The following is a 144,179-nucleotide window of genomic DNA, read 5'->3' as shown; positions in this document are numbered from 1 at the left end:
CCACCAGGTCACCAAGTCACCAAAATATTTAGTTTCAAAACAGTCTGTTCCTGAGAACTATCTCCTTAAACACCGAACTTCAAGCTATTTGTTTGCGAATAAAAGAAATTCCGGGCATCGTCAGGTTTACTGCTGGTGGCAAATAAGAGGCAAAAAAAACAAGATGTTTTACATGTGCCTCTCTAGTAACAAATAATGGTAATAATGTACATCAACATTTTGGCTTTCATCGTTTTTAGATCGTTTGTAATTTTGTTGCCGCTTTACCAGTTAGTGGCGGGAGTTAATAAAAGTCTTGACATTGCTGGCAGCACTGACCGTAATAACCTTGACTGTAATTTATATTAGTTTCTCCGTATTACTAGCATTAATGAGGGCTTGATGGATGACTCATTAACTCTTGCATTATTGTTAGATGGAAGGCAAAGAGTACACCTATCATGACCCTGTTCAACCCCCCATAAACCCTCCGTATAAGGATGCTTGCGATAGAAAGAAAGGTAAACTTGGGGAAACTGATAGCTCAAAAACTGAGCATAAAGATCTACCACAGCCCTAAGGTATTTGATAATATTTTATAGAGCTCCATCTAGTCTTCATTTTTCTACACATGCCAGTAGCATTTGTAGATTTCTATTGGTGTTGTAATTTGGTCTTGTAACACTTGAGTTGTTATTCGGTATTCAAGCTATGATGTTGGAAAGTGGCTTTTGATTTTCAATTTTTTGCAGAACTTTTAATTTTTCAGGTTGTCAAATAATTTTTGACCTCGACAGCAGTCATTGGTACGATATTGTTAATTGCTCATGCAGCATGTATAGTCTGTTGAACAAATTTTTAGTTTTTTCTTTTTCTCTTTGCAAAGTGGCTGTGGCTTGCTAATTTTTTATTGAACTTCATATTACCAAATAATTTAGTTTGATATGTTATTAATGTTCATTTAATCTGTGTTGAGTGCTTTTTGTACTGGTTAGGGGCGGGTCTTGTTTTTAATGTTGCACTTTTTTAATGTCCAGATTTTTATCAAGTGGTTTTATGCGGCAAAGCATGCATACCTTATCGCCTGTTTTATATACATTTGCTTTTTGTCTTCATTTTCTTTTCAGATTTTTCATGTTCTTATCTTCTTTCACTCACATTTGAGTTTCACATACTTTAAACAGATATACTCATATAACCTTGCCCTAATATCATTCATTGTTTATCTTTTTAACAAATCCACTTGAATTTAAATTAGACTCTCATGTCTTCCGAGATAATCACATAGCATATCCTGTTTATAATAATTTGGAATATTCCATCAGATAAGAAGCTTTTTATTTTTTCTTTTTTAGTTCTTCTCCTGGCATTTGCTAGAATTTAATGTGGAAATATAGCATCCAAAATGGGCTAAGAATTGAACAGTAGCCTGTCTTCTTTCTGTTTTGGTTTATGCATATTCATCATTGGTTTTATTTTTGAAATGAGTGTTGTTTTGAATGTTTTGACATGCACATAAGAACATGCCTATTTGCAAAAAAAGTTATTAGTTCTATTTAGAAACATGACTACACTAATGGAATATTTTATATCTTGTAATATTAAGACAGTTTCATGCTTTTGCCATTATATTTTTTTTAATTCCAACTCGCTTTAAAAAGTTCACATGCAGCCTTCATTAAGTTTGTCACGGTTTGCAAGTGTTGATGATAAGATTATGTTGTATATCAACAGAGTACTCTATGCGGCAAATTTAAACTTTACATTTTTATCGGTGTGAACAGAGCCAAAGACAAACTAAGGGAAATTTATTTGCAAAGGCATATTTGCATTCTGCGGTGTTGGAAATGTTAAAACATGACAGCAATCACTTTTAGCAAAGGATGAGTAGCAATTCTCCAATACACATTTTGCTGCAATCTTTTTGTATCAATAACCATGTTAGTCAGTAAACTTTGTCATCTTGGTTTTGAGGTTTTTAACTTTGACTATGGTTATGAACACTTTTAGCCTTACATAATTGCTGGGAGTAAATCAACCAAGTATTTCAAATCTGCACTTTCTCCTCATCTACAATAATCTTCATCTGGAGCATATTATTATTAGAAAGGATATCCTTGCTGTCTCCTCAGTGCAATTTTTCAACACTGCTGAGATGTGTTTGGGTTAAAACCTTCTTTAATGCCTGTTAGGAGACATAAACAGCATTTGCCAGTTCAGTTCCTTTGTGACTGCCTACCAATAAAGCTCATGTTCACGTGTAGAGACACTTTATCCTTGTAAGCTTTATTAAACTACAAAACGACAAAAAACATGGGAGCTAAAATTAGGTTACATAATGCACACAGGTATACAAATACTATGACAAACAAATGACATGAATTCACAGAAAGAACATGTCATAAATGAAGAATTTTATGTCCGTTTAGGCGAACAGACACACAATTAAGTCTTTGATAATACTTTCATCAGTAGGTTATTACCGTTCAGGCACTAAAAGCAGATGTGTTATTGTTACGTTATAGAGATAAAAAAACTTTGTTTTTTTAGTTTTAAGCCATGCGTATTGGTTCTTGTTAAGGGTGTTGGCCAATTATTACAAATCCACTCACAGTCATAGAGCATCTCATAGTATCTGTAATAAAATGTCCTCAATTTTCTGGCCCAAATTTCACCACAAATGTGTATGATGTTTAAACATTAGTTTGGGAACAATTAGCAATTATTACAAATTCAATCAGTCTTAAATCATCTGTAAGCCATTTTAATATGTCGTCGGTAATTTGATAGTTCAAATGTAACCACAGGATTGTATGATATTTTAATCCTCAGTTTGGGACATCGACCAATTTACACAGCAATAAATCATGTCAAAGTTCTGACGAAAAGTGTTCTTCAATTCGTTGTTACAATTGAAAACAAAGTATAAGATATCCCTTATTTGATGACACAAAAATCCCAGAAGGTATGTGCTTTTGGAGGATTAAGCTGAATATACAAAAATTATTAAAATCATCAAATATTTGAATAGTTGCATGTTATAGAGCGCAAATCTTATAAGAGTAGGTTTCTTTTCCGTGTCTAAAAATGCGTAAAAACTGCAAACTTTATAATACTAGAAATTCCACTGTCATACAGCCCCGACCAAAGTGATATTGGAAAAAAGAAAGGGTACTGGTGGTTGAGAAATGCAATATTAGCAGTCAAATGGCACTGCAGTGCAATAGGATAACTGCAATGGTAGCTGTAATGTACTGGGTGTGGGTGTTATTATATACAACAAACAACAATAATGAAGGGAAAAGATTATATGTTTATATCTCTCCCCCTGCAATAGGAGAAATGCAATATTAGCTAATATTAGCAGTAGAATGCACTGATATTATTAGAATAACCAAGATTATTAATATAGTAATAATATAAAACCAATGCACAATTTTGTTTACGTTTCAAAACGTCATAGCTGACAATATCAAAAAGTAATATTTATTATAAATTTTTAGAAAATCTATTTAAAAAAGTGTTTGGTCATGACAAACAGCAATAATGAAAGGAAAAGATATTGTTTATATCTCTCCCCCTGTAATAGGAGAAATGCAATATTAGAAGTAAAATGCACTGATATTATTAGAATAACCAATATTATTAATATAGTAATACAGTAATAATAGAAAACCAATGAACAATTTTGTTTACATTTAAAAACGTCATAGCTAACAATATCAAGAAGTACCAACAAGAATATCCAAACTTATAATTAAATTTCGTAATCTCATAAAAATCGTTAGAAAAAAATATCGTCATATCCTTTACTTACACTGCGTTGGTCATCAGTTAGAATACCAAAGTACTCAAATGTGTCTGAAATGTCAGTTCATTTGAAATCGGCAAAAATGAAACGATTCCAGTACGCCTACGATAATCACCGAAACCTTCGACAATGCTTTAGACTGGTGAAAAGTGCACGTTATTTTTTCGTGAAATGCGCACGATTTAATCGTTCTATTTTTTGTCGCTCGGCGTTTCAATTTCCGGTCTTAACTTTTATAAAAGTGAGGCTTGACAAGTTTTAATAACGATTTTCGTCCAAATAAATCTGTCTATTTGTGTATAATTCGATTAGATGGGTAAGTTTTAAGATAATAACGACGGTTTACAAAGACTTGGTAACATATTTAAATAGGTTTGTATGTGTTTTGTATCGTTATTATACTTTAATGACTCTACAAAACGATGGTTAAATTTGTTGATGAAATTTTGATTCAAGGGTTCGTCTCATTGTTGATGAATAGTTTTCGGGAGTTGTGTGCACATGTGCATTTATCATAAATCTCCCCACCAATCGCTCCGCTCTGTTTGGTCGTGGGACTTTTATTTCTAACAAACAACAGTATGCGTAACTTTCTTTGTTCTCTAAATTTATTTTGTAGATGTTTGATGTTACGTAATCATTAGCAGGTCTTTTGCTGTCTAATGTTCTGCAGAAAAAGAGCTGGGAGTAATAAATCTTTTTTGCTCAAAAGGGTTTAAAAAAACACTGAAAGTATATCTACAAAGCAGATACTGTATTTTGAAAAAAATTATGAGAAAACCGTAGGAACTACATTATATGCAAGCCTAGGTTAAATGTGAAGTAGGAAAGTGTTTCTAAACATTTAAAAACCTGTGTAAGCTTGTTGAATAGCAATAGCGTAATAAGTAAAATTTCTGATATATAAAATACATTGCTGCGGTGATATCTATTAGATTATCAGTTAATAGTATTTTAATCAAGTAAATAATGACAAAACAACACGCATGTTTGAAAACAGAAAAATTTTAAAGCAGCCCCATTATTAGCCCATGTTTGTAAAAAGCAACAAAAAATAGTTAATTTAAAGATACAATGAATTACCTCCCCTGTTAGAAGTGTGCATATTTACAGTTTCAACAATGGACCTACTGTTTCGTAGCCGTGGCTGATTGATGCAAACATTGGATTTTGGTTTAGATTTTAAATAAAATTATAGCAAATATATTTGCAAACTAGTCTTTTTAGACTATTTATTATAAAAAGTTTTCATAGGTAGTAAGCAGCCTTATCGCGTTTCTGTTGTTGATTTGTCTACATAGCAACAAAGCACATTTGGTTTTTTATTCACACGCTTTGGGTTTTTTGGTGTCCAATGAAGTTATGAAGTTGATATGGATTTTTAGTGAAAGCTATTACCAATAACCTATATAAAATTGAAAATGATGAAGCAAATTCAATGTTTCTAATTAAGAGATATACCATAAACCATTATATTATTAAACATTCAATTGTATGAAAAATACCTTTCGATGATTACTTATGATGAGCATTGAGTGCCGAAAAAGAAAATTGAAAACTTTTTATTGATAGTCAGTAAGCAAATAGATATTTTCTCTTTGCTATATGAAGGTTTTTTGCTATAATATGTTCTCTCCTAAACAACCTGTACTAGAAAGCAGTAAGTTATGACGCTATAAAAGTAATTTTATGCCTCTACACAGCTGCCTAGATAGGCAAAAATGTATCCTTTTTTTTTCAAAAATATGGTCTTAATGGAAAACGTGTGATGTAAAACAAACGTGAGTATGCATATCATTAATGCCAAGCCGAGTTGTGCACTGTCTGTGAACTAAGTGTACAGACAGTGCACAAACAATCTACAAGACAATAATATAAAAAGGCATCAGGGCAATATTAAAAAGTTCATCGCAAGTTTCTATGCTATTACCGTCGATATTTTGTAAACATTGTATAGAACCCATAGTATAACTTTATACAAAGATGCATCATATAACATGATATACGATGCAAGTATCTCCTGTGTGATGCTAAAGAGGCAATAATGCAAATTACTGTAATTAAAAAAGATGCACACTAAATAGGTATTTGCCAGATTAGTTTCAGATTAATTAAGTTTAATTCATTTTAATTAATTTAGTTTTATAAAGCCTAGTTACACTTTTACTAGTTTATACTTCAGTCTGGTGTTAAAAGCGTAACGTTAATGAGCCCGTGTCTCATTTATTATACCTTTGTGAGAGAGTACGTACTTGCCTTTTTGGCATGGACTCTATGCTTCATAGATTCACACCTTATTGTTTGCCTGGTTATTAACGATGAACTTACACAAGATTTTAGTATATTATATCAGAAAGTATCGATATTTTTTATCATTTGCGATGTTTTTGATGTTTGAAGAGATCTGACGGCCAAGATGTTTCGAGAGTCGTCAAAACTTGATTGCGGTTAACACGCTCAGATTCCAGCAAAAATGGGCTTATGGCATTTATAGTTGCACTTCAGCAAAACACCGAATAGAGACGCGTACTGCTGCGACTTGAACGCAATAGCTGATATCAATAATGAGAAGAGATTATGAATGTGACCTATTACTGCCATTACACCCCACTCACCGCACCCGCCGCACCCGCCGCACTCACCGCACCCGCTCAGCTTTGATTCATTGAAAGTCATTTGCCGAATCGATGTAGAAATAGAACCAAAATTTAAAGTCACTAATATTAGTCCTTTCTATATTTGGAACAAATCGCATGAGAGTAAATTACTTCTCTGTGTTTGAGACTGTGTAAAGACTGCGGACCTCAGAATCTTATTATCGCCTGCTAGCAACAGCCTTGAACAATATTTCGTTTGTTCACTAAATTTAACTTATGGCATAGTTATCTCATGATGTTGCATAATAATGAGAAGGACCCTTGCTGCTTAATTTATAGCAGAAAAAGAGAGTAAAGTAACAACACCTACTGCGCTCAGTAAAATCTCAAACAGCACTGCAATTTTATCAGCTACCCAAAGATTTTTGAAAGAACTTTTTAGAAACACACAGGTGCTATGTGCAAAACAAGTTTGACCATGAAAGTGTTTCTAAATATTATAAATTTAGTAAGTATAGTTGAGTTATATTAAGTATAGAATACTCTAACCTTAACTATACTTAGAATAGTTAAGGTTTCAAACAGCATAAAACAGTGGCCAACTCTAGAAAATATAAAAATGGTATTCAGTGAAATTTAACAATCACAATAGTAATATTACAAATATTAAAAGTAAAATATTTAATATCTAAAATGGGTTTGCTTAAATTGTACCCGTAGAATTATTATTAAACAGTATTTTGGTCAAAGTTACACATGGAAAAAACCAAACATGTTTACATATTGAACTGCTTTATTAAAAATCTAAAAGCTAAAATTTTAATGTAATTGTTACATGCACAGAAATTTGGCTAATCCATTGACATTAAAAGTATTCATATTTTATATTGTACAAATTATTTCATAGCAAATCGCCAGAGGGAATATACGTTATATTAAATTAATAGTCGTTTGGTCAAGGTCTTGGTTAGGTTTTGAAATTAACTCAAACTCTTCCACCTGACTCTCACAATCTAGCTGTTAGTTGTAGGATGGCATAAATTTTCTTACTAACCAAATTGTGCATAAAACTAACTCATGGTTTTTGTGCAAAATTGTATTGGCAAAATTGCATTGACCGCATGATTTCAACTGATCACAAAACCATGAACTATCTAAACCAATTGTCACAAAAATTTATTAAAATTCAAATAAATTGGATGGTAAATATATCGCCGCAACTTTGTATGTTGTAACAAAAAGTACCATGGCAGTCCAGTAGGCAGGGAGAAATCATCAAATATGCCGATAAAACACTGGAAAAAAGTATATGCACAATGATTCTACAAATAAAAAGGCAAGTGGTTAGTGCATTGGTTTGTGGGTCAGTCTACCAACTGATAGTCAAGAGTTAATATTTTATATGATGAAATATTCTTTCCAACATCCAAGCGCCGTTTCAGACAAGCGCTCGCAATGGTTATTATAGAAAAGATTACAGGGCAGATTTTACACATCTTTGCAATCATTGTGTTGCAAATTCTGTTTAAGTGTTCAAAATTGTGTCTCAGCTCCATTTGCATTTTTATTGGTCCAGGAGTGCTGCAATTGGCTAATGTTCCCACGCAGCATAGTAGCATTGCTTAAGTCATTTGATTTCCCTGAAAGTTCATACAGCTAGTTATACTTCAAAATGGAGGTAAGATTCTACTTTTGGTTAATTAGACTTTCCTTTGAAAATCACTTAAGTAATTTGGGAGTATACTTTTTCAATTTAAGAAAGCTAAAATTTTGTGTTGTTGGTCGCTTAGAAACATCACATCTTTCTTAGCTATCTGTTCTTTTAAAATATTCTAGTTCAGTAAACTTTCTGATGAGCAAAATAATGAATTCAGTAAATACCCCACTTTGCACAATCAATGGTTATATATAATTCTTTGACTGCGCAAAAGTTTCTTTTTGACTGGAAAGCGCTTTTCTTAGCTGAAGTACTCGCAATTTTCTGAGAATACAAATTTTCTAATAAAAAATTCAGAGAAATTAATAAAAAACGCCTACATATGTTTTTTTAAATTTAAATCTCTAAATCCTTGTACCTTTGAAAATCAGATAAAGCAATTATTTTAGTTTCATGCCCCATGTTATTTATTCATGCTATTTCGCTGTGGAACAATTTTGTATACTGTTTGTGTTAGTAAATCTTGTGCTAATAAAACGGTTTATGGTGATTTCGCCGAAATTCTATTAGTCGAAATACGCATTTGCCGATAGGCCATTGGTCGAAATTGAAGCCTTTTGTCGAAAAGTGTAGTTTTGGTCGAAAATTTAGGCTATTGGTCGAAAACCCAGGTAATTTAGTCGAAAATAATACTACATGTATTGGGCAAAAACAATAAGAATTATAATATTAATAGTAAGTTTTTACCTGTTAGTTAAGTTTATCTTCAACTTAGTGTTAGTTTAGTTTTAAAATTTTTGTACTAGCTCCATCAGCTAAACATATGCTATGCTATAACTGCTGTATCAGAAAATACTTCGCATACACACTTGTGATATGCATGCAACTGATTTTTTATGGAGCTCTGTGACATTTGGGTGTAATAATTTATACATGTACAACGGTATTGCATGCTTCTTTACTACATGATCAAATTTGTGAGAGTTTGTTAAAAGCTATCACTACTTTATCGACACGGAAGTTCATTTGTTTCACAGGCTACAGTTAATGAAGTATTTTGAAATTGTATCCTAATTTTGGAGTAATGGCTATATATTTTTTCAGAATTAGAGCACAATGATAGTGGTATAATACAATTCTTTTTATATGCAACTGTGTTATAATCATGTATACTTTCTAAGCTTGTGGATTTATTCTTCAGTATAGCTGTGCAACCACTCCAATCAATTGCATACACGCATGTGTATAAGATATGCCTATATGCATATTGTACAAGTATGCTTGTAACTGCATAATTATTATTCATAGAAGTGCATTGATTCATTGTAGCTATTTCTCCAAAAAGTTAATGTTGCAATTTTACAGAGTAGCGTTTTGGGATCTTTCGTAAGAGCTATTGGAATATTTGTTCATATAATTGTTGAGATTCAACTCTAAAAATTTTAGATTAAACTTGTAGTAACAGCATTCAAAAATAAATATAAATCAATAAAATTGATTTATTAAATAGTTTATTCAGTAATGAATGACCTGCTAAAATTAATATATGGCATAATTCATAATATTATTAAGAACAGCAATGACAGATAGCTACAAATAGCAATTATTGATATAATGCCATAATACATCATCAAATTCTATGTTGGAAAATAAAACAAAATATAGGTAGTAAAAGTAGAGCATTCAAAATCTATCAAATGTTGGTGTTAGATTTTTGGCTGCCTTGATAAACTTTGAAAGTGAAATTGTTCTGTTTTTCAAGCTGTTCCATAAATTTTCTAAATCTTTATTTCTATATTGTGTGCTTTTTGTCTGTTTTCTCAGTTGCTGCTCATTGCCTAACATTTGTGCTACATAGTTTATATTTTCCGCTTCACTATGTAGGATGGACAAAAGTAAATACATATTAGGGTGTGGATGCGGTAGCAGCCCATTTAGTTTTCTGTGCCATCCTTCTAAGTCGTTGTTGGTTCTAATTTCTAAACCAAAAACACACCAGTCTTTTGGGCTCCACCCTTGATTATTGTCACTTAACCAAAATCTTTCAAACTAGTCCAGCAAGCTAAACATTCTGTAGTCCTGTTCCTCTATGTCTCTTTCTGCTCTATTACATATATAATTAAACACCTCTTTTACACTGTTGGCTGGTACCAGCGCTAGGGCATACAACATAGTGACCAGTTCTCTCACTTTACCATTCTTATTGCGATAGCTCTTTGATAGTCCATAGTTTTTCATATTCCGGTGGATCGATTGACAAAAGTGAAAATGACAACATCTCATCTCTAGCTCTTTCCCAAACACTTCATGGACTGCTTTCCACAGTGCTAAAATGGAGAAAAATCTTCTATTTATACAATATTCATTGGCATTGTATTGAGAATCACCATTGTTACCATTGACTAAACCCAAATCGTTGTACTAATCACAGATGCGTCCAGTTACGCAACATGGTGATACTGAGACAGCCTAACGTTTTACAAAATTAAACATTTCCTTTAATGTTTGAAAATGTGTCCATAATATTTTCAAGTGGGACATATAACCGCTTAATTTTTTGTGACAAACTTAATTTGGAATGGACATAGCGAACCTATTTTACATCATGAAACATTTCAATGTGAACACCTGTGTAATTAAATGTACATTCCAGATATTAGTGTTAACAAATACTTACTTACCTAATTCATAGTCAGCCATTGCATATTTTGCATTCAAACCAGGTGCTAGCCATTCTTTAATGTCTTTCTTTGTGCTAATAAAACTCTGTGCTACAAACATTTATTTGAAACATATCTAAAATATGACACAGCTAAAACTTTAGCAGTTGTGCATTTTATTTGCTTTAGGATAAAGCAAATAAAATGCACAACAGTATATGAATTAGGATAAAACTGGGTAGATGTTGCATAGCATAATTTGATATTTTGAGGCATAGTTAAATTTTGTACAACGCATCATTTAAGCCTTTCCTATGTTGCGGTGATTTCATGAAGTGTGGCAGTTGTCTAGGAAGGCAAATGTGTATCCGATAGGAAAATATGAGTGCAGCAGCAGTCATGGAACACACTAAAAATTTGAATGACACCAAATTTTGTCCGATGCCAATTGAATATCTTCAATGTGGTGCAAGAAAGACCATGTTATAAACAAACTTGGAAAATTGGCACTAAATTTGGTCTTTTACGAATTATCTGCATGGTCTGCGATACTTAGAATGCCACCTATTACTACCACCTAGTCTCTATGTCTTTCTCCCAATCTTTCACTGTACCTGATTGTTTTTGTATATTAATTGCGCCTTTATCAGAATGAAACAGAATGGGCACAAAAGATTGAAATTGTTAAATACTGGTTTATGCTGTATGTTCTTTAGTGTCAGTCTAATGAAAGTAAATTTCTCAGACACTGTTCTTAGTGTTCACACCATGTTAAGACTGCAGACCTTAAAATCTTGTTATTTCAAACCACCATTAAAGGGTTTTCTTTGTTCTCTAAACTCTGCTTCTATAGCATTGCATAATGAATAGCAGGACCATTTCTGCTCAATAGCAGGCCATGACTAAAAGGTAATAACACTTATTTCGCTCCTGGAAATCTTTCACAACATCAAGTTAAACAGTTTTATCACGCCTTTTCAAGACATCTAGTAGAAAGACAGAAGTATGTGCAAACCTTCCTTGGGTGTTTCTAGACATTAAAAACCCATGCCAAGATTTCTAGCAGCATAAGACAATGACCAGCTGAAAAATACTTTCCAAGGGTATTCAGCTTCTAAAATGCAGAAAGTTAAAGAATGTTTCAAAAACTTCATTTTCCAGTCGACTTTGAAAAATGTACAATAAGTGTAGAATTTCAAACACTAGATGGCTCTCACAGTAATATGATATCTTACAGTTTCGGAGCAAGAAAAATATAGAGCAAAGGATGACTGCAAATAGAATTGTAAGTGCTACATCTCATCTAATGACTAATAATTTCAACGATGAAATTGTTTTTCTAAATATTTAGTTTATCAACTTTGTTACCCAGATATTTATGTTTATTGCAGCCGATTATAATAGGCAATCATGTATACGCTGTCTATCAAAATAAAGGTTTTTTTAAAGCTGTAGTGATTGGTTTTCAGTGCAACAAGGGTGAGTTGTATTTGAGTTCTTACTATTTTAAAGAATTTGATATGAATATTAAGTAAACAAATCTTATTTTCAAGTTATGTTTTTCAATAAAATTTTAAATCAAGATTTTGAGCTCAAATTATAACACAAAACATCAGAAAATCAAACTCCAAAATACTTTACATTTACTTTACATGTTTTGGTTTATGGTAACTTTAATGTTTCATTTCATTTAAAAGCATGCTTTTATACAATTTGTCAATAAACCAGATTGGTCTACCAACATTGGAGCCACTGAATGGCTTATAAAATTGCTAGCCATAACAAACAGATTCCATAAAGATATGCTAGAATGGTTTTGCATTCCTGCTTCGAGTCGTGATTTATATCTCTTGGCAAAACAACTTTTGGTTCAAGCTCAACAACAACAGTTCCTATGTCAACTAATTAATAAAAAATATTTTTTGTAGCTTTGGTGAAAATAAAATATCTTGAAGATGGGCACCAATAAAGTGTTAAGTTGGAAGATATTCTTGTAAGGGTAAGTAAAGTTTGCCTGATCTGTCTTTATTTGTTGATTTTCAAGTATACTGCAAGTTTTTAGCATTTTTTAGAAGTAATGTGTAACAAACACTAGGAGTATAATGATATAGGTTCTAAAGGAGCGATAGTTAAGCTGTTGCATATCAGGGCAAAATATTAAACTGTAAAATATCCAGGGCTGATACTCTGAAAAAAACACCCACCTGGATAGGCCCAGACTTGGATATTGTACCCCCAATCACCTGGTTGATCAATTTGAAATACACCCCATAAACACTAGAGGGCGCCCAGGTTCCCCGCCCCGCTAAATATCCAATATGATTCATGCATTAATAAAGAAAAAAAAGCTACAAACAAAATTTTCAATTTTATTTAAATACGTTTTTATTTCGGATTTTTCGTTTGTTTAGTATTGCAAAAATGATCGTTTTCTCTTCTGCAAACGGCTTATTTTTTGTTGCTAACAGAGACAAACATATTGCAGTTTACTATTGGTAAAAAAAGTAAACAAAAAAGGCAATTAGCTAACCATAAATCAATTTATATAAACCGTTCGTGTGGCGACATAAGAGTTGCTCTGCCCACTAACGTCAGTATCGCAAAATGACAAAATGTCGCTATGCCTGCAAAAGGGTTAATAAAACTGATTCAAACAGCCATCATCATTTTCATTTACAAAGAAAAACAAGGAATATCAATGAAATAAATCTCATATCATTCATTCTGAATATATTGCTAAAGGGTTGCTAAGATGATGCAGTGTCGACTGTCTCTTATCCTTTCCCGTCAGCAAGCAAGCAGCAGCAATCTGCTTTAAAATGAAGACTGGAATTTCGGTGCAATTTCTTGGTATTACTTTGGCTGAATAAAACCTTAATGAGCATGGGCCCGTTTACTGGCTTGGCTGTGGAAACCCCCCTAAAGTAGCAAATTCACTGACAGTGCCCCATGGTCTGAAAACCCCCCCTAAAACGTGGTTTTGGCCCAAACCTAATGGGCCTTTTAGGGGGGAGTATCAGCCCTGGGGTAAAATATTGCAGTCGTTCAGAACAATTATCATAGGTATTTTTTGGAAGCATTGCCATAAATCATTTTTGAAATAATTGACACTTTTAAAAAGTTTTAAACTGATTTAATATTTTTAGGAAGGGGGATGTCTACCGGTTGCTGGTAAATATTAAAGCATTATTGCTAAAATCTATTTGCTTTTTCAAGGCTTTGCTCTGTTCTCAATTTGATTGCTTGATGTAAAATCAACAGAACAAATATATGACATGTTGATTGTCATAGCTTAACACAAATGCGTCATTGCAGATCAAGCTGGATGCTCTCTCAAGATACCAAGTGTGGATACAGAATCTATTCCATGTAAGTCTTACTGATAACAAACTTAATAATTAATTGGTGTTGATGCAATCAAGTCCTTATTATTACAATTTTGAGAACACTTTTTACGGATTACTTGCAAATCATTGAATGTCAAAGTGACGGTTAAATGAATTTGTGTTCAATTAAAGGGAGCCGCTATGTTTTTCAAAATTTCTCCTATAGTGGCATTTAACCTGAGTTGGCGTTCAAATAAAGGTGGTGTTCAAATACAAATGTTACGGTATGTAGTTTTTGGCTACTTGAAAATACAGTTATCAATGCCATTGGTGTGACAAAAACTATGCTAAAAACTGATTAACAAGTCAGCTATTATTTGGTGACAAACCTTATCGTATAAACGGATACATCAGTAAAATATTTATAACTTGGACAAAATTGATTTAGGTCATTAATCTGAAGGCCTACTAGAATTTCTCTAAGATTCTAGAATTTAGACTCTCAAAAGTCTCCATGGTTTGAAGATTACAGCCATTTAAAAAGAATTATTTATTTTGCAAGCTGTTTCTTCTAGTATAACTTTGCTAACAATATTTGCGCAAAGATTCAAAGTGAATAGAAGTACTCATAAACTTTTTTTTCAGAAATCTTTGCTAGCTTTTTGGTTTGCAGCCCAAAAAACTATTTTAGGGTATCTTGCTATTTCCGTCTTAAAAATTAATAGCTCTTTAAGTATTCAACATAGAAACTTTTAGACACACAATGGTGGTCATTTCAATTGCAGGCGCCACTACTCACTAATCTTGAAAGCCCTTGCTACTATGCCCAAGTGATATCTTCCCCGGCTCTTCATCGCGTAGAGTATCAAGGTAAGGTTTCCCTGTTTGTCATTTATGAAATATGTTGCAACATTGTTGTTATTAAATATAGTGACTTATTATATGAAAACAATAACAATTGGCTTCAACTTTTAGAGATCATGCAAGTGGCAAGAGAAGGGGGCCGTTGTTAGTGCAGGTAATTATATGCGCATTTATCTCTGCTATATTTAACACTAACTGGTTGGAGCACAAATGTCTCAATCTTACCATACGCTGGTCTAGAATTGTTTAATCTTTTCTTCTTAGAACAAAGTAATTTGACAGATTAATATTAATCCTCTTGCAACAATTGTGTGAGTGTATTTCAATTGAGATTAATTGTGGTTTTTTCAAGCAATGTGACAACAGATCAAAACATAATACTCATAAATGCACAATGATGAATCTAGAGGAAATTTAGTAATATAGATCTGGCACCGATCGAATTTTTCAAATTGCAAAATAAAAGGTTAATTGTAATTTAGTTGCTATTAAGGTATTTCAAATATATTTTGTAGTAAACTCTCAGTAGCAAGCTGAGAAGGAAACACCAAAGAAGTTTCATGCAGGTAATGGTATTCAAGTTAAAACATGGAATTGCCAGCATCGAAAAGTTTTGCATTACAACCCATAAAATAAATTATATACATGTAGGAAAGAGTTTTAGGAGTGTCTTCTACATGTAGTTGAGTAAAAACTCTAAAATTTTACTCCGAGTCTATAAACTTCATACAAACATCTTTATTCCTATGATGCAAAAGAAAACGTTATGGTTTGTTGACATTGTGTATGTTATTAGTTCTACTAAGCTCAAAATAGAAAAAATTCTTCATCTTGAGCCCAAAAAAGAAATATCAAAGCTATTCCACTTACTAACAAACAATGCCACTCCTGGACGTTCTAAGACGTTAATCATAAAATAAAATTCTAAGCAAACATTTTCATAACATCCTACAAATGTTACATAATGATCGTTATTGTATACTGTTTCAACAATGTTGCGGGAATATTTTGTAGTGTTCTGCAAAAATATTATAATAACGTTCTGTCCAATTTTATAGATATAAACTTTGTTAAAGGTTGACTTGCAACAAAATTCACATTACAGTTATTTGGTATCAAAAGATTCACCATGTCTTACTCTGTTGTGTTGTAGGTGCCAAATATGTGGAAATGTGATTACAAGCTCATAAAAGCTCAAAAACGAAAAGCCGCCGTGGATTGGAATCTATTTATTTTTCTGACGTAGTTATGATAGTTTGGTTATTGTCTTGTCACGTGATGTTCTCACGTGAATTGAAAGGCCATTAAAAAGCTCAATATAAACTTATCGTAGCACTAGTTTATGACAAACACTTCGGGTTTTACCGAAGACCCCGTATCAAATATAGATGCTCGCTACTTTACAGTTTTGTTTCGGCATTATCTAATCGTCAAGTCGTAATCTGATCATGTGACCCAATACTCCGCAAATAATTTTTGCAGCACTTTTCGATTATCACAGGTGACCAACAGGCTCGTCATGATTATCAGACAATGATATGTACTCCTTCGAGGTAAGGTTAAAAAATTAAATGAATTTTTACGATAAGTTATAAGATATCACTGCTAAAAGTGACAGCATTACAATGACGATAAAATAGACGCGTAATAACAATAGACATGGTTTTATTGAATACGTGAAGTATATTTGTGAAAATATTTCGACGAATAAGGTTGCATGAAAGTGTAAACAGAAACCATCTCTCACAAATGCATCACATTTGAGCCGTTTTGGAAAGATAATCCAAACTACGGCGGTCTCGTATGGCTGCGATTAGCTGTTGTTTGTTTTTGAGCTTTTAAGAGCTTGTAATCACATTCCCACATATTTTGCACCTACAACACAACAGAGTAGACGTGAATCTTTTGATATCAAATAACTGTAACGTGAATTTTGTTGCAAGTCAACCTTTAACGTTTGCGGCCGCTTTGTTACAGAAAAAATAAGTGTAGAACTCGTTGAACATTCTGATCTCGAAAAGAACACATCCATGAAATCTCAGAATACTCCTCTCCACGCATCATCACCAATAAGCTTAGCAAGATACGGTATGTTTTTACAACTCCAACATTTCCTAAAAGTTTGATACTTAAATCTCTATCTGATTGATATAATTTCAAAGAGCTGGAGCATGTCTATGGGAAATATTTTACAGCTGCATCACAAGTCAACCAGATGCAGAAGCCGGGCAGTGCTGTTAAAGTAGAATGGAAACCTTCCAAGGGTGAGTCCAAAGAGTCTATATAATGTTCAGTAAAGTTTATTTTGAGCTCAACTTTTAAAGCATTGTATATTGATATGTTTACCGTATGGTGACCAAACATTATAGCCAAGCTTGGAGATCATTTACTTTACAAGCATAGTTATTTACTATAAAGACCGGAACACTTGCAAATTATACAGAAATATTAATCAGTGCTATAAAATATCTGCGAACTTTTGGAATATTTTACACACGCTCAATAAGCTAATATAAAAATCATGTCAAAAGTGATTGATGGTTGTACCATGACTCTAATCAATAATTGCAAAGGTACACACAGTTTTAAACAATCATAATGCCACTGTAAAATGATATCTTTTAATTGGAAGTACAAGGATTTCGAATTCGGTTACTATTAAAACCAGTAGAATGGGAACATGGGGCAATAATTTGTTGTGCACTTGGACGTTAATCACGAATTAGTTTGAACTTATAGCAAAAATTTTTTTTCTATTTTGAAATGCAATTTCTAATTATGAAAACTTTTAATCTTGTATAAAACATGTACATATGAATGACAATATGTTACCTATAAAAATATGATGGTTATCTAGTAGAACAATAACGAAAAAGTTCTATTATTAGCTCGTCACTAAAAGTGAATTGTACTATTTTTTACAGAAATTCGATTTGTAAAAATCTAAAATGGTCTTCTTATGCTTGAGTTTTGTACATTGCTATTTTCAAAAATTTTGTTTGTTTTAGGAAATATTATGAATTTCTTAGCAAAGAAAGGATGAAGCTTGTTAATTTTATACATCTCAAATGCCAAATGCACCAATTTATCTGACCATCGTTTTTTGCAATTTTATTTGAAAAGATGGAGAGTTCACAGAACTAAGGGACTTGTTGATAGACCTTACTCCTATTATTACCTATTAAGCACTAATTATTATTCTGAAAATAGGTTCTAGAACTGGAGAAAGGCCTGAAGCAATTTTGTCTCTATCTCCCGGAATAACTTCTTACGGTATGCTAAACATTTTTCATATCAAACAGTAATCAATTTCCTAATTATTAATTTCTATAGCACCGGGCCCAATCGAGGTAGGCTACTAATCTGTGTGTCATATTTGATAACTAAATGTTTTTTTTTGTAATGTAAATGTGATTGTTGCAGATGATAAACAATTAGATGGCAGTGAAAGGCTAGTTAACAGCCTCACCAACTCATCAGGTTAAGATTGCTAACAAATGTTTGCATTAACTCTTATTATCCTCATATCGCGCAGTGAAATAGTTCAGATTAACACTGCATAACTACTTACAATATTATAATTTATTTAAAATGGTTAAAAAATCTATTAAAGCTTTCTATAAACTTATGCATAATGTGCTTGCAGCTCGTGTTATAGAAAATGCTTAGGAATGGCCATTCATTGTAGCAACTATTTTTAAAAGACTTTAAAAATTAACACCCTTTCAACTTGCTATAGTTCATGAGAATGAACCTATTTGGTAACTTTAACAGTAATCAGTAATCTTTTCACAAGCACAACCATTGGAAACTTAAGAAACGTTTTTTGTTGTTGTATAGAAGATAATGCAGATGACAGCGATGCTGACCCAGGTTAGATATACAATCCACACAAAAGAGCAAGTAAGTTCAAAATCATCTTAACTTAGAAAGAGGTGTACATGTTTTGCTGTCCAAAAACTTTCCACGCAATTATTTTCTTCAGCACTAGCAAAACTTTTGATACTTAGGCTGACCTAATGAATCAATTGTTGCATTGAGATGATAATCTCTTTTACTGTGTGGTGTAATACCATACCTGCAGTATAATTAATTATAGTATTACACCATACGGCAGGTATGGTATGGTGTGTACTATAAAAACAACTTGCTGAATTGCAAAAACTATTTCCTTGCTCCTCTATTGCCATTGCAAACAGTTGTAAGGTTAAACCAATGTTTGCCTGTAATTTGGGCTTACATCAATACCGCACTGCATTTCTTAAAAGGTTTGCCTGTTTGGAGTGCAAAATCGAATGTACTGAAATAGTTTTTAAAATTTGGGTCCTAGAAATTCTAATCAATCGCAAAAATTTGGACTATGTAGCCTAACTTTTTTCTACACGGTTTGATGCATTCTTTTGTTTTTATGAAAAATTGCAAGCATCAGCCGGAAAACATGCAGATAAGAAAATTGGAGAACCTAGTTTTTTGAGTTTTAATAAGCAATCATTTTGAGAATTTATAAATTTTTAGAAAATATTACGACTGATACAGAAGATTGCCAAATAAAAACAGACGGAATGCACATTGCAAAAAAGTTTATTGAGGCAGGTAAACGTTGTGATACAAAATTGTTGCAAATTAAATAGATTGAAACACGTTTTTTTTTAATGCGCAAAACATCACAACAACCCATTACTTTTTGTGTTATTCAAAAAACTTTAGACTCATAGTAAAAAGTATAAGTGATACTAACAAGCAAACATTAGGTAGTTTATCGCTAAAGTTTGATGAGAGATTTGAAAAAAAAGGTAATGCATTATATCCCTTCTGGATGAGCAAGTTTTACACTGGTTTAAAAATAAGTTTTTTGGCAGGTGGAACTGTTACTACTGAGATGATGCAAAATAGTGGAAGGAGAATCCATGACAAATGATACCCATGCTTATTTTGTCACAAGGAACTTGCCAAACTGCCACGCCACTTAGTGACAACTCATGCAGATGAAAGAGAAGTCCGGCTATGGGCAGCATGCACAAATAAGTTATTGAAACAGCAGAAGCCAAGGCGCGCATATTCATAATCAACATATATTAAGAAGTGGATCTGGTACCCTCAACGTTAAATACAGATCGCGAACATCACGTCTTGCTGAAAATTATGTACCGTGCACTTACTGCTATGCCTACCTTAAAAAGGGTGATATTTGGAAGCCTGTGAAAACTTGTATCTTAAAGCCAAAAGATGTGTCAAAAACTGCTGATGTGCCTATACATGAGATCAAAAAGAAAGTGCGAGAAAGCCACGGGGCAAAAGGAAAACTTCTATTGGCTGTTTCTAAGGACGCGTCGACAGCTTTGAAGTCCGTGCTTGCGACGCTTAGAGATAATCAAGTGAGTAGAGTAGTAAAAAAGACCCATTACTGCTATTGTTAGGGCGGCAGCTATTGATCAAGCGTGGCCACGAAAAGTTTAAACAAAATTATATGAGTAGCACTCTAAGAGGACTGGGGCGTCTTCTCTTAGAGCTGCAATGAAATTGCAACAGCGGTTCGATACACTCTATTGATCCTGGGTATTTTGATGCTGTAGTGCACTCATCAAGAAAAATGGTTGGGTTTGACTCGGCAACGAATGAACTTGCTATTCCTATGATGGCGTTGAAACTGGGTGCTTCTTTAAACAAGTGTGCTCTAATTGGTCAGTCACATGCACTGAAGAGCTATGATGAGAAGGCCTACAACCGAACAAGCCATTTCCAAATATTGATGTCCAACCATTGGCCGATTCAAATGTCGGCAAATGCGATTAGAACCTTACGAAATAAAAGAAAACATCGAATTCAACTTCTTCCATTGTCACAAGACATACAAAAACTGACAAATTTTTTAAAAGAAAAGTTTCAAAAACACGTATCGGAAGTGAAAAGTGACCAAACTAATCAAGATAATTATATGGCACTTTTAAAAACTCTTTTGGCATGGCTGATTATTGTTAATCGCAAACGGAGTGGAGAATTTAGTCGAATGAAACTTTCAGAGTGGATTTCTAGAAAAATTAAAAACAGCAGAAGACGAAGAGTGGGGACTGACGAGGCTTGAGAAAGCACTAACATTAAAGTTTAAAAAAATTGAGATTGAAGGAAAGTGTGGCAGAACTGTGCCATTTTAATTAGCGACACAATGAGAGAAGGAATTGACCTCATTCTTCATTGTCGTGAGAAAGTGGAGATAAATCATGCCAATAAGTATGTATTTGCAGCACGATATGGCTTGGGATCATTATGAGGTAGAGACGTTCTAAAATAATTTTCTACACTTTGGTGCCATAAGACCTGAAGCATTGCGCTCAACAAGTCTCTGACAGCAAGTAGCCACCATGGCACAAATATTAAATCGGGAAAAACGGACTCGATTCTCTTGGCAACTTCATGGGACATGATATTCGAGTACAGGCAGTTTTATCGCCTTTCTGATGAAGCCACACAGCTTGCGGATATTTCAAAAATTCTTATGGCTGGAAACAGTGGAAACACGGCGTCATCCTGCGGCCAGTCACTAGATTCCATCAATATCGATGATGAATTCGAAGGTTACTACTGAATTCAAGTTACGCAAGGTCAGTAATTCATGTTTTATCTCACGGAAGGTTCCTCTGTTACTACTAGATAACTGCGCCCAACCAGGTATTTCCAACTGATACCGCATGAAACAGCTTGAGTTGTACATTATAACTAAGATGCCTTTATTTTGTGATATGTTGAAAAATTCACTTTCAGACATCTTGCTTTTCAGCAGATAAGTAAAATAGTCAAAATTTATTGGTAAATGAAAGTGTTTTTTTCTGATAAATGGGACTTTTAAATGTACTACCACTGAGAGATTTGCCAAATTTTCAACACGCATTCACTAAAAATGAAAAGCTTTATATCAAGTCAAACTTATGTCAAACAAGTAATAAATTTATTAGAAGAAAATATACATGATCTGTCTCTGTTGTCTGTTGAACAAGCTGCACAGGAAATCAGTTGTCTAACTGTACCTGTGGGGTATAATCACTATCACTGAATATTGTATTTAGTGTTTTGCATTTTGCTCTTTGAGCAAAGTCGCAATAAATAAATGTTTACTATTAATGCTCATCATCTGTTTACAGGTTCATCAAAAAGGTCACCAAAGATAAGCGCAAAAGATAAAGCTCAGTGAGTGCAATATCTAATATTTAACCTTGCAAATTATGTTGGTTTTTCCGATTTTTCAATCAGTCCTAAATTAAAACATGCTGATCGGCTTAATTTAATCAAACTCCAAATTTACAAGTCAATTCACATGCCGGAGCGCTTGATACAAATATGGGTAAAAAAGTATTTATGTTGTAGGTTTCATTATTGCCTTCTTAAAAAACTCCGGCCCAGAAAATCAATTATATGCACTTAATAGATGCTTGCTGATGAATTTTGTTAAGTTTTTACCACTTTCGCTACTTAATTATGTCTCTTTATTAAGGATGCAGTTAAATATGTGGTTAATTATGCTATTTTACAATTGTCCATGTTAGTAGCAGCAGATTTTTCAAACAAAATGATTATGAAAATATTTGGATACCAAATTGATCACCATCAAATTTACATCAGTTTTTACAGTTTACATCGGTTTTTATAATAAAAACATTTGCAAATGTGGAATGAGTTCACACGTTATTAGGTTTTTTCTCCTACTACAGTGAGTAATTGAAGGAGCATGTTGCAAGTCAGAACAGTTATTGCCAATAGTAATGTCTACCAAATTTTTTTTAAATATAAAATAATCCTCGCCGATATTGCTATTATACAATAGATAAGCAACTAATGGCGACATTTCTGGGACGTTTCGTAATGTTACGTGTCAAATAACATTCTAGACTAACGTTTTCTGAGTGCTCTAGCAACTTTACCAGATGATCATTATTGTATTATTTTTGAACACCATCACAGGAGTATTTTGCAGAATATTGTGCAAAAATATTTTAGTAATGTTCTGCGGAATGTGGTAGGGATAAACGTTGCTAACTTTATCACTACGTTGTTAGAGAACATTGTTATTGAATGTCCCAGAAATGCTACTTTGGAACATTAAAGTGTAAACATCCATATAACATTGGCTTGCAATATAACTGGAACATTATGGTGTTACATCATTTTTAAATTCTAATGAATTATCCAATGACGTTGCAAGAATATTGCTTTGGAATGTTCGACAGTTAGCATCCATATAAAATTGTCTTGCAATGTAGCTGAAACATTATGGTGCGAAATATATCTCAACTAACAACGACATTGCTGGGATGTTCCGTAACGTTATGGATAAAATGTTCTACAAACGATATCTGGCGATCATCGTTGTATTATATTATAATTATGTCGGAAGAATATTTTACACAATTTTATGTAAAACTATCATCCTAACATTATATAGCGAAACTAAAAATTTTATATTTCCATTTTTATGTGTATGGTTACGCTGCAGCATTTTAAAGTAATCTTTCTAAAGCAAGCTTAAGACATCATTTGAACCTCAAAATTATGCACAATAATGTTCCAGTTACATTGCAAATCGTTTTATGTGAATGCTTAGACTTTACCATTCTGAAGTCATTTTCCTGTAACCTTACTGGGACATTCATTTAAAGATAAAAATGATGGCACACAATAATGTTTCAACTATTTTGCAACCTAATGCTATATGGATGTTTACACCTGAACCTTCAAAGGTAACAGCTCTATAACATTGTTGGGACATTCATTTGAGATGCAAATGATGTTGCACCACAGTGTTCCAGTTACCATGCATGTTAATGTTATATGGGAGTTTATGCTCAAAAATTTTAATGTAACCTTCCTGGAACATTGCTAGGATATTCAATAACAGTCTTCTATAACAACGCTATGATAACGTTAGCAAAGTTGATTCCTGTAACATTCTAGCTAGAATGTTATATATACATATACATTGTAAGTGTATAAGTATAAACGCCCTCAAGTTCATCATCGTAATCTACGTATTAACTCCTGTGTCTATGTCCTGTGTTTATGGACAGATGTAAGTATATTTCAGAGTAATAGTGAGTAAAAGAATGATAGAAATTTAAGTTCATTCAAATTGATGAGAATGTCTAGAAAAGAATTAGAATGAAATGATTGAACATGCACTTTAGAAGGAAAATAAAGATTATAGATTTTCTATTGGCAAATGGCGCACCGGTCTTTGATAGACTACTACAGCTCTGCTTCTATAGACTTCTTGTGAACTTACTTTTAAAATGTCCGTATATTTTATTTCAATTGGACTGCAATATCTTACTAGTATATACTTTTCAGTTTGTGGTGACTGTATAGGTTAAAGGTTTTACCTCAATTAAGGCAGGTTTTTATGTTCTCAGAGGCTGTGCTTGCTGGGCATCATAATAATAGAATTAATACTATAAGGTAGCATCAATTTTGATAATAGCAAGAGAAGACAACTCAGCATTGCTAATGTTTGCAGCCAAAAGTCAAATAAAAAGCAATAATAATCATATTTTTGGTAGATAGCGTGCAGTCAATTCTGCTTTTCAACAGCCACATAATTTAGAAGAAGACTGCAGCTTGAATGAAGTCAAGAAGCCAAACTCAGCTTTTTAATTGATGCATAACTTCGACCAATTTCCGCTCTCTTTAGATTGGCAAGCTCGGCCGGAATGAGCTAAACTAGATATTTTGATGACAATCTGTAACAGTTTCATTTTTAGAACTTTAAAAAGTTGGGTCCCTTAAAATCAGATGTTACTTAGCAAAACCAAAGAATAAATCGGCGAATACACAGACATGGTGTTGAACAGTACTAAAGGCACTTGAGAAAACAACTTCTAAATCATATACATATATTGCATATTTGCACCTTTTCTACTTTAGTATATTCTGTATTTAAAACTACATATTTCTATAGTTCTGTAAATATAACTAGTGGGTTATCCTATGTTTATGTTTAAAAATTAATTCTATGACTAAACATATCATAAAGTGAAATCCAAAGCTATAAAATAACTCTAGACTAATAGAAAGTGGTGAAATACACGTAATTACTTGAGTAAAACCTATTTGGAAAGTCAAATTATTGATTTCTTCACTACAAATCTGCTTCTCGGTGTCACTTATCAAGTGTCTATATTCTAACATAGACGCGCAACGAGTGACACTGGGAAACAGATTTGTAGTGAAGAAATTAAAAGTTTGACTTTCCAGATAGGTTTTACTTTATATACATGTACAACAAAACACGTAAAATTTTATAAAAGTTAGCCATGCCAACATAGATCTTCTAAAAAGCAGATTTAGTCAAGAATTAATTGTTTCTAACATGCTTACGATGTTCTTGTGGCAGCATGGTTCACCATATTTGGACAAAGGATTGTAAATTTGGCAGTTTGTACTGTCAGCAGGAAAGTTAACGACCTTTCACATTAATTTATTTTGTCTATTTTAATCTTTGTAGAAGCCAATTTCAGATTTGTTTCTCTGTCTGTTCCCTCAGCATTGCAACATTATGTGCCAGCTTTTTATTTCTACTTAATGTTTTATATAGACAGAATTGACAAAACTATGAAAAAATCAGCGTTTTCATATTTCTACAATAGACCTCTCAAGCAGTCAGCATAAAATATTTCTATCATGTTGTTCGAAATTAAGTTGATGTCCCATGATTCATCATTTTAGTACATAATATTTAAAGTTTGAGCAGACTCATACTGTCAGCAATAGAATGGCAGCAGGTTAAAAATGTGTCAGTAGGCCTTCTCTTTGGATATAACTGCTTAGGGAACCAAATTTTGTATGTATGGAAAAGATAACCGTTAATAATAATTCTAATACAACTGAAAAAAATGACAATGAATATTGGCTTGTAACAAAAAGTTTCTGATAAAACGTCTGGGAAGCCAGCAATATGCTAAAATCAGTTTTCAGTGTTTCAAAAAATAGATTGATCAACTACAGACCCCAGTTTTTCGATTAAGATTGATGCATAGACCAATCCAGTAGGTACACTTTAACATTTGCTAATGACACATACGATGATAGCAGGTTAAAGGTGTGACTATAGGTTAGCCAAATACCATGACAACAGGTTAAAGGCGTGACCATAGGTTAAATACATACCATGACAGCAGGTTAAAGGCGTGACCACAGGTTGAACACATACCGTGACAGCAAGTTAAAGGCGTGACTATAGGTTAGATACAGCTGTAATTGACACGTCTAAGCAATCTACAAGAGGCAATTTGTCTACACAACTGATGACTGATGATTAAGTTTACATGACCGAGCAGCTTTCTATTGTTCCATTTCTATGACTTCCAATTAGTTCAATATCTGTTCACCTCATTACAGTAAATATTGGCCATTGAAGATGGATTTGTTTGCTTTGCGAGACTAATTTAGATTTTCCTTTCTTCTTTTTGATTTGTATAATTTTCGTTTTCACATTGCGCAGGCTAAGAGGTTACCGCGCCTGAGCCTTTAATGCTTGCTCGAAGGCGCTTCATTGCGTAGTAAGTAAGAGCGTGGGCAAATGGAGGTCGTCAAGTGATCTTCCCATGAATTACTGTTATTAGACATACAAACACTGCTACGGCGTTAGCCACCTGCCAGGTAAGATATTGCTAAACATTCATTAGCCTTAGAATAATACAAAATGACATAAAAGCTTTATTATTCCTGTTTTACTGATTACACGAGAATGTATTTCTCCAAAAGCGCTTAGACCACTTAAACCCGTTATCCTGCCATGCAATACAATTTCCTTTAAGCAAACGAACAATTTAATTTCAAAGTTGCGATTTGTGTACATGTTCTAATACATAATAATCAATGTTAATACCTTTGGTTCTTTGAATGTAAGAGTCAAACATAGGCAGCATCGGCAGCAGTGTCTACATTTGAATTACTGACCCAGGACAAGCCATACAAGTTATACTCATTAGTTAATAGCCCAAATGGAGGATATTGTAACACCATCACCAACGCCTAACATAGCTTTGTTTGCGCTAAAAAGATGGGTGAAGTACGTATTCTAGAGCAGCGTACCTACTGCTGCTTGACATTGCTAGCTGCCTTCACATTTATATCATATAGTATTTGTTGTTTCAAGTTGTTATAGACAATAGGAATACATATAGGAATCGCTGCATATACTGCTCTAGATAAAAGCATGTTTTGTGTTAGATTTTACTCAATGACAATATTTGTAAACTAGACATTTAAGGTCTTTTTAAAACATTTTAAATCTTCAACATAACTTTCAAATAATTTTTTATCACTGTCTTTACTTTTTACCTTATGAAATATCTTTGAATTTCCGTCGCTGATAGAGATAGTAGTGTTGTCAACTGTCATCGGTAGAGATTGTAGTGTTGTCAACTGTCATTGGTAGAGTTTATAGTGTTGTCAACTGTCATTGGTAGAGTTTGTAGTGTTGTCAACTGTCATTGGTAGAGATTGCGGTGTTGTCAACTGTCATTGGTAGAGATTGTAGTGTTGTCAACTGTCATTTGTAGAGATTGTAGTGTTGTAAACTGTCATCGGTAGAGATTGTAGTGCTGTCAACTGTCACTGGTAGAGATTGTAGTGTTGTCAACTGTCATTGGTAGAGATTGTAGTGCTGTCAACTGTCATTGGTAGAGATTGTAGTGTTGTCAACTGTCATTGGTAGAGATTGCGGTGTTGTCAACTGTCATTGGTAGAGATTGTAGTGTTGTAAACTGTCATCGGTAGAGATTGTAGTGCTGTCAACTGTCACGGGTAGAGATTGTAGTGTTGTCAACTGTCATTGGTAGAGTTTGTAGTGTTGTCAACTGTCATTGGTAGAGATTGTAGTGTTGTCAACTGTCATTGGTAGAGATTGTAGTGTTGTCAACTGTCATTGGTAGAGATTGCGGTGTTGTCAACTGTCATTGGTAGAGATTGTAGTGTTGTCAACTGTCATTTGTAGAGATTGTAGTGTTGTAAACTGTCATCGGTAGAGATTGTAGTGTTGTAAACTGTCATTGGTAGAGATTGCGGTGTTGTCAACTGTAATTTGTAGAGATTGTAGTGTTGTGAACTGTCATTGGTAGAGATTGTAGTGTTGTCAACTGTCATCGGTAGGGATTGCGGTGTTGTCAACTGTCATTGGTAGAGATTGTAGTGTTGTCAACTGTCATTTGTAGAGATTGTAGTGTTGTAAACTGTTATCGGTAGAGATTGTAGTGCTGTCAACTGTCACTGGTAGAGTTTGTAGTGTTGTCAACTGTCATTGGTAGAGATTGTAGTGCTGTCAACTGTCATTGGTAGAGATTGTAGTGCTGTCAACTGTCATTGGTAGAGATTGTAGTGTTGTCAACTGTCATTGGTAGGGATTGTAGTGTTGTCAACTGTCATCGGTAGAGTTTGTAGTGTTGTCAACTGTCATTGGTAGAGATAGTAGTGTTGTCAACTGTCATTGGTAGAGATTGCGGTGCTGTCAAATACCATTGATGGAGATTGAACTGCTTCTTTATAGCTAGTGCTTTATTCTCGGAAGTAAGAATAATGCAACTAGTAAATACTTGGTAATAAAGTCAAATCTATTTAAAATCAAGTCAATTAGGAGAGTTATGTTTACTGGTCATTGCTTTAATGTTTGTAAGAAGTTTGAATTTTCAAGAGCTGCTACTTTAAAATAGTAATTAACATTTATTGTGATTTAGGGTATTCTATTAAGTCAAGTGTAGTTTCCTAGCAAAAAACCCCTTCAGCAGTATTTTGAACTAAGATCTCCATCTCCATAAAATGTATAATAACATTAGCAATAATTTTCTTGGCCATTCGCTGCATATCTGTAAGATACCTCAGAGTTAACAAGGACTATACTTTACCTTTACCTACAGTGTGGGTATCATGCTACAAATCTACTATATAATATACTTTTATTAATATTATAATATTGTAGCTCTCTCTCATGTAGTTGGTCATTTCGACAATGACTGTCTTATAGTTTAGGCTTTATCGCTGATCTCCATGTGAATGTGACTGTTTTCTCCCTTCTCTTGTCATTTGTATGGGTTTAGTTCCCTCAACTTTATTTTACGCTTAGGTATCGGATCTCCGCCTGGGTTCGCCCTGATTCCTCTTTCCTTTGACGAGTTGTGAATATAATAATTGTCTTGGCAATCGCTCATGACCCATAATTATATTTAATAATATTATATAAACATCGTAAATGGAGTGCTTTTAAACTAAGTATTTGCCTACATTTCTGTGTTCATGTCACCTTGATTTGTTGATACCACATTCACTATCTGAGCTGCCTAAGGCTATTGGGTGATTGTCAGCAGAATTTATCCAATATAATTGTCATGGAAACTTTGCTGCTTTTCACATTTATTCCTTGTTTCTCTTCTTCTAGGAAAATGAATTTGGAAACAATAGAAATCCTAAAAGTGATTAAGAAATCTTCTGACCTCCGCACCAAAGAGGAAGTTGAAAAGATTCTGCCATATCTTACATCCCGTAGCGAGCTACTCAATAACTTGAGACAAGGTAATAGCAAGCTTATTTACTCTTCTTATCATCTCACCTTGTTAGCATGTGTGAAATGGATAACTATTAATACCTCAATAGACTATACTGATGTGGCAAACACCATCTGACACAAGTGTCAATGAGATAAAGCTAAGCCTTTTTTCATGATAGGAATGTGTGTTATACTTCAATACTAATGTCACTTTCCATTTAAATTTATGCTTTTGCAGCTCCCTTCTCAGTGTTATATAGAATCACAAGTCAGGAAGATGAGTGCGCATCAGCTGCTAAAACTTATACTACTTTATTAGCAATCATTTCATTTCAAATAGAAATGTTCTTCAAATTATGCTATACAACAATCATAAAACAGAAAAGGGCAGCAGCCACTGAAATGAAATAAGTGGTTTGACATTGTGTTTAAAATACATGTTAGGTGGAAGATTGCTAAAGCAGCTAGCAATAATATTTTCAAAATAGTTGTTAGATGTCGTAAGCAATTTATTCATATCTTATATGTTTAGATGAGTTGAAAACCTGTAACTGTCATGTAGAGAATGAGAAAATCAAGCAGATTTTGCCAAAACTCTCAATTGTCTGATAAATTTTAATAGAATCCTTTACTTTTGGTCAGCTAAAAATGTGCTGCAATTCTAGCCGACTAAAATTGTAGACGATCGTTTGACCCCCACAACCAATCAGAGCAATTGTGAGAAAGGTGTCATATTTTACATTTAACAAGCATAGTTTAACCTTACAAGCATTAGATACTTCTATAATCTATAATTTTTTATTCCATTTTTTATAGTTTCGTATATAATGGCTTGTTTGGCTGAAGAGCTCATTTGCAACACAAATTGGTCATCACAAAAAACAGCCTGTTAGGCCAAATAGTAGACTATTGGTTAGTGGACACTTAACTTTATAGAACCCAAACCACTATTAAATTTTAAGTGAGTTGTGTACCTTGTATCTTGTTTATTTTTACAGTTGATCAGTGTTGCTGATGCTACAATTAAATTGTAACATCAGCAACACCGAGTTACTGTAGAAATGAAAATCGAAAAGAAAGAAAGATCGAAAGTCAAAGAAAGAACTTTTCTTTCAATGACTGTAAATCCTTCTTGCTCGTTGTTATAATAAACCGAAAATGACTTGCACACTATTATATATATGTATAACTTATTATTGGCATTGGTAATCATTAACAATATGATGCTTTTCATTACATGTCAAGACAAAGATAAAATGACAGAAATCAGAAGTTATTGAGTGAGTTGAACAAAAGTGTTTAAAAGTTGATAATCTAGTAGTATTGCGGAGGAGTAGAGAGGAGAGTAAAGGAGTCCGGATAAGGAATTGAAGGTTGTAGTAACAGGAAGTTCATAAGCCAAAACATACAATAGTGGATGTAGTATGTTGGTGTCATGAGAATAGGCATTCATGTGTCAACGATTTTACCTTATAACCTATAGAGCGAGGGCATATTTTTCTTTCCCTTTAAACACTAGTTGAAACTAGATGGCTAGCAATGAACCACATAACTTTCCTTCTTACATTACATGACTACTGATGACGCCATGTAAGCAAGAACAGTACATTGTGATCAGCATTTGTGTCTTGGGGTGCAGAGTGCAATGGTGTGGGCGGGTGGGTGAATAGCCCTCTGGGGTCATCTTCAACTTCTTTATGCTTTTTAGCGTCACAACTTTAGATACCTACTGGTAGGTAATTATCAGTCTTACGTAGGTAAACATTCACTAGTTCCTAGTTACTATTCATCAACAGATCTCTCTAATCTATGCTGTAATAATGTCATGAAACAATTGAATCTGGAATGGTTAGCCAGAGTGAAAACCAGAGACTCTATTTCATACAATTATGTTTCTTGTCATGTTCGATTATGGAATAAGAATATTTTTCTGATACCACACAGTTCATAGCAGGTACCACACAGTTCATAGCAGGTGCCACACAGTTCATAGCAGGTGCCACACAATTCATAGCAAGTGCCACACAGTTTATAGCAGGTGTCACACAGTTCATAGCAGGTGCCACATAGTTCATAACAGGTGCCACAAAGTTCATAGCAGGTGCCACACAGTTCATAGCAGGTGCCACACAGTTCATAGCAGGTGCCACACAGTTCATAGCAGGTGCCACACAGTTCATAGCAGGTGCCACACAGTTCATAACAGGTGCCACACAGTTCATAGCAAGTGCCACACAGTTCATTGCAGGTGCCACACAGTTCATAGCAGGTTTGTACTCAGAGGTAAATTCTGGTTAATTGCCAAATAATTTCACAAGGATTACAAAATTCATTGAAAACAATTCCTAATGTGTGTTGATTATCACATATAACTTTTTCAAATTTCTTTCAACAAAATTGTTTTCGTGTAGCAATATACTTAATGTAGTAAAGTATGAAATATCTTGAGGTTTTCTGTCAATTTTAGAAACTGTTTGAAAATCAGTTGTAATCTACATAGTTATTACTTAGACTCAATTAGGAAATTTTGCAATTGTTTTAATCAAAGGTTGAGTATAAAAAACCATTTGCGTTGAACATAAATTGTGTAAAAAACCGCAAAAGCTACTACCGAAACGAACAGATAGAATCGATAAGACTGTTTGACAATTACTATACATTGACAGATATACAATTGTTTTACTGTTCATCGTGTCTATGAAGATAATTATAATAATATAATAAATTCACAGACGTGCCTTTGTGAGCGGTTAGAATTCATCGTGTTGCTTTAAGAAATTGGAAAAATTATAGAACTGAAGTTGCTACATTTCGCAGTAACTTGGCTACAAATGCACATTCTGTAGATCTCAGGTTCAGAGCTAGTCATACACATTTTATTATATTTATTTGTTTTACTTTGACCTTAGAATATAGAACAGAATTATATAAATATGAAAATATATTAATAAAACTTGAAATGCAGGAACCTTTTATAAAATGAAACATTTTAAATTTTTTGTATATTTTATCGGAGTTTTAAAAGAAATAAACAACTATTTCAATTAAAAAGAGCTGCTATCTGAATTAAACACAAATCCGGCTGTAATGAATGAACTGCTAGAAGGAAAATAGCAGTAGTAAATTATCCAGACACAATTCTGTGTTATTCTAGTGGATTCATAACACTACAGTAGTGATCTTGTGGTGGCTGTGATTTAAACAGGTAAAACACAGGCATGCCGTTGTGGTGACTGTGATTTAAACAGGTAAAACACAGGCATGCCGTTGTGGTGACTGTGATGTAAACAGGTATAACACAGGCATGCCGTTGTGGTGACTGTGGTGTAAACAGGTAAACACAGGCATGCAATTGTAGTGACTGTGTTGTAAACAGGTATAACACAGGCATGCCATTATGGTGACTGTGATGCAAACAGATATAACACAGGCATGTCGTTGTGGTGGTTGTGATGTAAACAGGTATAACTCGGGCATGTCGTTGTGGTGGCTGTAATGTAAACAGATAAAACACAAGTATGCCGTTGTGGTGGCTGTGATGTAAACAGGTAAAACACAAGTATGCTGTCGTGGCGACTTGTGATGTAAACAGATCAGACAGAGACACTTGCGTGTTTGCTGTTTCCAAGTGAAAAGTGTTTCCTATCCTCGACAACAAGAGGTCATTAAAACTCTATTGTGCCATTTCTAGTATGTCTGCTTCATTAGAAAACTGCAGTAATTGGATTTTATTCTTTCTCATCGAAATTGCAAAATTTTATGGTTAATAATGATAGGGGTGGTCGCTATGGTTCAGCTCTCCTCTCTTGCATCATTTAACGTACATAAAGATATTGTTGTCTGAAATTTGGCTGAGCTCCTTTGTTACCCAATTTCAGATGTTCTCTTCGAGCTAATCAAACATTGCAGACACCAGAAGTGTAAAAAGAATGAATTAGTGATCAAGCAAGGCGCTATCGGAGACCGGTGGGTTCTTTTTATAGTCATATATGACACCGCTAATTTGTTGACCACTTAGAGTGACAACATTTCTCCTGGTCCCTTCACTTGGTTAACTGCTGTGTACACGCTTTTTAGAGAGCACCTGCTTTGCTTGTCACGTTATGCAGTTTAAGGCAAATTTAGTGCTGTTTAATAACTTGACGCCCTACTGTGATTGCAGACGTTAAAATTAAACTTCATGGTAATAATAGCTTAACTTGAATTATCACGACTTGAGCCAGGGTCGGCTGCTAGTGCATATAAAAAATATTTGAAGAGCGATGCATTTGTTAGCAAATGAGTTTTACTCGTGCCTTTTAAGTCTTAACAAATATACCTTGTAAATAGAAGCATTTAAATCTTTATAATCGCTAGGGTGGCTTTTCGTGAGCCAACACTTTTATGCCAAGCTTTCATAAGATGAAGTAGGTACATGCATCAGGATGCATTACATATACTGTATGAGTACACTACTCTAAAAGTACACTACTCTAAAAGAGAAATGTTTTTAACAAAATTTTTTACCAACTGAATTAACAAAAACTTACCATTTGCTTTCAGCTGACAAAAAGAAAACTGATTTCTCTGTTAAAGATGAACTTACTCAAAGGTTTAGTAGATTTGATCATAAAGTATGAGTATTTTTTCTATCATTTGTGATTGTTTTTGATATTTGAGGTGATTTGACTGTCAGGATGTTTCAAGATTAAAATGAACAAAACATGATTGCGGTTAAAATGCTCAGATCAAGTGAAATTGTGATTAAGACATCTATAATTGCAAAGAGACTGACAGAATAGAGATGCCTAACACTGCAGCTTGAACGCAAATATCTCAGTATCAACTAGCGACATGATTTTACACCTACTTTACTTCTGAGCATTTTAACCACGATCAAGTTTTGTCGATTTTAATCTTGAAACATCCTGGCGGTTAAATCACCTCAAACATCAAAAACAATCACAAATGATAGAAAAATACTGATACTTTCTGATAAAATCTGCTAGAATTTTGTGCAAGTTAATCCTTAAAACCCTGCCAAGTATTCATAGAAACTATAGATCCCAAGCATCTATAGTTTCTCTTCAGAGCTGTTTCTGTGCAGGTTCTATGTGGTGGTCACCGGGCATGTATCTGTCTACATAAGCTCTGTTAAATCTGACGATACATTTGATGAGGCAGCGACTGTGGAGAAACGTAATGAATTGGAAAGCTTCTTCGATGAGATCGACTCACTGCTTGGAAACATGCCAAAGCCTGCTCCAGTCTCACCTGAGAAACAGGAAGAACAGTCAGAGCGATCAACTCTTGGCAAATTTATCATGCTCATTGGTGAGTTTACTGGGACGTATTGCTAAACCCCCAAACTTTTTTCGTTACTGCATTAAGTCAGAATCTACTTACTTCAAAATAGACGTTTTTCTGATACGAAGTATGAAAGAATGGGAGTATAAACTTGCTGTAAAGGGTGAATTTGAATGTCTATGGATTTTGGTATATCTTTTCATGTAGCTGCAGTAAATTTCTGTACAGAAAGAGAAGTTTTCTTTTTCCGTCTATGGCATTTAAAGTTTATTCAAAAAAAGATTTTTATTATATTTAAAACTTTTATATAAAATTTGCTAGTAGCCTTTGTCTCAAAAAAACTGTTTAACATTTTTATTGTTGAGGTTTTCACGAAATCTCCAAAGACAAAAACAAACAAAAATAGCTGTTAACATTTAACAATCTCAGATTAAGTTGGCACATGGTTTAATATATTATCGCTAAAATAATATATTATAGCTAAAATAATATATTATAGCTAAAATATTATGTTAGCTACTATCAATCACAGGTTGAACCTATCAGTAAAACAAAAGACTTTTAATACTTGAAATCTACAAATTAATATTTTGCGATAGTAAAATCTGTCTACATACATATATATTGTGGTGTCTCTGTCAGGCAAGTCACTGGTATTTTTGGATTGCTAGTTATGTAATATAAAATATAAATATTATTGAATGGAGTGTGTGATAAGTTTTTGTTTAGTCCTACGTGTATCCATAAACTTGGAGTTATTCTCTATCAGACCTCACGATAATTACCCTATTGAAGACCTGTGACTTTGACTTTGAATAAAACCTTTAATCTCACATCAAACCTGTTTGTTATAAAACAATTGTTTTCAGACATTTGTTGAGTACATCTTTTGGAGAGTACAAAAAGATTATCACGATGTGGATATCTGATGGTTGAGAGTTGGGTATAATACTATTTATTGTATCCTACAGACATTATATCTATACTAATAAATTCCACTTTGTCATTGTGTGTCTGCGTGGTGTGTGTCCGCGTGTCTGAGCAACTGTTAGCCTGAGCAATAGCCTGGATGTTTCAGCATAATTTGGGTGATTTTACCCAAACTTTACACTCATACGCTCTGTTCATATCAGCTTGTTGATAAAATATGCTGTCTCAAAACTCCGTCTGGTTCCTGTGAACCAGCCTTTTAAACAGCCACCTGCTGACTATCTGTTTGATAACAAAACTAATCCTAGACATCACTGGTTTTACTGGTAGTTATTTGTAAAAGTATTCAGCTGCAGCTCCCAATGCTGCATGCGCTATCAACAGGTCCAGTCTGCCTCAATTATTGCTTATCCTGATCAAAACATAAAATGTAATAATATTCATACAGCTATAAAGATTATGCGATAGGAATCATGTTATCTCACAAGGAACCCAATTGTGTACCCTCCACGGGTGTCCTCTATGAGCAGACAATCTGATAGAGCCCCAAGAGAAAATTTTTTCAGACTGTATTGTAAACCGCTATATTTCAGGACCAAATTGGCCTCTCAGAAACCATATATAAACATTCCACAGAGAATAAATTTTTAGGATTTGGAAAGTTTGGTTTCGTGTGTGCATTATTTTCATGAGAGGGCTAAACTAAGTTGGTGCCACTATTTATCTAGGTAAAACTAGACCATTAAACACTAATTTCAGAATAATGGTTAAACTTTGAGTGAGTTTCGAGAGAGGACAAATTCAATGAATTGAGGCATCATCTTTTTATATTGCTCCATTCATGATCTTTTTAATGGGGCCCTTGGGAGTGACTCTATCACAAGCCGGTCAATATCAATAGTGTCTTTAGCGGTGCCGAGTCCTGTTGAAACTATCTTATGAACCTTTGGTTTACCTGTGTGTGAGTATGGCAAATCTCTATTATATTGTCGAAATTTTGTGTAATTTATTGTATCACCACTGCGTACAATTAGTATTTTAGCTGGAAGCTCATGCGCTGGGTGTTGTATTGAGCGCAGTTAATAATTTTTTTGCTTCAGCTCAAAAGTATATTAAATGTACATTTTATTAATACTAGTACGCTTGAAGTCCCGTGAGCTGTAATAAATCACCATATGTAATAAGTATGTGCATAAGTATTCCATGATGCAGCAAGGTGATCGGATGGCGCTTAGTAGTCTGCTGGGCTGGGAATCTAAATATCCAGGTTTGGTTTCTGCGCGCTGCATTCTTTATTTCTAGCGCTCGTAGCAGGGCGTCAGACATACAGACAGACAGGCATGGCTCTTACTATAGTAAAGAATTTAACACTTTTGCTAGTGAGATATGAGTGACAGTGTCTATGAGTGCAGGTCAAAATTTTGGAGTCATGTTCATTTGTTTTTATAGCTGGGATATTTATCTCAATTCTACAAGATCACAAAGAAGACGTTCTCACATGTAATACTACAGTTGTTTTAGTCGTTGATTGATTTGAACAGTTGCTGATTTTATCTTCATTGTATACTCATCACAGAATCATGAGCGGACATCTACTGGCTGTCAGTTTACAAACTTTAGGCATTGTTCTCTTTTAGAATGCATCAAAGATTTAATAGCTCAACACCATCATGGTATTTTTGTATTTGCTAACAAATATTAAAAACTCATGTAGCTTTGCCAAAAAAACATGTTGTAGTGAAATATCGTCTACAGACCGTCAGGTTAAGCATTGCGGAAAAACTTAACAATAGCTGTGAGCTGGATGTTTGCTAAATGAATAAGGAAGGGCCATAGTTTTTAAATCAGTTCTCTTTGCCATTTTTCAGTAGTTTGCTTTGTTGTTTTTCAGTAGTTTGCTTTGAGGGGGAAATATTTAGAAACCTGACAGCTAAATTTTTGGCTATTAAAATATAATAAAAGTGATTATGCTCTCCAGGAAAAATAAACATTGCCGACTGAATATTGCATTACCTTCATGCAGGAACCATAAGTTTATCTGTTGAAAAATAGCTGGTATTTCCAGTTCGGTCATTCTGATTACGTGTTCAAAGATTTGCTAAGTTCTCTGCCTATGATGAGATAATTCCTGTAAACTGTCATGTATTTTACTCAGGTGCCCAAAGTGTGTGAATGTAAAGCTTTCTGTTGTTGCTATATGACACCGCTCAATTTAATTACTAATATTACCAAATTACCAAATACATATCAATATAAATCAATAAAATGGCTTATTGTTTTAAAGACTGCAATTCAAAAGTAGTTTTATTATATATGTATATTTATATTTCTTTATCAGGCAGTCCATAATCATTTTTATAAAAATATGTTTTTACATATTGTTGTATAAAAAAAGAATGGTATTGTTATATGGTGTCATAAACACAACAAATATTTATACATGAAAAAGTTGATATTTCTAAGGTTATTTATACCTCTTATCTCTTTTGACAAAAATTAAAAAACTTATTAATACAATTGCTGAATGCATCTTTTGGTAAGTACAAATAATTATCACGATGTGGATATCTGGTTCCGGAGAATTGAAATGTAATAGTATACAATAACTATATAATAAAATATGTGATTATTTTGATATATAAAAATAATAATATATTATTAATGTATTAATATATAAAATATTGTGAGCATACAATAAAACATATAATTATAATGTATAATAATAATAAGGAGATGTTCTAAGAAACCTGTGGGCTCGGAGATTTATTCCACCTTCTGTAACACGACTATGAGTTTCATGTTTTCAAGTCAATCCAAGGCAAACACCAAGGAGACGCATAGCCCCGTGTCAGAATAAATAGGCAAGCATCTAATGCAATTGATAGAATTGTGACAGTTACACACAGAGTGTAAACACTCTCCCCGCTTTGTGACAAGTCGAATGCAACCACTTAGCACCGTTGTAAACAGCTGACTTCTCATTAGCACTTTGTTATATACTGCTTGCAATTTCATCACGACTCTTGTCAGTCAAGATAAAATTTGTTTGGTAAAATACGATCTCGTTGTTTGATATTTGAATTATAATGAAATACTTTCTTGAATATCAACTGAGCGATCGCCGCAAAAACATAGGTTAAATATTGACTAACAGGCAATTGTCGGTTTAGCCGAGAGCTGTGTATTTGAGGGATTAGCATTAGCGCGAAACAGGAGTCTGAAGGGTGGGCTTTTGCTGGATGCTGATTTAGACACCTCATGATTTTAGAATCGGGTAAAAGTTTTGGTGAGCTTGCGTTGTTATCTGAAAATCCAGAGAGGAATGCATCTATAGTGGCTGACATAGACAACATGGACCTGTTGGTCGTTGACAAGGAACTGTATGACAGAACTATAAAGGTGAGTGGGCCAAGTTATAAAACAGGTCATGAATCATTTGCAATAATGCGTGATAAAACATACATACTTTATTTAAATATATGCAAACATTTTTTTTACCCTTGAAATGGTAAGACTTCAACTATTACTCCTTCTATAATACACTATATCAATTCAAATAATAGGCATTTGTTCACTGGTGGAAGTTATGCCTTTGCTTAAACCTATTTTTGTTGTTGTATTTTAACAACGGAGTTCTCTGATTAGTCATAATCAACCATCCGTTCCATGACAACCCCTTTTTATTACGCTGTCACCTATGACCTTGTTATGGCTAATAGTGAAGTCCCGGAGTGAAGTAAGCCTATTTTTAATTAATCATTTTCTGTCAGCCTGGCAACTTTAGGTTTGCAAGTCCTCTACACCCATTCTAACCCAATCTTCATTAAAATTAAAGAGACTGAGTTGATTGCAGTGTTGCAGCATAGTCTAAGTAGGTTGATATTTATGCATTAGATTCTTGACAAACTCTTGGAACATACTGGGTGTTTAATTCATCATTCACCAGCTCTATTTTTTCCTTTTGTTTCCCAGCTCTCCCCCTTTTTATCTTGTTCGCTAACTTTGGGTATTCCTGTTATTCACCAACTCCTCCCCTTTTCTCTATTTCCTAACTCCCCCCCTTTTCTCTATTAACCAACTCCTCCCCTTTTCTCTATTTCATAACTCCCCCCCTTTTCTCTATTAACCAACTCCTCCCCTTTTCTTTATTTCCTAACTCCTCTCTTTTTCTCTATTTCCTAACTTCCCCTTTTCTTTATTTCCTAACTCCTCCCCTTTTTTCTATTTCCCAACTCCTCCCCTTTTCTCTATTTCCCAACTCCTCCCCTTTTCTTTATTCTCCAACTCCTCCCCTTTTCTTTATTCCCCAACTCCTCCCCTTTTCTCTATTTCCTAACTCCTCCCCTTTTCTCTATTTCCCAACTCCTCCCCTTTTCTTTATTCCCCAACTCCTCCCCTTTTCTTTATTCCCCAACTCCTCCCCTTTTCTTTATTTCCTAACTCCTCTCTTTTTCTCTATTTCCTAACTTCCCCTTTTCTTTATTTCCTAACTCCTCCCCTTTTTTCTATTTCCCAACTCCTCCCCTTTTCTCTATTTCCCAACTCCTCCCCTTTTCTTTATTCCCCAACTCCTCCCCTTTTCTTTATTCCCCAACTCCTCCCCTTTTCTCTATTTCCTAACTCCTCCCCTTTTCTCTATTCCCAACTCCTCCCCTTTTCTCTATTCACCAACTCCTCCCCTTTAATTTAATCAATAACTCCTCCCCTTTCCTCTATTCACCAACTCCTTCCCTTTTCTCTATTCTCCCAACTTTACGTCTTTTCTCTATTCACTAACTCTGACCCTTTCTCCTTGTTCGCCATTATTTCCTAGTTGAACTCTCTTCACGCTTTCATCGCATTGTTACAAGTAAGTCCTCACCTCATAGGCCCCAATATGATTATCTGTTTTTTATTAGGTTTGACCAAAGGCTGTACAGGATTCAAATAAATGAATAAATCAAGCCGTGTTTATTTTGCAATTGAGAATTATCGATTTATAACTAATCTGCAATACACAGGAGACATACAGTTCTAAAATTGTAATCTGTTTGTTAAATATTTGTCTGTGAGCTCATGGTTACTCTATTACCTTTCATTGCTTTTTAATGCGCAACATTATTATTTTTCATTAGGGAAAAGTTCCCGTAGGTTTTGCTTCATCATTTGTTGTAATGAACTGGCATTTGTATTTCTCTACTCACTCACAGCATAACAATAGGTATATAGATAGATAGAGAGATCGATACATGTAGATAGATAGATAGATAGATAGAGAGATCGATAGAGAGCATAACAATAGGTATATAGATAGATAGAGAGATCGATACATGTAGATAGATAGATAGATAGAGAGATCGACAGAGAGCATAACAATAGGTATATAGATAGATAGAGAGATCGATACATGTAGATAGAGAGATCAATAGAGAGATCGATACATGTAGATAGATAGATAGAGAGAGATAGATAGATAGATAGAGAGGGATAGATAGATAGATAGAGAGGGAGAGGGAGAGGATGGTAGGGATGCTATCATACCCTGATGCTATCATACCCTGATGCTATCATACTCTGATGCTATCATACCCTGATGCTATCATACCCTGATGCTATCATACCCTGATGCTATCATACCCTGATGCTATCATACCTTGATGCTATCATACCCTGATGCTATCATACCCTGATGCTATCATAACTTGATGCTATCATACCCTGATGCTATCATACCCTGATGCTATCATACCCTGATGCTATCATACCCTGATGTTATCATACCCTGATGCTATCGTATTCTGTGCTGTATATTTTCAACTAAATAATACACTAGTACATTTAGATGAATCTTGGAAATGAATGCAAAAGTCCTATTTTTTTTCTGTATTCTTATCATTTAAAGCTATGAATTTTAAGGTTCAAGCACATATCTTCATTGCTTTTTGTATATAACAAATCCCTCAAACAACATTTTTATACCGGTTTTTGCTACAGCTACCAGTGATAAAGTTTTGCATTGCACAAATATATTGTTTTCCAACTATGAGCTGAATGTTAGTCTGGTAGCAAAACCGCATAATGCTAGAGATTACAACAGTAAAATTATACTCCATTTTTTAATTCTAAATAGTGGAATTAACATACTGAAATTAGACAGAAATTTGAATAAAACAGAAATAAAGGAGTGTTTGGACAAAACAATTGATTTTTCTTGTTTCTTTTCATTTATTTCACAAAAGATAGTATTACATTTCACCTGAAAGCTAGTGCAGGTCTGATTAAGCTACTGGTTTGTTGGTCCTTGTAAGGCCCTGCACAAACCTTCTATAAGCAAACAATTTTATTAAACACTGCATCTTCTTATCCTGTTTGCGGCTTTAATTAATTTGTATTGTTTCTTTCTTTTGAATTCTTTAGTGTGTACTCTTTATGTACAGTGCAAATTATTCAATGAGCAATAACATGCAGAAGTGGGCTGTTGCAGGAATGCCAGTTGGCTGAATACAAAGACAAGCGGGAGTTCATAGCGAAACACCCACTGTTCAAGACCTGGGGTATGAAGCTACAAAGGCTGCTCGAGATGAGCATGACAAAAGAGGTGTACAACTTTGACAGCGTAATCGTACGCCAAGGTCTTCCATTTGACGGCCTCTACTTCATCATCTCGTAAGTCGCATCTGTCGCAAGGACTGATAACTCCTTGTGCTGTAAGATTGATGAAAGTTATAGTTTTTATAAACGCATAACTCATCATAGTTTTTCGTGATGTGATACTAATTGCATTTAACATTTAGTGCTATAATTCTTTACACTATACAGTTCAAAGGGACACATACTCATCCAGCATTTGCTAATATATTCTCAACAGATAATTTTCTGGCAGCAAAGCTCTGAAGTAGGATTCTATCAAAATTTATTTATAGCTGGTTCATTTGTTATGCCAGCAGATCAGACAACATCAATATTTATTCAAGTCTGACTTTCTTAGAGTTTGATTGACCACAATAAATATCAAGTCATCGACACTATGACTGTATTTTGAGTGATCAGCATGATAGACATTTGTCATAAAGGCGATGTATCAAAGGGATAATAGGTCACAGAAACTGCTGAGAATGATCTCTCACACCAAAGTCTCTCGCTCCCCTCTTCTTCTCTTTCACCCCCATTCTCGCTCTCTTTCCTTCTTTCACTCTCTCCATCTCTTTCTTTCTCTCTTTCCCTCTCTTTTTGCCTCTCTCTTTCTCTCGGTTCCTTTTTTCTCTGTCCTCTATCTCTCTCTCTATTTCTCTTTTTCCTTTTTTCTTTCCATCTCTTTCTTTATCTCCCTTTTTCAGTCTTTCCCTCCCTGTGTCTTGCCCAACCTAACCCTCTCTCTACAACTATAAAATTTGAACGAGCGCAAGTTTAGCTTTCTACCATCTCCATGTATTTTACGTTTTACCACGGCAAGCCAACATCTAATCTTATTATATTAAATATTTATGCGCAGTTATAGATTTATCGAGTGCTGGTTGTAGAGGAGAGGCCAAGTTGATGATTGATCCGATGAAACACAAGTCACAATACTCTCGTCTCATGTCCTCGGTTGACTCGGCTAGCAAGAAGCCTCTCGCTCAGAATATCGTGCATGTTAAGAGGAAATTTGGTTATGCTGAGGCTGAAAAGATGGTCAATCAGAAGTGTGTCGCGCTTACATGTCTTTCTGAGGGAGATGTTTTTGGTGAGTTGAAAGACTATTCCATTGTTACAATTAGTGCTCATAGCTGTGTTCTCTAACGCATCTTTAGGCGTGCCACTAATTTGAACATCTGACAAGGCACAGGTCATCATTAAATTTAAAGCCAGCTGTGCGAATGACTTGAAACTAGTTTTTATGTAAATCTCATGCGCTTCTGATTAACGTTGTAGTTATTTATAGACAAACAAAGCCAAAAACCAAAAAGAATTCCACGCCTTGCGAATTAATGCAAACAAAGAGTTTTTTGTTGTCAATGATCGGTTTCTTTTTTAAAATTGCTACCACAACTAGCTCCTTAACCAAATACATGTATGTCATTTTTTACGCCCTTTTTAAATTGCTGCTGCTGTTGACTTTGATATTCTGTGACACTTTAAATATTTAAAATTAAAAGTTTTTCTGATCTTACCAATTAGCCAAGTAAATAGACTTATTTTTATAATTCTGATTTGCTGTTATAGGTGTCCCATTTAAATGATCAGCTACAAAATTTTTAATACTACTTTTTGTTTTGTTATATTGCTTTACTTTTTTACACATTTAAAAAACAAATTGCAATTGATGAAGTTTTTTGTGGTTAGATTTAAATAAGTAGACGCAGCTGCTTAGCATACAAAGGCATCTATAAAAGACTTTCAATGTACTCTGCGTTGTGTAGTTACAGTTTGTACAATAGTTTCCAAAGCATATTAAGGGTTAGGTCTAAGCCCCTCAAGGGAGCTAAGTTTAGCATGGATTGGTTGCACAACTCCAAAATTCAGCAAGATTAAATGCTCTTAGTCCATGGATTTAGTATTAGAGGACAACATATAAAGTGTAGATTTGAAACTGCCTAAAATCTTGATCACACTTTTTACTACTAGAATCCATGTGTACAATCTCTAATAACATTGAGAGTTGCTTTGCCATGCTAAGCAAGAGAGCATAAGCCCATTTGCTATATACGGTAAATGAAAATGGAGCATTTTGCTGCCAAAAGATATCAAGTAGTATTGTAAAGAATATAAAGCAATATATAATGTCTATATGGTAGTATTGTTGTTTGTATGATGCATCTACACACATGTCATTCCTAATCAGACCTGAAATGGTTTTTGAGCTGAACAGTTTGGACAAACACTATACATGATGCAAACCTAATCTTCATATAACTTTCTTCCTTCCTAATTACAAGCTTTTGCATAACTTTCAATCTTCTCATAAAACTTAATTTCCTGCCACATCAGAACTCGTATTTCTATAGATATAACACAGCTTTAAGCAACAAACTTTACTGAAAAACAGTTGAGTTAAAGTTGTTAGCACATTGGATAGAAAGGTTATCAGTAATCGCTCACTTGCTAGAAGACTGTGTTGCAGGTGACCTTGAATCTATCACTCAGCTGCCAACTTATATGGGATCTCTACTTTGCGTCAGCCAGGTTGTGGTTCTACATATCAACTCAAAGAACTTAGACCGGCTCGTCGTGAAGAAAAACCCTCGAACTTATGAGCAATTTAAGGATGCAACATTCAGTAGATACACAGACATGGTGAGTCCATTTATAGACAACATTCAGTAGATACACAGACATGGTGAGTCTATTTATAGACAACATTCAGTAGATACACAGACATGGTGAGTCTATTTAAAGACAACATTCAGTAGATACACAGACATGGTGAGTCTATTGTTAAATGTTCATAAAATTCATTTCATTTGTCAGAGGCTATCTATTATGACAATAATGTGAATTCTTCCTTTACGTGCTGTTTTCTGCATTTATTGCTTATTTAAGAGTTTAAAGTCACTTGTGCACTCAGAATAGCATTAGTTGTTGGGTTGATGTTTCGCTGACACACCTTTCACGCCGAGTCTACTAACTTGGTCATTTAGAAGCTCCATAATAAGTTTACTTTCAGCAAAAATGTGTGTGTGGCTGTAACATTTAACAAACTAACGATTCGTTAAAAAAGCTATTTAGGTGATCCAATAAAGGAAACAGAATAAGCTTATTAATTTATAGATTGTTTAGTTATGTGTTCTCATTTGTGGCTCATGTACTTTAACTGATTTGCGTTGTAATCTTGCCAATTCTTGGCGATCAAACTTCGGTTGCTTTAAAAAGTAGGGTTTCTCTAGAAAATGCTTTTTGTAGCAAGAAAACTGGTGTAAAAAATGTACCTTAAGAGAGAATATGACTACACTGATTATTTACTAGTTGTAACAGGTCTTACTGGACTCACTAATGGGTATATTAAACTTCAGCAGAAGTGTTTAAGGCAGCTGAGAGAGTTTAATTCAACTCTAGATGAAAATAAAGCTATTCATACTCACAGGCTGCAAATATCTTAAATCAGATTACCACTTAGCTGTTTTGTGGCTATTAGCAGATGATAATTTATCTACACTATATGAATCAAAAAATAGTTTTCACATTTTACATACACTTATGCGGCTGCTTTTTTAACCTCAAAATGTCTAATAAAATTCCTTCTAAACTTTTTTGTCATATATCAGAAACTGTTTAAAATGTTTAACTTTAATACAAGAGCTTTGGAAACAGCTCAGGATGGTCATAGCTTTTTTAATTTGGCGTTCTTAAAAGATTGGAGCAAATCAGACATATGCATTACTTCTTATGATACTGGTTATTGATCAATTGTATTTATTGGCGGTATGCAGGGCTAGTTTTTTTTATATTAGTCACTGGTGATTAAGTTTTCATAGTTTTCATTTCAACTCTGTAGACAGTAATCTGCTGTGACCCCTGGTTATAGTTAATAGTTATACTGAATGAATATCTCTTGGTTAGTAGATGAGGTTAGTTTCCATATCCTTCATATTATTGATATCGCCTTTAAAAGTATATTAACATCTCTATTATTGTCTATAAGTAAGGTAAGGTGAATTATAGCTAGTTTTGCCTGTTGGCTTAGCTGAAAACACGAGTTGGGCAGCTGGCGCCCCTACTGCGAGTCATCTATGACAAGTACGTACACGAAGAGGAGGCTGTAGAAGTGACGCACAAGAGTAAGCCAAGAGACAAGAATGATAAAGACTTTAAAACTGCCCACCTTTTGCAGGTAAGCAGTTGGTATTCCTCTACCTGCTATACTTTCTAGGTTAACTAAATTCAGCTTTTACACTTCATGAGTTAATAAAAAATGAAAATGTGACAATGGTGTACTCTGCTCATTTTGTGACAATGCTTTCAAGGCAGCGGGATGTCACTCTAATCAAGAGGAGCTTTCTACCGAGAACAATTTCTAACCATTTGGTATGCTTTTGCATAAGCGGTAGTGCAGTTCAAGAACAAACATGAGGATTTGTCATTAGAAATGATTAGTTACTCGGCTAACTAAAATAACTTAATAATATTTGCAAAACATTATTACCGTACTGATTTTTGTTTTAGGATTGCGGTAAACTTTGTTTAAAATGTCTAGTATTCATCCCGAAAACAAATGTTATAAAAACAGTTATGGGCACATTGAAATTGTACCTAATTTTTTAAGACCCCTTTACATAGGAATTTACATTTGTTGAGTGAAGGTTTCTATAGATAAAAGCAATATTATGATGATATCGTGCTGCTGCGATCCATAGAAAGTCAGCAAAATCTAATGTTCATTAAATCTTTGTTTTTCATCAAACCTAATTATATATTACAGAAAGGTTGCATGCAAAGAATTGTTTTTAGGACAGCTAAAAATTAAAAATTTGCAAATTTTCCTAATTTTCAGCTTCATGGAAATTAGGACAGCACCTTAATTTTTTGTTATATTTTTTATAGAAAATACATTTTCGGTATATGAAATATTGTGTATCCAGCATTAATATGTTACTAATCTTACGCTTTTCGACTGTCCAGCATACCAAAGGCAGGGTAAGGGAGACAAATCTATAATCGGTTTCCGTAAAACCCAAGCATCAAGAAAACACAAAGATCATACAAAGTTGCCTAAATTCTTATGTCACTCTGCAGTTATCTACTGCAACGTTTTATATTTTATGTGATTATAAATACTTAACTACGCTCCTGTAGCAGTAATTTTATGTACAAATTTAAATATTTTATGAGTGGGTGAATGATGCACAAGAGCTTATGGCTATGCAGTAGTATGAAGGTTAAAAAAATAGCCTTTGCAAAAGACAAAATATAAAAGCATAGATTACATCTTTATGCCAATTCAGATGCTTTATGAGCAAGATTAGTGCATGTATTAAGTATATGTACCAACAGAAATATACGGAGTTTCCCAGGTCACTTCCATGAAATGAAATTCGCATATGGTGTACTTTTCAACTTTAGGGATCAGTCACATCATATTCTACAATAATTTATAATACAATCAACTATTTAATTTGATTGTAAAATCATAATTTCTAATGATTTAATGCTAGAAATAAAAATTTAAAATGTGAATCTAAGACAGTGCATACTTCCTTGTGGACAATATGATTTGTTTTTTTGTTTCAGTGCATAAATGAATAGATTCTCTGATTTAAATTCTACAAATGTGACCTTAAGTTTTACAGTTATAATGGCGACTTTAAATTAATAAGGTTTAGACACCAGAGGGAATCCAATCCAATGCTCGAGGACATTGCCATCTTAAAATCATGTTTAAACCCACAAAAGTTGACTGCAAAAGTTTTATATCTGGCAACTATAGTTTATATTAGAGCAGTAGCAGTAAAATACATACTACAATAAAGCTGTTTTTTGCTTCTAGGGGCACTCTAGCCCCAGCCCTTATAATTATATAGCCTAAAGCTATCTCTGGATTAATAGAAGTTGTCTTGCAATATTTGGTCCCGATTCATTCATTGGTTTCAAAATGAGTTAGAGGAAAAACAAGCAAACAGACAAATGAAGACAAAATAGGTAGATATAGATTTAAATTTTTGGTATAAAGCTTGATTGTATTGCTACTGTTTATTATATCCACAAACCTTTCCAAAATAGTTCACAGTGTGCTTTGGCCCCTCCAGCTCATAGACATTGTTCTACAGTCTGCCCTGTTCATTCTGAAGTTCTTGTAGATCATTACTATTGTAGTTGTTTACCGAAGGGAAGATGCAGCTGTTTGAGCCTTGTGTACCAGACTCTGTCTACTTCCGGTACAAGAGCATAGAGAGGAGGAAACATGCCTTGTCAGCTCGAGAGAGAATACTTAAGGAACAGCGAGATAACTCTGTTAGCGGCAAGCTTCGGAATTTGCATGAAATGCGCAAAAGTAAATTTCTCTGTTGATATTCTTAAATATGTTTCCAGTTTACACTTTTTTAAATTGGAATAATCAAGAAGAATAACTGATTTTATAGTGAGTTTACCTGGAATATGTAAATGTGATTGAGGGAACTTGAATAGGTTTAATGTTTTACCATGCGTAGCTTTTTTACATTATTATATATTATATTATTCTGTATTACATTCTATCATATTATACCTTACTAGTACCCTGGCAGTCTGATGCCATGTGAGAGATCATTAGCACCATGTTTCCATGGTGCGCAGTACTGCGATGCAGCCCCCTCCGAAGTCGAGGGGATTGTACGTTTCCATGCTGCGCAGTGGTTTTCAGCAAATTAGCCAGAGAAGAGAAATTGCATAAATCGAATCGCCTGATGGAGAAATCGAATCGATCATGGATACCGAACGTCAGAAACGGTCTTTTTATGCTTCTGTCATCATTATACTTTTATTTACAATACACATTCACAAGGTTTTATAAACCTTAACACAATTTTTACAAAGTAATATATTTTTAATAATTATTTTTTAAGTAAGATATTATTTAAACATTAATTTAGGACTTGCTACCTATTTTTCGAAAAGTGTTGGCATCGATAACAAAGTCTAGGAAAGTAATCACCTCATCATCCTCGTGGGTGCAGACCATAATTAAATTTAGGTGAAATAAGATCGGAAGAATAGAAAACAACAAGATTAGCGGGATAACATTTGTACTAGTTTATGGCCCTCGAAGAATTCGTCTCCACGGCATGAGAGCTATGCGCAGCCACTGCGCAGTTGCTGTTTCCTTGCTGCGAGTTTGCACTGGCTTCGCACTGATCAGTGCGCAGGGATTTTAGTGCGAAGACGCCGTTTCCATGATTCGGAGAGGGCGCAACTCCGAAGCACTGCACATCATGGAAACATAGTGTAGGTGTCATATTATACCTTACTAGTACCCTGGCAGTCTGATGCGATGTGAGAGATCGTCAGGTGACATATTATACCTTACTAGTACTCTGGCAGTCTGGTGCAATGTGAGAGATCGTCAGGTGACATATTATACCTTACTAGTACCCTGGTAGTCTGATGCGATGTGAGAGATCGTCAGGTGACATATTATACCTTATTAGTACCCTGGCAGTCTGGTGCAATGTGAGAGATCGTCAGGTGTCATATTATACCATATTAGTACCCTGGCAGTTTGATGCGATGTGAGAGATCGTCAGGTGTCATATTATACCTTATTAGTACCCTGGCAGTCTCATGTGGTGTGAGAGATCAGCATATGTAACAATTAACTGCACAATTATTTGAAAATACAGCACGGCTGTTGACTGGTGCAGGTTGTAGTGATCGGTCAACTAAGCTGAAAGTTACATGTTCAAATCTAGTTGACAGCGATCTCTTTTCTTAACGCTTTAAGCATGGCTATGAACAGATGCCCGGCCTTGACTCTTTTTTATAAAAAAAATTATATTATATTGCATTTTATTATGTTATTTTGTTTTTTTGTTTTATGTTGCATTATACTACATGCATTATATTTTGTTGTATATTAGTGCATTATAATTATATTGGTTATGCGTTGTTGCGTCACGTACATGTATTTTAAAACATGTTGTCTGGTATCGAGGCATATGCTTTAGAGAGTTTGAAAATATAATTTATATGCTAAACCAGTTGGAGTATTAAATAGTTACATCCAATTTACAAAATGGTGGCTTGCGATTTGTGTATCTTTTAGCAAAAACATTATATGCCAAAATACAATTGAGTCTATGATTCAGCACAGGACACTTTGTGCTAAATACTTTCATGTAAAACAATACTGTGTGGCCGTAAGCAGTATGAGTGATAACTCTTCCATACAGCGATGCATCAATATTACGGAGACATATGATTACTCCGACTGTGTTATTTTTCATGGATTTAATTAGATAATTATTTCTATATTTAATAAAGAAGACTCTCAGGTTTGTGAGTCAAGTTCTGACGACCTTTCCATTGTGTGAGCAGCCTCTCGAAGGTTGAGTCCGATGTCTGATTAGCTCACTGTAAGCCAAGGCTGTGCCTGTTTCAAGAGCCATTGTTGCACAGACGGTAGCTCCGTGATCTTGGCTGAACATTTCAATGACGAGTGAACCTCGACGACTGGAGACATGCTCAGTTGCAAAAAGCAATTTTAAGTTGAATGATCTTACTATTACCACCAGTGGCCTTTTATGAGAATTAAACCTGAACCCGTTTGAGGTAAGGTGTTTCAGACCACCAGGCCACGGCTGCTCTATTCTAATATTCCCGCACTTTAGGCAGTTTTATATCTAGTCTTTAGAATGTCATCAGTTTGCCAGAAAAGGCAGTCCTAGCCTAGTGCTCGAGAACACCTGACTCGAAAGCAGCAGATTTGTGTTTGATTCCCAGAAAAGGCCACTAGTAGTGATAGGAAAGACATCCAACCTTAAAATGCTCTCCACAACTGGCCATGTCTTCAGTTGTCAAAGTTCTCTTGCTACCGGGCTCACACATGTTCAGCCAAGATCCCTTGTTTTAGCGCAGAGCCCTTGTTTTAGCAAAATGCACTTAAAAACACGCATAGCCTTTGTTTGCAGTAAGCTAAGCAGAATCATGCTCGATCTTTGATGAATTGCTCCCACATCAGTTCGTCTCTCAGACTTTTCTTTGAGTCACCTTATTAGTATACATTTCAGAGCCTTGAAAGCTTTACTCCTTTTTTTTCTTTTTTTTATTTCTGTTTTTTATTATTCAGAAGCACTCTCAGGAAATGGCAGACGACCTCGGAGCAGAAGAGAGCTAAACAATGTGAAGTTGAGTGACTTTGCTGCCTCGCAAAAGGTCATGCTCAAGTATCATGAATATGGCACCACAGAGAACCTTGAGCAGAACCCAATCCCTCATTCAAACCCATCGACTAGGCCTGCTTCTTCCGCAGGACATCGAGCGCAGTCGACTATTGTACATCAATCTGATCGAGCATCGGCCAAACAGCGACCTCACACTTCTCACCCTACTCGTGTACGCATAAAAACAGACAATGAGATGATAACTCCAGGATCGGCTGATGAAGGCCTTCAACATAATGAACGCACATTAGGTGAACATGATGGAACACCCAGTAGTGCTCCTGCTAAGGTAAGTAATACCATGAAACTAGTTAACCATAGCTTGCTCACTTTATAACCAATATAACTGGAGTCCATCACCGCACCGTCAAAAAGTTTCACCCTAAATGGTGGTCTGCGACCTGCTATATTGTTAGGTTTGTGTTAGCTCTATTACCTGATTCATTTATTTATTCTCTGTACATGCATATAATGAAATATATTATATCATGTTATGTTATCTAGCTTGGTTTTCTTCCATTTACTAATGAATTCGGGGGTTCTCTCTAAATGCATAAGACAAAAAATCTTACATTGAATCATATTGTTTCGTTTTGTAACGTATAATCCCACGACCAAACGAGCGGAGCGAAGTGTGGGAGTTTTTATGATAAATGCATGTGCACACAACTTACGAAAATTATTCATCAAAAATGAGACGAACCCTCGTCAAGAAATTTCATCAACAAATTTAAGCATCGTTTTGTAAAGTCTTTAAAGTTTAATAACGATACAAAACACATTTAAACCTATTTAAATATGTTACCAAGCCTTTGAAGGGTTACCACAAATTCCTAAAACTAACCCATCTGATCGGATTATACGCAAATAGACAGATTAATTTGGACGAAAATCGTCACAAAATGCTTGAAAGGCTTGGTTTAATAAAAGTTAAGACCGAAAATTGAAGCGCCGAGCGACAGATAATAGAACGATGAAGTCTTGCGAATTTCACAAAAAATAACGTGCACTTTTCACCAGTCTATAGCATTGTCAAATTGCCGAAGGTTTTGGCAATTAACATAGGAGTACAGATATCGTTTCATTTTTGCCGATTTCAATTTTTTCATTTTCATTTGCCAACACATTTGAATACTTTCGCATTCTAACTGATGTCCAACGCAGTATAAGTAAAGCAAATGACGATGATATTTTTTATCGTTTCTTATGAGATTATTACAATAATTAATTATAAGTTTGGATGACTACGTAGTACAGATTTTATAAAAATCTAACGCAGTGTAAGTAAAGGCATGACGATGATATTTTTCTAACGGTTTTAATGAGATTATTACAATAATTAATTATAAGTTTGGATGACTACAGAACAATGATTACGTAGTACAGATTTTCTAAAAATCTATATAAATATCACAACTTCGTGATATTGTTTGCTATGCCATTTTGAAATGTAAACAAAATTGTGCATTGGTTTTTTATTATTACTATATAAATAATATTGGTTATTCTAATAATATCAGTGCATTTTACTTCTAATATTGGCCAATATTGCATTTCTCTTTTTGCAGGAGGAGAGATATAAACATATAATCTTTTCCTTCCATTATTGCTGTTTGTTGTATATAAAAACACCCACACCCAGTACATTACAGCTACCATTGCAGTTATCCTATTTGACTGCTAATATTGCATTTCTCAACCATCAGTACCCTTTCTTTTTTCCAATATCACTTTGGTCGTGGGCTGTATGACAGTGGAATTTCTAGTATTATATCTATATGGTGATGTATTACATTTCGTTACACTGTAGTTCACTGTGTTGTATTTTAATTTATTGTATTATATTGCATTGTGTTGTATCGTGTTACTATATACTATTATATATCATTAATAATGTTTTTAGTCTATTTACTGGTCCATTTAGTGATTTTCCTTTCATACATAATATGAAATAACACTTTTTCCTGCAGTATTCCTAAACCTTTCACACATAGATTATCCAGTAGCGCATCTAATGGAATGGAGATGTCAGTTGTGTGAGCGAACACTATTACTTTCAGTTTGTTCAGTAATACATGAAAAAATTTTATGGAATAGAATATTGCAGTTCTGTCTTTTGCAAGTCTCTCATGTCATAATTCTCTAAAAATCTTAATTCTTTGCATTTCACTTCATTTGACAGTAGCACCCTCGACTCAGTATTTCATTCATCATCATCATTCTCTTCTTTTTGGTCTTCTTCCCTTTGATTCTTCCTTTTATCAAATATCTCATCAAGCTCTTGTGTCACAGAATGTGTCCTAACTACCTTTTTTCATATTGATGGTATCCACAAGGTTTAGATGCACCTCTCCAACCCTAAGACATCTTCATTCTTTGCCTTACTCCTTCAAATGATGTTTTTTATTTTTCTCCTTATCCACATCTCAAATGTATTTATTCTTTTACTATACACTCTCTTCTTTGTCCAGATCCCCGAAAGATAGGTCCTACAACAACTTTCTTCTTTGTACACATCTCCTAACCATAGTACCTACAACAACTCTTTTCTTTGTACACATTTCCTAACCATAGGCTCTACAAAAACTTTCCTCTTTGTTCTAATCTCCGAACCATAGGCTCTATAACAACTCCCTTTTTGTCCACATCATTGAACAATAGGACTTACAGCAACCCTCTTCTTAGTCCACATTTCCGAACAATAAGTCTTACAACAACTCTCTTCTTTGTCCAAATCTCTGAACCATAGTACCTACAACAACTTTCATCTTTTTCAACAGGTTTGAACTATAGGCCTTACAACAACTATCTTCTTTGTCCATATCTTTAAACCGTAAGATCTACACCAAATCTTTTCTTTGTCCACATCTCTGAAAAGTAAGCCCTTCAACAAATCTCTTCTTTGTCCATATCTCCAAACCATAGGATCAACAACTCCCTTCCTTGTTTACATCTTCAAACCAAAGGCCCTATAATAACTTTCTCCTTTGTCTACATTTCTGAACCATAAGCCCTACAACAGTACCTTTTCTACAAAAGCTCGATCAGTCTTTCCTTCAGTTCCAAGCAATGACTGACCTCTAATGAACAGCGTGTTATCCTTCTCAAATGCTGGCTTCACCATCGCTATTCCTGTTCTTATCTCTGACATCATCTATGGACAGTAATAAAAGTATCTAAGTATTTGATACTGTGCCCTTGTTCTAGTTCATTTTCTTTTCTCAGCTGGCAGATTTGGCCGTGTTGTCTTCCGATCTTCATTGCCTTGGTCTTTTTAGTATTTATTCTTCTGCCGTAGTTGTTTGCAATCCTGTTGGTACATTCCATCATATGTGGTAGTCCACTTTTAATGCTATCATTGCTTGGTTGTCAATGAGTTGCACAGACTTGACAAGCTGCCCTCTTACTTTCACATCCTCTTCCGCTTCCTTCACAGCCTCTCTCAGCATTGCTTCTACATATATGTTGAAGAGAATGTATGAGACAAGACATCATTGGTGGACTTTTTTCCAATGATGCCTAGCTGTGTATTTTCCCTGGTTTGTACTGATGCTGTCTGCCCCTCCAGTCTATTCTAATCTGTTTCGATACCTAGATTGATTTTGTTCAATTGACTTGTTCAAAGGTTTTTTTAAAGTCAACTAAGCACTCACCCATCTCTTACTTGAACTCAATGTACCACTCGCTGAAAACTCACATCGCACCAGTAGCCTCTCTAGTTGCGCATCCACTTCTAAATCAAAACTGATCTTTTCCAAACCAGTTTTTCTTTCCAGTCAAGTGATTAAAATTCCTAGTACAACCTTTGGCACGTGTGAGATCCAACAGATGGAACTGCTGAAACACTGGTCTTTACATTGAATGGCATTTATTTTTCTCTCAAGAGGAGCTAAATCGCTCCTACCAAAATTGTCAGGCCAAACTACATTTGTACATCTGTGAGCCAAAGCTCAAAGAATTTTATCCTTGTTTCATTATCAATGCCTTGATGAATTTGGCTGAAATGCCAGCTTTCTCTTCTGCCCTCTTTCAACACAACCTGTTAATTGCTGATATTAACTCGCATTTCAGCACTTCAGGTTTCCATTTCCACTTTCCATTTTGCAACGTAGGTGTTCTATGTATTGCTTCTATCTGACCTTGATATTTTCTTCTTCTGTCAGTAGATTTTTGCACGCATCCTTCAGCACCCTTTAGCTTGGTATTTTTTCCTTGGTGGAAAACAATCGTTTCACTCTCCTGTACATTACATCCATCTTTCTTTCGTATTATAGGTTTGAATGTCATGACACTGGTTTATGAGGCATGCTTACCTTTCTTGATCTGTTTTTCTTCTCAGAAGGATGTTGACCTCCTTGTATTTTTTACTACCAGCCTTGATATTAATGTTTACTACCACCTAGTACTTCTATGTATATCATCTCTTCTTATGATGTTAACTCCATGTGTTCTTCAGCGCTAGCTTTCCCACTTACGAAAGTTTTTGATTTATACTCATGTTGATCTGTCTTTGATCTGCCAAATAAGTACTAAAGATTTTTTTCCAATTTTCCTCATTTGTAGTCTAATCAATCCTCTCTGCCTAGTCAAAAGATGCCTAGACGAAAGGCATCTTCGGCTGTGATGCCAAAGGAAGAGACTCTGAACGAAATAGGAGATTACCCATTAGTAGCCTTTTTTAATGGTGAGCTATATTGAGGTGTGCGCCAGAGCGGTGTTGTCAGGCTGCTGCATTCATGCCATAAATTGACTGGAGAAAAAGCAGCAGCAAGTCCTGCTTTCGTAGTAATGCCTTGCGACTTCAATTGCTTCCTTTTTCATTGCTTTTTGCGCTAATTAGATTTTTTTGTACAGTATATGTTCATGTACATGTAGGTGTGCATAACATGCTGTGTATAGTATATTAGTATATTTAATGCGCTGTAAAATATATAATTTATATTACATAGTGGGTAGTATGTTGTATATATTGTGTATATATTTTATACTATATAATGCATAGTATACAAGGTAAATAGTTCAAATTTTATATCTTACTAGTATTAAACCCGGTGTTGTTCAGAATTTATTTTATTTTCAAACAGACAACTCATAGTATGTGTAGATTTTCAACGCACACTGCTTTGATGACAACGATCCATGAATGTGTTCATCAATGACAATTGTCCTTAATGCTTGCAAAGGCACATTGTTTAGTTGCTAATCAGATAGATCATGGAGCATTAATATGAAAAACGAAAGTTCTATGATTGCCAATTGAGCTCCTGGCATTGATTGGGATGGCAGAAACCTGTTTTTCACATAAAATACACTGTGGATAAAGCATAGAGCTCTGACAGTCTGTTCTTGTAAGTCTTCCCTATCTTGAGAATTTATTTACGTCCCGAAACACCGCTCTTATTATAGTAAAGAATATTCTGCAAAACTGGTACATGGTCAGTTAGCTCAGTTGGTTAAGAGTTGGTCTACTAAACTGAATGCTATGACTTTGAGTTTTATATATAACAATATTCTACAAAGCACTTTAATTACCACCTATATTATTTCACCAGTGCAGAGTTAGTTATCAAGCAAAGTTACAAGATGATCAGCGTCTTATAAGTACCTACATGTAGATAGATAGTATAGTATAGAGTATATAGTGTATAGTATACAGTATATTTTATACAATAAATAGTTTACAGTATATAGTATACAGTATATTGTATACAGTATATAGTTTACAGTATATTGTATACAGTATATTGTATACAGTATATAGTATACACACTATACAGCATACAGTATATAGTATACACTATATAGTGCTCAGTTTATTGTATATAGTATAGAGTATATAATATACAGTATATTGTATACAGTATATAGTATACAGTATATAGTATACAGTATATTGTATACAGTTTATAGTATGTAGTATATAGTGTACAGTATATAATATACAGTATATTGCATATATGATGTATAGTTTACAAAATACTGTTTACTAACTTCTCAGTCATGACTCCAAACTTAACTCTTTTTAGAGTTTTTAGCATTTAGATATGTTGTAGAAATGAGATGCTTTTCTATATATAAAATTGTTTAGACTAAATCACTGATGTTGAAGATCACCAAGTTCCTGTACAAGATCAGCTGATATCCTTTACACTTTCAGTCCTTGAAGTGATTGAGCAGAGAAGAGAAGCTATGAAAAGCAAAAGACGGCCACAGTCAGCACCCGATCAGTTGTTACGACTTCTCAATGGCACTGGGGACTCTCTACCTGACCCCAACCTAGATCAGTCTGAGTCAAGCAATGCTGTGAGTCATTATATTAGTACCTTGCTATGTGTATACCTACAGCTATACCTATAGGTATAGCTATACCTATGGCTATACCGAAAGTTATAGCTATAGGTATAGCTATACTTATAGATATACCTATAGCTATACATTGCTAGGCGTGTCAACTTGTTCTGCCAAAGAAAATGGAACTGAACTTTTTTAGCTTTGATTGTTTGTAGGAACTAAACTGTCATTTCAAATTAAACAAAGCTAAACTAAAGCTTGCTCAATTTTTTTGAACATTTTTAGCTTGGTGGCAATCTTTGGTTTTTAATTTGGTGGTTTTGAAAAATCTGTTTTGATGATTAGCTAGCACACTCGCTGTTTAAAAGAGGAGTTGTTCACCATAGAGCATTATAAATGATATTAAAAAATCAATTGTAGCAGATTATAAGCAGTTGTAACAACACTGCAGTACCATACCTAAAACATAACCACAATTAACTGGTTGCTGCAGTACTGATTAAACTCAAACTGATATAAAAACTTCTATTGAATTTTCTAACAGGTTTTGCTCTCTCTGGAGCAGAGGCTACATGATTTTCATCTTAAAATACTCAAAGATCAAGACTCCGAAAAACCTGTAATAACCGAGTTAAAGAGGTGCAACTTACAGGTAAGTCTACCATATTTGTTTGCTTGTATCTTGTATTATATAATTGTTTTTCCTGTTAGCCTGGAATATGACGACTCCATGCTTCAAAGAAAACACTTTTAACTAAAATCACACAAAGTAACAGTAATTATTTTGAACTGGTATGAATGACCAGGATCATAATTACAGCATTCATTCTTGAACATAAATTTGATACTTTTGATAGAATTTTGGGGTTATGGAAACACTGTTGTAGCATGTAGACTGTAGATCTCATTATTAAATTTAGACTGTAGACCTCATTGTAATGTATAGCTTATGAGACTCATTGCAATGGGTATTCTGTAGACCTCACTGTAGCATGTAGACTTAAGACCTATTTGTAACATGTAAATTGTAGACCTCATGTACCATGCAGTTTGTAGACCTCTTTGCAAGTAACTGATTTTAGCTTTGATTTGCTTTGCTTTAGCTAAAACTTTGGTAACTCTATGTAAGTTTACATAGTAACTATAGTGACTGTTAGGTTAAGAACAATATAAACAGCTTAAAGTATAAGCGATATAAACAATATCAACCTTTTTAAATAAAATACAAGCTCTAGATTCAACTTAAATCTAGTAAATTACTGTCAGTTTAATATTAATGTAATTTTTGAAAGGAACACAAAAGCATGACATTTGTTAAAGTTAGTCTCTCTTACCTCATTGACAGCGGTAAACAAATCAATTGTAAAAATGGTAATTAAAAAGGTAACATTGTAAACGGACATGCTAACAAATTGTTGTTTAGTCTATAGAATGGCTTGATACATAAGTAATGTTGTAGAATATGAACCAACCGGTGGCTGGTGGTACAGTTTATAGAATAACTTGATACATAAGTAATGTTGTAGAATATGAACCCACCGGTGGCTGGTGGTACAGTTTATAGAATGACTTGATACATAAGTAATGTTGTAGAATATGAACCCACCGGTGGCTGGTGGTACAGTTTATAGAATAACTTGATACATAAATAATGTTGTAGAATATGAACCCACCGGTGGCTGGTGGTACAGTTTATAGAATGGCTTGATACATAAGTAATGTTGTAGAATATGAACCCACCGGTGGCTGGTGGTACAGTTTATTGAATGACTTGATACATAAGTAATGTTGTAGAATATGAACCCACCGGTGGCTGGTGGTACAGTTTATAGAATAACTTGATACATAAATAATGTTGTAGAATATGAACCCACCGGTGGCTGGTGGTACAGTTTTTGTGAAAATGAAGCCGTGTCTCTTCAAAGGCTCATCTGAAGACAAGGTGGAGGAACATAATCACATCAAGCGATACATTCTGCCTCGACTAAAGACATACTGAATGCTTTTAAATAAGGATTGCCACAAGTAATGTTTGGCACCAGTGAAACTTTGTACTTTCTACCATGGCTGGTTGTTTAAAGAAGTTTGGCAATATTTGGTTGAAACAGGGTTGTATAATTTATGTGATGCAGTAAAGAGTTTTTGTAAAAAGTCTTTATGAATTATTGGAGAAGGCCATTTCGCAGTATTTTAATACACACCAGACACTCAAGCCGTGTCTGTGATAGGTAAATCAGTAACAATTTTGCTGGTTGTTAATACTTTTATGTTTTGTATATTTCAAGTATTTATACTACATTTATTACAATATACAAGTACATCCTTGTTGAATATGTCCAAATTTGCTATTTGGCTGTAGGATACAAGGATATTCATGACTTCAGCAAAATTTAACAAAAGTTTTTAGATTATTTTAAATGGCGTAGAAACTTGCAGTAAAATGGAAACACGTGTTTCAAAGATCAGTTAGTATTTTGGTAGCAAAATGTTGCATTTCATTGCTTTATTTTATTTTGTATTAAATCTCTCATTTATATCCTAATTTTTCCATATGAGACTGCTTTTCTTCTACCGGACTACTGTGTATTAGATTACTTCTCTTACACTTGACTACAGTGTGTTAGATTACTTCTCTTCTACTTGACTACAGTGTATTAGATTACTTCTCTTATACTTGACGACATTGTATTAGATTACTTCTTTTATACTTGACTACAGTGTATTAGATTACTCTTCTTATACTTGACTACATTGTATTAGATTACTTCTCCCCTACATGACTACATTGTATTAGATTACTTCTCTTATACTTGACTACAGTGTATTAGATTATTTCTCTTATACTTGACCGCATTGTATTAGATTACTTCTCCTCTACATGACTACATTGTATTAAATTACTCTTCTTTTACTTGACCACATTGTATTATATTACTTCTCTTATACTTGATTGCATCGTATTTGATTACATTCATATTGGCATTTGGTATGTGCAAACTTTAACAAAAGTTTTCAGGTAATTTATAGATTTAAAAACGAGCCTGAAACAAGAAATACTGGAAAAGCTAGATATGATAACTAAATAGAAAATGTAAAATGCATTAAGTATAAAAATTATAATTAAGTTATAGTAATTTAATCTTAATTTGAAGCTATCAGCGCCTTCTGTCTGCTCACTATCGTTCTTCTGTTTAGCCACTGTATAGCCAAAGCTAAACTTCTGTTCACCTGCCTTTAACATAACACCAAAGTGATCATACAGGCCTTTATTTATACATTTATACAACTTTACTCATTGACCACATCATATTCTACAATAATTTCTAATACCAACAACAATTTAACCTGACTATAAAATTGTAATTTCTCATAATATAACACTTGAAATAAGATTTCAAAACGGGAATCTAAGACATTACTTCCTTATGGACAATATTCTTTGTTTTTCTCCTAGTGCATAAATAGATTCTTTTGGTTTCCATCTCCTAAGTATTCGACATGCAACTGACCTTGGAAGAGGCATACCAGTCCTCCAGGACATCAACATCCTAAAATCATGTTTAAACCGATAATAGTTTAACTGCAAAAGTTTCATTTATATCTGACAACTAATAGCTGTCATTCATGTTATATTGGTAACAGTAAACATTTTTGGCCCGAAGGGGGCCTCTAGCTCCAGACCCTAGAACTTTAATTTAAATTATTGCACTTATTATAATACTGTATGAAACTACTTGACTTGCTTCTCATTAAGATCACAGGCCATGAAACAAAGGTAACAAGTTACCTGTTTTTTCTAACACACAACAGCTTCAGTAGACAAAGAGAACCTTGAAACAGATTCACTTTGTATGTTCAGGTATGGCTGTATTTTTTCCTCACAGTAAAATGATGAGTTTCACAGTTATCTGGTTTACATATTTTAAACTAAATATAAAGATTGAATGAAATGTTATGTATAAAGGTCAAGACTAAAGGTCAAGGCCAATCATGATAAAATAGTTTATAAACAGCACTGAGTAATGTAGTTGCCATTGCCTGAGTTGCTTTACGCAATGAATTTGAGTAACTTAAGCTAATCTGAATATAGATAATAAAATGTTTGTAATTCGTAGTTTTTTATTTATATATTTGACTTTTTTATACTAGGCCAGCATGTTTGAACTGGCTGACACCTACTTTTGTCATTTCTACACCATCTAGAAGGTAGACAAATAGCGCGTTGCTCATTTTTTAAGGTGATAAGCTCCCTAGTTGGTATGTCAACCACCAAAAATTTAAGCCCTATTCAAATTTTGAGTGTGTAGTTGTGTGGTGTATGGCATGCGGCGGGCGGTGTTAGGTGTGCGGTGTGTGGTGTGGTGTGATGAAGTGGTGTGATGTGTGGTGTGATGTGGCGTGTGATTTTATGTGGTATGTGGTGCTGTGTATGGTATGTGATGTGTGATGTGACATGGTGCGGTGCAATGCAGGACGGGGTGAAGTAGGTTAAAGGTTTGTTGTGTATTTTGTCTGCATAAGTGCAATGTGTATCTGCATTCTTTGACCAAGTTCATCCAAACTTCCCACAAATACGTGCCTCAAATCAAATCAGGAATATTTGGTTTCAAAATTCCATCTGGTTTTTGAGAACCATTACTTAAACCTCTACCTGCGGTCTATCTGATCAAAAAGGAAAAAAATTATTATTGCTTATATTAAATTATATTATTATTATTAAATTATATTAAGGAATGATTATTGCTAGTATGTATAAACAGAAACTATTTTGAGAGTTATCTACTTCACCAACAAAGGGAAACAACTGCTAAAAATTCTAACGAGGTTTCATAATTGAAGAATGCATTCATTTTATCTTGCAAATGCTGCTAGCTCTTTAGAAACAAAAGGACAATATCTCAGCTGTTTACTTTTTTGCTGAAACATTATTGATGAGTTTTGAAGAAATCAACAAGTTTGAACAATTTACAGAAATATAACATTAGTTTCATACCATACCTTCATAGCCAACATATTTTACATTGTTGGGAGCTCTGTACCATTATTGAATATAAATATACCAAATAACAGTGCTGCTGTTGGTTGGGACTCCGTAGCCTAGTGGTAGGCTGCAGAGAGTGCAAAGCGCGGCAGCACGTGGCTCGACCATGTTCGGCACGCCTGAACGGCGTCTGCCATTCTTTCTCTTTTTCATGCCAGAATATGTAGCCATATAAAAATATATGTCTCGTAGTTTCTCCCACTTGCAGCTGTTGATACAAGAGCTTTTTTTCTACTTCTTTTTCTGCACTGTTTATATAGGGACAACCTTTGTTTTTTTTTAAACAGACTAGCCATTAATGACATTTAAGTGCGCTCAAGTAGACGAGATTGATGAAAGGGAATGAGTTTTAATTTCATCATTAAGGTTTATGCTTTCCTGGACTGATTGCGACTGTTTAACTTTAGCTAACTTATACAAGCCCCAATATTTAGATAAACAAACACAAATTTTGTTATCGCTATAACAAAATTTTCTACTGGCTCTGAACTCAACCAGTTTTTGATTGCTGATGTGAAGAGGCGGGAACCTTTGCTAATCGGAGGCTAAATAGGTGGAGTCTCCATGCCTCCACTATTAAGGCCTTGCTAAAATATATAGTTGAAAAACATGGCTTACTTTTTATGCTACACATTTATCCAAGATTTAAAACAGTTTATAAACGGTGGTAAGTAATGTAGTTGACATTAGCTGAGTTTCTTTACTCAATAAATTTGAATACCTTGAGCTAGTCTAAACTTATATAATAAAATGTTTGCCATTTGTAGTTGTCATTTATATATTTGATTTTTTTAATTTGGCCAGCATGTTTGAGCTGGCAGACAGCTATCTTTGTCATTTCTACACCACATAGAAGGTAGACAAATGGTGTATGGGCTTATTTTTAAGATGATGGAGTTCCCTAGTAGGTATATCCACCACTGCAATTTGAAAGTCTATTTAAAATTCGTTTGTGTGTATTTAGTTTGCATAAACGCTATGCATGTCCACATCTTTTAGCTAATTTTATTCAAACCTCACACAAATACGCTCTGTACTTTGGTCAAGTCACTAAACATATTTAGTTTTATAACTCAATCTGGTTACTGAGAATCCTCCTCTTAAACATCCACCTGTGTGCTATCTGATCAAATTGAAAAGAAATCAAATAAACAGAAACTATTTTGAGAGTTATCTATTTTACCAACAAAGGGAAACAACTGCTAAAAATTCTATCAAGGTTTTTCAAGTAAAGAATGCATGCATTGTATTTTGCAAATGCAGCTAGGTTTTTCAATTTTTGTTAAAACATAATGATGCAATTTTAGGAAATCAACGGGTTTGAACAATTTACACACATATAGTATTAGTTGCATACCATACCTTCTTAGCAAACATATTTTACATTGTTGGGAGCTCTGTACCATTATTGAATATAAATATACTAGATAAGAGTGATGCTGTTGGTTGGGACTCTGTAGCCTAGGGGTAGGTTTCAGAGACTGCAAAATGCGGCAGCACGTGGCTCGACCATGTTCGGCATGCCTGAACGGCGTTTGCCCTTCTTTTTCTTTTTCGCGTCAGAATATGTAGCCCATTAAAAATATATGACTTGTTTGTTTCTCCGATTTGCAGCCGTTGATTTGAAAGTTTTTTTCTGCATTGATCATATAGAAACAAATTTTGTTCATTCTAACAGTTTGTTATCAATTTTGGTTCAGACATGCCATACATGACTCGACTATAGACAGCTTGTCTAAATGGTGCCTGCCTTTCGTGTCCTTTTCTTTGCCAAATAGAAAAACTCACCTAAAAGTTAAAGTTGTTTTATCTCTTTGTAGGCCTTCATCAAAAGACAATTTTTTCTTTTGGTAATTTGTTATATTGCAGTTTTTGTTGGTCCAAACATTTAATGTTCAAAAAAGTAGAGCCAACTACAAAAAACTGGCCTGTTTGTGTAATATAAAGATGCTAAATAGTTTTTCTACAATATCTAAGCCATGGCAGTTGCAGCACGACCGGAGAATCCTTACATTCAGAATAGATTGGAGTAAGTATTTATATGTAGTTAGTCACTGATTATGTCCTCAAACGTTCAACTTTTATGAATGCAATACAACATTCAAAACTACCATGATAGAGGTATAAGGGCTATCTCACAGCCATTGCAGCGCTAAACTGCCAGTCGGTGAAGATTTGCTGACACAAAGTGATAAAGCCATACAAAGTAAATAAAATGGTGTGTGTTTGTAGTGTATGTATGAATGTGTGTGTATAGGTATGTGCGTGCATGTGTGTATAATGCAGTGCGACGAGGTTGTATATTGTGTAGTGCGTTGTGATGTGGTGCGTGGTTTTGTGTGGTGTGTGGTGTCGCATGGTGCGGTGCAATTCAGTGCGGTGCGAAGTGGGTGAATTGTTTGGTGTGTATTTTGTCTGCATAAGTGCAATGCGTGTCTACATTCTTTGGCTAATTTCATCCAAACTTCACACAAATACGTGCCTTTGGTCAAATGAGAAATATATTTGGTTTCAAAACTCCATCTGGTTTTTGAAAACCATTTTTTTAAATGTCTACCTGCTGTCTATCTGATCAAAAAAGAAAGAAGATCTGGGCATCACCAGGCTTATTGCTAGCGTGTATAAACAGAAACTATTTTGAGAGTTATCTATTCCACCAACGAAGGGAAACAATTGCTAAAAATTCTAACGAGGTTTCCCAATTGAAGCATGCATGCATTTGATCTTGCAGATGCTGCTAGTTTTTTACAAACAAAAAGACAATATCTCAGCTGTTTACTTTTTTGCTGAAACATTGATGAGTTTTCAGGAAATAAACAAGTTTGAACAATTTACAGAAATATAACATTAGTTTCATACCATATCTTCATAGCAAACATATTTTACATTGTTGGGAGCTCTGTACCATTATTGAATATAAATATACCAAATAACAGTGCTGCTGTTGGTTGGGACTCCGTAGCCTAGTGGTAGGCTGCAGAGAGTGCAAAGCGCGGCAGCACGTGGCTCGACCATGTTCGGCACGCCTGAACGGCGTCTGCCCTTCTTTTTCTTTTTTATGCCAGAATATGTAGCCATATAAAAATATATGTCTCGTAGTTTCTCCCACTTGCAGCTGTTGATACAAGAGCTTTTTTTCTACTTCTTTTTCTGCACTGTTTATATAGGGACAACCTTTGTTTTTTTTTTAAACAGATTAGCCATTAATGACATTTAAGTGCGCTCAAGTAGACGAGATTGATGAAAGGGAATGAGTTTTAATTTCATCATTAAGGTTTATGCTTTCCTGGACTGATCGCGACTGTTTAACTTCAGCTAACCTATACAAGCCCAAATATTTAGATAAAAAACACAAATTTTGTTATCGCTATAACAAAGTTCTTTACTAGCTCTGAATTCAACCAGTTTTCGATTGCTGATGTGAAGAGGCAGTAAACTTTGCTAATTGAAAGCTAAATAGGTGGAGTCTCCATGTTTTTGTTATACAGATAAAGCGTTACAATACGCTAGCTCTTTGTCTGTCTCAATGATGTAGCATCATTATATTTACCTTTTATTTCAGACTTTCAGTGACTAGATGTATAGTTTATCAATTAAAATTAAAAACAAAAAATGGCCCACGGGTGGTGGCAAAGTTAATTTATAGCCTAACTAGGTGAATGCCCGGCAATTCTCAGGTAATAAAAAAGTTTTTACACAAAAGATTTATTTTTAATCAACATATACAACACAACATATACTATTTTAGCGTTTAAATTAAGGTGTTTGTTTATTTCTGTGTGGGTCCTGTCAATGCATAATTCAAATATTTGAAAGCCTTAGGCTCAGCTAAAAAATTTGGTTGAAAAGCATTTTTTACTTCTTATGCTCCACGTTTGTTCAAGAGTTAAAACAGTTTATAAGCAATGGCAAGTAATGTAGTTGACATTAGCTGAGTTTCTTTACTCAATAAATTTGATTAACTTGAGCTAGTCTAAATTTATATAATAAAATATTTGTCATTTGTAGTTTTCATTTATATATTTGATTTTTTTAATTTAGCCAGCACGTTTGAGCTGGATGACTCCCATTTCTGTCATTTCCACACTACATAGAAGGTAGACAAATGACGTAGTGCATAATTTTGAAGGTAGGGGGTTCCCTAGTAGGTATATCAACCACTGCAAATTTAAATCCTGTTTAAATTTCATTTGAGTGCATTTAGTTTGCATAAACGCTATGCATGTCCACATTTTTTGACTAATTTCATTCAAACTTTACACAAATACGCTCTGTGCTTTGGTCAAATCACTAAACATAGTTAGTTAAAACTCAATCTGGTTACTGAGAACCCTCCTTTTAAACATCCACCTGTGTGCTATCTGATCAAATAGGAAAGAAATCAAATAAACAGAAATTATTTTGAGAGTTATCTGTTCCACCAACAAAGGGAAACAACTGCTAAAAATTCTATCTAGGTTTTCCAAGTTAAGAATGCATGCATTGTATCTCGCAAATGCTGCTAGCTTTTTCAATTTTTGTTAAAACATAATGATGCATCTTTAGAAAATCAACAAGTTTGAACAATTCACACACATATAATATTAGTTGCATACCATATCTTCATAGAAAACATATTTTACATTGTTGGGAGCTCTCTACCATTATTGAATATCAATATAACAGATAAGAGTGATGCTGTTGGTTGGGACTCCGTAGCCTAGGAGTAGGCTTCGGAGAGTGCAGAGTGCTGCAGCACTTGGCTTGACCATGTTCAGTACGCCTGAATGGTGTCTGTCTTTCTTTTTCTTTTTTTGCCAGAATATGTAACCAAATAAAAATATATGACTCGTTTGTTTCTCCCACTTTTAGCTGTTGATACAAAAGTTTCTTTCTGCATTGTTTATATAGAAACAAATTGTGTTCATTCAAACAGTTTGTTATTCACTTGTATTATTGTATATTCAACAATATCTAAGCCATGGCAGTTGCAGCACGACTCCAGAATCCTTACATTCAGAGTAGATTGAAGGAAGTATTTTTATGTAGTTAGTCACTGATTATGTTCTCAGAACTTCAACTTTTATGAATACAGTACAACATTCAAAACTACCATGATAGAAGTATGAAGGCTATCTCGCAGCCATTGCAGCACTAAACTGCCAGTTGGTAAAGATTTGCTGATACAGAGTGATGATGTCATACAAAGTAAATAAGATCAGGCAAAGGCCAGCTTGTCAAAGTGACAGTTGAACTTTGATTTACAATCACTTCTACATCAAAATTTGTTGACATAATGAGAAAATACTTGTCTTGACTATTTATTAATTTGTTTATTTAGTTTTTACATATAATTGAGGTTTTTACGTTTAGCTTTATATAAATACAAGGTAATTTAATAAGAATGTTTGCTCTAACATACCCGGTTCAGATGTCTGAATTAAATATCTAAATAGATTAACTTTGCATGCCGAGGCTTGACTGTAGATTTTAGTCCTAAACGACATATTTTTAAAGACAAGTATGTTTTGAGAGCAGACGACTCTGAAGGTAAAGTATGATCGATATCTGTAGTTTAAGGTGGAGTCAGCACTTTCTTCAACTTTTTTCAGAGCCTTGTATTGCTTTATGCTGCTTTACTTGGCAGATTATTGCCATGGTCATATGATTTTAATATGAGTATTTGTTTAAATTATTAGAGTAAAATAAAAATTTAATACATAGATGATGTTTCAATATTCAAGATCAACATCTTTTTAGCGCTACTAATAGATATACTTCTCAAGCCATGCTTTACATCAGTTGAACCTCTTCATGCCCACAATGCATTGCACCAGATGTTCTGACTGCAGCGATGACTTTATACTGTTATTTTCCAAGTTATTTTAGGCAGAGTTACATTTTTACTTGGTGATCATTATATTTATATTCAGCATAATATTCCATAAAAGTATATTATAAAAGTATTTAGATAGTTTTAATTACAAGCAATAATATAAACAAAAATAATAAAAACAAAAAGCAGTAAAGATGAAAAGTTATGATGATGTCGATATCCTTGATGTGCTGATAATGAGTGAAAGAATAACTTAAGCATGAATCTGACAACAAGCGCACAAAATGTAATTGAAATTATTTACCTAATAATATTCCAAGTTCATTAACAACATGAAAAATATTACATAGTGGTCAAAGTATAAGTAATATATGTGAATCGCCCCATTTTCTAAAAATAACATACCATTGTTTTAGCAATAACTGTAATGTACAAACATATGTATCATTGCTGTCATCGGATGAGATGAACTTTTACAAATGGTGGTGTGAGTAGTACAGACATATGATATTTTTGAAATGTAAAACTCTTCATGTATAAAAATCTAATTACAAATAGTTTAAAATTAATTTGAAGTTGTCAGCACCTTCAGCTTTTTACCATTAGCCTTCTGTTTGGTAAAGACTAAACTTCTGTTGATATGTGTGTAACATAGTATCACAGGGACCATAGAAGTCTTTATTATGATAATTACTTCATTTCTCAGTTTTCCATTTTGCTTTTGTTTCAATACACAACAGCTTCAATAGACAATGAGAATCTTGGAACAGATTCAATTTGTATGTTCAGGTTTGACTGTACTTCTTCCTCACAGTAAAATGATGAGTTTTACAATTAGCTGATTTACATATTTGAGACTTAATATGAAGATTGAATGAGATGTTACGCATAAAGGAGGCAGTGGCATAACAGTGCATAACAGTGGCAGGCAATGTAGTTGCCATTGCCTGAGTTTCCTTACCCAATGAATTTGAGTAATTTAAGCTAGTCTGATACAGATTATAAATTGTTGGTCAATTGTAGGTTTTTGTTTATATATTTGACTTTTCATATTTGACAAGCATTTTTAAGCTGTCCGACATTTATTTTCATCATTTCTACACCAACTGACACCGCTGACACTTATTTTCATCATTTCTACACCAACTGACACTGCTGACACTTATTTTCATCATTTCTACACCGACTGACACCGCTGACTCCTATTTTCATCATTTCTACACCAACTGACACCGCTGACACTTATTTTCATCATTTCTACACTAACTGACACCACTGACTCCTATTTTTGTCATTTTACACTACCTAAAAAGTGTAAAAATGGCACATTGCCTACTTTTTAGGTTGATCAGTTCTCGTAATTATATCAACAACCGGATATTTGAATCTTGTTCAAATGGTGTGTGTTTGTAGTGTATGTGTGAATGAGCGTGTGTAGGTGCGCGCATATGTGTGTGATTCAGTGCGACGAGGTTGTATATTGTGTAGTGTTGTGTGGCATGGTGCGGTGCAATGCAGGGTGGGGTGAAGTAGGTTAAAGGTTTGTTGTGTATTTTGTCTGCATAAGTGCAATGCGTGTCTACATTCTTTGACCAAGTTCATCCAAACTTCCCACAAATACGTGCCTCTGGTCAAATAAAAAAAACTATTTGGTTTCAAAATTCCATCTGGTTTCGGAAAAACATTTTTTAAACATTTACCTGCGGTCTATCTGATCAAAAAAGAAAGACAACCTGGGCATCACCAGGCTTATTGCAATTATGTGCAAACAGAAACTATTTTGAGAATTATCTATTCCACCAACAAAGGGAAACAATTGCTAAAAATTCTAACGAGGTTTCACGATTAAAGAATGCATGCATTTTATTTTGCAAATGCTGTTAGCTTTTTAGAAACAACAGGACAATATCTCAAATGTTTCACTTTTTGCTGAAACATTATTGATGAGTTTTGAGGAAATCAACAAGTTTGAACAATTTACACAAATATAACATTAGTTTCATACCATGTCTTCATAGCAAACATATTTTACATTGTTGGGAGTTCTGCACCATTATTGAATATAAATATACCAAATAACAGTGCTGCTGTTGGTTGGGACTCCGTAGCCTAGGGGTAGGTTTCGGAGAGTGCAAAGCGCGGCAGCACAAGGCTCGACTCGACCATGTTCGGCACGCCTGAACGGCGTCTGCCCTTCTTTTTCTTTTTCATGCCGGCATATATAGCCTAATTAAAATATATGTCTCGTTGTTTCTCCCACTTGCAGCTGTTGATACAAGAGTTTTTTTTCTACTTATTTTTTTGCTTTGTTTATATAGGGGCAACCTTTGTTTATTTTAACAGTTTGTTATCAATTTTGTTTCAGAAAAGCCGTGCATAATGTAGCTCAACCAAGGACAGCTTGTCTCAACGGTGCCGGCCTTTTTGTGTCGTTTTCTTCTTCAATTAAAAAAACTCACCGAAAGATTAACGTTGTTTTATCACTTGAGAGGTCTTTATCTAAAAAGAATTGTTCTGTTTTTTTTAAAAGCGAACTAGCCATTAATGACATTTAAGTGCGCTCAAGTAGACGAGATTGATGAAAGGGAATGAGTTTTAATTTCATCATTGAGGTGTATGCTTTCTTGGACTGATCGCGACGGTTTAACTTCAGCTAACCTATACAAGCCCCAATATTTAAATAAAAAAATCACAATTTTTGTTATCGCTATAACAAAAATCTTTACTAGCTCTGAATTCAACCAATTTTCGATTGCTGATGAGAAAAGGTGGTAAACTTTGCTAATTTGAGGCTAAATAGGTGGAGTCTCCATGTTTTTATTATACAGGTAAAGCGTTACAATACGCTAGCTCTTTGCCTGTCTCAATAATGTAGCATCATTATATTTACCTTTTATTTCAGACTTTCAGTAACTAGAAGTATAGTTTTTCAACTAAAATTGAAAACAAAAATTGGCCCACAGGAGGTGACAAAGTTAATTTATAGCCCAACTAGGCGAATGCTCGGCGTTTCTCAAGTAATAAAAAAGTTTTTATATGAACAAACTATTTTTAATCAGCATATACAACATCTGCCATTTTAGGGATTAAATTAAGGTGTTTGTTTATTTCTGTGTGGGTCCTGTCAATACGTAATTCAAATATTTAAAATCTCAAGGTATTGCTAAAACAGATTGTTGAAAAACATTTCTTACTTCTTATGCTACACGTTTTTTCAAGAGTTAAAACAGTTTATAAACAGTGGCAAGTAATGTAGTTGACATTAGCTGAGTTTCTTAACTCAATATGAACATTTGAGTATAAAATACAAAGTAATTTTATAAGAATGTTAGCTTTACCATACCCGGTTCAGACGTCTGAACTAAATATCTAAATAGATTAACTTCGCATGTCGAGGCTTGACTGTAGATTTTAGTCCTAAACGACATATTTTTAAAGACAAGTAGATTTTGAGAGCAGACAACTCTGAATGTAAAGTATGATTGATATCTGTAGTCTGAGGTAGAGTCAGCATTCTCTTCACCTTCTTTCAGTGCCTTGTATTGCTTTATTGCTGCTTTACTTGGCAGATTATTACCATGTTCATATGATTTTAATATGAGTATTTGTTTAAAATATTATAGTAAAATAAAAATTTAATACATGATGATGTTTCAATATTCAAGATCAACATCTTTTTAGCACTACTAATAGGCATAGTTTTTAAGTCATGCTTTACATCAGTGGAATCTTTTCATGCCCACAATGCATTGCACCAGATGTTCTGACTGCAGCGATGACTTTATACTGTTATTTTTCAAGTTATTTTAGGCAGAGTTACATTTTTAGTTGGTGATCATTATATTTATACTGAGCATAATATTCCATAAAATTATATTATAAAAGTATTTAGATAGTTTTAATTTCAAGCAATAATATAAGCAAAAATAATGAAAACAAAAAGCTGTAAAGATGAAAAGTTATGATGATGTCGATATCCTTGATGTGCTAATAATGAGTAAAAGCATAGCTCAAGCATAAACTTGACAGCAAGCACACAAAATGTATTTGAAAATGTTTACTTAATAAGATTCCAAGTTCATTATCAACATGAAAAATATTACATAGTGGTATATATATATAAGTAATATATATAAATCGTCCCATTTTTTAAGAATAACATACTATTGTATTAGCAATAATTGTCATATACATACATATGTCTCATTGCTGTCGTCGGATAAGACTAACTTTTACAAATGGTGGTGTGAGTAGTATAATAGACATCGCATATTTTCTTAAATCATGGACAGGTAGTTATATTTCTGAAGAATGTTACTCAAGAAGAGAAAGATAAGGAATTTTGCAAACAGTTCTTTTGGACATAATAGTAGTATTGGTAAAAACGGAAAAAAAACTTCCTTTAGAATTTGAGCAAAAGATTCGTAGCCATCGACAGTCATGCTAAGGCCAAAGTCGCTAAAAAATTCCAAACAAATCTAGTAATCATCATGAAGAAGAAAGTGAAATTTGTGCAATAAAAAGAGTATGAAACAGGTGAAAATAAAATGCTAGATATGATAATTTCGTATCGTATAATTATCGTATATGATAATCGTAAAAATGTAAAACTCTTCATGTATAAAAATCTAATTAAACATAGTTTAAAATTAATTTGAAGTTGTCAGCACTTCCAGTTTTTCACCATTAGCCTTTTCACCTTTTCACCTTAGCCAAGGATAAAATTAGATACGACTAGAAATTCCACTTGTCATACAGCCCGCCACCAAAGAGATATTGGAAAAAAAGAAAGGGTACTGCTGGTTGAGAAATGCAATATTAGCAGTCAAATGGCACAGCAGTGCAATAGGATAACTGCAATGGTAGCTGTAATGTACTGGGTGTTATTATGTACAACAAATAGCAATAATGAAAGGAAAAGATTATATGTTTATATCTCTCCCCCTGCCATAGGAGAAATGAAATATTGGCCAATATTAGAAGTAAAATGCACTGATATTATTAGAATAACCAATATTATTAATATTGTAATAATATAAAACCAATGCACAGTTTTGTTTACATTTCAAAACGTCATAGCTAGCAATATCAAGAAGTTGTGATATTTATACAGATTTTTAGAAAATCTGTACTACGTAGTCATTGTTCTGTAGTCATCCAAACTTATAATTAAATATTGTAATAATCTCATAAGAATCGTTAGAAAAAAATATCATCGTCATTTCCTTTACTTACACTGCGTTGGACATTGGTTAGAATACCAAAGTACTCAAAAGTTTCTAAAATGTCAGTTACTTTGAAATCGGCAAAAAGGAACCGATTTCTGTATTTCTTCGTTAATTGCAGAAACCTCTGGCAATTCGACAATGCTATAGACTGATGAAATGTGAATGTTATTTTTTCGTGAAATGCGCACGACTTAATGGTTCTATTCTCTGTCGCTCGGCGTTTCAATGTCCGGTCTTAACTTTTATTAAACCAAGCTTTTCAAGCGTTTTGTGACGATTTTCGGCCAAATTAATCAGTCAATTTGTGTATAATCCAATCAGATGAGTAGGTTTTAAGAGACTGTCGACAATTTACAAAGACTTAGTAACATATTTAAATAGGCTTATATGTGTTTTGTATTGTTATTATACTTTAACGACTCTACAAAACGATGGTTAAATTTGTTGATGAGATTTCGAGACAAGGGTTCGTCTCATTGTTGATGAATAATTTTCGTAAGTTGTGTGCACATGCATTTATCATAAAAACTCTCAAACTTCGCTCCCGCTCGTTTGGTCATAGGATAATTAAATATAAAATGTAAAACTCATCATGTATAAAAGTCTAATTAAAAATAGTTTTAAATTAATCTGAAGTTGTCAGCACTTTCAGCTTTTCACTATTAGCCTTCTGTTTAGCCAAGGCCAAAATTCTGTTGATATGTGTGTAACATAACGTCACAAGGACCATATAAGTCTTTTTTATGATAATTACTTCATTTTTCAACTTTCTATTTTGCCTTTGTTTCAGTACACAACAGCTTCAATAGACAAAGAAAATCTTGGAAAAGATTCAATTTGTATGTTCAGGTTTGGCTGTACTTTTTCCTCACAGTAAAGGGATGAGTTTTACAATTAGCTAATTTACATGTTTGAGACTTAATATAAATATTAAATGAGATGGTATGTATAAAGGTCAAGAATAAAGGTCAAAGTCTATCATGGTAAAACAGCTTATAAACAGTGGCAGGTAATGTAGTTGCCATTGCCTTAGTTTCCTGGCCCAATCAATTTGAGTAACTTAAAGGTTGACTTGCAACAAAATTCACATTACAGTTATTTGATATCAGAAGATTCACCATGTCTTACTCTGTTGTGTTGTAGGTGCCAAATATGTGGAAATGTGATTACAAGCTCTTAAAAGCTAAAAAACGAACAGTTAATCGCAGCCACAGCAGACTGCCGTAGTTTGGATTATCTTTCCAAAACGGCTCAAATGTGACGTAGTTGTGGGAGATGGTTTCTGTTTACACTTTCATGCAACCTTATTCGTCAAAATATTTTCACAAGTATACTTCACGCATTCAATAAAACCATGTCTATTGTTCTTACGCTTCTGTTTTATCGTCATAGTAAATGCTGTCACTTTTAGCAGTGATATCTTACAACTTGCCGAAAAAATTCATCTAATTCTTTAGCTTTACCTCGAAGGAGTGCATATCATTGTCTGATCATCACGACGAGCCTGTTGGCCACCAGTGATAATCGAAAAATGCTGTAAAAATTATTTGCGAAGTATTGGGGCACATGATCAGATTACGACTTCCCAATTAGACCAGGCCGAAACAAAACTGTAAAGTAGCGAGCATCTATATTTGATACGGGGTTTCAGTAAAACCCAAAGTGTTTGTCATAAACTAGTGCTACGATAAGTTTTATATTGAGCATTTTATTGGCCTTTCAATTCACGTGAGAACATCACGTGACAAGACAATAACCAAATTTCATGGCTACGTCATCGGAATAAAGAGATTCCAATCTACGGCGGCCTTTCGTTTTTGAGTGTTTAAGAGCTTGTAATCACTTTTCCACACATTTGGCACCTACAACACAACAGAGTAAGACATGGTTAATCTTTTGATACCAAATAACTGTAATGTGAATTATGTTGCAAGTCAACCTTTAAGCTAGTCTAAATATAGATAGTAAAATGTTGGTCAATTGTAGTTTTTTATTTATATATTTGACTTTTCATATTTGGCCAGCATTTTTAAGCTGGCTGACATTTATTTTCATCATTCCTACACCAACTGACACAGCTGACTCCTATTTTCATCATTTCTACACCAACTGACACCGCTGACTCCTATTTTCATCATTTCTACACTAACTGACACTGCTGACTGTTATTTTCATCATTTCTACACTAACTGACACCGCTGACTCCTATTTTCATCATTTCCACACCAACTGACACCGTTGGCTCCTATTTTCATTATTTCTACACCAACTGACACCGCTGACTCCTATTTTCATCATTTCTACACCAACTGACACCGCTGACTACTATTTTCATTATTTCTACACTAACTGACACCGCTGACTCCTATTTTCATTATTTCTACACCAACTGACATCGTTGTCTCCTATTTTCATTATTTTTACATCAACTGACACCGCTGACTCCTATTTTTATCATTTCTACACCAACTGACACCGCTGACTCCTATTTTCATTATTTCTACACCAACTGACATCGTTGTCTCCTATTTTCATTATTTCTACATCAACTGACACCGCTGACTCCTATTTTTATCATTTCTACACCAACTGACACCGCTGACTCCTATTTTTATTATTTCTACACCAACTAACACCGCTGACTCCTATTTTCATCATTTCTACGCCAATTGACACCGCTGATTCCTATTTTCATAATTTCTACACCAACTGACACCGCTGACTCCTATTTTCATCATTTTTACACCAACTAACACCGCTGACTCCTATTTTCATCATTTCTACACCAATTGACACCGCTGACTGCTATTTTCATCATTTCTACACCAATTGACACCGCTGACTGCTATTTTCATCATTTCTACACCAATTGACACCGCTGATTCCTATTTTCATAATTCCTACACCATCTGACACCCCTGACTCGTATTTTCATCATTTCTACACAAGCTCTAGTGTATGTGTGAATGTGCGTGTGTAGGTACATGCGTGCATATGTGTATGATGCATTGCGACGAGGTTGTATATTGTGAGGTGTGATGTGGTGTGTGGTGTGAGGTTTCGTGTGATGTGGCATGGTGCTGTGCAATGCAGGGCGGGGTGAAGTAGGTTAAAGGTTTGCTGTGTATTTTGTCTGCATAAATACATTGCGTGTCTACATTCTTTGACCAAGTTCATCCAAACTTCCCACAAATACGTGCCTCTGGTCAAATAAAAAAAACTATTTGGTTTCAAAATTCCATCTGGTTTCGGAAAACCATTTTTTAAACATTTACCTGCGGTCTATCTGATCAAAAAGAAAGAAGATCTGGGCATCACCAGCCTTATTTCTAGATTGTATAAACAGAAACTTATTTGAGAGTTATCTATTCCACCAACAGAGGGAGACAAGTGCTAAAAATTTTAACGAGGTTTCACAATTAAAGAATGCATGCATTTCATCTTGCAAATGCTGCTAGCTCTTTAGAAACAAAAGGACAATATCTCAGCTGTTTCAATTTTTGCTGAAACATTTTGGATGAGTCTTCAGGAAATCAACAAGTTTGAACAATTTACACAAATACAACATTAGTTGCATACCATGTCTTCATAGCAAACATATTTTACATTGTTGGGAGTTCTGCACCATTATTGAATATAAATATACTAGATAACAGTGATGCTGTTGGTTGGGACTCTGTAGCCTAGGGGTAGGTTTCGGAGAGTGCAAAGCGCGGCAGCACAAGGCTCGACTCGACCATGTTCGGCACGCCTGAACGGCGTCTGCCCTTCTTTTTCTTTTTCATGCTGGCATATGTAGCCTAATTAAAATATATGTCTCGTTGTTTCTCCCACTTGCAGCTGTTGATACAAGAGTTTTTTTTCTACTTATTTTTTTGCTTTGTTTATATAGGGACAACCTTTGTTTATTTTAACAGTTTGTTATCCATTTTGTTTCAGAAAAGCCATACATAGCTCAACCAAGGACAACTTGTCTCAACGGCGCCAGCCTATTTGTGTCGTTTTCTTCTTCAAATAAAAAAAACTCACCAAAAGATTAACGTTGTTTTATCACTTGAGAGGCCTTTATCTAAAAAGAATTTTTCTGTTTTTTAAAAAACAAACTAGCCATTAATGACGTTTAAGACGCCCCATTTTCTAAAAATAATATACCATTATTTTAATAATAATTGTCATGTCCATACATGCTAATCATTGCTGTCGTCGGATGACACCAACTTTTACAAATGGTGGTGCTAGTATAGACATAGGATATTTTCTTACATCATGGTCAGGTAGTTATATTTCTGAAGAATGTCACTGAAGAAGAGAAAGATAAAGGATTTAGCGAACAGTTTTATTGGACATAATGGTAGTGTTGGTAGAAAATGGAAGAAAAATGCTTCCTTCAGAATTTGAGCAAATATTTGCAGTCATCAAGTCATACAAACAAATATAGTAGTTATCGTGAGAAAAAAAAGTAAAATTGGGGCAATAAAAAAGAATCTGAAATAGTTAAAAATAAAAAACTAGATATGATAATTAAATATAAAATGTAAAACTCATCATGTATAAAAATCTTTTAGAGCAACTTAAAGTTAACTTGAAGTTATCAGCACCTTTAAGTTCTCACCATCAGCCTAGTGAGAAGCTACAGGTGCTAAAGAACGCAGCAAACCACTCTCACGTTGCATCATATTTCACAATGATGCAAAAAGATAGCTTATACTAGAAAAGTACTATTAAACGACAAACTTTGTCACACATTCAAATTTTCATATGCAAACTAAACAAAACCAAAAGAGTAATAGCAAGCATAATGCTTACTCTTACTATTTTGCAATCACTAAAAAGTCGCTGTGGTGTTTTATACTCACTAAGATACAGCTTTTACTCACACCTTACTGTGAAGCCAACATACTTTTGTACAATTCTAAATAACCTTGCTAGAGGAGGTCTACCCTAAGACACTTATACATGTATTTCGCTAGTATTTAGTTTCGTGAGTAGCATACAGAGGAAAATTTCGATGCTACTTAATTTCGCGGCTCTGATGAGTGCGAAAATATGGTGATGCGAAAATAAATACAGTGGAACAAACATAATTAGATTTCTCAGCTCCAGTTCACTGGTAAGGAAAGAATTTTCACTTTTGGAGTTGTTTGTATTTGTGAACCACAGGTAGAAATGTGTAGGCGAGATGGATAATGCAATTTGATCGCTTGCTGCAATTTGTTTCTTGAACTACCAACGACGCCGAGGTCTCTGTCGCCGTGACTGATGTGCTATCAATATTAAATCTCAAGTATTTATAGCACGCGGTGGCCATGTTTGATTGACAATGATTGACAATCATGTGATTGACAATAAGGACTCGCCAACTCCATATCTAGATGTTAGTAATAATCCAAAAACTATCAATTTACTTTCATACAGTTACATGTATATAAACATTGTATGCTTACATTTATATGTAAACATTGCGTATTCACATATAAAATTATGTCAATAGCGATGTCAAAGTTACAGATTTAAAGCAAAGTATTCATTTAAATCTTTCTATTTTTATTCTATGGTTTAATAAATAAATATACGTTATAAACCTACTTAGGCAAGTAGTAAAATATCGCAAGAAAATGGCTTTCCTCTGATCCAAAGATAGAAACGTATGTCCCTAGTTTTACTCTGGTCCCTGACATCATTAGGCTCTAATCTACAATCTTTTGCAGTGTATCTATTCTCCATGATGTCCTTAGCCTCAGAGTACCTGTTTTAGTCTAAGATCTAGTGTTTAAAGCATGGAGTACTATTCTGTCTAACACTTCTCTTCTACTAACCAATGTTTATGACCTTATGACCTTATGACCTTATGACCTAGGTGATGGAGATGTAAATGATGAACCTACACGTAACTTGTGTAAATTTTATTAAAAAGTATCGGTAATTTTCTATCATTAGGGATTGTTTGTGATGTTTGAGGTGATCTGACTGCCAGGATGTTTCTAGATTAAAATCAACACAACTTTATTGTGATTAAAATGCTGAGAAATAAAAATTTGTGTGAAATGACATCACTAGTTGTTATCATTATGACAGCTGATATCGGCTATTGCTATACCCTAGGACACTTATGTATTCGCGGCATCTAACTTTCGCGTTTTCGTGGTGTCATCCTTTCGCGAAAATTTAATGAGTGAAACTAAACTATCATAATGAACCAGCGAAAACGCGAAGTTAAATAGCTTTGTTCATTGATATCCACAATAAAATCGTCATATTAGAAATGCAGGCAATTTTTGTCTGTGGTTGGGATCAATGGGAAATTTCTGGTAAACTCATTATAGCTAATACACCGACTGAGCAGCATGGCAAAGAAAATTAAGATTATATCAGTTTAGTCACCGAATTTGTAACTGATGAGGATGAACGTCTGGTAAGTGAAGTCATAAAATTGAAGAATAATTATTGTAGTGATGAATTTTATTACCAACCAAAAACAATATCAACTCTTATCAGGTCCAACCACATTATCTCTTTCACTGCCAACCATGTACAAATTTGCTATCGGCCTAGTGCCAGCCCATTTTACCGAAATTGCCGATATTGCTTCATAATGTGTATACAGTATTTTTCAAGTTCTACTTTAATTATCTGTATAATCACGAAAATCTAAATTGGCAATTATGTCATCAACAACTAATTACCTGTTTTATGATTCGCGCAGGGTAGTTAATGATGTTATGACGGAATTTGGGCGTTCTTAAATACTAGGGTTAACAAGAGGGAGTGAGGGGATTAATAACCCGAACGAACTAACCACACAATCCCGTACAACAATGATTATTATTTGCACTTGCTTGGAGCAAGAGTTTTATACGTTTAATATATTATTTCCTAAAACATTATTAATATTGGTTTTACTAGCAGAGACACGTAAGTAAATGATTACTACATGTTTGAAGTTATTATTAAAAACTTAATAAAATGAAAGTACACAGATATCTGTAATACCTGTATTGAAGGGAGAGCGCACGGCCAGTTGGGCACTCCTTCTAGGACGTCCGCAATCAGCCACGACGAGTGTGGATTTGTTTGTTGGGTCAGTCAGTCAGCAGAAGGATCACACACGTCTATCCACCATGAATCCAGGAGAGAGAAGAGCACACGCCACGTAGATAGTGGACTCAGATCTCTCTCACCTCCGGCAAGTGCAGACGGGATCACTTCCGTTTACAGTCAAGGGAGGAACGGTTATCACGAAATTATCTCACTAAAAGAGAACTTGGGCTATAGTTCATGACTCCAGACCTGCTGGTACGAATCTATTGGCTAAGGAAAAATCGCGCCACCCTTAGGCTAATTCAAACGGCAATTGCGATGCAATGTGATATGCGCCTTTACCGCAGTACAGCGCAAGCCATGAGAATCAACCCGGCGCCAGGCGTCGGGAGTTATCCAAAGTAAGATGACAACTCCAAGTCTTAATAGGTAATTAAAAATGGCCGAAACCAGATATAACAATGAACTCACAGAAAAATGTTCGTTTTTAGATTAGAAATTCTCAAACAAAAGTTTAAAATTGCTTCGTTGTTTTAGGCTGATTTTATAGAAAATTCTTCGGACAACACAGTCAATTTCATAAAACACTTAAAGACCGTGGGTTATGTGGTCAACAAATAATAAAACCAGGGTACCACGCAATTGCTGAGAAAGTCCATAAATGCGTTTATGGCAGTGGCCCCTAGAAAACGCACAAATGCGTTTATGACAGCGTAAGGGTTATACAGTTTTGGTTGTGAAGTTGGTTGTTACCTATCTATTTTCTTCTTCTTGGGATTCGAGTGTGAAAGTCACGGCGGGAGGGACCTAGATGTCATTGATAGTCTAAGAAACAAATGGCAGCAAGTGATCAAATTAAATTGTCGATCTCACCCACACATTTCAACCTGTGGCTTACAAATACGAACTAGTCCCAAATTGAATTTTTTTTCTTATTAGCGAACTGGACCTGAGGAATGTAATTTGTTTTTTTTTTCCACTGCATTTATTTTCACATCACTATATTTCCGCGTTCATCCGAGCCACGAAATTAAGTTGCAGGGAAATTTTACTCTGTGTGCTACTCACGAAACTAAATACTAGCGAAATATAAGTGTCCTAGGGTAGGTTGAAGCATTCGGCGCTTCGATTTTATGTCTCTTTGCAACTATAAACGTCATTATTACACTTTCACTTGATCTGAGCGTTTTAATCGAGATCAAGTTTTACTAATTTTAATTTTGAAATATCTTGGCAATCCGATCACCTCAAGCATCAAAAAACAATTGCCAATGATAAAAAATACTGCAATTCCTGATAAAATTTACTACATATTTGGTACAAGTTTATCATTAGTTACAATAATGATGAAATTCTTGCCAGAGATAAATGTAGACATTTTGATCGGTACTAGTGAGTGATGATATTTATTAGGTGAGGGAGGTATTCTTTAAACAAACACGCCTCCCTTCTTTACACTACGATTATTGCTCTAGGGCTAAGTGGAAAGACTCAATGGGAGGAAACCTTGCATGACCTGGTTACTGAGTGCGCCCAAGACTGTATCAATATGTATGCGTTGCCTAATATCTACAATTGGCTTGTCTTCAAACTCGTACCCGTCCCTGAGAACAGCGAAGAATTGTTGCAAAAAGCAAAAACTAAATGGACAAAGGTTCTTGAGTATGTCGAATCTTTGGCTAAAAAGAGAGGAAAGAAATATATAGTCTGTAATGAGGTAAGCGTGAACAGTGCCAACAAAAATAGTATAGTTGAGCCTTTAAGTTCTTATCACTATTCATGAGGTCTTCAACTTTTTACCAAGTTTATTTTTAGAGTTTTTCATCTGCAAATTAATTTCAAAAAAATGGTTGTCTCCCGACCAAATACAAGCGAAGCGATTGTTTGGGAGGTTTATGCTAAATGCATATGTGCGCACAACTCACAAAAAATTATTCATCAACGGCCGTCGCAAACCCTTGTACCAAAATCTCATCAACAAATTTAACCATTTTTCAATGGAGTCGTTTAAGTATAATAATGATACAAAACACATATAAACCTATTTAAATATATTACCAAGTCTTTATTATTTGTAGAAAATTTCCTAAACCTTACCCATCTGATCAGATTATACATAAATAGACAGATTAATTCTGCCTAAAATCGTTGTTAAAACTTGACAAGCCTTATTTTTATCAAAATTAAGACCGCCGAACAAAATTCCGAGCGACAGAGAATAGAACCATTAAGTCGTGCGCATTTCACGAAAAAAACGTGCACATTTCACCAGTCTATAGCATTGTCAAATTGCTGAAGGTTTTTTGTAATTAACGTAAAAGTACTGAAAAGTTCGTTTCTTTTTTGCCGATTTCAAAGTAACTGACATTTTGGACACTTATGAGTACTTTGGTCTTCCAACTGATGTCCAAAGCAGTGAAAGTAAAGGAAATGACGATGATATTTTTTCTAACAATTCTTATGAGATTATTACAATATTTAATTATAAGAATAATTACTCGATTTTATAAGATTTAATTATAAGAATAATTATTCGATTTTATAAGATTTAATTATAAGAATAAGCATTCGAATTTACAAGACCGAAGTATATAGTGACTGATGTTGGGCAATATGTTACTGTTATTATTTTTTCTAAATATTTTTGTTAAATAGATTTTCTAAAAATCTATATAAATATTACAACTTCTTGATATTATTAGCTATGACGTTTGAAATGTAAACAAAATGGGGCATTGGTTTTCTATTATTACTGTATTACTATATTAGTAATATTGGTTATTCTAATAATATTAGTGCATTTTACTTCTAATATTGCATTTCTCCTATTGCAGGGGAGAGATATAAACATATAATATTTTCCTTTCATTACTGCTGTTTGTTGTACATAATAACACCCAGTACATTACAGCTACCATTGCAGTTCTCCTATTGCACTGCACTGCCATTTGACTGCTAATATTGCATTTCACAACCAGCAGTACCTTTTCTTTTTTCCAATATCACTTTGGTCGTGGGCTGTATGACAGGGGAATTGCTATAGTTATGTTATATGCTCACTATTTTTGTCATAACTCAGAAATCATTGATTTGATCTTCATGAAGCATGCATATAAAATGATCAGTAGAAACTTCTCTACACAGTGAAATTAATAATGCCAAAATTACTGCAATAAAAATTACGTTTTTTGAGAATAAAGGTTTTCGAAAGAATTGTTGGCGTTTTTGGTTCACTATTTTGGTCATAACTTGAAAACCATTTCTTCGATCTTCATGAGCTAACCAGAAAAAATAATGAATAAAATTTTTTATATGCCTTTGGTAGTAAAAATGACAACATTATAACAATATAAATAAACTTTTTCTTAGCTGAGTTTCAAACATTCTCAAAAAACACTTATAGAATATGTGTGAAAACAATTCAAACTGAAAACTTTTATGCTCAGTATCGCCTTTGAAAATAATTTTCAATCTCATTCTTTTATATATTTGTTTGCAATTAGTTTCTTGTGTGCATATTTATGAAACATAACCTTACACAAATTTTTTGTTCATTTTAACAGAAAATATTGGTAATTCACTATCAGTTGCATCTGTTTGTGATGTTTGAGATGATCTGATTGTCAAGATGTTTGCAGATTAACATCAATACAACTTGATTAAAATGCTATGAAACTGATATTCCCTATTGCCTACAGGTTGGAGCATTACCTGTCTCTATCCTATCAGTCTCTGTGCAACTAGTGATGTCATAATCACACTTTCTATTGATCTGAGCTTTTTAATCACGATCAAGTTTATCAATTTTGATCTAGAAACATCCTGACAATCAGAACACCTCAAACATCAAAAACAATCATAAATTTTTTTGAAGACCGATAATTTTTAATAAAATCTACTAGCATTTTGTGTGAGTTCATTATCGAGGCTGTAAGTGAGTTTGGAGTTGTCTTACCAAAGTGTGTAGATAGACGACTTAATGTTTTTATAAGGTTCCTTTTATTGCAGCTCGGCCTAGCTGACCTGTTTCTTTTCGCGGTCATGGAATTCAGCAAAACTGATACTCCAAACATCATGACCTTGACACCATGGGCTAAGCAGTTCACAGAGAAGGTAGCTGCTGATCCCAAGCTAACTAAATACCTGGCTGATCGACCCGAGGCTACAGTATGAAGCATTATTAAAGAACTGAGACTAGTACATTTACTGCCAGAACATAGAGACAGTAACTTGTGTCAAGAGTTACAGCATATAATTTTATGAAGAGAGAGCAACTCCATGTGTGATTGTCTTCACTAGTTTATTCTATTTATCTTTCTGTTTATTTCCACCAAGCACTTTTTGGTTGTTATCCAAAACCCCAGGTGTATTCAAACCATACAAAATATAGAACAATCGTTGCTCTATACAAAGTTGAGTTGACTGATGCTTAATACATGCCTATTTTTATAATTATGGCAACTTTTAAAGATGGGCTTTTTGGAATCAGCCCGATTCTATCATATTTTGTATGAAAAGGTGCCAAGGTATTGCACAACGACACTGCTAGTTCAGTAAATATTTCAAAAGTTACTTGTAAAGAACTTACTTGTAAAGAAGTTACTTTTAAAGATGGGCTTTTTGGAATCAGCCCGATTCTATCATATTTTGTATGAAAAGGTGCCAAGGTATTGCACAACGACACTGCTAGTTCAGTAAATATTTCAAAAGTTACTTGTAGATTAGTACCTTTGCAGTTTACTGCTGTAGTGGGACAAAATATGCGTGCTATTTGATTTTAATCTTAAAACTATTCAGATGCTAGCTTAGGAACGATCTGGTAAATGACCTCCATAGGAGACAAAAAATGGTAAGACAACAATGGGTTCTCAAGATGATTGTTTGGAATGCAAGGAGCTGACAGTCAATGATTTAACATGAATGATGACAGAGTATAAAATATGCCAAAGCGAGCTGGAAAATGAAATTTCCCCATTTTCAAATATCACTTATGCAAAATAGTACCTTTGCAGTTTACTGCTGTAGTGGGACAAAATATGCGTGCTATTTGATTTTAATCTTAAAACTATTCAGATGCTAGCTTAGGAACGATCTGGTAAATGACCTCCATAGGAGACAAAAAATGGTAAGACAACAATGGGTTCTCAAGATGATTGTTTGGAATGCAAGGAGCTGACAATCAATGATTTAACATGAATGATGACAGAGTATAAAATATGCCAAAGCGAGCTGGAAAATGAAATTTCCCCATTTTCAAATATCACCCCATTCAGAATGCTTCGAAAACAAATTAAATACTTAATCGAACGATTGGCTATTTTTATAGCATGTGGCTCACCTGTCGTACTTGAATAATACAATTAAACAGTTTGATTACACTGGAGTATTCAACTATCCTTGCAATCTTATTCATTCCCTTACAATCGCTGGACTATAACTGAATTTTCTGTGGTGAGAGCATTACATGTTTTGGTTAGCTACGAAACAAACTAGATGAAGATAAATATTTTTAATATATAAAAAAGTTGCAACAATTTTTGAGCTATTGCAGAGCTGGAGTAAACATTTTGTTGTTCGGCTGTGGTCCGTTATTGCGAGTTGGTATGCTCTGTCTAGTTAAGATGTTTTCCTCCAATCATTCACCGGTATTCCAAATTTATGTATCATTTAACACCAAGATTGAGACTATTCTTCATGCTTAGACTAGTTTTTTTTATTTGTTATTGTAAACTATGATGGAAAGCACGGCTAACCGGTATTTAACACTGAGACCTATTTTTGTGTATACTAGCGGGTCTCCTGATCTAGAATTAATTATATTAACAACTTTCCTTTAACTGGGATAACAACTTACAATAACACATTTCATTTTGAACTAACCATCATTTTTAAGCTCCAATCTTAAAAAACTCAATAAAAGAAACAGAAATCAATTAGTACAAGTTTTTTCACACTTTCATAGAAGTGATATTTTAGAAATAACTGAAGAATTATAATTATTACTGTACACCGAGTCTAATAGAGTGTCTATATTTGTTATGAATAGAAAAACAAATAGTTTTAGTATAAAGTTTTGTTTGTGGTTACACGGAATAATATTAATGGTTACATGGAATAGAAAACAAATAGTTGTAGTATGAAATTCCTTTGTTCTGAGGAGAACAAGCTTTCTGATTTTTCTAATTTGTTCCTTTATTACTAAGAACTCTAAACGGTTTCAAATTTCAAAGTTTAATTAGTGTGTCATTAGAAAGTAATGCTCTGTCGGTAGCCATTTTACATTTTTCCGTTCAGTTAGAAATGCGCTCGGTATTTTGGTGATATCTGGGAAACTAATAGTCCAATCAGTTACAAACTTCAGAATTTGACTGAGAACATATTAGGCACAAAGTGACCAAAGTTTCGTACTTTTCCATTAACCAGAACTACAAACAACCACAACAAAGCTACACAGCTGAGTTCGTTCAAGCATAAGATCAGGTGGGAAAGCAACTCCTCGGATTAAGTCAGGCCCGGGAATAAATGTGCATAAACATGACAACCTCAGGCCGTAAGATTCAAATTGAAAGAGAAATATCACTTACAATATATGTAAGACAGCATGTATAACATGTGAGTGATTCTAGGAGCACCAATATTTTCTCCTCATTTTACCTCATTTTACAATCAGTGTGAGATCTACTCTAAATATTTGTGTTCAAGTTAATTGAGTTATGATTTTCAAGAGTGCGTCCTGTAATTTGTGATGAAATCACTGAAATATTTTATTTGACATGACCTTTAGGCTCTCAATTGCATAGAATACTAGTGTATTAATGCATTGTTTCTTAGAAATTGTTTCAATTGTAATTGTTTCTTAGTTTCTTAGTTGGTTGGCAAGTCAAAGACCTTTCACAACTACAAATTTATAAAATTCTCCTTTTAAATATCCTTTAAACAACAATGAGCTATAGAGAGGTTATGTTTACCAACTAGATATTTTATAAGAGTTGGTCTTTGAAGTAAGTGGTAACCCATATTGTGAAGTGGCTGTTATCTAAGCAATTGTTTCATCACGAGCAAATATTACCTGAACTAAATAGCTTATTGCAGTGTAAGTTATAATGTACTTACATCCAATAATATCGCTGAAAACTTACCTCTAGTTCGATCAGCTTGTAAAACAATTTCTAATGTATATTCTTCAGAATATTCATTAGAAATTCTTCAGAATATACAGGCATTTTTAAATACTGTACAAGTTTGCTAAACCCACTTTTACAATATGACAAGATCTGTGCAGTGAGTATGAAATTGTTTTGTGATGTTATTATCTATATATGGCTATAGTGTAAAAAGGCCAGCACTGCCAGCAGTAGTTGAAAGGTGTAGCAAGCAGCCAATTTCACTCTCGTTTGATGGTAGACAATTGATGTCTGTTCACTCTGTTCAAATATGGTAAAGAAAACAAGGGTATTATATTGGTTTAGTCAGAAAAGCTGTTTGTTTGTATACGAGGTGGGAGACGCAGGATTGATTTTTTTTAATAGTAGACATGACACAGCGGTTTTTGCATTCACTAAAAAAATTAGAGCTGTGACAATGCTATAAACTTTTTCAATACAAATTATTTCACTGTCGGATGAAAAATTTTCATTTAGAATTTTTATAATATAATAACTCTTTTTTTATAGGCAAATGTTACGATTGTTATTTACAAAATGAAAAAAGTGATAAAAACCCTTAGCTTCCTATTACATAAGATCACAGTTGGTATATTCAGTAGTTAAGCACTTCGAAAAACGTTAAAAAGTGGCATAAAAAAAAAGGAATAGCACTCATTCTGGCCCTAATTTCATCTCCTTCTACAGTCTTCAGCTTAGTAAAGTTGGTTTTGTTGAGGGGGAGTCAGTAGTGGTTGGTGCCAGTGGACATTGTTTTGTTGAGATGCACTTGCAAGATGTTAGGTTGATTTTTTGAGTTTTATTGTTTATGTATTGCATTGTATCTTGCTCAGCTCAAATATTTGTTTATTGCAAAAAGTGTGCAATACCAGAAAAGTTTATAAACTATTTGCAAAACAGCCAAAAAAACAAACAACAAAAAATTAAAACGCTTTCAAAAATTATGTTTAAGGTTATGTTACCTGATATGGACAGTTATGATCAGTATCTAAATGCTTTAAATGCTGAGGAGCTAATTGTGTTTTTAGATATTTGCTGTCTAGAATACTCAAATCATATCTCCAACCTACCTGACCATCTACTAAAGTCCTATGTACCCAGAAATTCACTACACCTTATGCCAGACACCAACACCCTGCTAATCCACATAGAACAGTTTAATGCAAAAGTGTGTTTACTTCAATATTCGTAATTATTTTTTGTCTCATGGTTCCATATTAATAAATTTCATATCTAATATATTATATGCTTTAGGTATGCAACAACAGTTCAATGCTATTATACGAGTTGGTAGGTAAAATGCATCAATGGTGGTTAAACATGGCCTTTAGATAAAAGCTATGCTGAGAGAAGCAAATCTAAATTCTGTAAAATGAAAAGGTTGTTACTCCTTATATTTAACAACTATTAATGTGAAATCCCTTATTGTTAATTCAATTTGTAAAACCATTGCAGCACTAAACTATTATGTGTCCTGTTTGCGTTAGATTTTAGAAAGGGCCATTTGCAGTCATAGCCGGCCAGTCACTAAATAGACACATCAGCTACTAATTGGCAGGGTGCACAGCTAGTAAGTCTTGCTCTCATTTCTTAAAAAGGGCAACCCTTGTGCTTGTTGATTGCGGTAAAATTGAGGAACAAAGTTTTATTTCTACTTGCAGAAGACAGATTAGAAAACTAACTAAAAATGGCCACCAAAGACAAGCTGGTCTACCTTCCTCTGAGAGCCAGAGGGGAAGCTATCAGAATGCTCTATGTAGTGGCTGGAAAAAAGTTTGATGATACGCGTATCACCGGTGACGACTTCGCAGCATACAAGCCGAGTAAGTACTGATGATCTAGTGCAATCAGTTTCCTGAATGGCAGGTGAGAGATAACAAAGTCCAGACTCTGGGACAGACCCCGGATTTGGTTTGGACGTACAAAATCTCCCAAAAATTTCTAAGAATTTTATTAAAAATTTCAAAAAGTTAAAAAAGTTGAAAATTGTTCCAGTCATTTTGGAAACTTAAGGTCCCACAATTTTCATCTTTTATACTGCAAAAACTTTCTCTAAGAAAATTATCACTGCCTGTGTGTGTTTTCTGCTGTGCCATTTATTATACTAAGAAATAAAGGCAAGCGCAACCAGCACTTAGGTCCTACAGTTGTGTGTCTTTTGTTTACTATACGAATCCTTTAAGCCTCGATCAATTGATAAAAGTACATTAGTGTCAGTTGCCTAGCAACCACATTCCAATCTATAGTAAACATTTCCCTTACAACAGTTTTTTTAGTATAATAAAGGAGCTGTACAAATACGGCAAACACAACTAGCACTTATAGGTCCTACAGTTGTGTGTCTTTTATGGCAGCCTGTACAGTGACTACCCAACAATTTTATCGTTTTTATCCATTTTGTATGTTATGTAACATACATAATACCTAATAAATGATTGACAAATATTTTAAGCTGATAACTCCTACCGCCTATGGAAAATCTAGATTTTATAAGCAATGCATATTTCTACCTTCCATTCACATGGAGGAACTAAGATGGATGGCTGAAGATCGAGGAATAAACGATTATCATAAGATGACCCGCGCTGAGCTTGTAGTAGCTCTAAATGTTTAATAAATGTCAAATATAAAAAAAACCGCGTGTATCGCTATAGGATTACTTGCAGCCGCTTTTATAGCTGTTGGTACAGGGTTGTCGATATATTACACTACTAATAACGCAGTTGACTTTTTAGCAACCGTGAAAACCCCCTCAGTTGTAACAGATGTGATCGAGGGTGTCTCAGCTAATTCATCCTTAACAACGGCAAAAAGCGTAACGTCTGAATATTTAGGTCCGGTAAGAGGTGATTTACCCCGCGATATTACAACTCCTATTCCTAGATATTACTCTTATGATATGTATACCAAAAAGGCTACGATTTTAGATAGCGCAAGGCAACCCATAAACTTTCCGAGGGGTCAATATAAAATTGCGGCGGTGCGCGGAAACAGTAATGGATCAGCTACAATGATGTTTCATTACAAAAACGCGACGAGACAAAAAGAGTTTAAAGATGGTTTTGCCTCACTACAGATATCGCTGCAATTCTTACAAACCACCTTTCTCAGCCTCGAATACTTAGGAGAACTAACTGACATAAACCTGTTCGTTTTTCGTGTGAAATAAATGGCAAATACAAGCGGGTTCTTGCCAATGGAAAGCATTGACAGTCTGTTAACCAGCACTAGTGATACTCAATACATGAACACAGCGATGAGCGCTATTCAGCTGCTGATGTTGGTAGGCTTTGGGATTTTAAAACTCAAAAAACGGCTTCGCACAAATGAAGAAAAAGTTGAAATAATGGAGAGAAAGATGTCGCGATTGATGAAAAATCGTGTTACAGAACTATAATTTTTATACACAGTAGCGTATAAAAATATTACAAATTTAGTAGACTACAGACATCTTATTTCCATCCGACATAAATTTTATTAGACGATCGGATATTACCACAGCGTAAGCCTGTGTGTCAGCTGGAGCATTAGCTCCAAATCGCGCTTTAATAAGCATGTCAGTGACACTGTTTTTAAGTCGTTCACTTTGCTTGCTAACGTCAAGCACATACAGCGTATGTAATGCAGCGTAATCGGCAGGTGCAATGTTGGAGTTGCCTACAAGCTCATCCAAATCATAGAATTTAGATAGGAAAGCTGCAGCATCACCGTACACACGACTAAACTGATACTTTTCAAATGAAGTGTTCGAGTCGATTAAGGAATATCTTGTTGAGTTTAGCATGGCATGTATAGTTATAACATCTAGGTTGTCAAACAATGAGGGATTGGTTTCTTGATCACCGCTCTTATTGGTCTGGAAACCAACAATTATATACCGAGGCTTTTCAGAGGATGACTTGACCCCTAACCTCCATGTGAAATTAGTGGTTTGAGGAACTGCAATAGTGTCACATTGTCTCATGCGGAAGCCTATATCGAGCTGAGCCTTACTTTCAATGGTTTTATAGAGTTGAAACTTTGGAGCATCCGCTGGCATTACATGAGCCATAAACCAGGATACCTTGCTTAATGTAACTTTACCAGCGTCTGCAGCAGTATGTCTAAATATTGCATTATCATTTGAGTCTCTAGTTAGCGTAAGGGTGTGCTTAAAGCCATAGACTACCTTATCATAATCTTCAGCAAACCCAAAAATATGTTTTAGAGGAATTTTAAAGCTAAATGTTCCCTTGGGATTCGGAAGTTGTATCAAGTACTTTTGCCGCGCAGCAAATCCAGTATTATCAGCAAGGACAGCAGTTGTATCCGTGTCTTTGAACCACAGTTGGTTGAGACCCTGAGACTTGCTAAAGTCATCGGAGTATTTTAAAAGACCTAGCATAGTTGTTGATTGACCGAGGTAGAGCACAGACTCAATCTCTTGACCAGACAGAGCATACCTAGCATCTCTGAATAGATGCATTATACCATTGTTGATTAATGCAACCGCATCAGCATTTGCGTAGGCGGTTCCATCATTCTTTGTGAGACGTCCTTCTACAAGAATATAGCTCTCATTCGGATGCGTAAAAATATCTTGAGTTTCGATATTGATACGGATTTCACCAGGGTTGTCTAGGTTAGTTCCTGTAATTGGTTCATACTCGTGGTATTCGTATTCTTCAATAAGCTCGCCTCTCTCAACAGGCGCTGTGATGTTTAATATATTCGCCATTTATTATATACATTTTTTATACAATCTTTAATCCACTTCCATTAAGTCTACGGACAAGTTTTTCGATAGCGATTATATCTTTTCTTTTACCGGAGCCAGAAATGAGGTTGTTCAATGAAGGATTAGGTGTGACTTTAGTAATTGAGCTGGCAATCATGTTTTCTAATTTTGCTTTAAACTTCGGTCGTGTGCTTCTTTGTCTTACCTTTGATATAGTGTTTGCTACAGCGTCAACAATCCTTTTACCCGCTTCATCACCAGCCTTTTTAGCGGTAGTCTCTAACAACGTTTTAGCGGCATTAGATGCAACAGTCTTTGCGGTTTGGCTGCTGATAGCTTGACCCATTAGTTGAGCTATGTTGCTAAAAAGCCCCGCGCCTCTAGGAGGATGTTTATACATTCCCATGCTTCGTCTGAGTGGCCATCCACGGTTTCGTATTATAATCATCTTTTTATTATAAGGCAAGAGATAGCTTTTTGCTCTTTTTAATGATTTTACGTCTTAAGAGTTCGTCTAAGATGCTAACCATCTCATTGATTACACCCGTGTTACCAGCCTGTCTGCTCGCTCGCAGCAGTTCTAACCTATCAATTAAAGCGGTAGAGTCTTGAGGTAGAAAAACCGTACCACTACCTTGAAAAGATTTGTTTTCCCAGATTGGTTTAACAATTTTAGCCCACTTAGCTCCTCTGTTCGACTTTGGATGTCTAGCGCTGAGGTCATTGTCTCGTTTCATAGCATCAGTAGCCCAAAGGATTTTAGCATACTCTATGAAGTCTTTTGCTGTGTAATTATCGTCTTGCGGATCTTTACTCTGTATCAGCTCCCACAGACCAGGTGTGCCCTCATACCGGTCTCCTTCAATTATTATATCATTGTTGTCAATCTCAACCGGTAATCGTCCTATGTATGGTTCATCTTTTTCCATTCTAATTCCAAAAACGGTGTCATGATCTTTGTCAGATCCTAGAGCTCGCATAAAGCTAGACGATGGCATCGATCCATACAGCTGGTGACGACTTGTATCTCTTGGTACAAAGTCTTCATACATTAGTTGTGGTACTTGAGGCGCACGAGGTATTTCACGGACAGCATCAACAACATTTGTAAGATTGTCAGAAACCACCCGTTGCGAGTCTACAACGGGTTTAAAAACATCTTCCCAGTTTTTTTGAGTAGAAATTTCTCCTAATCGCTCAGACTCACTAGCTTCCTGGATGTCACGTTTTGTTTTTAGATATTCACGAACAATCGCGTCTCTTTTCTTTGGATCTTTTATTTTTAAAAAGCTCATGTTTATTATAACCCGAAAACGCGAACGCGATTGCGTTTTACGTTTTACGTTTTACGTTTTACGTTTTACGTTTTTAGATTTATGATTGACTCCGTATCAACCCATGAATTAAAGCTCTCAGGATATCCTAACCATTTTACTAAAGACTTGTTACCACGCTTACGAATTACTCGCTCGATACGGAAAGTATCTTGAGTTGATTTTTGTAGTTCAGGCTCATAGAATGACCCCTTGATGGCTTCACCGTCTAACCCCGCAATTTTATAAGTAACAGGGTTTGTGTATTGAATACTCATTATTTTGAATAACTCTTCCGTCCATCTAGGTGTATACCCTTTTTGAAAAGTCCCTTTCTTCCTCGTAATTCGAACAGTGTCCCCCACTTTTAGCTTTGGCTTTCTCGCAGGCTTTAACAACGGATAAAGCCTCATCCTGACAAGATCTTCATTTTGTTTTTTACTAGCTTCCACGGGTGTCATACCTGTAGACGAGTGGATAGTGTTATTATACTGCTTGACCAGGTCGGGTAAAACGTTGATATATCTTCTCGTGTTGTTAGCGGAAAAATATTTGTACATTCTCTCTTTTATTGTCCTATTCCATCTTTCTACCACCACAGACTTTCCTTCATTTTCGGTGGAATACAATGGAATGATACTTTGCACCCATTGGTTGTAAAACTCTAAGCCCTTATCCACCCACAATTTTTTGGGTTTTCTAGACTTGAATATCTTTTTTAGCTCTCGGGCTACTCCTTCACCCGTCTTGTCTTTTAACGGAATTAACCAGCCATACTTGGAAAAAACGTCAATCACAGCCAATAAAAATTTAACACCACCATTGTACTTGGATAAATGACTCATATCTTCTAGATCAACCGCCCATGTGTCGTCAATACCTTCCACATAAACTCTACGTCTTTCAAAGTTATGTCTAACGGGCTTGTGTAAATGTTCAGCCAACTCATCAGTCCATGTTATTTTTTTTCAAGTCCCCAGCCAAATCTTTTTTTAGCGTCAATGGCGGTGCGAGCTAAACTTCGATGAAAGCGCTCGGATAAAGTAGGGTCTATGATAGCGTCTAATGCCTATCATGCGTCAGCCTGAAGCATGTCTCTGTCACAAATCTAATTACGGGTCTTAGTGTCACGATGTTTCGCTTAACAAAGGTCATGCTCGTACGCGATGGCATCATCTCTATCGACGGGCTTACTCCAAGACTTTGGTGTGCCATCGGGATTTAATCGCTTGTTTAATTTAGTACCAGGTCCGAGAAAGTTGTGACCCGGCATATGTATCTCAAACGGAAGTTTGTTGATCAGGTTGTTGACCAAGCCTTTGCCTCGCTTTATAAACTGGGTCTTTTTAGATCCGCAAATGGCGCAGTTACCAAATCGCATCGGTTGTCCATTTCTTGCTGCACGCTCCCCTTGTTGAAGTGTATTAGTAGAGCGTTTACACTTTAAACAGTACATTTATTATATAAGTAAATGGAAGAATACGATTTATCATGGAGATCATCTTTAAACCGACGCAACCACGAGCTCCTACCTAAGAGTATAAGGGGTGTGATAGTCGGCAAATCAGGATGCGGAAAAACCACATTGCTTACCAATTTGTTGACCAGACCGGGATGGTTAGACTACAACCAGCTGTATGTATATGGCAAAAGCCTTTTTCAACCTGAATATAAGATTTTACAACGGGCTCATGATCTTGGATTGTCTAAAAAAGACATTGTTAGTGTGTATCAAAATCGTGATGAAATCATAAAGTCTGGGTGTGAGCCTTTAGAAGTGATGGAGGCAATGGCTAAAGAACATAAAAAAAATTATCCTATTACTTGCCAGTTTTATGAGTCAGCTGATGATGTTCCCGACCCTAAAGACATAGACCTAGAAGGAAACAGTCTAATGGTGTTTGATGACTTGATGCTAGAACCCCAGAACCAATGTGAAAAGTACTACACACGAGGAAGAAACAGCAACGTTGACTGCTTTTACCTCTCTCAGAACTACTTTAAGCTTCCTCGACAAACCATCAGAGAGAATGCCAACTTTTTTTGTCTATTTCCACAAGATGCTAAAAACATAAACCACATCTACAATGACCATGTGGGTGGGGACATGTCTAAAGATGATTTTAAGAGGTTATGCTCTAAAGCTTGGAAAATACCTCACGGGTTTGTTACCATTGACCTATCCAGTAACAAGTCCAATGGCAAGTACAGAAGCGGTTTTGATGATTTTTTTGTTATAGAATAAATGGAAGATCTACTGAAAGAAATCAGTGCTAACACCGCTCCAAAGACATCCATGTCTTTTTTTGTGAGTGATAACAAAACACGATTTACCACGACATTTAACCCACCCATAAACCTTGATCCAAAAAAACGATATGAAATGGCACTTGACAACATTGAAACGTATTATTCATTTCCAAACATTGATGAGACCCGGCACCAAATATGGTGGACATCTCAAACTGGGGCGCCTCAACGAAAATTTAGTCTTCCGACAGGATCTTATGACATTGAGCAGATCAACTCAGCTATGAAAAGGGAACTTGAACGTTTAGGTGATGACAAAGACGGTATCACTGTACAAGCCAATTCTGTGACACTCAAGACTATTTTAAAAATAAAGCACGGGTACCGAGTAACTTTTCCAGAGCAAGGTGGTTTACATAAAGCACTGGGGTTCACAGCAGAAAGCTATCAAGCTTCCTACACCGAGTCACAAAATGTAGTAGACATTCTAAAGGTCAACAGTTTGCTCATAAATGCTGACATTATCAGCGATAGTTACATAAATGGTAGTCAGCAGCCAGTCATCTATTCTTTCTTCCCCAATGTGGACCCAAGCCATAAAATAGTTGAAAAACCTTACAACCTCATGTACCTACCCGTACACGTCAGAAGCATCCAGAGCCTCACAACCACCATTACTGACCAGGATGGTGAAACGCTTAACCTACGCGGAGAGCGTGTAACCATTCGATACCACCTGCGAGAAATTTAACTATATAATAAATGCCATACATACAAACTAAGATAACCATTTCGCAAGCGCAAAAGGATAAGATCCGCAATGCCATTGCTGACGGTGAGATCGCATAACAATTAGGTTTAGCTATCAAGACTTGGTAGATGGGGACGATGTCATCGCCTTGACTAAAACACAAATAAATACTATGCAAAAGGCTGCAGCCAATAAAAAAGGTGTTACAATCTCGATGAGTCCTGCTCAGCTCAAAGCTAACAAAAAGATTGAAAGTGGATTTCTTAGCACTTTGGTGGGGCTCGCTACCCGATTTTTACCTGGAATTTTGGGATCCCTTGGGTTAGGGGCACTCTCTGGAGCAGCAAGCGCTGGTGTGCAAAAGGCAATTGGTAAGTCTGGATCCGGATTGTTTCTAAAAAAAGGTGGACACCTATGTACCATGGAGACAGATGGAGAAGGTCTGTACCTACGGAAAGCAACTGGCCCTCCACGCGCTTTGTCATCTGCTGGTGATGGTGTGTATTTAAGAAAAGGAAGTGCAGTTTCGCCGGTTGGTAGTGGGTTGCTGTTAGGACCAAACAGCCCATTTAAAAATATTCCAATACTCGGTGCTATTCTGTAATAGTTTTTTTGCATTAGTTTTGTAAGCGTATGCTTATAAAACTGTTTAAACATATTTGTAGTACAACCTATAGGTACCTTTCGTAAAGCCTATGGCACTTGAACTGGTTATACGCATAGTAATAGAAGTTCCTGCAGGCACGTCGAGTGACAATGAAGTTAAAGAACTGTTAAGACTGTAGGTCTTTGTTGCGAGGGGAGTGCTTTGTTTTTTAATGTCCACTAGTAATGTCAATGGTTGGTTGCCAGTACGCCTAGCATTCATTCCAAAGTGTAAAAGACGGATTGAATAATGAGCATTAAATTTATTTGACTTAAAAAGCCAAGCTTGTTTATCACTTGAAAAAGCGAGATCACTTGGTATGTAACCCATTTCACTGCAAATATTTGTTGCTTCAATGCCATCAATCCTATTATCCAAGAGCGTGTGCACTTGGTGGTATTTTTCTTGTGCGACTGCGGATTCAACAAGTTCTCCATCAGCACCAGTTAAGACAAAATGTCCTGCTCCTCTCGAATTGGTGATCTTGTCAGCCTTTCCATCAATCATTGTTTCAACAGCTGTAGCCACATCTGTCAACTTAGCTGTGGTCTCAACCACGTTTTTGTCATCCCCACTGACCAAAATATAATCTTTGCCACGAGACTCTGTCAACCGTATCTCTTTGTCATCGACATATTTTTTGGTTGCTACATCTTGATCATCAGCAGGGTCAACGACTCTGGATACTCTGTTATTACCCATGTCTAATGTACCAGTTGCTGATGAAGCTCCATCATGACGTAAATAGTTGTCTAACTTAGCTTCAACATCAGCCTTAGTTGCTATGTCTGCTAGTTTGGCAGCAGTTTCAACCACTTTTTTTGTCTTCCCCACTGACTAAAATATAATCTTTTCCTTTAGATTCTCCAAGTGTAATCTCTTTGTCATCAACATATTTTTTGGTGGCTGCATCCTGGGCATCATCTGGATCAACAACCCTAGACACATTGTTAATTCCCATATCTAATGTACCAGTTGCTGATAAAGCTCCACCACGACGTAAATAGTTGTCTAACTTAGCTTCAACACTAGAGATATTAGGACCGCTCTTACGCCGACCTGATTCTCCACCAAATTTGTACACCCCGTTTTCTCTCATTTATTAAAACAGATCATTCACCACCTCTTGTGGTTGTCTACCTTTGGACAGCTGCTTCAAAACGTACAAACACAAGTGCCCGCAAAATACCTGGTCACTAGGCTGTACTCGTTCTGTGTTCCAACGTATAGGACTCTTTAAGTAGGATACAATTTCATCCGGAGGGTTCAACCCAAAGCTGTCAAAGTAAAACTTTTGTTTACCATTTTTATACCAAGCTACCCAGTGCGTTCCATCACCATCAGATCCATCTAAATTTAATATCCCACATTCTTTAGAAAGAGACTTTTTTGGTAATGCATTTCGCATAAAAACACCTCGAAAATGATGAATTTTTAAAGCTTTCACAGCATCCATCAACTGGAAATTGGGGAGGCTTTCATTCGGTAATACTATATTGTCTATTGATATCATTTATTCAACAGCTGTTGCAGTTCCTCTTTCATTCTTGAAAATCCCTTGATTCTCTGTTCTTCCGCTTTGGCTCTGAGTTTTGCTAATGACGCCTTTTCTCGTAAGATCATTGGCTTTCCTTTTAAACAATAAATCTGTGATGCGTCGCTAGGTTTATCATATGTTGGAGGATGCACTAACTCAAAAAGTTCATAACAACTTATCAAACATTTCAATTGTTCATTGTCCCTGTCACGATAGTTAAATATTCCTAAAGTTCTCGCTCTAAATTCAAGTTTTTCCCGTTCCATTTATTCTACCAAATCTTTATGTCCATAAGCCAGTGTATGTATTCCGTCATCCATGATCACTCGCTTGTCGTCATCAGCTGATAGGGCTATTTTATTAACTTTCTCCGTGTGTATATTATGCTTGCGACTACGGAACACCGTCATACTGCGATAAACGTGGAAGCCGTTGTAAGCATCCATAACAATATCGACGTCGATATTTTCTGAATGCTGCTTAATTTTTGATGAATCAATCTTTATTTTACCATCATCAACATTTACTCCCTTTCTACGGTATGAGAGCATCTTGGTGTGAGACTTCAAACAATTCAAGTAGTCATCATAGGTGATACGATTTTCAACAACAGCTCTTTTAACACCCTTGCATCATTTCTTTTCACAAACATGAGTCGTGCCGTCTATCACACAATTTTTATCATTACATCCTTCTAATACATACGAGTATAACTTGGGTCTAAGACCTACAAAGTCTGTGATCTGTTTGCCACCGGCTTCATCCTTAAACTTCCCAATCACCTTCTTGTTTACACCAGTCTCAATGCCTGAAGGATGGTCTTTCGGGTAGTTGCTGGTGTCAAATCTTTCGCGTACATCCGACTTAATATCCTCATAAAAGTCATCTGTTTGTATGTGATAAATCAGACTGTCCGTGTCCGTAAATAGCAGCTCGGCTCTGTTTCTATACTTAGGTTTGATATAATCGTAATGAAAGTCATACATCATTGTCTTGCTGATATCTAAGATCGCGGATCCCAGATACACAAGCTTATCAAAGTGTAGACTCGTGGTCTTCATATGAACTGCGGTTAAATGCTCATTAAATATTGTACGAGTCTCATAGTTGGGTTGAGCGATATGTTCTCTCGCTTCATCTTCAGTAGACACTAGCTTAATATTGCTACGGTTTCTAATGTTCTCCATGGTTTTACCAAATACGGAGTTGTTCATCAGTTTGAAAAAATCCTTCTCAAAGTCATTTTTAGCTGCTGCTCTGAGGGTAGTGTTCTTAGCTATGTATTTCGCCAACGCATCACTCTCTCTAAAAGTAATCCCTCCATGAATCTTCTTCAATACGAGACCGTTTTTCAACGCTTGCTTGAGCAGTGAGTAATGTACTACGTATCGCTCTTTATTTTCCAGGGTTGGCACAAGTTTTTGAACTCCGTTTATCGTCTTTCATTCCGGACAGAATGGATAGTCATTGTGTAAGTTGTGGAGCTCTTTAGGGTACTCTAAATCAACATCAACCATGCACGGCACGTCTTGCCAGTTTTCAAGCTGTTCATCAGTCATCCACTTAAAATCACCTACCGGCAAAAGTCTACTCATCGCATCACCGTATAAATTGTTGGCATCAACATATATGATGGAGCTATCCGGTTTGCTTTCATCGTAATTCTTCATGTACTTATTATTCGCTTTAGCGTGTCGCTTAATAATCATGCTGACCCCACCTCTAACGCATTGCTCAAAAAACAGCAGCATGTCTGGACACGTTATCGGGTCAAATTCTAGCCCAGTAGTTTTCAACATTGCATCCCATGACAACCCTGGAGACGTATAATACCAAGCTGGGTCTAGATCGTATTCTTTCATGCAGACGTCTCTAAATTGTTCAAACACATCAGCGAGGTGTAGCACGTCGGTTTCTAAATACAATTGCAAATATTCTCTAAAAGTCTTCATGTCAAATCTATTCCACACCTTTTTTGCGTGCTCGTAGTCCTCATCAGATATGTGCCGTAAGTTTAATTCGGACCAGAATGCTTCTTTAGGCGGTAGCTGTGTCGCCTCAAGCTTCGACAGATCATCAAAGTCTTCATACGGAAATACCCCTTTTCTAGAAACTAGCTGAAGCTTCTCACTGGAATAATACCTTTTGAGCTGTTTACGGTCTTCTGGTTGGAGGTTAGCAGCCAATTTGTCTAACGAGGAGCTCATGAATTTAAAGCTATCCAAAAATCGCAGTTGATGATAAACTTTCACTTCTTCTGGTTCACCAGTCTGTCTGTTTTTACCAATGAACTTGTCAACTAAAATATGCTTAGAAAATGCTATGTATTTTTCTTCATTGGTAGGAATGCAATTCAGTCTACCTTCATCGACTTCGAGGCTCTTTACAAAATGGTGCGCGTCATAACCGGAGAGATTGTGGAAAAATATCGGATAAAATTTAGGTATTCGATAGTCTAGATTGCATTTGTTGTGAGCAGCGTCTCGATATTTACCGGTAAGATGGCAATGATCCGCAACTTTATCACCGTCAAGCTCTCTTTTGCAAATGTGACAATGCGTAGCTTCTTCGTGTTCTTGTTTATGTTTGTTGATCTCAATTTTGCTTAACGGCTTTTTAAATTTATGGTTGGCGTATAACTTCTTTACCTCTCTTTCCACCTCTCTAACAAACACCAGTCCTATGTTTTCTACCTCGTCATCATTCTTAGCCATATAGGTAACTTTATCATACTTTTTGCCTATCGAGGTCACAATTTGATAGTCAAACCCCATTGGCTTATGGTACTGTTGAGTATTTGTATAACTGTCATTAGGTGATGGGTCGCAAGATTGCACTCGTCTTAAGTAGCTCTCAAAATCCCCGTAGATCACAAACGGCACCCTCATAGAATGGTTATAGTTTTTGAACTTAATCTTGTCGGCTAACTTTGGAAATCTTATAGCAACGCTATCTTTCTCCAAGCACCATTTTTGATGATTTATCAGAGCTTCCTTAGTTCGACGTAGGTTCATACAATTGTAACAGACATGCTGGGCTTCCTTGTTTTTACTTTTTTGCGCGCTAAGCAATCGACTCATATTCTTAATCCAGCAATAGTGCTGTTTTTCACCATCAGATATTTGCATAATATCTACCACACGCACTCTTTCTCGCCTTTCCTTACATTCTTCCAATTTTTTCTCCAGATCTGCAATTAACCTTTCCTTTTCTTCTACATCCCTCTTAAGCTTTGTTATTTTTATTTTTTCCCGTAACTCTTCCAATTCTTTCAACTCGTTCTGATCAACAAAATGTTGTACATCATCTTGATCAAGATGATTTATACCATACTTATCCTTTAAAGTTTCTTTTAAGTATTCTTTCATCTTTTTTAGCTCTTCTTCCAAGTCGTTTACCTCTTCTTTTAGCTTTTTCTCTTCATCTACAATTAGCTTTTTCCTAGAGTCTACATTTTCTTGCAACAGCTTTAGATATTTTTCTTGCGCAAATGTCCTTTTCAACTCGTTGTTCTGGCTGCTATATAGAGGGTATACTATTTGTTTATATTCTTCCCAACCAAACACATTAATCACTATATCAGGATTTGCTTTTTCAAATGCTAACACGTCTTCCTTTTTAGCTGGAAAGTTGACACCATTCTAACATAACTTTTTGGAGTTGTCCTTTACCGTTTGCGTAATACGTTCCGGGTGGTCCTCTGCAGGGTCTAGTCCTATGCTTACAGCTCATTTAAAGCATTCTTCATCTTCATTCTTTGGATTAACGATTGCATGCTTTTTAGACAACTTAGATGGTAATTGTATCCAAGAGCCACCACCCAATGGCTCGTATTTGTCCACCAAAATGTCTAATCCAATTATCGATTTCAATGCTAGAGTGTATCCGTACTTGTTATATTTTCCTATTTGAACTTGAATTTCCTCAACCATGCTTTTGTACACATCGGCTAGGTCTGTAAATTCTAAAATAGTATGATATTTTGACCTAAAATACGATGTAAATACCTTAACTTCTTCAGTCTTTGTGTTAACTCTTTTAAGCTCTATGTTTAGATTGAGCTGTATTTTAACACCCATTTTGAATTCTGGCTGACGAACGACATTTTTTACTACATCTTTGACACATCTCATATACAAGTCTACATTGTGGTTCACTAGCCCCGGTATTTCATATGTCTTAAACCAACCTTTCATGGATGTCTCCTTTTTATGACTACATTAGAGAGCTTTTTCATTAGATCACTTTTCTTCATTCCATGGTGGCCAAATGCATTAGGTAGATTTGCTAAATTCTCTGTAGGAATAGTGTCTAATAAACCACGAATAGTTTCTAGCAACTTGGACCGCTTTAAGTTTTTACCAGACGGAAAAATGTCAAGCAGCTGCTTGGTTCTAAATTTATTCAACTTGCCTCTAATGTTTGATATCAGCTCTTCTCGTTTCATCCATTGCTGAGCGATATCTCTAAGCCTGCCAACAGGTAAATCCTCTAGCTCACTGTTATGAACCAATCGCTGTAGCTGTTCTTTGCTATACCTACTAACTCCAGTAAAGCCCAGAGCTTTCGCTCGTGACTTTAACCATCTCACAGTTCCTTCTTTAGGTGGTTTATAGACCCCTGTGACTTTCATTGGGATACCAGTCTTGGTGTATCCAACAATTTTATTGTTATTTTGTGCCATATTTATTACACAAAAATCTTTCTCTCTACTATACGAATCCTTTAAGCCTCGATCAATTGATAAAAATAGATTGGAATGTGGTTGCTAAGCAACTGACACTAATGTACTTTTATCAATTGATCTTTTTTAAACTGTTGTAAGGGAAATGTTTACTATAGATTGGAATGTAGTTGCTAGGCAACTGACACTAATGTACTTTTATCAATTGATCGAGGCTTAAAGGATTCGTATAGTAAACAAAAGACACACAACTGTAGGACCTAAGTGCTGGTTGCGCTTGCCTTTATTTCTTAGTATAATAAATGGCACAGCAGAAAACACACACAGGCAGTGATAATTTTCTTAGAGAAAGTTTTTGCAGCATAAAAGATGAAAATTGTGGGACCTTAAGTTTCCAAAATGACTGGAACAATTTTCAACTTTTTTTAACTTTTTGAAATTTTTAATAAAATTCTTAGAAATTTTTGGGAGATTTTGTACGTCCAAACCAAATCCGGGGTCTGTCCCAGAGTCTGGACTTTGTTATCTCTCAGGTGTCATCTTGAGTTGCTCTCAATGGAAAAATAAAAATGGCATCCGCCACTACTCAGCGCTCTATAAATCAGTTTTTCAAAGGCTGGATGCCATTTTGGTTAGTACTCACTATTAAAAAATCAAACTTTAGGTGGTCGATAAATTGGTGAAAATAAATACTCTGCATTATTGTAATAAAAAAGCCAAAGCATGTTGAGTTACATCATCTAAAATTTACCATAATAATGGCATTACGTCTTTCACAAGTTGACTGAAAATTTATTAGTGGCCAGCATTTTGTAAGATTTTTCTAAGTTGTGGTTCAGTGAAGAATCTGCCGGTTGGTAGAGCCACTAGTGTGTCCTGCAAGAATGGCTCAAATCAATTTATTACATGAAAACCCTTGTGAGCCACCAACTAAAAGGTCTCTGGACAAGTAAATAATTAGAAAATTGTACATGTCGCGAGTCACTATTGTCTGTACAATTGACATTGAGATAATCTCACTTTTAGGCATTGCAGCTTGATATACCTTAGCCTGTGTTCTAAAGCAATAACGTAGTGTGGATATTTTATTAGCCTTTTCAAATACTAGAAATTCCGTCTTTCTTAGATAGAAAGATAAGAAGCAGTGTTAGCAAAACTGAGTTGTAATCTGAAGAGTGATAGCGCGGTCAACATTTAATTTTTATACCGTTTAAAGTTTTCTTAATCTGGTGCGTGTTAGAGGGCTGGTGTGCACTGTTCTTCAAGTATTCAAACATGATTTATCTCAAACCCTGTGTGTGTATTACATTTGAGCTTCTGCAAGCTCATATTTCAGCTCATATTTGTTTGTTGCAAATGGTTTAATGGTCATATTCTGATTATGCTGTGTGCAACTCCACTGTATAGATCATGATTATCTAAGTGATCACAAGGGGTTCATAGTGGTAACAGTTTTACTAAGGCAGAGGATGTAAAAACGGGTCGAATTAAAAATCCAAGTGAGAGAGCCTTTCAGTCAAAACCATTTCTTATGCAGTAAAAGTCAAAATAGAAACCCTACAAATAGTGGTCAATCATGGCAAAAATGGTTTTAGCAAAGTGCCATATTCTTTGCAAAATAGGGTTCTGTAAAAGTGCATAATTTAATGTTAAATTTGCCTATCTTTGTTGACAAGTATAAACATAATATTTACTGTTCTTTTCTATCGTAATGTGCAGATACCGCTGTTACACCATAACTAAAGTGAAAAGTCAAATATCGGTTGCTATTTAATAATATCCATGTCTAAAACATCCTTAGCTTTGCACTGATGTGCATATTGCCATAACTCATCTATTAGATATTTGAAATGCTCTGAATTAGTAGCGAGTGTGTATATTTCAAGCAGCTCCATAACAACCCTACTGCAGTCATTATATGTTATCTACAGAATGACATTCGTATATTTTTTAAATTCTTTGTCAGTCAGTGAAAGCATTTCAAGTAACTAAGTTCTATGAGCTATTCACAATTTTTGTAGATATTTTCAGCTTATAAAAATATCAAAACTGTACAAATAAGGATCTACTTAAATAGATTGACGCTCTCAACCATACAAGAGTTTTAGATGCAGTTTCAGTTTGTAGTATATGTATGATCCAATAAAAATTAGCCTTCTATAGTTTAAAACGCTTGCTTAACTGTCAAAAAGAAAACTGTTCATCAATGAAACAATTCAAATGTCATGAGACAATGGCTTCAGCTTTGGGCCAACCAATGAGTAAAAAGTTACCTCACATTCCCATCAGGCTAAAAGACAGGTGACTACGGAATGAAGCAATTTGAAACAAATTATGGATGAATATATGTAATCCTGAGTTGAGCCTGTTTAAATGGTACCAGAAGGTGATAACTTCTGAGTTAGTGATAAGATGAGTGGCTAAGTCAGCCAATGATGATGGAGCACTGAATTTACCTGTTTATATAAGAGCTTCCATACAAGCTTCTATTAAATTGAGTACAACGATAGGAACTGTAAAGACCTTCCCCTTCATAACAGCTCCAAACTCTTTTGCTAATTCATAAAACTGATTGTGGACATTTTTTGGGTTTAGAGCCAAAACATTGCCAAGAAATGCTAGTCCTCGAGGCCCCGGAATCTTCCGAATTGGATCCTGGACCGAATAAAGTTAACAAACATTAACAAAAATCGATAAAATGGCATCTACTGATCTACTTGCACCACTCGCTTTTGCTGGAGGTACTTAAATGTAGACTGCTGTCAAGTATGCTACTAAGAGTGTCACTTCTGATCAACTAGGCAGCATATTACTTCAAAAAGGAAAAAAATAGGTTGATAACATCTGATAAATATTTTAAATGTTTTCACTCTGGTAAAAACTAATAAGACGGCTAGGATTAATAAAGATTGGAAATTGGGGAGATCCTATCAACTATCATCCGATATCTATATTGCCGATTTTTTCAAAAATATTTGAGAAACATTTAAACTTCCAGGAATATCTGCAGGACTCCGAGCAGCTTCATTATCTACAATCCCGTTTCATATGCAGTCAGACGTGGGGTGATGTAATCGGGTAAGTGATATCCCATTGCACTCAAAGACAAAATTAAGGTGATTTCACCGCTTTTATATTTCTTGACATTAAGAAAGCTTTCCATTGTGTCAACTAGGATATTCTAATGCTCAAACTAAAGGCGATTGGAATCACAGGCTTTTTAGTCAAATCACTTGTTTTGTTCCTATCAGACCGGGAACAATCTGTAAGTGTTAAGAATGATCAATCCAGTGGTATGCCAATCTCAGTTGGAGTGCCACAAGGATCCATTCTTGCTTTTTCTAATATACATGAATGACTTGCTAATGATGCCCTTGTTGAGTATCCCGTATGCATACCCTTGATGAGTATCATGTATGCACACCTTGTTGAGTATCGTGTATGTATACCCTGTTGGCACCGTTTTTGTCAGAAGCAATAGCGGCATCACCTTGCCGATATGAGAGTGTAATTCTAATATCAATAAAATTCTTCAGTGATGTACCACCAATCGTCTGAAGATCAATATGCAAAAGTCATACTTTTTGTTGATCAGGCATTTCAAAATGGATACTTCATCCTTCGGTTTACACGCAAAGGATAATATTCTGTCACGGAGGAAATAAAGTAAACTACTCAGCTTCATCATAAGCGATGACCTTACTTGGTCCAAACATATTGATCATGTTTGCAGTTTCATCGAACATGTCACTTTTAAGGCAATGCAGATATTCCGTAAACAGAAAGACAGCAATGTTGTTTTACTTTCATTTTGTACATTGCCATCTTACCAATGGCATGGATATATATCTTCTCATCTCACTGTATTGTCAGCAGAAAAGGATATTCCTTCAACAGAAACCTATACTAAGACTTGTGTACTACTGATTATGTATTCCAGCTTACCACCTTTCCACCAATCATATTCCAGCTTACCACACTTCTACCAATCACACCGCAAAATCTTTGAATATTTCACCTCATCTCAAACTTGCTCGTTTCGGCATTTGTGTTACAGGTTTCAAACTTCCGGTTAAACTATGCCCAGAATATTTGTATATATCCTTTCACACATATGAAAAAAATCGTTTTAGTTTCTGTGATACCAACATACTACGTCCACCATCATATGTTTCAGTTTATAAATTTTCTGTTACTACAACCTACAATTCACCATCGCGACTCCTCTGCAATACTATTAGATTACCAACTATTAATACACGTGTGTTCAATTCACTTGATAATTCTTGATTTTGTTTGTTTCTTTTGCATGTAATGAAATATATCATTTTTTTATGATTACCAATGTAAAAAGTTATACATTGTGTCCATGAGCTATAAAGCTATATAAGCAATTAAAAATTGTATGAAAAAGAAGAGTTATAAGGTTATATGGTTTTAACCAATCAATGGAGTTACGTATGCAGATTATCTGCTAGACTCTAATGATCTAATCTATGTCTTTCAGATCTGAGTTTCATCGCTGTAACTTATTGTTGTCTGAAATTATGACTTTTATTCTAGTAAACATGATTGATATCTACATGTAGCTACTAGTTCTGTCTTGACATCTAAAAATAGTAGTATTACTAATAATAATAGTCTCTATTTCTTGTAACATGAATGTTCATTTACATTGTGTAGTTTGTGGTCATTTTGCCGAGATTGTTCATAGCAGCACTAGAGGTATTTAGGTTGACAGAATATAAAAGGGTATTACTCTGTTCACCCAGTGACAAGAAAAAATTGTTGCCTGCTACTAGATTACTACTAGTACGTTGTATCTGCGTGTCAGCTTGCCGCATACCAGTTTATCAGCTGATTGACACCTCAGCTGACCTCTTTGGGTGTTCACATTTAAGGAAGTTAGCTGTATGGATATTTTTTTCTCTAACCTGAATTATGAGCAACCATTTATTGACTCATAGGCTGTAAGTGTTCAATTGGATGCATTTTCACTAATTGGGAATTCAGTCAACTAAACAGAAAAAAGATGCATATCTAAGTTTGAGAAAAAAAACTGTCATGTACAGAAAGAAAAAACCATGACGCTTCAGAAAGAAAAAACCCATCATGCTACAGAAAGAAAAACCATCATGCTACAGAAAGAAGGCGGGTCTAAAAACACTAAATAGTAATAGTGAAGCAATAATACTTGTCTTACTGTCAACTGGCATCAAAGAACAACGGCTTAATATCGGGAAGTACTATGTGTTTTACTCGCATTCAAATATTCTAAAATGTATAACAATCCTCCCACTACTGTGAGCAATACTTGTGTCATGGCAACATCTCTAAGTTGTCTCTCCATTTTTTTACCTTGTATCATATAGCCAGAGTTACAATGAAAAGCTCATCTTAATCACCAATAAAGGGAAGCTACAAACTCAACGCTTGATAACAACCGGGAAGTTTATGGTCAAACACTGCTAACCTGATCATGTAGCCAGAACATGATGCAGAAGTATTCAGGACCTAAATCGATCTTAGACAACCATTATACACCAACATGGTTTATTTCTGTCAATCTGAAGATGTGCTAAAAGGCACTTAGTTTGGTTGAATACCTGAAGAATATGTGATGTTATATAATATCTTATATATACCAAAACATTATTGTTTAGTATTCATATATAGTATATATTGTATATACATTAATTTATCTAATATAAGCAATCAATTAAAAATTTGATTTTATGACATAGTGAAAAGTTACAACTCTTTGAATTACTTAAACATGGTAGGTTGATCTAGATACATAAGTAAGCCTGTATCTAGCCATGAGCAGCCTCTCGTGATAGATATATGTTGCTCTACTATTAACAATTAATATATATAGATTATTATGTATTAGGTATATATACCAATTAAATAACAGTACATAATAGAATATATATTTGTATATATATATGATTGTTTCCTCACCTTTGTTAACCCAAGTGGGTGGTAGTGTCTACTCAAGCTCGGGTCTTCACCACAGACATGTGTGTTTGAGCAATCACCCCAAGATCTTAAAGCACATCAAATATATCAGTACTGTTTCAGCTTATTCAGGTTCTTCAATATCTTGGCTTTCGAATGAACCATTGTTTGACATGATGAGACAGACGTTGGTTGGTGTTTATAGGATTTCCCCAGAGCTCTACCACAAAAATGTTCAATGGTGTAGGCTCGGAAATTATGACGTCACAATTTTAATATTCGGTGTTGTGTGCTCTTACCACTTATTTATCAACTACGATAATGATGCTAGTGGCAAGCAAAGGTAGGACAACTCCAGAGAACCAATGAAGATGACAAAGGAATCAGTGGCATTAGCTCTCCATGTACAGTTTATTTCTATGATAAATTGCTCAGATTCCACGCACCATACTATATTTTCCCGACAACATTATGCACTAGCTCTCTCTTTTTATTGTAATGTTGAGGGGCATGACTAAGGCTAATTAATTACAAGCATTGCGTGATCTCATGAGGGTCCAATTTACATATAGTCACAGGGCCACGCAACTGCAGGTCACAATTTAATCGATGTGATTTCATTACCTAGACATGACAGTATATTTATTGAAGCATAATTAATTAACCCAGAACATGTGTTTGTATTGGTCTGGCGTTAGCACGATCCCAGGCATTGTTGATTATCTAGAATCCTAGCTTATTATTAGCGCTCTCTGGGTTTAAGAGCACCGATTGTCACAAAAAAGCGCAGTCTCAATGGCAGCGAAAGGGATCGATGACCTAAGGCTAGATGCTAATTATGACATCACATTGTGGGAACCATAACCAAGTGTTTTTTTATTGCAGGACATACTTTTGACATCCTGTTTTTCATAGTTCTATTATTCTTTGTGTATTGAATATAGGCTCATTCGAAAGCCAAGATTCTCAAGTACTAAAATATATGATAAATGTACTGATATAATTGATGTGCTTTAAAATCTCAACATTCCCGATTTTCACAACTCGCTTATGTTAATTGTTGCTGGTATTTTGCCAAGCCACACTTGATGAGCAGGTGTTTTTACACATCAAATGCTCTAATGACTGCCAGACATCCAGTTGTTTTCACATTCCAGGTTTTTGCTATTTCCTCTCCGAGTGGAAGATTTGCTCCAGTTTTTTGCCAGCTAAGTTGCAGTCATGGGGTACTGCTATGTCTATTATAGTAGCCCTCTTGCTCCTTTTGTCCACCACTACAATATCTGGCCGGTTTGACAAGATGTGCTTGTCAGTCTAGATGTAGAAGTGCCAGATGAGCTATACACCCTGTTGTTAACACCATGTTGTTAACACCGTGTTGCTAATGCCATGTTGCTAACACCATGCTGTTAATACTGCGTTATTAACATCTAGTTGTTAACACCTAGTTGCTAATACTGTGCTGTTAACACCATGTTGTTAACCACGTGTTGTTAACATTGTGTTATTACCACCATGTTGTGACCACTGTTGTTAACACTGTGTTGTTAACATCGTGTTGGTAACACCGTATTGTCAACACCATGTTGTTAACACTGTGTCGTTAACACCGTGTTACTAACACGGTGTTGTTGAACAAGATTATTTTATGTAGAATCACGAAATATCAGGTCACTTGAAGTATATGTTATCTTGTAACTGACAAACTATTTCGTTGTTGAGCTGGTATGTCCTTTTTTAATTCTATTATAATTGTTCTTTTGTACCCTTTCCAGATTTCTGACAGCGCCGCCTTTTTGTAACTTATCCTTGAGTTTTAAAGTGTTTATAATGTAGAGCTGTTTTCTACAATTCTATGTGAAGTTCTCTGTATTACCGAGTGACATGTGATTAGTCCGTAAGTTGCTGGCTGGTTTTTGTGGGTTTTTCTTATCAAAGCTGTTTTTCTCGCTGTCACTCATACAGGGATATCGCTGCCAGAAAAAGTTTTTGTGAACAAGAGCCAACTCTTCCAGTTAGACATTTAATGTACTTTATCTGGTGACTCAATTAGTTATCAATCCTAACTGTAATCAGTTGTGTGCAATTCTTTCTCTAAAATAATACACTACATCATCCAACTTGTTGAGCAGATTTAGATAATTCCTTTTTAAACGCCCAAGTACTAACCTACTGATATGATGTTAGTATTCTACCAGGCATATACTAACCTGCGTCACTAAAGGAAGCATGAATAAATATAATGTTTTACTAATCAATCAATGCCGAACCTTGCTTTAATAAATATCGATTCATCGCATTAGTCTTTCTTTGTTGAATTGCAAATACGTCATTTTAGGCTGACAGCAACAGCTGAGTTGAGAGACTTTCACTTCTCATCAAAAGGTAATAGATTTATAACCAAACTGTTTGTGGAGATAGTTTATTGGCAGTAACTAGCAGTGGTGTGAGTTGGAAGATCATGGAATCAGATCAAGGTATTGCATGGAATAGATTGTCATCTATTGAATGTTCAAGTGTTCAGTTGAGGATCAACTCTTTGACAAGCAAGAGTTTAGGCTTGTACACTCAATGGTTGGCTTTTTTAAAAGTCAACCATTGAGTGCTGGTTGGCTTTTTTTTAAAGTCAACCATTGAGTGTATTGAAGTGTTCCTTTGAATGATATCAATTTGGTATTCAACAGTTTCTTTCGAAGATCATTTATTTAGTGTACAGCAGTATGCGTGTGAAGGTCATCTAATCAACCTACATAAGTGGAAGGGAAAGCCGTTTACTTATTGTACAACAGTATTGCTTTGAAAGTAAACTAGCTCCTTTGAAGTTACCATGTAAGCTCTTTAATGTATAATACATGTATTACATAGAAAAGTTATTTATTTAGTATAAGACAGCATGTGTGAAAAATACATCAAGACCTGAACAACAACTAATGTTGCTAGGGCTTGCATCTCACTCACCAATCTATATCATATGTATGTGTATGTATTTTTGTGCTGTCGGCGATATATTAGAGATGCTAATAACTTGGAAAGAGTTTCTATTCAATGTTTGTAGCTAAACATTGACTTTTAAATGTATCAAATTATAAAAACGTCACTACAATTACGTTTTATTTGTCGTGTGCTTCTTAAGAAAAGTACAGTAGGTGCTCTTAAAACGTAAATAATCCATTTTAAGAACGTTTACGTTTTAGGGGCTTTACGTTATACGAACATTAGAATACATATAAATTGTCTAAGCTGTTGCAATATCTTTCTAAACTCACCCTTTAGCCATACAAAAAAGGAAAAACTAGGCTTAACTGTTTAATTTGTGGACTGTACTGTAGCTGCAGTATTATTGGTTTGGATCGACAACTTTTCTCCTTTTTCTGATCAATTTCACTGGTTTTATGGACCATAATTGCAATGGACCATAATTATATAATAAGTTAATGGATAGTGCACATTTTCGACGTTCATTTACAACGATTTGTTAATTTTTTTTAAACAGCAGTCTATTCTGCAAAATAAAACTAATAACACATATTTCATGCGCTTACAATAAAGCAGAACAAAAAATATTTTTACTATAAAAAGCGATATTATCTGTTCGTCTATCTGTATCTAGGTATCAAGGTTAGGATAAAAGATAACTTTTGACAATACCCCAAATCATGACATTCTGATTGATGGACTGACGCTGGAACACCCGCACCAATCGATCGCTTTTGTCGTTATTATAATAAGTACATGTATTTATGAACGAGTGCGCAGCTACTTATTTTCTGTTTTGTCGACACATCCGCCGGTCTATAATGATGAACTAGAATGTCTTGGAAGCTGTGTATATAATAGATACAACGTTTTACCTACATTTTTTTCTCACAAGGGCAGAGGGACAGATTACCATTCAAATAGAATTTGAGAACTCACCCGATTTGACATTATATTATATGGAATTTTTTACGTAATATGCAATAAAAACTTCACATAAGCTCTTTTCATCATCCGGAATTTACATGTATATTATAGGAGGTATACGTTATAGGAATGTCTACTGTATATTTAAATGTGTGTTTACGTATATCTAGCACTCCTGTTATTTTAGGTTGATTAAAAATATGCTGTATGTCAGACAACAGATTAGAAATGTTACGAGATTTATTACCAGATTCTATCTGTAGATGTGCCCTCACTATTACAGTTTCTTCTACTACATTTCAGAGACTGCTGAGCACTAGACCTCCTTGCCTGTATTCAGATATGCTATACAGGTAGTCGTTGACTTGTGACTGCGTTTGGTTCCGATCGGCCGTAAGTTGATTCGGGTGTAGGTCGATTCTGATATAACACATACTTGGAGGAAGTTTTAGTATGTATTTTAGTAAACTTCAAACTTTTAACTAAGATTTTATCATTCATCTGTTTGCGAATCCGTTTTTACCATAGCGGATAACGCTGAACTTGCCATGACGAGCAACGTATATCTCTTAATAGCGCATATATACAGTACACAAATCGCCAAATTTAAATTTTGACAGAAATTACTGTTGATATCGTGCGGCAGAAAAAATTCGCCCTAACAAGAAAATAACGAAAAATCTTAACGAGAATAATGAAAAACGGCTTACGCTACACCTCGCACTAAACTGTCTGACTCTCCTACAGGCGTGGCAGTATATTCGGGAGGACGTATGTCGCATAGGTAGTCAGTCGATGACCACCTGTTGTTGTTTGGTTTACCACGAATAAAAATGTTCAATAGAGAAGTGACAGTAGCAAGTCTTCAATTTAACAAATATGTTGAATCTGTATTAATAAATCCCGGCTTGTCATAGAGGTGTCTGTCTGTTAGTCTACATGAGAACTATATGCTTCCACATATTCTTGTTCTGATTTCATTCCAGCTTCTCACAGACAGGCTCCATGCTTTCAGTCAGGTAATTAAAAATGTTTGATTTCAAAACTCTGTTTGGTTCTTGAGAACCAGAGTCTTAAACATCCACCTGCTGCTATCTGATTGGAAATGAAGGGAACCTCGGGCATCAATAGGTTTACCGCTAGTCTAAATATAGGCCTGAGATTGCGTTTATGATAGCGTTTAATTATCTAATTGAAATTCATTCGTAACTTGACAAGAGGTCAATAAGAGACTGATTGACCTAAAGGTCACAACAATAGGACTAACTCTTTGCTAATTACTAGCACAAGTATCCCATTAGCTCAGCACAGGATTGTGGTTTAGCACAGTCACCTTACCACAACCTCGAAATTAAATGTGTGTAAGAAGTATTAACTTATACATATGTAATAAGTCTATTGTTTTGAATAGATGCAATGAAGCATGCAAACAGCTTAATTGAGGTGAATGAAGGGCCTGGATATCATTCGTTTGAAGTCAATAATGAGGCTAGTAGCTCTGCGTAAGTGCCAGCTAGTGAGTGCTCAGAGCTATTAGAGAGTTCCGCTAGGTGTCAGCAGGTGTTTGAAAGTCTGAAAACACTTCATTCAGGATTAAGCTCAATTTACCGACATATTTCTGTTGATATGTTATAAAGTGAAACACTGGAGAAACAACATGGAGCTTGGAGATCTTACAGTGACACAGATATTGCTCACAGTAGTAGGAGGAATGTTAATCTATCTAATTATTAAATGGTTGAAGGTAGGTGAACTTGGAATATTTGAGTATTGGATGATATATATCCTCATATTACATATACATCCTAATATTGGAATGAGTGTGAAATACATAAAACTCCAGATTCTAAGCTGCTGTTTCTTGATACCAGTTGACAAGCAGACCTTTTTGTTCTGCAAATAAGGTTCACCCGGTGTATTCCGACGGTTTAGTGCTTTTTAGTTCTCGATCCTCTTTTAATTATTAATTCGTGCAATTTCAACCGAATTAAAATGTAATAAAATGTTAATAATTCAGGTAAAACAATGGAGAACCATGGAGCAGACGTTCTAGGAGATGAACATTTCTAAAGTTCAGCTGAGATATAAGCTAATAGGCTGATATAATACATTAGTTGAGGGAGAGTTGTTAGTAATCAACTAGCTACGCAAAAGTATGCTTCTTTCTATAGTTTTTCAACTATCAACCGAAAGGCAAAGAATGACGACAAATGTTTGAGTAAAAGCAAGGAGCTATAATACAGGAAATAAATATGAGCATATGTCATTAACTATTATTCCTAGATTTCAAGACAGGTTTAGTAACTAGATGTTGATCGTATATCTATATATTTCAATGTTTGTCTTTTTGTTTGTAAACACTGTGTTCATTTATAACAATTAAAATCTAGCAATCAAAGCTCCGCACAGCACTGGATTCGATTTCAGAACCTCCAGATCGAGAGGCTGGATGCTAAACTTAACCATTAGATTATGCGTGCAACTAAACATAGTGATCAATAATAGTGAAGATATTCATTACATTGGTTAAGATACTCGCGCTTGAAGCACTTGCTTGGGATTAATAACTAGCACTGTTGGCAGTTACGCGTAACAGTTATTAAACTGTCTAAAATGCTGGTATTGTGCCAGTAAAGATCTAGCTTTCCAGGTATGTTAATCAAATCTATTAGGTAATTATTCTATTACCCATGCAACACAGGGCATTCATCTAGTACTAGAACAAAGGTTACACTTGCGGAGAACACTAGTTTGTCACATCAATGGAACTCAGATATGGAAGACATAGATTAGAGTCTTACAGATAACTTGCATGTTTAGCATGTTTGATTGGTTAAAACTAGCCAGAATTATAGTTCCTTTTATTAATTGATTTTTCAATTTTTTATATATCGTTATAGTTCACTGACCCTATCTTATTAGTTTTCTACACGCGTGAAAAGTTTCAAACCTTTATAAGATGTTATAATCTTATCTTTTCCTATTTTTAAACAATGTGCTGATGATCGGAAAGGACACTCTTAGTCGCATCCTGGACAGCAATCAAAGTTTTAGTACCTTTAGCAAAAGTGAGTGTTTTTAGTAGATTAGTGGTCATAGTTCTATCAAATGTGATATTAGTATTCATTTGACTTGTTTAAAATTTAAAAGGTGATGAAATTCTTTTTATTGTTTATAACACAGTGTATGATATTGATAAAAAATAATAAAGTTATAAGATTTATAAGGTGTTTATTATTTTGTTTAGGATCCAATTCGAAAGATTCCGGGCCTCGAGGGCTCCCATTTCTTGGCAATGTTTTGACTCTAAACCCAACAAATGTCCACAATCAGTTCTATGAATTAGCAAAAGAGTTTGGAGCTGTTATGAAGGTGAAGGTCTTTACAGTTCCTATTGTTGTACTCAATTCAAGAGAAGCTTGTATGGAAGCTCTTATAAAAACAGGTAAATTCAGTGCTCCATCATCATTGGATGACTTAGCCAATTATCTTACCACTAATCATTTAGGTAGACTAACTCCAGATTACGTGCATGCATATTCATAAATTAGTTATGTTAAATTATTTCATTTTTAGCCAGCTACTTTTAGTCTGATAAGGCTGTTGAGATCATGCCCTCCTAAATGGGTTTAGCCGTTGATTGGCCAAATTAAAAATCATCATTAGTTCATTCAGCCAGAAGCTAAATGCAGTATCATACTTGTATATCTAATCTCTGACTTTATTTCAAACTCACCTTAAATAATTTACCTTAACTCACCTTAAATGTGGTTTCAAAAGTGTTACAGACATGACATATACTGTAAAAACTCTATTTGAACGTCACCTGTATTTGAATGCCACCTGTAATAAAACGCCACTATAGCGGAAGAGTTGAAAAATACAGCTCCACCCTATAATTAAACACCGCCTCTATTTGACCGCCACTTAGACATTTTTTTGATTTTTACAAGCTCATAATAGAAGGTGATCAGTAGAAAAGTTTCCACAAAATGGCACTCAGAATGACTCTATTACATCAATAATAATTAATTCTTTTGCTGTTGTAGTTGTTGCCATGGTTTTAGTGGCGGTTTACCTAAGAAGCTTGATCGTCACAATCATCAAAACGGTACTCCGATTTGTAGTGACTAAGGTCTAGATCCGATCTATTGTTTTCTCATCTGTTCATAATGTGGTTTACAATCCGACCTGAAGACTTTTGAAGCATTGTGATGAACGATCAGAAAACTTTTTAGGAACACCGTATGATGTAATAGCAGCCATTGTTATAATATCAAAGTTCGTTTTCTAAGTTTAAAGCTTTACAATTTTTTTCTTCAAAACTTTGAAATAAATAACTGTACCTCGCTAATATTTTACAATCAAAGTAGGTCCTTGTTTAACTCAGTCTGATAATTCAATGTATATGAAAAACAGTTTACTAAAAAGTCTGAAGTCGACGGCATTAATGACACTCCTTTCAAAATAGAATGTAAAATATAAATGACATTAGCATCGCTTTGCTTGTAAAAAGATTCAATTTATCTTCCCAAAATTCTGACGAGCTAGTCGAAAAATACAGAGCCACCCTATATTTGAAAGCCGCCTTTACTAAAGCCCTACTATAGGGGCAGGGTTACAAAACAGAGCGCATTGTGTTCAAGTAGAGGTTTTACAGTATGTATAAAGTAAACAATTTACTTAACAAAAAATTCTATTCTTCTTTCTGTAAAAGGTTTAGGCAAATTTTTGATGTCTTTCTCACTGTCCAGTTCAGTAAGAGACACGTTCTGTTATACGCTATAATAAGCAGGAGAAGGATCTACAAATGCTTAAAATTAAACAGGATGAATGATCGTTCAACTTTAATGAGCATTTTGTTATTAGGGTCACACAAAAAACATAAAACCATCAACATAAAATTTGATAATCTAACTTAAATATCGGTTTCTGAACCTTTTTGACATATAAGAGCATGCTGTCAGTAACATTGTTAAATTCTGGACCAGTTTATTTGTTAGCCAATGAGATGAAAGTGTTAAATAGCGCCCTAGCAGATTGTTAAACAATATATGGAAAGAATTAATTTTGATTAGTTAGATCATGTTGATGCATTTATATAACCTGTAAGCTGTGGATGTAGGTACTACTAGCAACTTGTGCTTCTGATTACTTGTGCAAGCCGCATGACTGTTGGTAAGGCTGACTATTAAATGACTGAGACAAAACAGATGAAAACAAGTTAAAATAATAATCAGTAACTAAGATAAGATCCAACATCAATAAACTATTTTATCAAGCATTAATATTAACATTTGAAAAACCTCATCTTCTCAACACTATTAAATTGAATTACTGAATTTGACAAAGAATGGTTTGTTTTTCATGATTCATTAGAGTTTGCTTTCAAAAGTGGACCACCAGTGATCTGTGAATTGAGAGTCTTCTACTAATGGTATTTTTGACTTTGTTTATAGGAACTGATTTTCAAGGCAGACCTCCTTTAGCGAGAGTATTCAGAATTATACAGAAAGATGTTGGCTTCACAGTAAGTTGTGTTAAAACTGCAATTTACTGAATACCTACATGTATATGCATATAGGCTACTATTTATAGATGGACCCCAAACACCAGATATCAGATTATTGACAAAATTGGTAAAATTTTACATGGGGAGGGGATTCCAAATAAAATATAAGAACTGCCTAAACATTTATATGTAGTAACTAGTCAAATGCCGGCATTGCACGGGTAATAGAACAATTGCCTAATGAATTTCCGTAACTTACCTGGACTGCTAGATCTTTACTTAAACAATTCCCGCATTTTGGGCCAGCTTAACAATCGTTATCACGCATAACAGTCAACAGTGCTAGTTATTAACTACAATCTGTTAGCATAGTATTTCAACTTCTCACTCCCTGTGCAACTAGGAACTCTCTCAAGTTCATTAATAGTGTTCAGATTTTATGTTGAGTCTAGAGAAGAAGACAATGCTTTAGTTATACAGTGAAACATAGATAACTCGAACTTCACAGGACCGAGCGAAAGTGTTCAAGTTATCAGAGCGTTCGAGTTATCAGAGCACTGTCACAAGTCCATTTATTTATTTATTAGTAGATACATGCCCATATACAAACTATAATAAAAATCAAAAGCATAAATGGCTTGTTTCAAATTAAATGCTTCTAATGTAAAGTTTAAAACTTTTTTATAAAAAGTGTAGGAGATTTTTCTATCACTTGAGATCGTTTTGTTGTTTGAGGTGATGTTATTGCCAGGACATTTTTTTAGATTAAAATTGGCAAAACTTGATCGTTGTTGAAATGCTCAGAAGAAAAGACATCTTTTTCTTTTGAGCGTTTTAACCGCGATCAATTTTGCCGATTTTTCTTGAAATTTGTGCGAAGGTCACCTCACTTTTTCATGCTTCCGAAAGGCGATCGCTAAGCGGATGTTTGGTAAAAATCAAAATTCACCAAACCTTTAGAAAAGTCGTTGACAAAAATATTTTGCCGACAGTGATAATAATGACGCCTATGATTTAAGAAAAGTTGAGGTTTACCTCTATGACTTGGAATAAAGTGATTTTCTAAAGCGATAACAACCGTCTCGGTAGCCGTTGGGCAAAAAACTGTTTGAGTTAACAGAGTTGAGGTCAAGTTATCTAAAGCAATTTATCATTGCGTGGGAACGGACCAAAGAAACCGTTCGAGTTAACCATGTGTTCGAGCTATCCGAGAGCGAGTTATCCATGTTTGACTGTATGTGCAGTTTTCTAAAGCTACATATTAATTTATTCTAATGTTATAGCAAAAGAAACATTACAGATGCAATAGCTATTCACAGCAAGTTCTTATCTAATGTAGGTTAGGTGAGAGACATTGTCAATCATTTGAAAGGTATTATAGCATTTGTAGCTCAATAAAACAGCTCACTGAAAAGAGATCTTGAGCCGTAGGCTAATTGCAAGCTGTTTTATAATCTGAAGATCAGATGTGAGGAGACCCATTAGTGGTGAGCTAACTGGCGGCTCACTCAACGAATGCCTCCAAAAAAATAGTTTTCTCTAATGGCACATTCTATGGAGTGCTCCAATCCTGGTTGTACCCGAGTGGGGTGCTCAACGGTTGCAATAGCGATTTCTTAGTGGTTACAAAATAAGTTATATAAACATCACTCATGTTTGCACTTTTCCTTTTAGTCCTGAGGTATCAAAAATAATTAGTTTGGCTTTGGAAAGTATTTGAACGCTTTGCAGAAAATTTTAAGTTTTTGCGTGCTTCATGATCGCATGCTGTTGATTTTCATCACACTGTTTGAAACTTAACATTGCCAATGAGATAATATAAAAAAGAGGGCCCGATAATATAAATACTCGTTTTTTTTAATCTGAGCCTAACAAACATAATAAACAATAAATTCTTTGATATAAACTTAGTTCCACGGTATTGAACTTGCTACATATCTTTACATATAGCTGTTGTAGCTAATAGTACAGCGATTTATGGGTGCTTATTGATTCCCTATGCATAGGGTTGCACACTGGGAAACACAAGATGTATTAGGGTTCAAAATGTATAACCCTCGTGTTTGGAAGAGAATTGTGGTGGCTTGTTCTGATTGAGGTACACAAACCTAGGCACTTTAAAAAGACACTCTCACATCTTCTATACGCTTGAAAATAACCTTTAAAATCTTTAAACCCTTCTGACTCCGTTAGAGTCAGTGTCTAATGACAATAGATATGTGTATGTGTGTCAATGCATCGTCAACTTTGTGGGTCAAGGTCTTTAGTATTTGTAGGCAACTATAATCAAATACTTACTTTATGACAAACATGTTTGGTGTATGCTAAAAAAATTTTAATTAGACTCATTTGCGAGTTGTTAATAGAATGCTTACCATGTCAATTGAATATCACTGAAACAGGCGACTAGAAGAGAGCTCCGAAATGTTTGGGTAACTTTCTAGCATCATTCTTACTGTAAAGCCCAGTAGAAAACATTATGTTTTGCTCTACTAGCATCGGAAGAATCTTGAAAGGCTTCACATTTAACAAGATGGCAAGATTTCCTGCCCCTAATGTGCATTTTGTTCATAAAAAAAACTTCAAACAATCTAACAAAAAGGCTCAATAATCTAACTTGAAATTTGTTTTCTAAACTTGTATGACATATAGCAGCATGCTGTAGACTCTTGACAAAAATATTTGTTAGCCAATGAGATCAAAGTGTTAAATAGCGCTCGAGCAGATGTTCAACAAGATATACAATTAATACAATCCAGATGATAAAGAATGGTGTTTGGATTATTTTATTGACATTCAACAAGAGCTGGATGTAGATGATAAGACTGAATAAGTGTTTGTCACTCCTTATCTAACAGTTTAGTCATGGGCACCTTTTAGGGCATGCAAAGAGATACGAAGGTATATCATGTTTTAAAGATTACTTTTAAGTGTATAGGAGACATTATATTAAAAAGGTATTATGCAAGACACGATACAGGAAATGACGGAAGAAATCAATCGCAGAGGCGATCAAGTCATAAACACAGCTGATCTCTGCTCTGGTTATGTCGGCTGTGTTATCGCATCAATGGTAAGTGATTAACACTCTGGCAGTCCGGTGTACTGTGAAATATCATCAGGTGCGCTGGCAAAGCTCCGAGTATGAATATGTGCATAATCGCTTGAAAAATGCGGAGTGTGATGGATTAATGCAGCTGTTTGAGTGCCAGTCTTCTGTGTTGAAAGTAATGAATTCAAATTATCTACAATGAAATCTTTGTGCCAACCTCTAATTTGGTGTCGGACAAACAGACGGACAGACAGATTCAACTCTTATTATAGTAAACATTGAACAGCGGTATACTTTGTATTCATGCATTTGTCTTCTCAGACTATTTTTTGAAATCGTGTAACTGATTGACTGTATTTTAACAGTTTTGAAACAAACATCTGCTTGGTTTGTTTACATAAAGCTTCCTTTTAAGTTCATGTTTAGTTTTCACAATCTAAAAACTTTACTGTTCTTTTGCACTCGGATACCTACAGTACATCAAAATGCAGTGCACCCCAGGTTACGCCGTTCCTGTATTACAGTTTTTTCGTTTTATGATGTGAAACACGATGTTATCGTTCCCTCCATATGAAATCTTTTGCCATATGACATCAAAAAAAATGTCTCTCAATATTCAAAATTGGCGGTCAATTTTGGTTATTCACCAAAATCCTTCCCACGATGCCTGAAAGAGATGCTCCCGCTCTCTTAGTTCAGCGTTATTCGTTATCAGCTCAAGTGAAAACGAAACCAGAAACAAGTAAAAAAGATTAAGACGATGACAAAATTAAATTTTAGTAAAATACGTATTAAAACTGAGCTTTAAGTGTGTGTTTAGGAAGCTAAACTCATTTAAGTTCAATTCAAAGCTTATGTTATACATCTGTCTCAAAGGTAAGAGCTCTATGCAGTACATACTGCACATAGTAATGTTACATTTTATTGCAGATCATAACCCTAAATACACTATAGTTACTGTAGGTAACTATAGTTACTAAGGTTAACATACTATTTTGTTATCAATTTTTAATATGTACAGTGCGTAAACAAAATTTTGATGTGTTTACTAGAGGTGTTTTACTAGGTGTGATTATGATCTATGGGTAATCTATGGGAAGATAATGATTATGGGTTTCTACAACCCTCTTTACGCCATTTGCGCCTTGCAATGCCAACACCGGAAAGAAATAATGTCGCATGGCAAGTGTTCATTGTATGTGCTCTCCAACTAATACACAAATTATTCATTTTATACAGTAAGTTATAGTAATCTATTTGTTGATTCTCTAGAAACATTTTTTTAAGTTATATTTTAATCTCATTTTTATATATTAATTATTAAAAAGAAGTAAACAATACTTGCGATACAACAACTTTACACAAGGCAACAGAGTGAGTCACTCTTTTTATGATTTGGAACTTTTAAAATTGTTTATTTACTACATTTACACAAAACTGCAGAGTTTATTTTAACCTTCCTAAAACTAAAACTTATAGTTTGTTTGTGTGAGAAATTCTACAGCGTGAAGTTTGAAATGGTAAGCAGTGGAATATGATCATAGAAATAACGGTATTTGCTTCTTTTAATCAATAGTACTAAATCAATAGTACCGAGTCAATAGTACCAAATCAATCATACCAAATCAATAGTATCAAATCAATAGTACAAAATCAATGATACCAAATCAATAGTACCAAATCAATAGTACCAAATCAATAGTACCAAATCAATACTACCGAGTCAATAGCAGCTAATCAATAGTACCAAATCAATAGTACCAAATCAATAGTACCAAATTAATAGTATCAAATCAACAGTACCAAATCAATATTGCCAAATCAATCATGCCAAATCAATAGTACCGAGTCAATAGTAGCTAATCAGTAATCAACATCATCAAATAATGTTTGACTTTCAAGTGTCTGGAACTTAAAACATTAATGAACATGATGAAATATGTTCTGACAGTTAATGAGAAAGCTAAGCTACGTCAGTGAATAGGTGAAAAGAAATATAAATATTAATTAGAAATATCTGATATATACAAGTTTTGTTATCAAGAGCAAATCTGCCTGCAAGTTGCTCACCATTTCACAAGTTTGCAGCGATACTGAATAGAAACAAAAAGATGCTGTACATTTGTAGATGTAATAGCAATCTGGCGGCATTGAGTTAAATTTAAGCTGACATCTAAAAAGGCTAAAGGAAGATTAGTAATCTAAAAACAGTGAAATGGTTTAACATTAGAAAGCTGATATTTGTTATAGACATCGATAAGGATATGATGCCTCTAGATATGTTACACAGCTGGGGGTGTGATAGAACTCAAATACCTTAGCGACCTCTAAATATGTTACACCAGCTGGGGGTGTGATAGAACTCAAATACCTTAGCAACCTCTAGATACGTTACACCAGCTGAGGGTGTGATAGATAAATATTCTCATATCTTTTGGTAATTTGTAATTTCATGTGAGTCTGCCGTGATACTGAATGAAAACGGAGGATAATGTATGTTTGTAGATGTTTGGAGAGAAGTACTCATTTGATGACGAAGTCTGTCAGATGTTACATAAGATGAATAAACAGTTGATAGCAGCTGCTGACCCATTCACTGCCGGTGTTTTGTTTGATTTCTTTCCATTTTTGTTGAAGTTCAAGTTTCTCTTTCCAAAAACTCAGCAAACCCTTGAAGATGCCAATCAAGTCTTTAATGATTTTGTTAAAACAAAGACTGAACAGTTTAGAGTAAGTCCATGATATATTTTATATATTGCATGTATACTACTATATAAATAAATATATCTTTACTATCATATACATTATATTTAATATATATAATATAAATATATATATATATAATATATTATATTTAATATAAACAAATACATAATATAAATAGTAATTACATGTATATGTAACATACATTATTATATATATATTATATATTTTACATATTGATTATATGATATATACTTAAAAGCCTCTGTAAAAGACAAACTGTATACAGTATAGATGTACATATATTTATTAAGTGTAGATGTATTTCAGGATTCATATGATCCAAATGACAAACGAGGATGTTTGGACTATTTTATTGAGATTCAACAAAAGGAGCTGGATAAAGATGGTAAACCATTGCTAGATAATGAGGGCGTGAAAGGCTTGCTACTAGACTTTCTCAATGGAGGTAAAAAAATAGCACTTGTCTGACAATGCCAGTGTATTTTGACATGCGCCGAACAGGTCTCATCTTATGGTTTTTATCAGTTTCAGTTTGGAGACTGAGGTCAAAAAACAGCCATAGCACCTTTTCGTTTACAACCAGTGTTCGAAATAGGGGGATACGCAGGGATACGGACGTATCCCTAAAAAGAAATTATGGAGATACTCTCTGGAAAACTATCCCCTAACATTAGTTTGCTCATATACTATTAAAATGCTACCTCAAATGCTAATCAACTATGCTACCTTGTGAAAAGCATAAATTCCTTCAACTTTTCTTCAAGCAACACAATCAACTGGCGTCCTTGTTACCTGTCCAAAGACATCATCAAATAGCTTGAGATTATTCCATGTGCGGGCATTTTTTTGGTCTTTTGCTAACCGAAGAAAACGTTCTCAGAAAACTTATCTAATTAAGTTCTAAAGCAAATTGTTTCTTTATTATCATTCTTATTTGATTAATAATGAATCGTCATGGACCAATTGATAGTTACTTCCAAGGTGAGTGAGAGTGTGTGATGATTGATTTACCTTACTAACATTCTACATACTAACTATCTCCTTTTTGCGCTAGAAACTTATAAATCCCTTTCTTATCATGACCTGAACTAGAAATGATAGCTTATCACAGCCCTGCCACTAAAAATGATGGAATTATGGCAAAGAAATGGTAGGATCATTTACCTTCATTGTGATGCCAACTTGAATCTCTCAGTTTATTTAAAGGTGAACCCCAAATAGCTCTCAAGTGGAAGGGTAGCATTTTCACATCAGGTGCACAGGCTATTATGAAACCTCAATTAATCACAAAGCTTTTTCCAGAATATCTGATGAGGAGTGTATGTGTATCACACAGCTCCAAATATTTAATATCATGCAAGGCAATGCTTGTAAATAAATGTATTATGTATAACTGACCGACTCATTACCTAAACTATCCTAATACTAGGCCTACATCAAGCCCTTCATCTTAGATGATTAGGAATGATGAAAGTCTGAGGCCATTAAATTTAAGACCCGCTGGTTTCTTAGCTATTTGGGGCACACCTTTAACGGGTGATATTATTGAAATTTGTGATCTCTGTTTGCTAGGCTTCCTTTTGTGTCTATGTTAAAAGATGAGGCTGTATGTGCTTGCTTAAAAATTAAACCATTCTCATTTTTCCTGGGTAGTTGATTTTCTTGGGAAAACTTGAAATTTCCCTTCTTATTTTTTTGTTGCACTGATTGTTTCTTCCAAGCTCATTTTATTTCCATTTAAATGAATATATCTGTGAAGTTAAGCACTCAAGATCAATTCACTGTGTATTAAAATAATACAAATTATATCATTGAAAAATATTTGTTCTCTCACGGAAAAGCTCTGGAAGTTAGGTATAAGACAGACTATCTTAAAAAAAAATTTTGTGGGGAATTCCCCCGCACCCCTTCTACAGAGAGGGCGCTCCAGCGCCCCTCTCGAACTCTCCCCGCGCCGCTACGCGGCTTAGGCGGGCCGCTGGCCTGAGAGTCGTCTCGCCTACATGACCCCATAGAGTACCCCCATAACAACCCTTAAGGCGTGGTCACACGAGCACCGAACCGACGTAGGATCGGTTCGGTTCGGAGGCTGGTTCGGTTCGTGGCACATGTCACACGGCCACCGAAGTAACTTCGCTTCCTAGATACCATACGTATAGAGACAGGACACGGTTTCATTAGTAGTTGTTATGTATTTGAGTTAAATATTTCTATTGTAAACAAAAAAAACTTTGAGGAACAATTATAAATTATAATTACACAGCAGATTTATCAGAAGATCATTCAGCTGCTCAAAATAAATCACTCGATACAAATATTTTGCTAACCCTTCCCATCAACATAATTTTTTTTTTTATTAACATATGAATGTTTTTCTATGCTGAGTACATAACAAACAAAAACAGTCTTTATCATAGTACTGTGGTTTTACATAAATAAATCAGTCAACGATAGTTCATCAGGATGAATATGACACATTACTTATATTCTACACGAAAGAAAATCACAACCATTCCCTTACATTTATGCAAAACTTAAGTGCAACATCTTACATTTATGTAACCCAATCACAAGTCCGGGTGAACCTTGTCGTAAATTGCTTCATGTTGTTTATTTAACGAAATAAAAGTATCGTCCCATTTCTTTTTTAACTTTACTCACACGCACGTAAGAAGAAAGGTGACGCGTGCTCGCTAGAATTCTAGAATTTTAACCAGCCAATAAGAGCAAGGGTTCGGCACGAAATTTCGAGCAGTACCGAAATAGTTCGTTTCGGCCAGAAATGTCCTCAGCCGAACTTTTTAGAGCTGAAAACGACGTCGTTTTGCGTCATTTAGTTCGGTTCGGTGCCCGTGTGACCACGGCTTTACACTTCAAACACTGTTTACAACCGCAATAGATTGGCAGTTGAGTAGAAAAGGGCTGTACAGTCTGCTCATGGACCTCTTTAAGATGAACTTGCACTAATTTTCTGTTGATTTTATCCAAAAATATCGGTATTTTTCTATCATTTGCGATTGTTTTTTATGCTTGAGGAGAGCTATTTGTAAGGACATTTCTAGATTAAAATCGATAAAACTTGATTGCGATTAAAACACTCAGAAGAAAAATACGTGCGAAATGACGTCGCTAGTTGTTATCGTTGCTATAGTTGATATCGGCTATTGTGTTGAAGTCGAAGCATTATGTATCGCTATTCTGTCAGTCTCTATATGCAATTATAGACATAATCACACTTTCCATTGATCTGATCTTTTTAACCGCGATCGAGTTGTATCGATTTTTATCTTGAAACATCCTGGCAATCAAATCACTTCAAACAGCAAAAACAATCACAAATGATAGAAAAATACCGATACTTTCTGATAACATCTAGAAAACCTTTGTGTGGTACATGTGAGTTCATCTTTAAGTTCAAGTACCCCAACTGGAAACATGTGTAGCTCCTACTCTAGACTGCTAGATACTTTGTTGTTTAGTTACTTTGGTCTTTCGCTCCGGGTTGAGCTTCATGTTCCAGTTTTTAATCTTTATGTCACCACTTTATGTTTTCATACTTCATATATAATTTTTAGGCAATGTTTCACCACTCGAATGTTTGCTCCGTTGTTTAGTTTTCTAGATTTACTTATATAAACTAGCATTCAGAATGCTTTTTATTTAGGTTTGGAGACCAGTCAAAACGGCTTGCGTCAGATGTTTCTAGACCTTGTAACCGATCCAACATTACAGAGAGATTTACAAGCTGAGATTGACAGTCAATTCGAACCAACTCATAAAATCACTCTAAAGGACAGGTATTTGCGTTGTGCATGTATACCACACATTAAACACGCATAAACAGAAATGGGATCATCCCTTTTTGTGTACCTTAAATTTTATGACTTGAATAACAATGGGACATGATTGAGTTGAAAAATTCAAGCATTTCAACTCCCACAAGTTATCAACTTTTTAGGCTACAGTAATCCACTTGCTGATTCTCCCTGGAAAAATTGTTATAAGTTGTACTTCAACCATTTATTACATTCATATTTGTGAAGAAGAGTTACAAGATATATGCAATACTACAGCAATATTACAGCAATACTACAGCAATACTACAGCAATGCTACAGCAATACTACAGCAATGCTACAGCAATACTACAGCAATACTACAGCAATACTACAGAAATAATACAGCAATACTACAGCAATACTACAGCAATACTACAGCAATAATACAGCAATACTACAGTAATACTACAGCAACGCTACAGGAAGCCAGCCTATTTGGGATATAAAACATCAAAAAAGTAATTATTTGCCTAGTTCATACAAATTCTCTTATCTCATCATTAAAGCTGTAACCCAAATCATTCGCATAAGACTAAATGCCTTGCAGTAGATTTTGCTTGTTTAGGCTTCTATGTAAGTTGGCTATCTTGTTAGTTGCAAATGAAAAGGCAGCATACTGCTTTAGTCAATATGCATGCACTGCTTTAGTCAATATGCATGCACTGCTTTAGTCAATATGCATGCACTGCTTTAGGCAATATGCATGCACTGCTTTAGGCAATATGCTGCCTTCTGCTATCGCCAAAGTTTTGATCAGGGTTGTGAAACTCAGTAGTGTAGACGAACACAAAAAGTACCTTTTATTCTTAACTTTTAAATCAATCGTTCTCTAACATAAGTTCTCAGATGATTGCTAACATACTTGATTTGGTTGTTGTAATTGACAATTAAGAGTATGAACGTCTCAATAATTGTAACGTCAGAGGCTGCAGTCTGCAGGCTACTCAAGTTACACAAATATTTTAACGCACTTTGAGTATGTTGATTTGGGATCACTAGTGGCCACTAGTGTCAATTTACGTTACCAAACTTTTGTAGAAGTAAATTGTGATAACGTATCCATAAATTGTTGCCTTTTCATGTAATACTTTCATACTCAACAAAATTAGCTAATTTCCACTAGGCTCTTTTTTAAAAAGCATAGTAAATATTGGTAAATGAATTATTCTAAAACTTATATAATATTTTTAACAAATGTTTTTGTAGAGAAATGCTGCCACAATTAGAATCTTACATGTTGGAGAGTTTAAGATATTTAAGTCAAACACCTTTTCTGATTCCACATATGACAATTCGAGATACAGGCGTCGCTGGATACAAGGTAAGACAAACAAATTTGAGTATATAAACACTGTGTAGCTAAGAGATGTAAACTTTAGTATATAATTATTGTGTAGCTAAGAGATGTAAACTTTAGTATATAATTATTGTGTAGCTAAGAGATGTAAACTTTAGTATATAATTACTGTGTAGCTAAAAGATGTAAACTTTAGTATATAATTACTGTTTAGCTAAGAGGTGCAAAGGTTATATTAACACTAATACTATATAGTACATGAATTCACAGATTCCAGCAAACACAATCGTGTTAATGAACTCCTTTTACTTGGCTCATAACCCTGATGTCTATGAAAAACCCTTTACTCTGGAACCAAAGAGGTTTCTAGATGAAGATGGAAACTTGCTGAAGTCTGACCATCCCCTAAAAGAGAAGTAAGGATTTAAGCATATGAGTGAAGACTTGTTGCCTAATGCTTTACCTGGTGACAGGTGATGAAATGTTTGGACTTGCTTTTGGCCAGAATTACCAAACCAAAAGTCGCTCACTCGTGTAAAAATATTTAAAAATAAAACTGGTGTTCACTATTGCTTTTTAGTTTGCGAGGCATTTTTCTCAAACCTTAAGTCATATTTTGCTCTTAATGACATTTCAAAGAATGGATTTCTGGTTAATAAACAATAATCAATATACTGATGCTGAGCTGTTGTGATGAACAATAAAGAAAGATGTCTAACCTTTATAACAAAACTATTTGCATGTCATTCATACAATTAGCTTAAAATTTAATGGTTGCCAGGGCATTGTTAGACTATTCTAAATATCCATAAGTCAGAAATCTGCTAGTTAGCACAGCTTTTAGTATTTCTTGCAGTGTTGGTATATCATATATATCGACATGCAATAGCATAGGTCAAAATAGGTCATAGGTCATGTCTGTATAGGTCAAATCTGTATACTTCGTCTATTTACATGAATTTTGAACTGATTACTAAGTTACTTTTTTAACCATGACAAAAGCAGACAGGAGTTGAACGGCTTGCATTTTATGATTGTTTATATCTATAAATTTGAATTTTTACTTAGTTCTTTAATTGAAAAAAAAACATCAAATACTTCACAGAGGCTCTCAAAACACTGCACATGTAGGCTTATACAATCTTATCTAAAGCATTCCTTGGAAGAATGGTGTGTAATCAGCAATACCTGAATATAAAAAATGTTGAGATGTTTCCATAAAATTTGTATTAAAAGAATTCAGTGGTATTACACATGAACATGAGTTTAATAGCTTGAGGTTTTTTATACCCTTATGGCTGTTTCCATGTTTTTTCTAACATGAACAAATTTGCATGTTAGCTTTTTGATCGATTTAGCTAAAACATCAAACATCTTGCAAAGATTCTCAGCTACTGCAACATGTAAACATGCAAACTCTTATCTGTTTGTAGTTTTATAGGCTTTGGAGCGGGAAGAAGACAGTGTCCGGGTGAACTGTTCGCTAAATCCCGAATCTTTCTCTTATTGAGTAACATTCTTCAGAAATATAATGTGGAACTGGCTGGTGAACTACCAGACCACGATGTGAGAAAATATCCTATGTCTATACTACTTGTACCACCATCTGTAAAAGTTCATCTCATTCAACGACAGCAATGAGATATATGTATGTATATGACAGTTATTGCTCAAGCATTGGTATGTTATTTTTTAGAAAATGAGACGGTTAATATATATTTCTTATACTCTAACCTATATGTAATATTTTTTATGTTAGGGATGAACTTGGAAGAATATTAGGTAAATATTTACCAGGTTTTTGCTTGCTGTCAGATTTATATTTAAGTTATGCTTCAACCTCAGCATCGGCACATCTAGGAATATTGTTGTCATCATAATTTCTTATTATTATTGACTTTTGTTTAAACTTGAGCTTACGATCATATTACTACTTGTAATTAAAGCTATCTTAGTACTACTGGCACTTTTTATAATTTACTTTTATGAAAGATTATGCTGAGTATAAGTATAGTAATCACCAACTAAAAATATAACGACGTCTAAAAGAACTTGAAAAATAAATACATTATGTCATCGGTTCATTGCTGCAGTCAGTACATCTGTTATAATGCATTGTTGGCCTATTACGATCCAAACTGTTGTCAAGAATTATCATAAGAGGTCATGCTTTATCATATGTAGCTATTATGTCTCTAGGAATAGTTGCAATCTTCATATGCAACACTAAATTTAAGCAGTAATTCGTGACCTAACTTAGTGATTATGTAAAAGAAAGGGTTGTCAATTCTCTATGGTGTGGGTTACAATAAAAAAGAAAACAACTCATAATTGCATATTTGTTATCAAAGAAACAATTAGATATCTACAATTGTTTCATCAAAAAGCCAACCAAATTTTAGGTTTTACAGTTCTCTCAGGTTTTCCTTATTATTTTGGAGCAGTGATAGCTGAGTTTGTTTTAACTGACCATTTAGCCTTTTAAGTAATCATATGGAGTTGATGTATGTGTGCTAGGTTTAAATGAGTTGATGTATGTGTGCTAGGTTTAAATGAGTTGATGTATGTGTGCAAGGTTTAAATGAGTTGATGTATGTGTGTTAGGTTTAAATGAGTTGATGTATGTGTGCTAGGTTTAAATGAGTTGATGTATGTGTGCTAGGTTTAAATGAGTTGATGTATGTTTGCAAAGTTTAAAGGAGTTGATGTATGTGTGCTCGGTTTAAATGAGTTGATGTATGTGTGCTAGGTTTAAATGAGTTGATGTATGTGTGCTAGGTTTAAATGAGTTGATTTATGTGTGATAGGTTTTAATGAGTTGATGTTTGTGTGCTAGGTTTAAATGAGTTGATGTATGTTTGCTAGGTTTAAATGAGTTGATGTATGTGTGCTAGGTTTAAATGAGTTGATGTATGTTTGCTAGGTTTAAATGAGTTGATGCATGTGTGCTAGGTTTAAATGAGTTGATGTATGTGTGCTAGGTTTAAATGGGTTGATGTTTGTGTGCTAGGTTTAAATGAGTTTATGTATGTTTGCTAGGTTTAAATGAGTTGATGTATGTGTGCTAGGTTTAAATGAGTTGAGTATGTGTGCTAGGTTTAAATGAGTTGATGTATGTGTGCTAGGTTTAAATGGGTTGATGTATGTGTGCTCGGTTTAAACGGGTTGATGTTTGTGTGCTAGGTTTAAATGAGTTGATGTATGTTTGCTAGGTTTAAATGAGTTGATGTATGTGTGCTAGGTTTAAATGAGTTGATGTATGTGTGCTAGGTTTAAATGAGTTGATGTATGTTTGCTAGGTTTAAATGAGTTGATGTATGTGTGCTAGGTTTAAATGAGTTGATGTATGTTTGCTAGGTTTAAATGAGTTGATGTATGTGTGCTAGGTTTAAATGAGTTGATGTATGTGTGCTAGGCTTAAATGAATAAGAGGAATTTCCATTACATATCACTGTTTGGCACACCAGACACATAGCAAGGTAGCACAGTTGGCTGTTGGCGTGACAGGTTGTATTTTTGTGGTCTTTTGTTGTTCTTGTATACATATACATTCAAACTCACAGCCTTCAGATTACAAGCTATTAGAAGCCAACTATTTATTCCTGTATTACTAAACTGTCTCAACAGAGGAGAGGAGGAATAATTCCTATGAGCCACCCCCAAACTGGGTAAGTTTTCTCATTTGCTAATATGACTAGAAGGAAAGGAGAACAAATCGGTAAGAAAGCTACAGACAGTTGTGCTTCTGCGCACGAAAAGTTAGATTTGATTGTCAAGCATCCAGACAGCTTTGATTTATGTCTGCAAAGCTTAAAAACAGAGCAGGAGTTAATCAAGTGCTTGAATTACATCTATGGAGAATTAGATTCAGTTAAAACTGATGTAGAGACTTTGAGATCCAATGCAATCATAAATGAGACAGTTAAAGCTCTAGAATTCCAAGCTCGTCCAAAACAGCTTGTAATGATTCAAATTCTGTGTCGTTCTGAAACAAATCTGAATGAGGCCGTGGAGAAGATTGCTGAAGAACTCAACAATAATTCACCGCATCAAATGAGATAAACTTAATTTATAAGGCGAGACAGTCAGATTGCATTATTGTGAAACTTTTTGCGCACCTTTAAAAAGGTTTCAGCAAAGCTTTTATCAAGTTACAGACCAATATCTACATGCCAGTTTTTAATAAAATTTTTGAGAAAGTTGCCAATATGCAAATATTCCAATATTTAAGAAATAACATTCTTACAACACAACAATTTGGTTTCCAAAAAATTGAAGTACTAGCCAAGCATTAATTGAACTTACTAATAGTTTTATCTGCAATGAACCATGTCAGAGCAGCACTTCGTGATTTTAATAGGATGTGTGACACTATGGACCTCCAGATACTCATTCACAAATTAAAATATATGCACTTTTCATTGTTTTCTATTTACTGAATAAAAGATTACTTAGAATATAGAAAACAGGTAAAATTTATTGAAAACTATAAATCTAGCTGTCAAGTATAAATTGTGGCATTCCTCAGGGTTCTATTCTGAATCCAACTTTATTCTTAATATACTTATTAATCATCTTGCATTGTCTACTAATCATTTAAAACCTGTTATGTATACTGACGATACAAGTTTATATTTTAGGTTTAGCAATTTAAATAATGACATAAATATAGTTAATAATGAACTTTAAAAAAATGGGCAATGGTGTAATACAAATAAATCAACTGCAAATATGGACAAAACAATGTACATTATAATGCAAAATTATCAAAACAAAATTAAATTAGAAAAAATGATAAAATTATTTGATTTAGAGCTTCAGGAGACATCTTCGATCAAATTCTTAGAAATTCATTTGGACAGATACCTGGTATGGGATGCCCATATTGATAAGTCAATTAAGCAGATAGGATCTACATGTATGTCGAGCCTGATTAGTAAAGGCTCTAAATTTTTACCCAGAAGTGTTATGAAATTACTCTACAACACATCTATATTAACTCTAAAATTAGTGGCTGTATGGAGTCATAGAGAACTGCTTTTTGTTATTTAAAAAAACCATTAATATCACAAAAGTATCTAATGCCCATAATCTTTGATAAACCAACACCGACTTCACCTCAGTCCCTGTTTGTTCAGCTGTTTGTGTTGCCTGTTGATAAACTTTACCAGTATAAAATTCTTTTGATGATGCATTTAAAATTTTATTCAGCTGATTACCAAGTAAAAAAATTCACACTATCATACTAGATTCTTGAAAACCAATTTACCATTACGAATATTTTGTACTACTTCTGGTCAAAAACAATTGAGTACAAAGTTCCATCACAATGGAACAGTCTTCCAATAGACTTACACAAAATTTCAGCGTTTAATAGCTTTGTAGAAAATGTTAAGAGCAATTTTTTAAGCTTAGATTAATCAAGACCTACTATTCAAACATTGATAAATTATGCCAAATGCTTCAACTTATCAGCCAAAATATGCCAGCTCCTGTGGTCCCAGCGCCTCAACTAGCTGCAGTGCTACTGTGCATGGGGGGTCTCATCATGCCTTAAAGGTTGACTTGCAACAAAATTCCCATTACAGTTATTTGGTATCAAAAGATTCACCATGTCTTACTCTGTTGTGTTGTAGGTGCCAAACGTGTGGAAAAGTGATTACAAGCTCTTAAAAGCTCAAAAACGAAAAGCCGCTGTAGATTGGAATCTCTTTATTTTGATGACGTATCCATGAAATTTGGTTTTTGTCTTGTCACATGATGTTCTCACGTGAATTGAAAGGCCAATAAAAAGCTCAATACAAAACTTATCGTAGCACTAGTTTATGACAAACACTTCGGGTTGTTACCGAAGACCCCGTATCAAATATAAATGCTCGCTACTTTACAGTTTTGTTTCGGCCTGGTCTAATTGGCAAGTCGTAATCTGATCATGTGACCCAATACTTCGCAAATAATTTTTGCAGCAATTTTCGATTATCACAGGCAACCAACAGGCTCGTCATGATTATTAGAAAATGATATGTACTCCTTCGAGGTAAGGCTGAAAAATTAAATGAATTTTTACGCAAGTTACAAGATATCACTGCTAAAAGTGACAGCATCTACAATGACGATAAAACAGACACGTAAGAACAATAGACATGGTTTTTTTGAATGCGTGAAGTATATTTGTGAAAATATTTCGATGAATAAGGTTGCATGAAAGTGTAAACAGAAACCATTTTTCACAATTATGTCACATTTGAGTCATTTTGGAAAGAGAATCCAAACTAGGGCGGCCTCGTGTGGCTGCGATTAACTGTTCGTTTTTTAGCTTTTACGAATTTGTAATCACATTTCCACATATTTTGCACCTACAACACAGCAGAGTAAGCCATGGTGAATTTTTTGATACTAAATACCTGTATTGTGAATTTTGTTGCAAGTCAACCTTTAACGAGTAGGAATTAAGCTTTCATTTATTTTTTTCATTTAATCAATATCGTAACTATAGCTTCCTTTTTGCTTAATGTTAGATTTCTACTAATTGATGAAATAACGCACACGCGCACACACACAGATAGACAGACACACACACAGACAGACATACACACACGCACACACGCACGCACACACGCACACACGCACACACACACGCACGCACAGAAATAGACAAACACAGACACAACTCACACACCACACACACACTACATACGCGCACTCACACGCACACACCAAACACAGTGTACTTATGAGTTGTATACATGTAGCTTATAACTAACAAAATATATTTTTAATTGACGCAAGCTCTTTTAAGCTAGAGTTATAGCGGTTAGTAGTTATCAGTTAGTAATTAAAAGTTAGTACATATAGTTAAAGGTCTACTTGCAACAAAATTCACATTACAGGTATTTAGTATCAAAAGATTCACCATGGCTTACTCTGCTGTGTTGTAGGTGCAAAGTATGTGAAAATGTGATTACAAGTTCTTAAAAGCCCAAAAGCGAACAGTTAATCGCAGCCACCACAAAACCGCCGGAGTTTGGAATCTCTTATTTGGCTGACGTACTCCAACAATTTGGTTTATTGTTTTGACACGTGATGTTATCACATGAACTTAAAGGCCAATAAAAAACTCGATATAAAATGTCTCGTAACACTAATTTATGACAAACACTTTGGGTTCTACCGAAAAGACCGTATCAAATATAAATGCTTGCTACTTTGCATTATCGTTTCAGCCTGGTCTAATCATCTAGTCGTTATCTGATAATGTGACCCATACTTTCTGTCAAATCGCGTGAACGGTTTCTGCAGCATTTTTCGACTATCACAGGTGACCAACAGGCTCCTCGTGTTCAGCAAAGGATGATATGCATTTCTTCGAGCTAATGTTAAAAGATTAAACGAATTTTTACGGTAGGTTTTGAGATATCAGTGCTCAAATGGCAGCTTTACAATGAAGATGAAATAGACGCGTAAGGACAATAGACATGGTTTTATGGAATGCGTGAAGTATATTTGTGAAAATATTTCGACGAATGAGGTTGCATGAAAGTGTGAACAGAAGCCATATCGTTCAACTACGTCTCATTTGAGCTGTTTTGAAAATGGATTCCAATCTATGGCGTTTTCGTGATGGCTGCAATTAACTGTTCGTTTTTGAGCTTGTAATCACATTTCTACATATTTTGCACCTTCAACACAGCAGAGTAAGACATGGTGAATCTGTTGATATCAAATAACTGTAATGTGAATTTTGTTGCAAGTCAACCTTTAAAAGTTAGTAGTTAACAGTTAGTAGTTAACAGTTAGTAGTTAACAGTTAGCAGTTAACAATTAGCGGTTAGTAGTCAACTGTTAGTAGTCAGCGGTTAGTAGAGGCTCATTAATCTAAGCACTTAAAAGTTGTTGTTTGTTTATGTTTTATAGCTGAAACATAAATTACTATAGCGAACGTTGAGACAGTATATTTTTCATATCAGTTCAATATGACAGCTACAACAGGAGTTACCAACCTTTTAATCACACCATAACAAGTATTATTAACAGCTGGCAAGCCAAGCTAGAAGAAGAGCAAAACAAACCACATAAGCCAGTAAGCTATAATTACATTACACTAGAAATAAGCTATGAAAAGCTTGACAAAAAGGGACAATAATATTTCAACACTCCCACCAGGTTACTGGTTTTGTAATATCAAGTAAGTCCCATCAGATTTAGTAATTTTGTGAATCTCTCACGTGGTATCGGTTTAGTCAGGATGTCAGCTACCATACTATCCGTAGGGCAATACTCTAAACTAATCTTCTTGTTTACTACAGCTTCTCTCGTGAAGTGAAATTTGATGTCTATATGTTTTATGCGGCCATGTTCATTAGAATTTTGTGCGATTTTTATGGGGGCTTGAATGTCAACCATCATCTTGGTTGGTTCAGCAGACGCTGATAGACCAATGTCGGTGATGAGTTTATTCAGCTACATTGCTTCTTTAGTACCATGGAAAAGTAAAATATATTCAGATTCAGCCGTAGACACTGCTACCATGCTTTGCTTTTTGCTTAACCAGCTGATCGGCGCACCAGATAGTAAGAATATGCTTCCAGGTGTAGAGTGTCGATTGTCCAGATCTCCTGCCCAGTTAGCGTCAGTGTAGCCAAACACTTTGTTATTACTAGATCGGTGATATGTGATTCTGATGTCGAGTGATCCCTTGAGCTAGCGTAATATGCGCTTTGCTGCTGATAGATGAGCTTCTGTTGGGGTCGCACAGTATTTATAGACTGCTCCCACTGCATGAGAAATGTCTGGACGAGTTGCTATAGTTAAATATAAGAGACTTTCCACCATAGCTTGGTAGCTCTCCGGTTGCACAGGCTTGCTAACACCATCATCCTTTATGAGCTTAACATTCACATCGACTGGTGTTGACACCGGTTTTGCGTCTTCCATGCCAAATCGTTTTAGAATCTGTAAACTATAGTGATTTTGATGTAAACTAAGAGTTTCCTCCTCTTGTTTAATGTTGATGCCCAAGCAGTAATGCAACTTTCCAAGATCTTTCATTTTGAAAAGTGTTGCCAAATTTTGTTTGACCAAGCTCATCTCTTGTTCAGTGTCACTCATGATAATGAGATCATCAACATACACAGCTATAATTGTTTTAACACTATCATTATCTCAAACACAAACACAGGAATCTGTGCCAGATTGTCTGAAATTGATTGATTTGAGATATTCATCCAAGGCAGTGTTCCAACATCTTGGTGATTGCTTAAGTCCATACAGCGATTTGTGAAGTTTGCATACTAGGTCGGCCTGTTGTGGTTCAATGAATCCTTTAGGTTGAGTCATATAGATATCCTCTTTCAGTACTCTGTTCAAGAATGTAGTGACAACATCCATCTGATGTATACTCATTTTGCATATACTCATATGCTGTAAAGCATATGCCAACAGCGTACGAATAGATGTGAATTTGACCACTGGTGCAAATGTTTCTTCATAATCTATTCTAGCCTTTTGTGCATATCCTTTGGCGACTAAATGTCCCTTAAACCTGTCTACAGTCCCATCAGCAGCGAGTTTGGTTTTAAACAGCCATTTATATCCTATTGGCGTTCTACCTGGAGGTAATGGTACAAGGTCCCATGTATCATTTTCTATTAGAGATTGGTATTCAGAATTAGCAGCAGACAGCCACTCCTTAGCCTCAGAACTCCCTCTTGCTTGCTCAAATGTTTGTGGTTCAATAATTTGACAGGCTTGATATGCGGTATGAGAAATTTGTGATGTTTGATCAGCATATTCGTCTATGCCGTAACGTACAGGGGCTCTTCGGACACGATTAGATCGCCTCGGCTCTTCAACGATTTCGTGTATAGTGTCCTTGTTAGCTTCTTGGGGTGCAGGCACAACAACATCTACAGTGGCTACTGGTACATTACTTGATGATATCTTTATCTGACTCCCGAAGTCTGACTCATTAAATACAACATCACGTCTAACGATAACCTTCCTAGTTTGCTCGTTGAACAATTTATGAGCTTTCGATGTGATACTGTATCCATTAAAGCGTAATTTATCCGCTTTGATATCTTACTTTTGCCTCTTTTGATCCGGGATATGGGCATAGGCTGCGCATCCAAACACTCGTAAATGCCTAACATCTGGTTTCCGTCCTTACCATTTTTCGTAAGGAGTTATGTTGCCATTGTGTGATTTAGTGGGAAGACGATTCCTAACATATACCGCTGTAGCAACTGCTTCAGCCCAGTATTCTTTTGAGAGTTTTGCATGAGACATCATAGTTTGAGCAGATTCACCAAGTGTACGATTGAGCCTTTCTGCCACACCATTTTGTTCTGGAGAGTAGGCTGATGTTACTTTGTGACGAATTCCTAGTGTCTTTAAATAGCTATTGAACTCGTTTGACATATACTCGCCTCCACCGTCAGACCTAAGAGTACCTATCTTTTCCCTGAAAAGTTTCTAACTAGAATTTCAAATTCCTTAAAGTGAAAGTAAACACATAATTTTAACATCGTTTTATATGATTGGTAATGCATGATACTATGTTAATTGAACGAGAAACCAAAATTTTAGCAGATATTTTTACTAGTTTAGCAAGTTCAAAGTTGAAAATATATTTTGGTGCATTTACGTCGGACCATCACTGAGTCTTAATAAAGCCATTTCCGGTAACAATTTCTTTACTTATTCGTTAGTAATTCAACGCATTTTATTTTCTTTCAACCACAGGCAGTTAATTACGATGGGTAGATGTCGTTTTGCTAGTTGTGAATCTGACACTAGAAGTCGTAGCATAACCTTTTTTAGAGTTCCTGTCTTTCGGTAGCCAAATTTAACAAAAATATGACCGTCTAAGGCAAAACGTGCCGAGTTAACTTTTCGCTGACTACCTGCTAGTGCGGTCGTGTGCATTAGGCACTTCCATAAGAGCCAGTTTTATTCGGGGCAATTTGGGACAACTACAAGATTAAGAGTAAAAGAGGGAGAGGTTCCATTCCTTAATAGTGTTGTACCATACAGCAAGAGAGCATCGTCAAACAGGACAACCTCAGCTGTAAGTAATTTATGAAGAATTTTAAATAAATATTAATAAGAAATATAGTTATTTTATAATATAAATTAATAAATATAATAAGTCAAAATATGTAGTACTGTACATTAGTACAAAGAAATGATTTGATATGACTGGGTGACAATGAGACTCAGGCTGAGTTGCATAGGCTATGTTTGATGTTAACCTGATTCACTTGAATTAACTTGGTTAACTGAGTAAAAGTTAGTAAGGGAATTTAAATTTTCTGTTCGGTCTGAATTGTCAGAAATGCTCTAATTGTTCATAAAATATATGACTAATATTATTATATAATTTGGATTCCATTATTATTGTCATATTCATGCTACCATTACTAATATAGGCTTTACAGATCACTTGAAGTGATTAGCCCGCATGATTATATTTGTAGTATTTGTGTTGTTTTGTAACGCTGTTTCATCAAAAGAAAACCTAATTTTTACAATCTAATTATATAATAATAAATTGCAGATTTAAATTAGGCCTCAGTTTGTTGTTGTTTGTGTTGGCATTTATTTATTCTTCTATAATTTTAGCAATCATCCCATGCAAGTATACAAACCATGTCGCTAATATTCACAGGAGCTTTCCAGGACACAAGTTCATCCAGTGCTCTCATGAACCAATTGATCCATGAGTGATGAAAAAATATATTATGTTTATATATATAATATATTATATATATTACCAAATGTTGGCATGAAAGCTGTATGTTGAATCTAATAATATATTCAGAAATATCAAAGCACAGGGAGATGTGTAATATAATAATTTATAGATCACTTGGAATGCCTTTGGTTTGTGATATAAGAATATGTAGTCATTTGTTGCATAATAGTAAACAGAAATTGTACAAATGGTTAAATATTCTGCAGCTGGTTGGCCTATTTGAATAAACAAAAACTTTGCAGATTTATAATATCTTGAAAAATAACAACGAATAATTTGATGTTTACAGAGAACTGGAAAGAAAGGTGAAATGGTTAATTCCAGGAAGTGCAGGGCACAAAGTCCTTTGTGATGCATTAGGGCAAGCGAGACTGCTAAACACATTGCATCTGTTCACTCTGTTGAACCATGGTCAACACACGGGTGCTTTAGAAAACCTCCACAGCCTCATATTAAGTTAAGCACCAAAGCGAATAGACTTTGATCCCCCAGGATATTTTACAAGAATTAAACTAGCAGTGATAGATCACAACGCGATTGTGGGAAGAGAAGCTCTGACTGGTAAGCTGTATCTGCAATAAAATTATACATGGATTATACTACTCTTCAGCAAGGATACAACTTTTACAGCTTGTACAACGTTAAAGATAAATTTATGCAGAGATTATAATAACACAATTGATAACTGGCTTTAAATTTTAATTATTATATAATTATTTATTAAAGATAGTGACGAGGAACTGAAGATGACAGTCTATTACTCTAAAGGAGCTAAAGGCTTTCGCACAAGAAATGTATATGCTGAAAAAAGATTTGAATTTCGAAGAGAGCTTTTGAAGATTATATGTAAAAAATCTATTGGATCTACTCGAAAAGTACATGCAGTAAGTCATACCTAAACTGTAATGTAATAAAAGCACATTTTTGCGTCAAGATGTTGGTTCAATTAATCACTATCACACAGTCTGCAGAATAATGCATGAACATATAGCCACCATGCAGTCTTAAACTACCCTAACACTGTACTGTGCAACATTCTGAAATTACTATGATGATGGCGTAATATACAAATATTTGAATTGCAGGACAGAGCAGTTCCACTTTCAAAAAATCTTATAAAACCAGATGGTAACACAGCGAAAGAAATGCATAGGTCAAGATTTACATAAAAGTTAAACTCAATCCCTAGTTTTATGTGAGATATTTTTTGATAAAATTAATATAACAGGCTATTCAAATTATAAATATTATGCAGTTCTTTGTATAACACGATTTAGATTTATGTAATGTAAGCTGTTAAATGTGGTGTTTTTATGTCATGGCGCAAGTCGAATGATTGAAATATAATTACTTCTCAAACCGTACATTATTCACTTATTCACTGTACAAGTCATGACGATGAGCTAAGTAACGTTGCTGTCAGAGTCAGTTGAAACATTTATAAAACCATATTTTGCTCAACTCACAACTGAACTTACAATAATTTCCTTCATCCATAATAAAAAGCTCCACTTCATCTGCGTCATTCTGATCTTCATCTTCCGATTCCACATTTTTGAAGCCTACATAATTCCCATTTGGATCAGGCCACATTGTGCGTATATAGGCAACAATGCATGAAGGAATAACTTTCTGGTTTCTTCTTCCAAGGTACCCGTAGATGAAATCTATATAGTTTCTATAAGCATTGTGTCTGTAGTTTAAATTAGTCATGTTAGTAAACAGAAGAGCATCTCCTCTGAAGCCAAGATACTTTTGATGCTTGAACCATGAGAGTTGTATGGCAACTTTCCCCAATATTTGATGTATTAGTAAATTAGATTGCAGGATGCAGCTATTTATGCCGAGAATATACTGATCATCCTGAAAGTTTGTATTTGCCAAATTTTCAGTGTAGCAACATACTTTTTCAATAGCTGTCAGCAAGTCAGAACAATTTCCCCACTTGCAAAATTCATCTAAAGTTGGTAAGACGTCTGGAGGTAATTGTAGGCGAAGCAATCGTAGATGAAGCAGTGGTAGTAGTAGTAGTGCTCGTGATCGTTGCTATACTAATTGTTGAACATGACAATGATGAATCTGACTGTCTTTTTCGCTTGCGCTCATCGAATAGTTCACCACTGATGTATTTATATCTTTGCCCATCTTCAACTCCGTCATCAATTGGGTAGCTTCTATAAGGAGTGGTTGTTTTAGCTGTGAGTCTTTTAGCCATTGTAT

At 34.9% G+C, this 144,179-nt stretch overlaps 8 protein-coding genes across 9 annotated transcripts in view; 4 read left to right on the top strand and 4 right to left on the bottom strand.

Annotated features, from left to right (window-relative positions):
• The window catches only part of LOC137399441 (tRNA (cytidine(32)/guanosine(34)-2'-O)-methyltransferase-like), a 12,985-nt gene extending 11,584 nt beyond the window's left edge, over positions 1-1,401 (top strand). Inside the window, exon 10 of the mRNA XM_068085553.1 lies at positions 416-1,401. Within this exon, the coding sequence (XP_067941654.1) occupies positions 416-559 (144 nt within the window). The 3' untranslated portion in view covers positions 560-1,401. The remainder of the gene's footprint in view (positions 1-415) is intronic.
• Positions 1,402-26,532: 25,131 nt separating this feature from the next.
• Positions 26,533-59,943, top strand: LOC137400124 (uncharacterized). The gene is made up of 15 exons (XM_068086436.1): positions 26,533-26,537; positions 29,311-29,444; positions 33,297-33,384; positions 34,505-34,731; positions 38,903-39,033; positions 42,098-42,279; positions 43,134-43,336; positions 44,714-44,886; positions 46,274-46,420; positions 48,400-48,577; positions 51,347-51,729; positions 56,004-56,124; positions 57,598-57,743; positions 58,276-58,383; positions 59,593-59,943. Exons 2-15 carry the CDS (start codon positions 29,315-29,317, stop codon positions 59,728-59,730), a joined length of 2,355 nt encoding a protein of 784 aa, XP_067942537.1. The 5' UTR covers positions 26,533-26,537; positions 29,311-29,314; the 3' UTR covers positions 59,731-59,943.
• An 18,165-nt stretch (positions 59,944-78,108) lies between these two features.
• On the top strand, positions 78,109-85,026 carry LOC137400656 (glutathione S-transferase A4-like). The gene is made up of 3 exons (XM_068086988.1): positions 78,109-78,175; positions 82,329-82,570; positions 84,862-85,026. The coding sequence occupies exons 1-3, from the start codon at positions 78,109-78,111 to the stop codon at positions 85,024-85,026; spliced, it is 474 nt and encodes a 157-aa protein (XP_067943089.1).
• Positions 85,027-91,449: 6,423 nt separating this feature from the next.
• LOC137400655 (uncharacterized) lies at positions 91,450-92,733 on the bottom strand. The gene has a single exon (XM_068086986.1). It carries the CDS (start codon positions 92,731-92,733, stop codon positions 91,450-91,452), a length of 1,284 nt encoding a protein of 427 aa, XP_067943087.1.
• Positions 92,734-93,188: 455 nt separating this feature from the next.
• Positions 93,189-94,028, bottom strand: LOC137400654 (uncharacterized). Its single transcript, XM_068086985.1, has one exon. The coding sequence runs from the start codon at positions 94,026-94,028 to the stop codon at positions 93,189-93,191; it is 840 nt and encodes a 279-aa protein (XP_067943086.1).
• Positions 94,029-100,672: 6,644 nt separating this feature from the next.
• On the bottom strand, positions 100,673-102,598 carry LOC137400652 (uncharacterized). The gene has a single exon (XM_068086984.1). It carries the CDS (start codon positions 102,596-102,598, stop codon positions 100,673-100,675), a length of 1,926 nt encoding a protein of 641 aa, XP_067943085.1.
• A 19,652-nt stretch (positions 102,599-122,250) lies between these two features.
• On the top strand, positions 122,251-132,278 carry LOC137400094 (cytochrome P450 1A1-like). 2 transcript variants are annotated; one of them, XM_068086402.1, is made up of 7 exons: positions 122,251-122,363; positions 124,980-125,072; positions 125,376-125,514; positions 128,734-128,866; positions 130,114-130,228; positions 130,475-130,620; positions 131,638-132,278. In XM_068086402.1, exons 1-7 carry the CDS (start codon positions 122,253-122,255, stop codon positions 131,843-131,845), a joined length of 945 nt encoding a protein of 314 aa, XP_067942503.1. In that variant the 5' UTR covers positions 122,251-122,252; the 3' UTR covers positions 131,846-132,278. The 2 variants fall into 2 exon arrangements, with proteins under 2 accessions (XP_067942503.1, XP_067942502.1); XM_068086401.1 differs by having other exon boundaries at positions 124,848-125,072.
• Positions 132,279-138,904: 6,626 nt separating this feature from the next.
• Positions 138,905-139,312, bottom strand: LOC137400651 (uncharacterized). Its single transcript, XM_068086983.1, has one exon. It carries the CDS (start codon positions 139,310-139,312, stop codon positions 138,905-138,907), a length of 408 nt encoding a protein of 135 aa, XP_067943084.1.
• Between the last annotated feature and the right edge of the window lie 4,867 nt (positions 139,313-144,179).

The sequence above is a fragment of the Watersipora subatra genome, chromosome 7, assembly GCF_963576615.1.
Source record: "Watersipora subatra chromosome 7, tzWatSuba1.1, whole genome shotgun sequence".
Lineage (NCBI taxonomy): Eukaryota > Metazoa > Bryozoa > Gymnolaemata > Cheilostomatida > Watersiporidae > Watersipora > Watersipora subatra.
The sequence above is the reverse complement of the archived record's forward strand: the minus strand, read 5'-3'. Positions and strand labels throughout refer to the sequence as shown.

Excerpts from the sequence above, each read along its gene's own strand:
- LOC137400124 (XM_068086436.1), top strand. The coding sequence starts at position 29,315 with ATGAATTTGGAAACAATAGAAATCCTAAAAGTGATTAAGAAATCTTCT. Across the intron at positions 46,421-48,399 it reads AAACTGCCCACCTTTTGCAG|TTGTTTACCGAAGGGAAGAT; the intron begins GTAAGCAGTTGG and ends TTACTATTGTAG. Across the intron at positions 48,578-51,346 it reads TTTGCATGAAATGCGCAAAA|AAGCACTCTCAGGAAATGGC; the intron begins GTAAATTTCTCT and ends TTTATTATTCAG.
- LOC137400655 (XM_068086986.1), bottom strand. The coding sequence starts at position 92,733 with ATGGCGAATATATTAAACATCACAGCGCCTGTTGAGAGAGGCGAGCTT.
- LOC137400094 (XM_068086401.1), top strand. The coding sequence starts at position 122,253 with ATGCAAGACACGATACAGGAAATGACGGAAGAAATCAATCGCAGAGGC. Across the intron at positions 125,515-128,733 it reads ACTAGACTTTCTCAATGGAG|GTTTGGAGACCAGTCAAAAC; the intron begins GTAAAAAAATAG and ends CTTTTTATTTAG. Across the intron at positions 130,229-130,474 it reads CAGGCGTCGCTGGATACAAG|ATTCCAGCAAACACAATCGT; the intron begins GTAAGACAAACA and ends ATGAATTCACAG.
- LOC137400654 (XM_068086985.1), bottom strand. The coding sequence starts at position 94,028 with ATGAGCTTTTTAAAAATAAAAGATCCAAAGAAAAGAGACGCGATTGTT.
- LOC137400656 (XM_068086988.1), top strand. The coding sequence starts at position 78,109 with ATGTCACTGAAGAAGAGAAAGATAAAGGATTTAGCGAACAGTTTTATT. Across the intron at positions 78,176-82,328 it reads TGGACATAATGGTAGTGTTG|GGCTAAGTGGAAAGACTCAA; the intron begins GTAGAAAATGGA and ends TTATTGCTCTAG. Across the intron at positions 82,571-84,861 it reads AATATATAGTCTGTAATGAG|CTCGGCCTAGCTGACCTGTT; the intron begins GTAAGCGTGAAC and ends CTTTTATTGCAG.
- LOC137400651 (XM_068086983.1), bottom strand. The coding sequence starts at position 139,312 with ATGAGTGACACTGAACAAGAGATGAGCTTGGTCAAACAAAATTTGGCA.
- LOC137400652 (XM_068086984.1), bottom strand. The coding sequence starts at position 102,598 with ATGAAAGAATACTTAAAAGAAACTTTAAAGGATAAGTATGGTATAAAT.